The sequence below is a fragment of the Serinus canaria genome, chromosome 12 (assembly GCF_022539315.1).
Source record: "Serinus canaria isolate serCan28SL12 chromosome 12, serCan2020, whole genome shotgun sequence".
NCBI lineage: Eukaryota > Metazoa > Chordata > Aves > Passeriformes > Fringillidae > Serinus > Serinus canaria.
In genome coordinates, this window is record NC_066326.1 from 5,717,039 (window position 1) to 5,840,090 (window position 123,052).

At 44.2% G+C, this 123,052-nt stretch overlaps 1 protein-coding gene across 5 annotated transcripts; it reads right to left on the reverse strand.

Moving 5' to 3' along the window:
* Positions 1 to 334: 334 nt before the first annotated feature.
* Positions 335 to 83,324, reverse strand: SLC25A26 (solute carrier family 25 member 26). Of its 5 annotated transcripts, XM_030227859.2 has the most exons (11): positions 83,174 to 83,324; positions 79,668 to 79,824; positions 78,023 to 78,132; positions 64,631 to 64,735; positions 63,389 to 63,436; positions 25,589 to 25,633; positions 17,278 to 17,367; positions 14,588 to 14,657; positions 6,656 to 6,720; positions 5,232 to 5,305; positions 335 to 779 (listed from the first exon to the last, which is right to left on the reverse strand). In XM_030227859.2, the coding sequence occupies exons 1-11, from the start codon at positions 83,267 to 83,269 to the stop codon at positions 683 to 685; spliced, it is 957 nt and encodes a 318-aa protein (XP_030083719.1). In that variant the 5' UTR covers positions 83,270 to 83,324; the 3' UTR covers positions 335 to 682. The 5 variants fall into 5 exon arrangements, with proteins under 5 accessions (XP_030083719.1, XP_030083721.1, XP_050835130.1 ...); XM_030227861.2 differs by lacking the exon at positions 17,278 to 17,367; XM_050979173.1 differs by lacking the exons at positions 63,389 to 63,436; positions 64,631 to 64,735.
* Positions 83,325 to 123,052: the final 39,728 nt, after the last annotated feature.

Sequence of the window (123,052 nt, forward strand, 5' to 3'; positions counted from 1 at the left end):
AGCAGCTGAGGGATGAAGACCAAAAGAAGGCAGAGCTCCGTGTCTTTGCACAAGCACAGCTGAAAAATAATACAAGCCTGTGCTGTTACTGGAGAAATATGAGTGTGATTAATAAAGCTGCACTGGCTCCCACACAGGAATGCTTGCTGAGCACCTGTAGGTATAAACAGGAATATAAACTTCCACAAATACAGCTCGAATCAGAAACAAATGGATGATTGTCTTTGACAAAGAGCTCTCCCAAGGCAGGATCCTTTTGGGGCTGTTGGAGGGCAGCAGGCTGTAACTCTATCAGCCCCTTCCCCTCCCCTGTTACGAGGCAGGTGCCACTGAATGATGAAAACTTGCTTTATTTCAGCCTCCCCACTCAGCCCCCAAGCCAGAGCTTTCCAAAACACTTTCCCTGCAGGAGTTCTAATAATGCCTTTTGCAGCCACAGTAATTAGCTGTTTACCCCCCAAACGTTACTTTTTTGGCACAACTCTTCCAAATTACCTCACCCACTTTCCATGCAGGAAAATTTCATGTTTGGGAAACCGGATTATTGCAGGATTTACTTTTCTCTAGCAGGGAGAGTGGCTCCCAGCCTGCGGGACAGCTGCTGGGAGGGCTGCGGGAGGAAGGCTCCGCTCCCAGCCCGGCTCCTCCTCCGGCTTCTCCCGGCAGGAGCGGCCGGGCTGGCTCAGAGCAGCAGCTGCCGAGTCTTCTCGTATGTCCCCAGGAAGATGAAGCCTCCCAGGCTGATGGCTGCCATCCGTGGGACAACACCTGCGAACAAGCTGAAGGCAAAGGAAAGGAGCTTTGAGAGATGAGCGGGGAACGGATGCAGGGGCTTCGGGAAGCAAAGCCAAGAAAAACTCTCTCTTGCTGGTTTCTTAAATCCCACCCCACTACTCACTGCAGGGATCTGTCTGGACTTCCCTAACACAGCACTCCCGAGGTTTGTGGTTTTTAAGCCCTCTCCACACTCCTCGGGTGCAGAAGGAAAAGGCAGAGGCCATTGTGGAGCACTGGGATGGGGAGCTCAGGCACACGGCCACAAAGAGCTGCACACAGGAGGGAACACCCTGTCCCCAGTGCCCCCACAGCCTCTTGGGGCTCAGTGAGCACAGCCAGCCCTGCTCACTGCAGGGGCTCATTCCCAGGAACACACAACAGTGAGGGAGCAGAAATATTCCATTTGTGGCACCTTCACCCTTTCTAGGTGCCTGATCTGCATAGAAATTACCAGGAAACCTGTGCAAAGCCAAGTGTTTGACACATCTAAACTCACAGTTGGTTTAACAGCTTCAGGACAGGCCAGTGTACCCTCCCAGAGCATTACAGGTTCCTTTGTGGCAAACAAGGATTAAACTCGAATCCATTTGGCATCCCACCCCCTTTCCAGATCCATGGCACTCAGCCTGGCTGAGCTCCACAGGGATGCTGTCCCTGGCTGTCCCAAGCACTGCATGGTCCCTGCTGAGGGGGTGTCCACAGTGGGACACTCTGGAATTCCTGGTGAGACCTGGCTGCTCAGGAGCTCCCTGCTCCCGCTGCACAGGGAAACCTCTGGCAGTAATGAGCTCTGCTAAGGAGCCTGGAGCACACAGGCAGATGGAAACATTTTATGGCTTTACTAGACAGCAATTGGGCCTATTACCATAATGACAGCTTTAAAACAGAGTAATTTGTACGAGGCATGTATGGACAGAGCATTGATAGGGCAAATCCTAGGGAGCAGCACACAGCATCCCTCTCCTGCCTCATTACGGGAGCAGGGGCAGACATTTGTTTCCAGAACAGCCCACTCGAGACACAGCTATTACACAAACAGGGGCCCATAACTGAGTTACCCAGGAGCTGCATCCCTGGCAACCCCCATTACCAACCATCACTTCCAAGAATCTGCTTCTCCCAGTTTCCTGTTCCCACCTGCCACCCGTGGCCTCTCCAGTGCACACTTCCCCCATGGGCTCCCTCTCTGCGTGAGGGCAGAGCTCAACAGCTGCAGGGAGGTCCCAAATCCAAAGAGCAGAGCTCTGTGGCAGGTCTGATCCAAACTGGTCTCCTCTGGACCATGCCTGCCTCCATCAGCAGATGAGATAAATTGGGTTTATTTCTGCTGGCCCCATCAGAAACCGCTCTGGTGGGCAGAGGTCTGCTGTCTCGCTGGATTTGGTCTGTGTCTGCAGATTTCACCTGGCACTCTGCCACTCCTCACTTCCTAACAGGAGACTAACAGGACCCCTGCAGTTACCCTTTGGATCACTGAATAATTTAGGTTAAAAAAGGACAAGCCCAAAATAAGCCAGCACTACTGAGCCCACCACTACCCCACATGCCCAAGCACCACGGTTACATTTTTGAACATTTCCAGGGATGCTGATTCTACCACTTCCCTGGGAAACAGGGCAAGGCAATGCAGGGCCTGGACACAGCACAGAGGGGCCAGTGCTGAAAAAAGCACTGTGTGCAACTTACAGCCCAGTGCTGGAGGCTTTCTCCCCCCTGCTTGGCTGCCAGGTGAAATTCCCCCTTCTCTACTCCCCAAAGAGAATTCTCCCTGCTCTCCTCCCCTCAAGGGGCTGCCCAGCACCAGAGGCTTTCTCTGTGCATGTGCTGTTACTGCTGAGGCATGTGCCCTTCTGGTATTTTTCCACTGAAATCCAGATTCATAACCCACACTTCAACAAATAAAGCTAAACGATGTCGAGGGATTGCTATTTCAAAATTAAATCAGTACCTCACACGTGCCAATTCTGCTCTGGCCAGGAAGCTCATGGGAGGAACAGGACACCTGGTGCAACACCACCAGCTCCATCCCCAGCTCTGCACAGGCCACCTCACCAATAACCCTCGTGTTTCTCACCAATAAATTGTGAAGCATCACCACTCCAATAACCCTCGTGTTTCTCACCAATAAATTGTGAAGCTTCATCCCTGGCTTTCAAACACCACCATCTCCTTGGGAGAAAAGCCATCAGACAAGATGCAGACACCCTTTCCTGTGAATGATTCCTCTACTCCTCTGGCAAGAGCAAAGAGGTTCACAGATCCACTCACCCCATCCCTACCCTAACCCCTGCCAGTCCTGGCTCTCCCTTGACAGAAAGGGATGTGGAATTTCTTGGCATGGAGCAGAGGGATTTACTAGGTGCAGACCAGGAAGCTGAGCCCTGTGCTCTGGTTTTAATAAGGTGGCAATAAGCAATGCGTCTTTCTGCCCTCAGAATTCCTCCTCTTCAAGTACGAGATTTATTAGAGGAGCCATAAATCATGTCATGTTGGAACTGGCCAAAAAAGCCCGACATTTTTATTGGTTTTGATTAATAGATTTATAATTGGCAGCAGGCATGGCAGCCTCTGCGTTTATTTTTCCCAAGACTTTCTTCCTTTTCCTCGCAGCTGACGCAGCTTGGCCTCCTTTGCATGTTACTTTTCTCCAGATCTCTTATTGTTTTGATTTCAGCTGAATCGTGTTCCCTTTGGTCCTAGTCCACTGGTGCTATCTTTGGGCAGAGTTTAATTCTGGGTTGTTTAGAAAAGGGCACTGCTGAAACTCCCCGAAAAGAACACAAACACGGATTTTTACTTTCTGCTGTTGGCTGGGGGTGGGGGAGGTTTCCTCAGTCAAATCCATGCCTCTTCACACCCTTCAGAGCTCAACCTCCACTAGCAGCAGACATGGCCTCACTTCTCCCAGTCCCTTTCCAAACATGCCTTAAGAGTCCACCAAGCCCTGCAGGACCAACACTCATCCCCTGCCACATCACCTTGTCCCCTCCGAGAGGCAAACCTGAGACAGCCCATCCCTGAGTGCTGCCGGGGGGCACAGCTGGATGCCTTCCTGGAATCAGTGTTCAGGAACTTCCTGCAATTTGTTTTGAATTATTTCCCACATGTGTAGGAAGAGGGTTGAACTTTTATTAGCTGGGCAGGCAGAGATCAGATGTTCAGAGAAAGCTGTCCCCTGCAAAGCTGTGTTGTGCACAGTGCTTTGGGCAACAAAGGTTAGGACAGTGCCCTGAAGGAGGGAGAGGGCTAAAAATCTAGGGAAAACTACAGGGAAAAGCCCCAAGCTCCCAAAAATCCCTCTGTTTCTCTTCCAGGCCAAAGACAGGTGAGACACAAGCCCTAGTGAAGGCAGCACAGGCTGAACTTCATGGACTGGAGAAGTTAGGACACATATTCACTTTCAGAGGCCAACTACTGGTATAAGACATGCACTCAAAGAGGACAAGGTGGTGTAAGTGAAGCAGTGTCAGTAACAAATAATAATAATTTTGACACCTCCAAATGTTCTGGAAACACCAGCAGAAGACTCTGTGTTCCCACACTGCTCCAAGGTCAGGAGAGCAATTCTCTGTCTCAGGACTGGGCAAAGTGGGCACTTGAGAGACTGGATGGACATCACCTCAGACTTCCACAGCTGGTCAGAGGAAAGTCCAGAACATTTCCACACTCTGGCTGCAGCAGGAAAGCCCTGCAGAGCTGCTCTGTGGCTGCTCAGACCTACTCTTGGTACTCAAGCCTGGCTCAGGAAATTTGCACTTTTGCAATGGGTTCCACACTGCAAAAAATCTGGGGGCACACCCTCAAGGCCAGAGCTAAGAGGAGATTCAAAGCTCACAGCTCCTCCCTCTGCTTCAGCTTGTCCCACTGCTGGCACCACACTGGCATTGCCTGCTCACATTGTGCTTCTCAACAAGAATGGGGAATGGAACAGAGGAGACCTTGCTGGTGCTTTCAAATCTGCAAGAAATTGCCAGAAGGAGGAAAAATTGTCCATTTGGGGCTTTTGGGTCCTGTGCTGACCTCCTCTGGCTCCTCAGGAGAGGGGATTCACATCCCTCAAATGAAACTGCTGAAACTGCCACGAGATGTGCCTGAATTTAAATGGATACAAGTCACAAATGTTCACAGGGAAGAGTCCACCATGGGTCATTAACACAAAGCCACCCTCACCTCTGACACCTGGAGCTGGGCTCAGAGGTTGGATACACTCCCAACAATGCCCCTTTTCTGTACTCTTCCCTGGACACTGCCCCAGCCAGGGCTAAGGTGAGGACACTCAGCCTCCCTCAGGGATTTGTTCTTGGCTACCCCACTGTTGCTCCCTGCCCAGGTGTGCAGCAATCAAAAGGCTTTTCTGTATGCCAGTACTTAAACAGAAACAGATCCCACCCCATCCTCTCCCACCCCCTAAACCACACAGACAACACAACCCCTGAGGTGCAGCACGTCCTTACCCTGACAGGCCTTGTGTCCTCCAGATGCCACCAAGGGCAGCCAGAACATTCCCCCTGGCATTGCTGGAACCAGCCTGCACCACAGAGAGAAAGATTGGAAATGTTGGCAGAGGTTTAGTTATTTACTGAGCTCCTGCCCCTGGTTAGTGCTACACAACAGGAATTACAGACATCCTCATAACCTCCTTACCCCAGGCACAGGCAAAAGCTCCTCATCTCCAGGAATGGAAAAAAGGGTGGAAAGTGAAGCAGAGGCACAGAAGAACAAAACAATCAAGGTCCCAGAGCTGGTCAGTTCAGAACTGGGCAGCCAGTCCCTTCTGCACTACACTCAGCTCTACATCCAGCAGCTGACACTGCAGCAGGACCTTAATAAAAACACACTCTCCAAGCACCAAGTGACTTTGCTGCTCCTTTAGATTTAAAAGAACAAAAAAACCCTGAGTAGTGTATTGCATGTGAAAATTGTCTTGACAACCAGCAGGACTAGAGACACTTAAATTCCATGTGTGACCTAGTTAATGGGAAGTGATTGAAAGAAACTGAATGGTCTCAAAGCACCCTCACTTCTTTCCCTGGTTGCTCAGGAGAGAGGCAGAGATAAATGCAGCACAGGTTTATCACCAGTACTATCCAAAGACAAAGAAGCTGCAGCAGACAGAACCCAGCAATGACAGATAACACAGCAGATGGGACTCAGCTGGGGAGGAGCATGTTAGCAACAAGAAACACCCCAAATTGAGAGATATGAGCAACAGGGTAGAAAACACCCACAGAAACTCCAGAATGCCCATCCTTCACCAACACAGCAGCTCTTTTTAGGACTGGCAAAGGCTTTAGGAACATCCACCTGCTGAGGGCTCTTGGTGGCTCTCAGCTCTGCCTTGGGTCAGTGAGATGATAATGGGAACACCAGACTCACCAGCAATTTCTAAACTTATTGAACTTACTGACCTTATAAGCAATCTTCCTTCTGCCCTGGTTGGCTGATATTGGCCATCACAATCTCTATAGTTTAACATTTTACAACAGAAAATCCAGTACCAAGCCCTCCTCAGAAAATAGGTACAGACATATCAAAACAGCAGAATAAATCCCTGAGGAGCATTTTAACTTTGGGTTAACTCTGACTCTGCAAGGCTTTTCTTCTAAAGACACTGCATGAGAGTCTGCAAGCTGAGCACGAGCCCAGGTCTGTTCCAGACAGCTCCCTTGGGAAGGGACCAGAGAACAATTTAAGGAAAGGAACACAACAATTTCATTAGTTCTGCATGCAGTGCCTGTTCACATCTACTCCTGCCTTCTAGGACAGGAGCAGGAATGGTTATTAATAGGTGCTGGATTTCATTCTGTAAGGACCCTACAGAAAGCCTGGAATGCCCAGGCCATTCCCTGGCCTGTCTGGTGGCCTCCTTCCCTCTTACCTTTGCCAACATAATTCTTGTCTTTGCTACGTCGAGCGGTGTGGTGACTGCAGCTGCAAATCCACCTGAGAAAATTAAAACACCAAGCACAAGTGAGACATTGTTGTGTGAATATGAATGCCACACTGCCTATAATTCCCAGGGCTGTGGTCAACACTGCTCTGTTATTAATGCCTACAGCACGTTCCCTCACGTCAGAGCCCAGGTACGTCTGTCCAAGCTCTGTACACAGACCTTTTGTTACTGTGTATTGACTTTAGAAAACAGCTCTCTGCTGCTAAACTGTAAATCCAAACATCCCCAGGGACATGACTGTCTTTTTGTTCTGTACTCTCTACATACATGAACATAGGAAGGTTGTAAGGATAACAGATTCCACTTCCAACATCTACAGCAAGTTTGGAAGGAAAAAAACTGCTTACTCATTTGCAGAGATGGGAAAATAAACCAGTCACACTGTGTTCTGCCTAGAGAATGAAAGTCTGACCATTTGAATGCTGGAAAGACAGAATCATGCTCTGTATCTGACACACATATGCTTGGGCTACTCACTAGAAACACACAGACTGGATCTGGGACTGTTCCAAGGAAAAAAGACAAGTCATTGTTTGGGATGGAGCTCATCTCCAACAGATTAAATCAGCTCCACTTTGGATAACAACAATGTGAAGCTGCCCAAGGGTCTCAGGAAATTGTCAGAAGTCTGCTGTCACAAGTGCCATCTTACCCTCAGGGGCACTTTTATTCTCTACTCTCTCCCAAACTTCACCCTTGGAGATCATTACTGCCACTTGCCCCAGCCAGCTCAGCTGTGGCTTTCCTCCTGAAAGCCAGAAATCTTCAGCTTATCCATCTGCATGTCTCACCCCCAAATGTGTGTGTCTGGCTCTGTATTTTAACCCTGTGACTACAGCCTGGCTTCTTGAGCTATCTAGGGACCAGCCCTGCTGCTTTTCCTCCCAGGATTTTATTCCTTCCCCTTATTTCCCCATCCTAAAATCAATTCTAATCTTTCTCACATCTGTTCAAAATATTTCAAGAGAGTAATTCATGCTGAGGAAGAGCCAAAGTGAAGGAAACTTCTAAAATGCAGGAGCAGCAGCAAGTGAAGAATGAAAGGGGAAGAAAGGGGGGAGAAAAGAGAGCAAGAGACTTGTTCTGAAATCTTTCTTCTTGCTCCTAATTTTTTCTTTTCTCTGAGGCTTGCATAAATCCTGTATCTGCCACAGCCGGGAACAAAGCGACTCCAAAGACTGAAGCCTACACAGTGCCCAGGGAATAAGCTAAAAATAATCTATTTTCTGTTCCAAGTTTTATGGAATGTAGAAAAATTGATCTCTCTTTTCTTGGGATGGGAGAAGGGAAAAAGCATTTCTTCTAAAATCTGTAAAGTAATAAAAAAAAAGATAAACTCCCTGCTGGCTTGTGCTTTTACCTGCATCTTTCTTTCTCAACCACCTTAACTTGAACATATTAAACCCCTGTTTTATGACAGAGCAGGCTGGGCCAGCTGGCACCCTCCTTGACTTCTTACAGTTAATTAAGGAATGTCCCATGACAGTTCAGGAGATGCAGTAAGGCACATGTGCAGTCCCCTGGATCTCAAACAAGAATAGCAGGAAAGTTGAGTTGGTGAGCAGCCCCAAATGCCTTTTGGGAGGTTTTGGGAGCAGCTTCCACTCCCACGTGGTTCACTCTGCCGGAAGCTTTCTAGCAGTGATACCTCACTAAAAAGCAGAAAAATGGGCTGTACTCGAGAAGTCAAAGCAGAAACTATGAGCAAGTTAAACTAAATTCCAGTCCATTCTTGGACCTTCTTTAAGGTCAGAAAATCTTTTTATTATGAGCCAGTTTTTGCGTAAGTGACCAAAAGGCTTTGAGAATGGTCCGGATAGAAACTTTGGTACTCATGTCAGCAATGTATTTTTAGAATGGTAAAAATAATCTCCATGGAAAATAGTGGCTTTACAAGTCTGGATGTAGAAGCCCTTCCTTTGCCCACAGACCAAGCTAAAATTAAACAGTGAACCACATGGCTGTCAGGTCTGTATCAAGCAAAAAAATCTCAAAGCATCTCAAAGCATCTGATGGCAAAACTTTAGTCAGACTTATGTCCCTTATCAGATCCCTGTAACTTTTTTTATGCATTTATTCCTAAGAGTTTCTTACTGGCAGCAGCTTCAGTCTTGGCTGATAGATTGGTTAGAACAAACACAATTTATTCTGACACAATGTTCCCAAATTCTTATCTGAAAACTTTAATCAAGGCTGATTGGTTTTCATTTTTTCTCCAGCTGACATCTGGATCTTCCCTACTCCTTCGTTATTAACATTTCAATGTTTCTTTTTCCATCACTGGGAAGTATTTGGTACAGATTTACCAATCAGTTCAGAATGGCAACAGCAACAATAAAATGCTTCATAAGCACAACAAGCAGCAGGATAGCGGCTAAATTAAAAGCAAGTTTGTATATGCTTGACAAAAACATGAGATTAAAGCTAGCATTTGTTGGGGACTGCTTTTTATTGAAGGCAGAGAGTCTGACAAAATGAATGTTCTCCAGCCTTAACTCTAAATGTCCAAGCTAATTTTAGATTGACCTCTTAAACTTAGTACCCAGGTATCCAGGAAGAGAATTAAGGAACTTAAAACTTGACTGCTTCCAATCACCAGATTGATACAACAGACACAAACTGTTAAAGCCAGTCTATCCATTGAAAATAGGAGGGCTGTGCACTGCACTAATCCACCATAGGGCCCAACAGATCTTTAAATCACTTAATTATTTCATAATCATTCAGTTCCTGCTGTCACTGAACTCACCAAGAGCTGCCATAGGATGCTGGAGTCTGCTCCACTAATCAGCAACCAGGAAAAGCATCAGAGTATCAGGTGGACAAGAAAGGCCCAGACACATGGAGCCTCCCACTCCTAAATCATCCTGGTTTCTCTGCAGAGCTGATGGAGGAAAAGGAACCTTTGCAGGCAGTCTGTGTCCAGGCTCACTCACCAACTCAAGGCTCCTCTCTCCCTTGCCCTAGACAGAGCTGGGGATGACTTGGGCTCAGCAAGTAGGCTTAAAGATGGATTTTCACATGAGAGAAGGCTCTTGGCTCATTAATACTTCTAGCAGAGTAAATTCCTCTATTGGGAAAATAAACCTTCATGCAGTAGTGGAAAATTCATCACCCATCTCCCAAGAAGTTACAATGGTCACTGTATATTCACACTTTACCAAGTCAGGGTGTTAAACAGAAAATCCCCCTGCTACTCACACTTTCCCAGTGACCAGTCCTTGGTGGAAGTGCTGGTGACAGACATCTGCAGAGCATGATTTACCTTTACTTGGCAATAAGAATAAATAGACTTGAAGACTTATAATATTCCCCTAGGTTGCTGCTGGCATCTTCTACCATTTTAGCTGTCATACACAAATAAAAGCAGCAGAACTGAGGGAAATACTTCACCTGGGAACAATACATAACCCTAGGCTCTCACAGCCTGTAGAATTTGCTGCTACAGGAAAATGTTTCTCAGGTACTTAGACACAATCCTCAAATAAAATCTTATGAAGGAAGAAAGACAAATTCTCCTTCAGTTTTGGCATCTTGCTTTTCTGTACCATTTTAACTTTTCCTCACCTTTTCTGCAGGGTTCAGGGAATCCTTCTGGCCATTACAGGGCTTCTCCCTGAGTCTGAGTTCCTGTCACATGGCCAGACCTCTGCTCTCTCTTCTGCAATACCAGTTTTGTAGGCCAACCTCATTTCAAGAGACAGGAATTTGCTCCTTGTTGGAATTAGCCCATCTTAGGAAAAGAAAAACTATTCAGGTCAAACTGTACTATTGGCTTTCTTCATTATTATTTTCTGTACTGACACCTGGAAGTTACCCAGGACCTTGTTTTTTGTTAATAAACAGGGTTTTTTTCATTTTCACTCTGGTATTCATTTCTCTCATTGGCAAAAAGGGATTATTGGAGCTCTTCTCCTTAGAGGAAATGTTCATTCCAGGGCGTTTTCTCCTGAAATTTGTCTCCAAACCAAGACATGGTTGAAAAACTGAGTGGCTCTGGTCCAATGCTAAGCCTCACAGCATCCTTTTACACTGACTGATCTCCAACTTCACAAATGGCATTTTTCAGAACTCTTCAATCAATAAGTTCTTATTTGAACTTTTATTTTATTGGTATCATTTAATTATTTTTTTTAACAGGAAGTTTATTCTGCTCCTTTATCAGTGTGGGAACGACACCTGCCTCTAGCAGAGCAAAGTGATCCAAGAACCTCTTTGGATTTCAGCAGAAATACCAAGACAAAGCACTGCTCCCTCCAGAGATTTAACCAATTCAGGGCTAGAAGCATGTTCCAAGCAGACTCTGCAGGGAAATCTTGAGAACTACTCAAAAATTTATTCAGAGCTATAGAGTTAAAGAGGCTTTTAGACACAGTGTGTAATCTTGTCAGAGCCGATTAGATCAAAACAAAAGTGAAGGGAAATCCTCCCTGTTCATGTGCAAAAAGCTCTCCTTAGTGTATTATGACTCACTGGACTTGCACCTCCATTCTTGGTGACTTTGTCACCACAGAGCATTAATTATTAATGTTAAGCCACACTTTTTCTTATGGCAGTGAGAAAGAAGGCATCTTAAAGGGGGCAATTTGCAGTCACATTAAATGGATATTCAGGGTCTTTGACAAGCTGGGGATCACCTCAATGCTCCAGGGCAGTGCTTTTCTTTTCCAACAGCTAATGCCCAATGGCAGGATTTCCTTGCCACTGTCCCTCTTGCATGGAGAACACAGGAAGCCCAGCAGCTCTCCTGGGACAGCCTGCCTTGGCACACTGCAGAGCTGAGATGGTCCAGTCTAAGCCCAGAGGCGAGGTTTGGTTCAAACACAACCTCAGGCTTAAAATCTCATTTAGATTTAGATCTACCCTTGGGTTCTTCCCCACCACTGCTCAGGTATCACCTTTTCCCACTCCCCAAATACTCCAAACATCTCTGTTAAGACACCAAAGATGATGATAAAGCTGGACAAGGCCTTGAGGGATTAAATTATTAACAGATGAGTCAGGGAGGATTACGAATCTCTAACATTTATGTTCATTCCTATTACACTTCCATAAAAAGCCCATGGATCACATAAATCCATTTTACATATGAAGGCTGAAACTGCTGCCATTTCACAGGCACTGGGGATGGAATTCAACAGATTGTTGCTCTTGGTTCTGTCTTCACCAAATAGTTATAACCAACTCATACAGACACACATACACATGTGTGTGCCATAAAGGGAAGCTAAACAGGACTTTTCTTTCAGATTCTTTCAGACTATTACCCTGCCCCTCAGGACCTTTAACATATTTTTAGAAAGTATTGAATTCAAGCAAAGAACTCAGGAGAAAAGCCTGTCTGTGTGATTTCACCATCCCACTACCATGGTGGCATTTGAGGGCATCTGTGTGCAAAAGTTGCTTTTTGGATAACATTCTCCTTTTAAGGATAATAACACAATGATTTAAAATCACTTCTATGCACACATCCATCTTGTTTTATTCATAGGGTACTGGTGAGATTTTAATTTTTTTTTGTTTTGGGATGGAAAGAAAGGGATAAGAGTTTGCTTGGCCTTTTCTTCCCTCATCTGAAGCGACATATAGGTAGTTAATAATTTTTAACTCTGGAATCCATTGTTCAGAATGCAGGAAATTATTTTTCCACTAGCTCCCCTCAACAAGAAGGCTAAATATTTTCAGTGAAACAGAATGGATGCAGTACCAGAACAGATCAATATCAGAGCCATCTTGTTAACATATCTCAGAGGGAGGCAATGGAGACAGAGGAGAAGGTTCTGATCCAAAAAGAGCTCAACCTCCTGAGCTTTGAAGGAGCTCCTCAAAGGACACATGAGAAAAGAAGGTTACAATGCTGCTGGTGAAAAGGAAATAATAGGTAGACAAAGAACAGAGAAGAAAAAGCTACCTGGAGGAAGGGTAACCCAGAGAATATCCATCCTCACCAATTACAACATGAGCTACAAAATCAGACTCCTGCTCTGCAAAGTTTTGTGCTTGGGGAATAGAACCTAGGAAGGCAAGCAGGCTGAAATGTCTCACCTACCAACACACGGACCTGGAGTCTCCAGGACCTGGTGTCTCCTCCAACACGAAGTGTTGGTGTCCCCAGTGTGTGCCAAAGGACAGTGACACATGTCCATGCTCAGCTGTGCCTCTGGAGGCTCCTCCTGCAAGATTTCTGCTGGACAAGGAGCAGACACTGCTGAACATCTATTAAACAGTAGCAAGTCCAAGCACAACTGGTCAGAATCAGGACATACAAGAAGGAACTGGAGGCACTGGGCTAAATTCCCAACAGAGGCACCAAATCTGACCTCAGGAAATTACTCTGCAAGGCTTTGGGTAAATCAGATAACCTTTCCAGCTCTCTAAACATGCCTGAACACAGTCTTTGTATCAATCTAACTGTAAAGAAATGAGGAGTGTTAAATTAATGAGCCCCATCACACCTGCAGACATACAGATTGCATTTTAAAGCATTTTCAGTCTGTTAGTTTGATTTGTTTCAAAACCAAAATGAATGATCTGCTTCATTCGCTCTTACTGTGTTTGCACTGATGGATGAAGTCAGTGTAAAATCCAACAGCAGGATCTTAAGCAGAATAAAACTCCCTTCCCATCAGCATAAACAGAAAAAGTACAGCTGGACAAGACTACAAGAGGTCACCTAAATATTCCCTCAGCCCCAGAATGGAATCAGTTCTACCTCAACCATTCCCTCCCTGCTCACACACTCGATCTCTTAACTCTGTGCAGCCACAGCCACGCTGCCTCCCCTCAGCTGTGCAGTTTCAGTGCCCTCCAAAATGAAGCCTCAGTCTCTGCTGGAATTCTGCTGCTATTAATAATTCATTTCCCCTAACAGAACTTATTTTAAAAAAATTACATACAATGTAATGGCTCAGAGTTTGTAAGTTATCAAAGAACAAGCTTTGCTTTTGATAATCTCTATTTCAAGAAATGCTATAATTTCTCTTTAAACAGGATTTATTTTTTCCACATATTCTGTTACTAGTTTGGAATCTCAAAATGTATTTTAGCTCCTTGGGGAAAAAGCTCTGGCTATCCATCCCTTTACTATTAATCTGTTTTTTCTATTAAGACAGTTGAATCTCTCCTCCCTCAAACTTGTCAGCTATACTGATGAGTCATTAATTGATTTCTTTTTTCCCCTCTTATTGTTTTTTTTGGAAGCAAGTACAGTAGGCTAAAATCAAGCAAGAAGCCTACTGAAGAATGCAATTAACTTCTGGCTTGTTTGGTAACAAATAGAGCAGTATTGTATTCTGCCACCCTTTATTCTCATTGTAGTGTCTGGAGATTGCCCAGATGTTTCATCCTCTGGGTTTTTTTTGCTGCAGAAGGCTTTTGCCTCCAGGCTGAGCAGTGCTGGCCCTCTGCTCTCCTGCCTCCAGTTAATCTAGGTGGCTGTCAGAGCTGTCACAGGAATGGTGAATCACGGCCTCTGCAATCACTTCAGCCCCTGGGGAAGTGCTCGGAGCGAACAGCTGCACAAACCCCCACCCAAACTAAGTTTCTCCTGGATGTGGATTTTACAAATCAACTTTGAAATAATCACAAAGCCTGACTGACAGGCCCACAGTTTCTAAATAACAGAAATTTGTCAAAAACAAATTGGTTGTCTTTCAAACAGACACCCTGCTTGAGTCTTTTTTTTTTTCTTCTTCTCTTTCCTTTGCTGACTTTCCCATTTCCAAACAACAACTGGATCCGTTTTCTTCTAAACAAACTTGAATTACAAAGGAATGTTGTTCTGCTATACTTAATAGATTTGCACATTTTTCCCTTTCTTCTTTAGTCTTTCCCAGTATAACATATAATCCTTTGCACCTGCAAAAGCTCCACAGACTGCTGACTGCCAAGAATCCACCACGTGACCCTGCTTCCATGACCAGAGATCCTGTGTTTAAAGAGAAAGGAAAATAAAAAGTTATTAAATGTTTGAATCTATCTGATCCCCATGCGAGTTAACTCTGAGGATGGGAACTTAAGTGAAAAGCTATTTTTGTGGCATTTTTGAGTGATGTAATAAGTGATTTTTCCCAAGGAACTTGTGTACTAGAACAAGCAGATGGAGTGAGAAAGACGTCTGGAACTGAGGAGGGCTTGAAGCAAATTGCTTTCAGGGAATTCATATGTATGTATTTAAGCCTGTGGCCATGCAACTTTGCAAATATTTTGTGAATTTATTTTCTTTCTGGCAGATAAAACAGCACAAAGCAAAACACTGAGCATGAGGGCGGCATGCAAGAACCAATATCAGCTCAGCCCAGATGTACAAAAGGCTCCTATTTAAAATGAACAGTTTCCATGAGACACAAGTCCTGTTCTCTCCCCTACATTTCTTAAACCAACCCTTCCCCTCACACTCCCCAAAATCCCCATCATTAAGAAATTACTCTTATCACTCCCATTATACCCCAAAGCAGGTGTGTCTCTGTTTTTCACTTGGCGTCCTTAGGGACCACACACCCTCCTCCCCATGGCTCCCACACACCCTGCTCCCATCCATTTCCTCACAGCAGCATTCAAACACACACATTGAAAGCCCCAACGAGAACAGTGCCTTCCAAAACCACCTCTCAAGTCACATCACACAGTCTGATGAGCCCAGTCAGTATCAGCAGCAAACAGCAGTGTCTGCTGGGAGGGGTTTTCCCTGGCACCTACAGGGTTTTCCCTGTGTTCTCCCCTCCTGCACCCTGCTCCATCACCCCTTTCTCATCTCCTGAAACACTTCCCATTGGAAGAGAGGTTTCTGGTTTATGATGTGAGGATCAGTACTGAGCAAAAAGGGATGGGATCTACGGCCCTTCTGAGGCGCACCATTGAGAAATCAGCAATTTCATTTTATAGCTGTGGCATTCTCCTTCTTGTTAAAGCCATATTACTTCTGTACTATAAAATTTTCTTAGAAGCAACTGGATAGCAGTGCTAGGCTGAGATTATTGCTCTTGGGCTCCTGGTCTGCAGTGCAGCCACTTTCCACTGGAGCAGGAGAGCTCTGCTCTCGTTTGCTGACTCTTCATTTAACATGCTGTCCTCGTGACTCGCTTCTTCCAGCTTGGCTGGCGGTTAGATTTCAGTTGAATGTTTTAAAAATCAAACTGTTCAAGCAACAATGGCCAGCCACAATGTTGTTTGGTATCCTGCCACAGCTAAATAGCTGCAGCTCTGCTGTACGAAAGCACTAGAGGGGTTCCAGCCTCTCTAATGCTAGCCATTCTTTTCCTGGTGTTTTTGGTATGGGCTGCTATTCTGCCATCACCCACAGCAGAAACTGATTTTCATTTCATAAATAAATAAATAGAGATTCATAATTCTTCAAAACCATAATATGCTTTTCTGGAATAACTTACAGTCTTTGGACATACAGTTCTCTTGTGACTCAGTCCTGATGGAAGGACACACTCCCCTAGACAAACTACCTTCCAGAGTATCTGGGTACCATCAAAGCATAAATCCCACCTGCAGCACCCATCTGCAAAACACTTCAGGTGCTTAAGAAACCTTGAATTGAAAGCCAGGTTTAAAAACTGAGCTTCTGGAGCCACAGCTTTCTTTTGATAGAAACAGAATTATTGTATTTTTCTTTTTTAACCCATTCTCCAAACATCTGTACATTTACAGTTAAGCCCAAGAACTCAGAACAGTTTCTGCTGCCATGTAAAAATGCACTGTGCAAGAGCTGCTGGAGGACTAAGAGGAAAACCAGGCCATTAATACAGACATTCATGGCTTTGCCAGAAGCCCAGCCTATTCTCAGTCATGATGGGGTTTTATGTTAATGTCATTGTCCAAAGAAGAAGGAAAAGGTCATTCTGATTTCTTGGCATGTAGCTCTAAAATCTAGTTTCTGATAAAGCCTGGCTGCCCAGGACAGCTCTGCACAAAGAGCCTCTGCCAAGCAAGGCAAACAGTGATGAATTCCCATTATGCCTGCAAATTGACAACAGGTATTTGCAACAGTCATGCAATATGGAAAATGCTTTAAAAGGGTGGAGCCAGGAACAGTTCAATTAAATTAGGGAAAAGGAGAATTGAGGCTGGAGAACAGGAAGCAAATTCCCCAACAGTGAGGTCTACTGAACCACGGAGCCAGCCTCCCCAGGGAGGAGAGGAAAGCCCTCTCCTTTGAGTCATTTAAAAATAGATTGGAGAAGGCACTCAAGACTGAACTGTGGGGAATAATCCTGCCCTGGCAAGGGCAGGATGAGATGACTTCATGTGTTTCTTTCCATCTCCAATTTCGGTGATTCACCCAGAGCTCCAAACCTGAGCATGCAGAAGAGCAAGAGGGAAGCAGGGCACGAGGACATGGTCCTGGAGGAAGCCAAGAGGAACAAGTGTCACAGGGCCAAGAGGACTGGCAGGACTCCTCTCCAAATTCTTTCTAACCACACGTTGCTGTGGGCCAGGATGACGTGCTGGAGGTCACACATGTTTTCTCTCATAGCCCATGGACCAGCTAATTGACAGGGCTGGTAAGTCAGGCCTGTAAGTTCTTCAAAAACACTCACCCTTTGAGCAGGTTTTAATACCATTAAGACGGGGCAAAGCACAGAAGCTGTTAGGGGTTTGTAGATTACGATAAAACCAGGGCCTTGTTCCTGGAAAGAAACAGAGGATCCATATACATATCTCCCTAAAACACTGACTTTGAACAAAATTGCTGGTTATTGCAGAGGTATAATGCTTAGGGCACACTCAGCCACCCTAGATGCTGAACAGAAGCAGAAGAGCCTTCCACTCGGGGGGATAATGGGGAGAGCTCAGGCCAGGCAGAGCTCAGAGCCCAAGGGGCACAGCTCAGAGGCTCCAAAGCAGTGCAGAAGTGCCCACGTGAGTTCTGCAGAAGCCCCAAGGACACTGCTCTGTCTCCACGTGCTCCTGCAAGATGAAACACAAGCCGGGCATGACGAGCAACACGACTGCAGCAGTTGGCCCAGCCTGGGTCCCCCACTGCCATCACCAAAAGGGCTCCTACCTGCTCACACTGTGCTCCTGCAGCAGAAGGCTGCAGGGGACACCCTGACTGTTCCAGGGCAGTACCCATTCCCACTGGCAGTCACAGCCTAGGGAAGCAGAATGACAAGGAGCACATTACATGAAAGCGGCCGCCATGCCAAGCCTGTGTCATGTGTATTCTATTAAGCTGAAGGCTGAATAGAAGACTTTGTTTTCCACTTCAAAGGACCCCATCCCAATCTCCCTCTCTCTTCCCTTATGAATAACAAATTGGAAATAAATCTTCTGGCTGAAGTGCATGGAAACTCATACAGTTGGGGCCCTCTGCAGCTTCCCAGCTCAATCACATGGTAATTTTTTTTGTAAACACTTTTCTGTGATATATATATGTAAATCTCGCTGTGCATTGCTGCACCGTGTAAAGCAATCCAGCGGGTGTGGCCTCAGGGGATGGCACACAGCAGGAAGCCTGACTGCATATTTCCAATTATTCACAGGGATAATGTTCACAGAGAAGGGTCAAGTTTTATATGTGGGCAGAGCCCTACTTTTCTTCCTAGAGATCCCATTTCATCCTGCTCCATAGGCCAGTGTCCCCAAATTCTCACCACAAATGTTATTTAGCTCTTTTGATACTGAGAAAACAAGGACATCCCATTTTGTTGGGAAGAGTGAGCATTGGAAAAGTCACTCTCAAGACATACCAAAGACCCCTCAATCTAAAATAAACAAATAAGGAAAATATTACCTCTGCTTTTAAATATTGGAGGGAAGTATTTGGTGCCCACAAATATGGACTCCTCAGTGCTGAGGACATCTGGCCTCAGATGGCCAATAACCTTTGACCAGTGCACACAATTCTTACCTGTGCATGCCTGTCACCTTTGCCACACATTTATAGGAAAAGTTTGTGGCAAAAATCAGCTGTCAGCTTTGTCTTCTCAATGCAGCCAGGTCATGGTCTATATTCAGGACATCTAAGCTTTGGTAATCCAGGAAAATGCAACACCCTCATCTCTCAAACCTGATGACCAGCCCAACACCACCAATGCTGCAGGAAGCATTGCAGAGAATAAGACATCTCTGCCTTGGCCTTGCTATTCTTCAAGCAGAGCTCATGGCATACACTACACTTGAGGCCTGCAGCTGAATAAATATTACAATTCATTCCAATGATAAGTATCTACAGTATCTCTGTGTACCCCTCTGTTCACAACAGTGTTCAACTTCATGGTAACAGGGGAGAAAAAAATCTGTACAAATGAATCACATGGATCTGTGTGCATGTGAGGTCCTGCAGACTGAGGAAAGAAAAGCAATTTTCATGCTGCCCTTTCCTGCTAGGGATTTCACTCACAACGTGGCATTCTGCATGGCTGATCCTTAGAGATGCATGGCACATTAGCTACAGGAGAAGCAAAAACTTCACAAGTTGATTGCTGTTTCTATACAGAAAGTCAACATGGAGCAGAAAGGCAAATGTCCTCCTCAGTGGATTTTTATGTGCATATGTGCAGCATATGGGCAAGTACATGTGTATATTATCTTGCAGGAAACATGCAAGCCCAAACATGGGAAAAATTCAATGATCTAAGTTCACTGTTGACATAAATGCTGAGACTCCATTTGCACTAATGGAGTTGTGCTCACTTATGCCAGTACTGAATTCAGTCCTAGAATTAAACCCACCCAAATCCTAGATAAATTGAAAGAGAACAAAAGTTGGCCTATATGCAAGAGCATATTTTTCATGTTAAAAGCATTTCATTCCCTTTTTCTGCCCATATAATAATGCATTGATGTCTGTGACCCATTTGGATGTAAATCAAAATGGATGTGCTAAAAGCCTGGTTAAAGGAAATGTTCTTCAAGCAGTGTTCCCATGGCAAGGCAGAACAGCTACACTCAGCTTCCATGGCACAAAGGGACATATAGGGAGGGAAAATGTACTTCTGAAAAATCACTTTAAAGCCAGCAGGGTTTTTCTTGAGCACCTGCACTGCTCTTACCTAATGGATCTGTGCTTCGTAGGTGTGTGTGAATAAATTACATGGAAGAATTGCATAAATCTGCTAAGGTTCTTCAGCAAATAACCAGTGTCCAAATCAAATCTTTGACATTCAAACATCCCCAGATGTCACTGGCAAGCTTAGCAACTTCTAGAGAACTTCTGTGGCCTGGGCATGACCAAGAGAGCATCACAATCTGGCTCTGTATCTATAGACTGTGTGAGCCTGTTTTCCTCTGGTCTGTTGAAATGCTGTATTGATGATCCAAGGCCATCTGACTTTTCCCAAACGTGCCTGCAGTGCTGTGAGCAAGGCTTGCATTTGTTTCTCTGCCTTTGGTGCAGATGGTGTGCAGCATTCCTCGGGCTGTGCCCCAGGATGGTGTGAATGACACTTATTGTGGCAGCAATAAAGCCAGGGCTGTTTGCTCAACAGCTGTTGGGTGCATTGTTCCTTTGTGAGAAAAATGCAGCAGCTCTGCTCATGGCATGGACACGTTACATCCCACCCCCACCACCCCGTGCAAAGCTGTTCTCCTGGTTCAGCAGCTAAGCAAATGGCAGACTGTGCTATTTAACCATGAGGACTTAATCCCAAAATCAGCCCAACTGTTACTCCAAGGCATGGCAGAACACTTACTGCACTGCCTGTGAGGAAATGGCTTTAAAGCTGGGCCTGGCTTTCATTTGCTCTCGACTTACATGCAACTGAGCACAGAGGAAAGAAATACTAGACTGCTTCTCCAGGACAAAGGGAAAATGGTCATCTACCTGTAGAGCAGGGAAAGAGCCATTGAAGGCCCAGTTTGGCTACATGCCTCTATTTTCAACTTGCCCTGTTAAGCAGCAACAGATCTGACTGTAAATTTTAGGAGGGAAATAGCATGTGGTTTATTGATTCAATGGTGGAGTTATAAACACATATTACTGCTGAGAACCCCAGCTGCCTGGGCAGAAGTATTCTGTAAACTTTTCATTCTTATTAACTTTAAAAATCAGGTGCAATGAGCTTCAGTCAAGGTTAGAGTGTTCACTCTCCACAGAAAGCCATCCAGCAGTCTTTGCACAGCAAGCTTCAAGATGTATCTCAAAATCTATCTATCTGCACTGATGACCAAGAGCAAGGCTGAGCTGACCCTAAAATCAGTTCACACCCTCTTCTGCCTACCCCAGCCCCCAGCAGCTGAGCTCTCTGGAGAGGGAACCAAGAGAACCAAGCAAATGAGCACATGTGCCTTTTCCCTCCAGATCTATGGTTCAGTTCACCAGCACACTCCCCTCCACAAAAATGCCTCATGCCTACAGTGACAGCTGCACCTGGAAAGAAAACAAAGGACCTAATCCCAAACTTGCTCTCCATTGTGTGGCCAGAAACCAGCTCAGGACCAGCCCATGGAATTCCTGTTCTGATCCAACCAATTTTCTGATCCTGCTCACCCATGGGGAATGGCTGGACTCTCCCCATTCTCTTTTGTATAACACCTTAGAATTTGTGAGACCTACAGATTGGAGAAAATTATTTTATTGCTAAAACCAGTGACCAAAAAAAAAACCAAACTTGTGGGCTCACTAGAACTGCAGAAAGTCTAAGAGCTCTAAATTTTGCTCAGCACTCAGAGAGGGAAATCCTGGCCCTACTGAGTGCCAGAAGAGTCAGACATCAACTCCAGCCTGGTCATTTGAAGATTTTTATCTTTCTCTGAAGCTCCTGGGCCAGCAGAGCAGCACAGTGTGTGCCTGCCCTCCCAGAGAGGTTGGGTTTGTAGGGACTGGTTTGTAGGACTGGCTGACCCTGATGCTCCACAGCCTTAGCAATGTCCAAGTATCTCATCTTAAGAGTCAGACCTGTCTAATGAGAAAGACAAAAGTTCCCAGGACAGTAGGTTTGTTTTCCTTAAAAAACCCACCAACTAAACAAACAAAAACCCCCTTGTTTTTCAAGTCAACTCATTTGAGACCTGTGTCCTCCTGTCCTGCCTGCTCCTTCCCTCCTCCCTGGCTACCAAAGCCTTTTCTGCAGACATACAATACATTGGCTCTATAAAGAGACCATTCTCCCTGTGCAGCTGCATTTGAGTAACTCTCAGAGGCTCTGAAGCACAGCCAACATGCAGAAACATAAAACCCAAGAGGACTGAGTCTTGTTTCACCTGAGAAGGGTTTATCTTACAGCACTGTTCTCTGAGGGATCTGACCATTGCTACTGAGCCTTAAGAAACAGGCATTTTTGACAAGATGTTTCTGAACTCAAACCTAACCAGAGGCTCTTGATTTTCTGTAGGGTTTTAAAATACTATTTTATTGGAAAAAAACCCAAAACAAAAAACCTGATGCCCTGTATGTCTGTAATAGCCTCCCAGCAAAATTGAAAGTTGTCTTTTTTTCTCAGTTAGTTCTAAAAGAGAAGGATTAAAACATGAAACAAATGATAAATCACTTATGTGCTTCTGGTAGGAACTCTGATATGATGATTATAAGAGCTGAATAAAAGGTCTGAACAGAAAAGAATAAAAGATAAGACAGAAGGGATGGGCTCCACAGGGCCAGAGTTATCTGAGCAGAGCCTGCACAGCCCTGGCAGCAGGGTGAACACAGGAGCTGCACCAGGCTCCTGTAACCCACAACAATTTCATGCCAAATACACAGCCCACAATGTGAAATTCCCACAGCAAGGAACACACATATAGTATTTCCAAAACAGCTTACTGAGGCACCCTGGAAATTCCAGGGCAGCAAGCAAGGGGACTGTATCTTACAACATTAATTCCAAAACCTGAGCTAATATGGAAGGCTCTGTGCTAGGCTGGTATTTGGGAAGCACACCACATTCATGCTCTGTTGACTTTCTTCAGGGCCACCTGGCTTTGAGATGGGATCAGAAGCATTAACCCCACATAAAAGAACCTAAACCTGACCAAACTGTCACAGTGATATTCAACCATGGAGCTCTTCTGAGGATTGGTGTAGCAGAAAGTGAATAAAATTTGCAACATCCTTTCTTTCTGAGAAGAATTCAAGAGTGTTTTACCTGTAAGGCTTGGACTAAACAGACAGAAAAGAGCTACACTAACTCACCCTAGCTGGGGATTACAAGGTCCTGAAATCTGATACACCACAGCAGTTTCCTTCTCTCTTTTGGTTGATAGCAATCAATCATCTGTGCCTCAAACAGAATATGGAAAAATGGAGAATTGGGAAGAGAAAGGACATTAAGTACACCTTTAGCAGTGGATGCTACCTAAATAAAAAATATTTTAAAAAAAGAAAAAGAGAAAAAACTTTTTAAAATCGAAAGCACTAAATTTCTTTATTGTTGTTTCTTGAGTCATTGTGAACTAAGGAAGGAGTCTATTGCCTGTTCCTAAATTGTGTGTTCACCTGAGTCACTATCAGTAATGCCAGTAGTTGAAGCAGTATCTGTTTCTTGCTAATTACTGCAATCCTCCCTTTGCCAGCACCCACAGCCAAGGTAACCTTATAGTTCAGGAATCTATACAATGTTCTCTCTTTTAACATAGTCCAGTGCATGGCATGCAAGTTTGCTCTCACAGGGGACAGCTGTGCACATTCACAGACAGGAGAAAACTGTGCATGTAAACTCTGTGACTAAAGCACAAGGAATAACCAGAGCAGCTTGGAGTAAAGCAGATAGAGAAAATGGGTATAGAAACACACCATTTGACAAGCCTTTATTAGGCTTCTTTAAGCTTAACACCCTGCTGCTGGCTGCAGTCAGCACATATCTGAAGGAAAAGGAACCCCTCGTCTTCTTCCATGTGCCTGTCTAACTGTCCTTTCACAGTGCAATGATTTTCCTTATTTTTATGGTGATTAGCTTGTTCAGGGAATCAGGACTGAGTCTCTTCCATCAGCTTATGTCACTTCACAGTAATGGTTTTAAATATGACACAGCCACAGCTCTTGTTCTACTCTCCTCAGTGAGATGGCCCACACACATCATACACAACTGCTCCCACAGTTACTTTCTCAAGTAATCCTATTAATCCAGTGCAGAACAGTCCCTCAGGCATCATCTCAATAACTCTTTTCTGTTCAGGCTTTGTGCCATTTTTCTCTTGTCCTTTGCATTTCTATTTCTTTGCAATTACTGTCTGTCATGCTCCCTTTGTGCACCCATGAGAAGGTGAAGAGCCCAACACCCTCAGCCATACTCCAGTGATGTTACTGGCCACATCCATCCTCTTGATGGGACCATAATGATTTTTGTCCTTTGTTATACTGTCAGGACAATTTTTAAGAGCTTCCCTCAGATAAACAAAATGTGTTCTGCTTTCACTGCCTGGCTTTGATATGACAAATCCTGAGCTCTCTCCCTGTGCTGAGCCAAAGTGACTGAGTATGCCAGACTAATTTTTGCAGTTTTCTACTCCTGACTTCACATCAAAAGAATATAATGCAACAGGTTTGTGGAACAGACTGACACAAGTTTTGTTTCTCTTCAGATCTGCACTGACCTCCTGAGATTAAACATGATGCCTCATCCTGAGTGACTCACTCCTGTAGTTTAGCTAAATTCAAACTGTCTTCTTTAAAGCCTGTAATGTAAACAATACATTTTACTGTCACAGCTACGTGGACATTAGTTAAAACAACTTTACGTTCTGCAAACAGCTACATGATGTTGCTGGTTTATGTGGTTTTGGCATGAACGCCACACTTTTCCCCTTTAAGCACTGCCACCTCTTGCTCCCACACATGCCTGCTGCACTAACCACCAGCAGGCTGGGCCAGCACCACTGCTGCAGAGCTTACAGAAAGCCATTCCTGGACATTGCCAGGGAAGCAGATTCCTAAAAAGGCAGCCCCAGCTCCCCTGAGCAGTGGGATGATGCCCAGACCCCACAGCAGGCTGAGCTCATGGAGTACCCACAGAATCCTCCACCAGCACAGCTCACGTCTGCCAAAGCTCTTGGTGATTTTCATGCTCCTCCTGCCTGTGGATTCACCTTTAAACTGAACTCCCTGAAGCCTCTACATGCAAATATTCACACTGTGGGCTTGTCCCCCCCAAACAGCCCCAGGTACAGACACACAGCAAGAGGACAAACTGTTGTTCAAACCAACACACAAGGTCCCACTTTGGGTCTCTGTGCTGAGCTCGCTCAGGAGTCCAGCACTCCTACCAAGAAAGTTTCTCTCTCCAGCTCCTCTTTTATAAATATATTTTGCTATAATGTTTTTAATGACTGCAATAATTCTCTGTGCTTCCACCCCATGACCTCCAAGTACTTGAAAAACCCTTCCTTTCATCTTTGGCAGGGAGTTCAAGGAAATACAGAGGAGAAATTACATCTTCAAATCCAACCCTCCACTCAAAAATCTAGACCCTGTCTCTGACCATGGTAACAACTGCACTGTTAAAACATCATCATTGACACCTTCTTTAAATGACCTTAAAATAAAGTACATGCAGCCAATCAAAATATCTTTTCAGTGATGTTTACAAAACCCAGGCTGAAACAGTTTTCTCATTTGCAATTTCCTTTTACCATGAAGACCAAAACACTAAAAAAAATTAAAATTAAAAAAAAAAAAATCACACAACACAAGCTGGTTCCTACTCTTCTTAAGCAGTAAAAGAAGTTAGAGCTGAAGATAAAACTTCTGGCATGCTGGGAGTAAAATCTAGCCTGCATGCCATAGAACAGTGGTTAGATATTCCCTGTTATTTTCCAGATATTCAGGCATATGATGTTCACATGCACAGGTAAGTTGGCACATAATTACTGATTCTTGAACATACCCAAAATCACAATAATGGAGTTAGATAAGTTACCATGGAAAGCCTTTGCAAAATGTATAACTTATATTTCCATCACTAAAAGAGAACTTACCTTTAAGGACTCCCAGAGGGGAAACTGTACCAGAGAGAAAGGAATCTGGAGAGGTGGGAAAAGAAAAAAGAAAAAAAAGAACAACAACATAATGTTACCAAAGTAAATTGGGTTGGCATGTTCCTCATCTGGCTAAATTAGGAACAGTTATTGTTCTCCCAGTGAACTGCAGCTTATTACACTTACAAATCTTTACGGACACTTTATGTATGCTGCCATTAAATGACTGGTTTCACTAAAGCAGTTTTACTTTGTTTATCACATCCCCTGCTGAGAGGTTAATGTATTGTTACCAGGGTGGCCTAGAAGTGCAATAAGCAGTGTGATCTAGTGCAGGGACATTCTTGGTTTGTCAGCCAGCCAAGAAAGCCATAAGGATGGTTCAAAAAACACATTCCCAAGGCCAGGAACACAGCTCAGTGAAAAACATCCTCAGCAGTGCAGACTCTCACGGATGCTGAGCTCTTGTGCTGCAACCAGGGCTCTGCCCTTGGGCATCAGCTGCAAAAACCTTCCTGAACATGTCCCATGATCTCCCATGAACCAGCTCCCTGGAGGATTAAAAGCAGGTTGTGGGGAGCTACCACAGCCCAGCTAAAAGGGAGAAGCTTGGTCGTTCTCCTGCCCAGCAGGATCTCTGTATCTCTGTCGAGGCTCATTCCTGCTGCCTCCTGTCCCAGGAGTGCCTGTGCATTTCCATGTCCTTCACAGATCCTGCCCTGATAAAAGCCTCAGCTCATCACTCAGTTTGCACTGTGAACACACTGGAACACTGTGCAACAAGAGACATCACTTTCCAAGGTTATGCCTTCTATTGTATTTCCTCCTTTGCAAAGCCCTCCACTAAATTCTTCCATGTCCTTCACCACTCAGAGAAGTCCTGTCTAATACCTACCCCTGGTACCAACTCTGCCTTTGCAATCTCCAGGCTGAATACCTGTCCCAAGATATTTCTGAGGAAAGGGTCTCCAGGAAAGCACTGGCCTGGCCTAGGATTGCCCTACAGCTGTATCTGCAGGTTTGCTTTGCCCCCTCCCAAAGCTGCATTATCTCCTCCACTTAGTTAGCCAGTCAGCACCATTCTCAAATCTTCCTCCAATTACCTGTTTTCTTCTACTTTTATCTTTCTTAATTTTCCCCCTTGTTTAGGCTGATTTGGCAGTTCATATATCAAATTATTTAGTCTCAGAAAGCACTTAGGCATCTTTTACCATGAAAAGGAGTAGGTACTCAAAATGGATCACGCTTATTTAATGCAGATATCTTTGCTTGGAGTGATGTCAGGTTAAAAACCTTCACTACAGATATGAATGGCTTATTAAACCCAAATTCAGGCTACACAAAGGAATCTGAAATGGAACATCCATTCAACATCACAGGAGACAAAGAGTACTGTCTGCTTCTCTGTGCTGCAAGTAATGATTAATAAATGAGTCTATTAAGTTAATCTGCCAGGCAAAACTAAACTTGACAGACACCTGCCACAGAATATTTGTTATCTATTCAGGCAGGAAATGGCAGTGAGAAGAAATCAATGTCACTGCTGTACATTGAGCTGACAAACTGAAATCTCAGAGGAAGTTTGTCATCTTGGACAACGAGCAATATCCCTGGTGGCATCTCAGAGCCCCACAATAAAGGTCAGACATGGCTCTTATTTATCAGGGTCTTGAAACTCCAGGGTAGCAATTAAATTTCATTTTTAATACTGGGTGAAAAAGCCCAGCTCTTTGACAGTAATGTGTGGTAATATATTTATGAGAAGATATATACACACCCACATGCTACTGCAGCATTGTTGAACTGAAATTTATATGGAATTATTTCCTTGCAATGTAAAATGAAAAGCAACGTAACCTTCTATGATCTAGACCAAAAAAATAGGGAAAAATAAGTAACAATAACCAATACATTTGCTTCAAATTTGTTAAAAAAGAGAAAAGGAAATGCTCTGTATCCAACTGTACACCAAACAAAACAAGCTTTCAAATACAGCCTCCAAGTTTTGCTTTTTTTATGCTCGTGAATGAGCGGTAAAATTAAGCAGCTGTTAATAAGACAACAAGGGAAGCTTGTGACATAATCCCCTTTATATCACTTAGCTAGAAGCATTTCAATCAAAGGGGAAACTTCTTCACAAGTGCTGTTTGATTTTCAGTGTTAGTGGTGTTTGTTTTCCATGCCCTGCTCAGGGGGAGCCTGGGCTGGATGGGGATTATGGGTTTCCCTTTTCCCCACGTGCCCCATGGGATGCAGATTTCAGATGTGTGTCAGGGTGACCTGCACAGCCACTGGGCTCCCTCCTCTCTAGCAGGGCTGCAGGATAAGGCTCTAAACATTCAAACATTTGTAAGTCATGCTTTACTAGAGTTTAAAGACTTGTAAAACCCAAACAAAATAGGAAGCACCACCACCAAGCAGAGCAGCAGCATCTTTGCTGCACTAAGATCCTAAGGAGATGCCCTACATTTATTGCAGTCACCCTCTTGATCCTGTCTGACATCCTGACTTAAAAACAAAACCCACACAAGCAATTTCATGGGTATTGCAATGAAAGGGAGTCTGTCTTCCTGTGGATTTGGGTTTTGTCATCAGATTCTCTGAAGCCAAATCATTTCCAAGCTGCCTTCGGCAATCTTCCCATGACAGGGACCTCCATCACATTTCTTCTCCAGATCTATTCCACAGCCCTTGTTGAAAATTCAGCTCCCACTGAAAGCCTTCCCTCAAACCCCTCAATCACCTTTATCCTCCCCTCAAGAAAGTTATCAGAACTCCTGTTTATCTTTGCAGCCTCTGCCCTGCCGCCACATTTCCGTGGTCAAGATGTGGAAGGGCCGTGCAGGCTGCTGTGTGTCCATGTGTGCAAACACCCTGCTGGCATAAACCTCATCTCCCTAAGAGACCAGACTAAACAGCCCACACCCAAAAGCAGCATTAATATATGCAAAAAGAAATAGCTCTGTGAGGGTAGCTCATCTGACCGTGAAAAAGCCTTTAGATGGCTTCTTGCCCTTTATTCTTCCTCCACGGCAGACGTGACAAAATCTTGTAGTCTGGGGATACTTCTTAATTTGAACACTTACAGCATTTCATTCCTTTTTGTATTTTGCTTCTTCTTAAAAGAAAAGCTCTTCAGCAATGAACAGAATCACACCCTGTTAGGCAGAGATATTTCTGCCTGAAATAGGCTAAGGCAACAATAAAAATGTGGTCCACACATGTGGGTAACTTGCTGCCAGCAAATATGAAACCCTGGCAAGCTCCAGCAACCTCTCATTTGACATTAATATAAAATAGACAGAGAGTACCAGTTCTCATGTCTGGCCTAATGTTATATAACTATGCTGTTTGTTCATCAGAGTCAACCCTTAAACACACACAAAAGGCAAATTTAAAGCCCCCAGACAGCTGCAAATAATTATTCTAAAATGTTTTATAGGTTAGTGAAATTATCATTTACTCTGGTCCCTGCAGTTCTTAGCACCTGATACCTAACTTAAGGTAATGAACTTTGCAGATGCTTATTTCTACACATCTACTTAATTCCCTCGATACAAAGAATTTTAAATTATTATGTTTAACAAGTTACTTTTAGAAATAGCTGCACTTCCCCACCAGAGCAGCAGACACATCTCGCTTCTAAAGAAAAATACCAACCTGTAAGTACTGAAGACTGATGACAGAGCAAAACTCCTCCCACCAAATACTGTTTAATTAAATAAAAGAAATTTAAGGAGGAACTTAATGCTCTTTGTTACTACAACACAACACTTCAAAGTATTGTGTATATATAGCACTGAAAATTCACCCATTCAATATGTGATGGTAAATTGCGAGCTGACATTGTCCCGAGGAAAACAGCAGCCAGAGAAAAGGCAGCAAGCTGAAGGAGTGGCAAAGAACAGGGGAAAGAACCAAAAGAAAAAAAACCAAAACCTCATCAGCCCCTTCAGAACTGGGATTCCCTTCCAAATATGAGAATTCTTTCACACAAAGAGGAAACAGATGTCCATGGCTGGAATTTTCATGTGGCTTTATTCTCTTCTAGGATACAATAAAACTACTCTTCTTCTCATCCTCCGAGCTAGAAATTAAACAGTGGCATGTCATGCAGAGTCCAGCTGTGCTTCCTACCTCCAACCTTTATTAGCAATATATTTAAAAAGAAGAAAAGAGAGAGACAGAAAGAAAGGGAGAAACTAGAAAAGCACAAGAATTGAAAAACTGTGGTATGTGTTCTCAAAACAATATAAAACCTACAGATGTTCTTACTAATCTGTGGCACATGTTTGTTTATTCAGGTTTTCCCTGTCCCCAGTTCAGCAGGCTTTGCTCTCCAGAAGACTTATCTATTTTTATAAACGTTAGAGTAAATACTGGAGGAGAGATTGGCATAAACAGCCAGAGGAGGAACAGGATCACCTTGTAAGAGCTTTCTCAGTGTCCCTGAAAATGCACCTCCATCCCAGAAACTGCTCTCACCCCCACTGTTCCCTATGTGAACAGCAATGGGAGGAAAGCCAACACTTCTGAAGAGGATTTTGAGAGTATGAATGTCACAAAGGCCAGCAGCAAGAACATCTGCACACTTCAGGGAGAGCCCATTTCATCCTCGAGGGGCAGCTCTCAAACCTGTACCCAACCTGTCACCTGCATTCACCAGGACAAGGAGAGAGGGGCCATAACTGTCCAAGTCTTTATTTATGAGGACTACAGAGCTGCTGTGCCAAACTGTGCCTTCTCCACTGTAATTGCAAAGAAAAGTCTAATAACCCATTTCTGTATGGCAAAAATATATTGTTTTCTAAGGATACATACACAGCAAATTTCAGAACAATCTTCCCTTCACCTGAGTCCCTTTTACAATCCCTTTTTCCCTAGCTTCTCTAAAAAGGATACAAGGCTTTTTAATAGGTTCAAGTTAAAGCAGAATAAAACAACCCTGTCAGCCCACTGTTATGTCTGTTAATAATCCCAGCAAATCTGGTTCAGTGTCTTACCCTCCTGAAATTCTTCACACACTTGCCCAATACACCTGGATTAGGATAAACTGATGCTCCAGCTATAAATATACTTTCCCCAGGATGGGTTTTGAAAAGATAGCATGAAATGAGGCAAGCCTGGCCACATCAGAGGTCATAGCAATAGCCACCATCAAGATTTGGAGGTTTCACAGCTTTTCTACTGACTGAAGGTGAAGGTGTTTCAGACCCATCATTGATGGGATACCCTAGAGCTGACAAAGTAGACTTCTTTTCTTGCAAAGTTTCAATTAATATTGTCCCCCAGGCCCTCCTTGAAAAACTGCAGACTCCACAAGGAACTGAATTATAAAAAGGTAATTTGTAACCTGAACATGAATGAAAGACTGTCAAAGCCATCAGCTGTGCTCCTGCAGCTCTGTGAGATGGAAGGTTGGGAGTGTAATGAAAGAATGAACAAGTTTTTATGTTAAACAAATGATGGAGGGCTTTGTTAATAAACACTGATGCAAAAACAAACAAAGCTTTTCAGACAAGTTTAACAACGCTGGCATAGCAATGACCAGGGAAGAGGTTTTGGCTTCAGTCCTTAAGGAAAACAGTGAAGGACCAAGCTCACACACAGCACCTTCCTGTAAGACTGCACCAAGCCAGAGAGGTGGAACCCCACGGGAAGCTCAGCCATCACAGGGAAAAACTATCAAGTTGCATTTGCAACAAACAACTTTTCACAGCCCTTCAGTGCTGAACACCAGCTCTGCAGCACTGCCAGAGGCAAAGGAATGGCGTTTAGGGTGGTAGAAACATCAATCTCAACAATGCCAAGAGTATAATTAAAACAAAGGTTTCAGATCATGCACCAGCAGCCGCCTGAAGTAATCAGCAATTCTTTCATTTTCAAATAACATTAACTCTGTGTGAGCTGGGAAAAAACTGCAAGCTATAAATGGGAAGAAATACAAAATTCCTGCATTACAGTAATTTTTCTGGTTCAGGCATCTGCTAACTCTCAAATAAATATTTGCACCTTGCTTCCTACGTTTCCCCAGCTCTAACCCCAAAGTATTTCCACTTGTCACCTGGCATATGTGAATGGTTGGAACTAAATTCCTTTCCTAGACAAAACATTATGTGCCCCACAGGGTTGCTTAATTTGGTTACAAGCCATTCTCACAGATGTCCTTTGGACCTGCATGGCAGAACTTCACACCCACATTTCCTCTTAAATAGCATCACACACTCATTATAAAAGCAACTTATATGGCATATTACATAGTAAAGATAAGTAAAAGAAAAAATCAGTTTTTCCTCCATGAGAAAAAGGTTCTGTGATTAAAAAAGCAAAGAATAATAACAGAAAAGCTATTTTTCTGCAGGGGCAATATTGACCAGTGAAGGGGAAAGACACAGTCAGAGATCCAGCACGGCTGCATGTTTCCAAAACATGGGAAAAAGAGAGGCACTGAGGCAGATGCACAAACTCAATGCAGGCTGGATTGATTTAAGAGACCCTGATGATCACAGAGCCCTAACTTTGCACACGCGTGAGACAGACCATCACTGAGCTATTGAAGGCTCTTTCCTCAAAGAAACAACATTAACAGCCTCACATTCCACCCCCAGCCCCTTCTTGAACCAGCCCCTTCTTACTCTGCTGGGAGAACAGAATAACTATTAGAGATTGCATACTGTCAGCCACAAAAGTCGATTTTATTGGATTTCAAACAGGAGCTAGACTGACCAGCCCCTAATTACACAAATAATATCCATGTACTCCCATTTCCCAACAAATAAGCATTAAAGGAGATGCTTGTTTTGCTATTAATTTTCAACAACATATTAAGAAAACCTCTCAGCAAGTAAATGAATATGCTGCCACCGATTGGTACATGCTGTTTTCAGGGCACAGATAAAAATCTTGTAGGATAAAAGATGAGTTTAGCAGCTCCAGAAGAATGAAGGTATTGTTTAACAGGAAGCAGATGTATGTCAGATGGCAAACTCATTAAAGTGTCCCATCGTTAAAGGAAACGGGATAACAACGAGCCATCTGAAAAAACCTGCAGTGATCAGGAAATGCACAAGCCGCAGCTAATCTCCTATTTATTGGTAGGTAATGCCTCTAAGTCATGCACATGCATTGAGTTTAGGAGCATGAAGGACTAATCTTTGTTCTCATGAAAGAAACAGGAGCAGAACCCAAGAGCATGGAGAGCAGCATTTCTGGAAGAAGTCTTCTGAGGGAAAACTCCCAACATTTGGAGGAGCTATTACATCAGCCCGTGGGTGCACTCACAGACAGTCTGGGCAGCATGAGTTCCCTGACCCTGAGAGCATTTTAATGGACATTTTACATACACGGGGCATTTTAAATGTAAATATCATTACAAAAATGCCTTATGAAAGGTACCTATCAAGGAATAGCCTCTAAATACAAACTTGGAAACTCTAATCAAAGAAGAAAACCATTCACTAGTGCACACTGGATTTGGAGTATCAGAGTTGAACAATTCCTCAAGTGAGAATTTTGCAGTTATATAAGGACCTAAGCACAAGGAATTAAACAAGCAGCACAGATTCACAAAATCATGGAATCATTTAGGTTGGAAAAGACCTCTATGATCATTGAGTCCAACTGTTAACCCAGCACTCCCAAGCACATCACTAAACCACATCCCCAAGTGCCATCTACACGCTTTTAAATCCCTCCAGGGATGGGAACTCAATCACTTCCCTGGGTAGCCTCTTCCAAAGCTTGACAACTCTTCCAGTGAATAAATTTTTCCTGCTGCCCAACCTGAACCTCCCCTGGTGCAGCTTGAGGCCTTTTATTCTCCCCCTGGCACTTGTCACCTGGGAGAAGAGACCTTTCCCCACCTGGCTGCTCCTTTCAGGGAGCTGTAGAGAGTGAGGAGGTCCCACCTGAGCCTCCTTTTCTCCAGGCTGAGCACCCCCAGCTCCCTGAGCCACTCCTGGTGCTCCAGACCCTTCCCCAGCTCCTTTCCCTTCCCTGGACAAGCTCCAGCCCCTCAATGTCTTTCTTATAGTGAGGGGCCCAAAACTGAACCCAGGATTCGACTCAAAGACAGCATGTTTGATTCACCAGGCAGGTGGATCTGTGGAGAGGAGTGAGGGTATTGCTTCATCCAGCAAATATTCAGTCTAAGAAACTGGAAAACAGTGCAGCTGTAATTGCACTGACATCAGCAAAGGAACTCTTGTCCTCAGAGTAACAGCCACAATAAAAAAAAACAAAAAGAAGGAACGTGTGTTTCTCCCATCTTGGATATATCTCCACCTATACCAGTTTTGTTACAAATGTCTTGTTCCTACATTATGATTACAAATATCACACAGCAGCTCTCACCATAAAAATTAAATACATCCCTTGCCAGGAGTTTTCTGAGCATCACTAAAAAAAATTTCCAAGAGGAAATCCATCTCTGCCTTTGGATTTTGGCCTGATCCAAAGGCATTGAAATCACTGGGAATTTTGCACATGTGGCTTTGACAGCTTCTGCATCAGGACTGATGTTAAAGATGGAGAAAAGAGGAGAGGGTAGATGCAAAGGTTCTACAGCACAACACAAAGATCAACTAATCTGGATTCTACCATGTCCTTCCCAGGGTGCACAGACCCCACTCATAGTGGGAGCAGGCTCTAGGATCTCCTTTTGTTAAACTTGTTTAGCAGGAACTGCTGCAAATTCCTTGCTTTTACAGAAATACACAAGAGCCTTAATTATATCTGAGCCCAAAGTACAATTTTAAGTCCCAATACAGTTAATGTAAGCTAACCAAGTTTTTTTGAATGTTTTACCAAATACAGACTTTGGCATTTTGCTACATTCACCCTTGGTGATTTGGTAAGGGTATTCCTGCTTCTTTGCCCTTGGGGAGGAAAAAAAAAAGAAAAATCCTAACTGTACCAAAAAGAAAAATAAGCAAACATTGTTTTAAACAAAACACTTCATGGATATTATTGAGAAAACTACTCCATCAGTGGTAGTGCAAAACCAACATTAATGGAACAACTACTATAAACCAAGCTGAAACTTCTATCCCTGAAGTGTAAGGCCTGTGCAGTGCTGTTTGTGTATCTTACACCATCATCTCCATCATGTGGCAGAGAGAAAGAATGCAGACTAATGTCAAATTCAGGAAGTACTGTTCATGTAAAGGTATTTTACTTCAGATTCAGAATTTTGTATCTCACAAAATGGGGCTTTGCTAAGTTTCCTTCTGTGGGTGCCATGTTTGGCTGTTTTAATTAACAGTTGCATTGCTTTGGCCCAACCACAGGACATGATCTGGCAGAAGTGAAACGACCTACTATCTTTTACATATTAAAACTTTCCTGCACTGCAGCTACAATTCCACAAACTTTAATCTGATTCTACATCACAAAAGACCTAATCTAAAACTCATTACAGTGAACTGAAAAATCCCAGCAAGCGTTTGGCTGATCCCAAAGGAGCAGTTAGACAAAGCACATACAGATACAGGAAGGATGGTTTCTTTATTATTATTAGTATTATTTTTACCCTCTATAATTCTTTTCTGACAGTTTAACCAATTCTGCAGACTCTGTAACTATTTAAACAGGAAGCCCCCTGGACCCAGCAGACCTCCCTGCTGATGCAGCTGGAGAGCTACTCTGCTCCTGGTGGAGCATTTCTCCCAGCCCCAGCCCAAGGTAGCAGCTGTAGGATGTGGGGTTGGACACTGCTGGGCCACCTGGGACTCGCTGCCCTCCCAGGTGTGCACGTGCAGCCTCGTCCATGGCAATCCAGCCCCTGGGAAAGGCTGCACCCCCAACTTCCTGCCTGTCAGCAAGCTGGGAAAAAACTTCAGTGAGGCTGGCTGCATAAATCCAGCGTGCACAGAGCAGGGAGGGTTTGCTCTCAGGAGCCTTTTGCAGGCTGCCTCAAAGGAGCCTAAACCCTCCTTGTACAATGGCATCACTGGTGTAAGAGCTGTGGAAATAAAAGCCACGACTCTCGATGATTTGTTTTAATCCAGTTATGGAGAAGATGCTTTCATCATGAGCCTTTGAGCTCCTTTGCATGACTTTATAGAGGCACCTCATTTCTCTCTGCCTTGAAAATCTCTCATAGCCTCAATGTTTAACCATAAAGCTAAACCAGAACAAATTCTCACACTTGGTTACCCAGCTCAGATGGGAGGAAAGTGTGTGAGGCTACAAAAGCCTGGGAATAAGATCAAGGGGAACCAGGGTGCTTTGGTGGGCAAGACAGCTAAACAACTGGAACATCCCAGCACACACAAACCCTTATTCTGTTCATTTGCAGTCCTGTTCACACAGCCCAGGAGTAGCTTTGGGCTATCAGCAGGGCCTGAGGGAACTGAACTGCAGAGCAGGACAGCAGCTCAGGCTTCTTCCATGAAATCCTGCTTGGAGCTGTGATCACCAAAGTAGATGCTACCACGTTTCCACTTTACCATATAAATCATCCCCTCCACGTTTGGCAAAGCACTTAAGCACATGCTTAGCTGTGCTAGAGCTAATTTTCTTCCCAGCAGCCAGTATGGGGCTGTGTTTTGGATTTGTGCTGGAAGCCGTGTTGATAACTCAGGGATGTTTTAGTTCTTGCTGGGCAGGGCTCACACAGGGACAAGGACCTTCCTGCTCCTAACCCCACCAGAGAGGGGGCTGGGGGTGCACAGGGAGTTAGGGGACACATAGCAACCACCCCAAGGGACATCCCAGACCATGTGGGGTCATGCTGGGGAAGAAGCAGGAAAGGGAGATGTTCAGAGGATGGCATTTGACTTCCAAGTCCCCATTAGGTGTGATGTCCCTGCTGTCCTGGGGATGGCTGATCACCTGCCTGTCCTCACAGTGAATGAATTCTTTCTGTAGCTTTGCTTGGCTTTTGCTTTTCCTGTTCAGCTGTCTATATCCATTCACAAGTTTTTCCAATTTCTCACTTCCAATGCTTCCCCCACCCCATTGGTGGCCATGTGGGGATGAGCTGCCAGCTGGGGTTAAACCATGACAACAGCCTTCACTATTGCTGAATGGGAACAAGATTAACCTTTAAGATGTTAAATACCAAACACAAGTTCTCAAACCTCCATGCTCTTCTTCACACTCCCAACTTCCCTTCAATCCAAAAGCTCTTCCAGAGCTGGAGCTGGGCCAAAGTGTTTTGTAGAGCTGAAGCCTGAACAAAGTGTTCTGCTAATTTGGGGCTGCAACCAACATGGTGACTGATGAGAAAAGCCAGCTAACAGCCTAAACTTTTCTGTGTGCTCCTTGAGATACACAGTGAGGAGCTCAAAGTGATCTCAAGCACCCAAGAGAGGACAAGCCAAGGGAACAAGACGACTGGAGCTCCACCAAGAAGCTGCAGCATCACAGCCAAGCAGTGCCTTGCCAGGGCCCCACGATGGGATCAGATCCCACCACTGCCTCTCTCTCTCACGCAGCAGGTCTGAGCACAGCATCTGCTGCACTGATGGTGCCTTTAAGGAGCCTCCTTCTGTGGAAAACATTGACAGCAGAAGGAGAAAGCCAAGCTGCACGCCCACTGCAGCACGGCCTCCAGAGGGAAGGGGATGGGAAATGCCACGGGATGGGAAATGCTGCTCTCACAGCTTCAATCCATTTAAAGGCCATTCTGCACCCAAAAGGTTTGACTGAGATGATTTCTTTTCCTCACTGGTTTTGCAGCCATGTCCAATGCCCATCACAGCAGATTTGGCAGTTCCCTGCTGTCACAGGGACTAAACTCACAGTGCAATGGCTCAGGCTGTGTGGGTAGGTGCAGGATTTTGACTGCAATACACAGACAAAAGCAATGGGATTTACATATATATGATTTGGACCCACAGTCTTCCCAATTGTTTTCCAGCTAGGGAGCAGTCAGCAATTAAATAATTTTCATGCTAACAGGCATTATTTGAAAGGACAGAAAATTGAATGCAAAATGAATTAATTGAATGCAAAATGTCTATTTCTCCATGCAAAAATGTTGCTTGGAGAAATAGACATTTTGTAGCCATGAGGAATCTCCTGAAATTTTACCTTTTCATTGGACAGTAGGGTAGAAACTTGTTGGGAAACCTACCCTTAGGTTTCTGGATTTGTTCCTATTCCTGCAGCCTCATGAATGGATTGGATGCCTCATTCTGGGTGCTACTCAATGCACTGATAATGCTCCTTCCACCCTGAGCCTGGCTGGGATATATCTGCCTAAATTAGTTCCACAAAACTGTGAAGCAGCATCTGAAATAAAAAATATTCATCCTGATCCAAGACATGGTGTCCCAGAAGCTGCAGTGCAGCTTGGACTCGGGGAACTGGGCACCAGGCAGTGCAGAAAAGAAAAATTACCAAGCAAATTTAAAAGCAAAGAGAAAAGGAAGGAAAGAAATGCTACTGCCTAATACACTTGCTTTGCTGATGTCAAAGCAAGTGCCTTTTACAGTATAATTTTGTAACTTTTTGGGCTGAGAAGGAGCAGGCTGGTGTTAGCAGCATAAAATAGAACCAGGTGATTTAAACCAGGACTTTTTCTAATGAGATTAGCAAACTATACATTACAATTCCCGTAATGTTTCAGCCTCAAGGCATTTTAATTACACTTTTCATTTATCTTCTCTGGGATTTTCTGACTCATGCCAAAATCCTTTCTTCACTTAAAAAGCAATTTTTATCTCAGGGCAAGTGCTAATAGACCACTTCAGAAAAAACAACCAAAATCTGCAGAACTCATCCAAGAGCAAAAATCAACTGTGGCTTTCAATCAAAGGATATAATTCCATTAACACCTTTCTTTAAATAGTATCACCATGTGCTGGTAGTGGGCTTTGGGATCATGAAAAGAATTAAGAAACCTGCAGAACTGTGCAGATTCTGTGTTCTCACATGCAATTTAAAAAACTCAGCTGACCTGATGCCAATGAATGACCTGAGTTTGTCTGGAAGTCATAGACCCACAGAACAGTTTGGGTTGGAAGTGAACTTAAAAATCATCTCATTTCAATTCCCCTGCCATGGGCATGGAATTTCCATTATTGTCACAGACCCAGGACTAATCTGGGGTGGAAAGGAGGTTCCCAAATTCATTCTGAAATGCTGATGGACAGGGTGGAAACAGCCTGTTACGTTGGAAATTTCCTAGAGACACACAAAAGTCCCTGACATGATGCCCACAGACCAGCTGAAGAGTGCCCAGCTGAACACAGGGGAGATCCTACCCTGGACAAGATGTGATTAAAAAAACAACAAAAAAAGTAAAAAACTCGTGCTTTTGCTTTGCAACACAGAGCAACTCAGTAAGATAAATTCCAAAAGCCTTCACTGTGGTAGAATAGTTAAATAGGATCACAATAAAATTCCACCTGTCAGCTCCAAAAGCACCCCACATGTAGAATTTACACAAGCTGAACCAGAGCTGGTTCAGGGCATGTCATAACAGCCATTTCTGCACTGAGCACTGTTAAAATTGGCCTCAAGATGAATTGAGTGCCTGGAAAGGGCAACCATATTTCAAGCAAACCAGGACATGCTCAGGGTGCTTGGACTGCCCCTTCAGCTGCATTCCTGAACGTTTAATTTTTGCCACTTGGTTTGCATGAAAAATATATCCAGCACACTTCCAAAAACCTCTGCAATACAGCACAAATACCTTGTGGTAAAACTTAGAAGAAGAAACCTGTTAGTTTATACTGAAAGGATTTTGCAGAGCATTGTTCCAACTCACACCCCTAAGTGAAGAGTCAGCATCACAAGTGTTTTTTGCTTACATGAGTTGTTTGCAATCTGTCATTTCTCACAGCTACAATATGGCATTGCCAATCCAATCACATCACAGGGAATGTTTGTGGAATGGCACCCTGCTTTGTTTGTGTTTGTGATGCTTTGCAGCAGAAGTCACTTGTGCAGGAAATGGCACAGCTAAAATGCAAATCAACAGGGCACTGTAACTGATTGCACCCTTGCTCCATTTTTTTCTCAAGGGGTTTTAACTCAAGAAATCTCACTGTGTGCAGAACTTTTGAACCAAGCCAGTGATGCTGAGCACCTTCACCCCTTTTTCAAGTCAACTCCAAGCAAACAAGTGTGGGGGAAATAATGAGGCAGGGCCCTTCCCTGGAGCTGTGCATTAGAGAAGCCAGTCTGACACGAATGAATTGAAATCCTCTTGGGCTTTTCCAGAAATAAATGCACCAATAATGCAAGATTAATATGTAATAATGACACAATTTTCTTCCATGCCCCACAGACTACAGGCACTGTATGCCCTTTGAAGCCAGCCAATTACACTGTCAGCAACAAATACATTTCAGCTGGAGCAACTAGAACCCTTGTTAGTAGAATTTTGCAGGGAAGGCTGCAGTGAAGCCCATGTCCTCTTTGCACATGCAGCTAAAATAAATCTTCAGATGCTCTGGTGCACAGTCAAACACTTTGGTAACACATTTTTGAAAGGGTATTTTTGAAGGTAAATATTTTGCTTTTAAAATGTTACTGTTCTCACATTTAACTGGATTTTTTTAAAAATTGCTCTCTCTCAACCTACATCTTTAAAGCTGTATCATAAAAAAAAAGTGCAGAGAGAGAATCAGATATCTTGGATTTCCTCTTATTCCAGGTAACTTATTCCATATGCAGTCCAGCCAACGAGTTAAAACTTCCTCCCTTTTCTATTTCCTGCTGCTACCAACATCCAACTCACAAAATCCACCATTTGGAGAGATAATGAGAAATCCAAATGGCCAGCTGGGCTGCACAAGTTCTGGTGAGCCAGAGGCTCTTCAGTGCATAAGGCATCCAGCAGGGATTGATGGGGCAGCAAGAAGTGATCACACATTAAAGAAAGAGAATGTTGAAAGGCAGCTAGAATATTGGCACAGGGCACTTTTGTACCAAACACAAACAACTGAAGATTTGCCCCAAGACCTGCAAATACAGGAAGGAAGGCAAATGTCATTGCTTAATTCACCTTAAAGAAATGCAGCACAGCCACTGCAAGGTAAGTGCCACTTAGGTGACAGTTTATTATTGATAAATAAATCATTTATACACCTGACACAGCTCGTTTCTCTCTTTCGTGATAATTATAGTCTTAGAAGCCTCATTTAAGGGGTGCAAATTAATTTCCAAATTCCACCTACTGTCAAAGAATGTGTTTTATTAGGTGATTAATTACCTGCAGGAGCACTTCAGGAGACACCTTGGGGGCAAACAAGGATTGCTGTGACAGCTCCTTTAAGATATGGCTCTGCTCCTAAGGCCCGATGAGCCCAGAGATAAAATAACTGCATACAGGTGTTATCATCTGCAGCACCTTGGGATGTTTGTGCCTCAGAGAAGTGCATTTCCCTTCTGGAACATGCAAGCATTGGCCTGGATGCTACAGCCCTTGCTTTGTGAGAAGTCCCAGAAACTGCCTGGGGTGGGATCTTCTTCCACAGTGAGGCAGAAAGCAGGAGCAGCTGTGGGCACTGCTCTTCCTCAGCCTCAGTGTGCTCCTGAAACCTTCTGTACCCCCAAAACACACACCATGGGGCCTTCCCCAGCTTAGATGCCTGGATGTTTCAAAATTCTGGGGCAAGAATTCTTTTTGTGAGCTTTACTGAAGTGAGCTACATAAAGGTTGAAGGATTTACAGCAAATTTTACCCCAGTTTTTGTGCTGTCATTTCTAACCTCTACACTGAGCAGAGCTTCCAGCAGAGCTACACTCACATAGCTCCTCTTTGCAAGCAGGTTTGGTGCTCCAAGATGACTGGGAAGAAACCAAGGCAGCACAGCTTATAGACACACCTATGCACCAAGCTCAGGGACCTCTACACTCACAGGGGCTTTGACACTGAAGACAGTGGGAAAAACTCCCAGAGAAAAGCAATTCTTCCAATAACTCAACTGGAGAAACATGGAATTTAACAAATTCTAAAGGCTTTACCTAAGTCTGTTATTCTACACAACCCCTCAAGTACAGCTGCCAGAGGAGGAATTGCTCTGCTCCTGGCATTTCTTTTTCTCTTACAACTGCACCTGCCTTTCACAGGAATTACACTGATAGAGAAAATAAGGTCTGAAGGCCACTGACCAAGGGCAGGGCGTGTTCCCAGCCAGCCTGCCTAACCTGCATTAGCAGCCTCTCCTGATGGATGGGCTGCACAGATGATCAGCTCAGGTGCTGCTTTGTTGGATAGTTCCCCAGAGCAATTTAAGTCATTATTCCTCACCCTTCTCATCATGGGCATAGGAACAGATTTTTCTTCTCCTGCTTGTAGAAAATTTTCAAGAACTTGTCTTTATTTATCATTTTACCTTCCTGTGGCTTTTCCATTGCTCTTCCCCCCCTTTCCTGCACAAGGACATCAAAGACTGCCAAAGGCAACTCTCACTGTGCTTTTCATCAGCAAGCTTAAGTCAGATTGTTAGAAAAAGCTGTTTAAGTCTAAACCAACATTAACCCTTCAAGTCTGGGAGCAAAAGAAAACAGAAATTCAGAGTAGTCTGAGAGATTCTCTCGTCTAGTGGCAACAAATTTCTCCTGATCTCAGGGCAGTGGGATGTAAATCTCCCTTCAGTAAAGCCTGGAAGAGAGAACATCACAGATGAACATGTCTGAGGTGGGAAAAGAGAACAGAAAAAGCAGAGTTCAAAAATCTGAGAACTTATTTCACTCTAACAAAATAATAATGAGTGACACAAAGTCTTTTCAGAAGCATTTTGCAAATGAGGAGACACGGCAAAGGGAGGATTGCTCTGGACTCTGAAAAGACCACCTGTAGCCATGATGGGTCTACAACAGTTGTAATTTTCAAGACATGGGAGCATAAGCCCTTGACATAACTCTCAGCTAAACACAATCAGAAAGCCACTTGCTGCACTTTCTTTCTTTCTTTCTCTCTCAAAAAGCCAAAACTCCCAACAACCATCAACAACAGCAGCCAAACAAAAAAGCCGAAAAACCAACAACATGACACAAACTTCCCAGAAAAACAATCAGATCCCAGTAAAGATCAAGCTGGAGATTATTGCTCCAAAGCTGCCCTTAATTAAGCATAGTCTTCCACCACTCAACAGTTGTTACAGGGTTAGAGAGAAACCTATCATCTAAAATACCATCTCACCCAAAGTAATTAACCAACTCTGACAACACTGTTCTACAAACCCACTTCAGCTTTAACCCATTGTGTGTGCTGGAAACTTCCACAGTCAAACATTCTGTGTTTTCTCATTTGCCCACATACGCTTGTTATTAAAACCACATGCGGGCACTGAATCATTTCATGGTTCGTTTAGAGACAAACACGCAGAAAATTGTGGGAAACAAGGACAGTCCTAAGAGTCTGTGCAAGCCTCTGTGGTCTGAGGCACTCTGGGTGTGCAGCAGGAGCCTGAGCTACAGGGCTTTGTTATTCTGGGGCTCAAAAGAGAGCAGGAGAGAAGTCCCCACACACGTACACTGAATTTCAGAGATCATCAGCAGAGTCAGCCAGAGTGACAGCTTCACCCTCAGCGCCCTGCAAAATGCCACGTGTGTGCTCAACTGTTAGTCCACAACAAAACCCCTTAAGTGTGGCAGCAGGATGGTCTTTCATTCCTGAAACTGCTCTGGCAATGGGGAGAATTCCCCAGCTGCAAAGGAAGTTCACAGCATAACCTCAAGCAAAGCACTCGATCTCTCTGGATCTGACATCTGGGAAAAATGGTAGCCCTTCATCTTGCCCATTGGACTGGAAGGTCACCAGCTCAAAGATGACCTTTTGCTGAGAGGACAGTCAGTTAACAGTAAGGCTTCGCTTTTGATCAGGTTTCTGTGGATTATTCATATTCCAGCAGTGGCTGAAGGACCCCAACACAATGTGCCAGCTCAGATGTGCAAGGAGAACACACATGAAATCCACCCAAGAACACAACTCCCTTCTGTTCACAACTACTGCTGCACTCAGAGGCACTGATTCCCTGAAGGAAAAAAACCTTCTGGATAAGCATTTTCTTTAGGAATACATCTCACCTGTGGATCTTATTTGCCAGCAACACAGGGAACATTCATATTATGACTGCGAATTTCCAGTTTGGTTTTGAAGCCTAAACCAGCAAGTACGTGACCCAGGTTTCTTGCTGAGCCCTCTGTCAGGATGGTAAAAGGTCAGATTGTAGCACAAACATCTTTAGTAGGTGCAAGATCTCAGCTTTGCTCTTACAGGGGTGTATGTACACACATAGCAGAGATTTTCCATGGAACCCAAATGCTCCAGGATAAAATTAAAGCCATTAAATGATGATGTCTTCCAGGAAGTTGTAGGGGAGACCTCACAAAACCAACTCTGATCAAACAGCTCTCTGGGAACTGGAGAGCCTCACAAAGAGGTCATTTGTGAAGAAAGACAAGGAAGCTGATAACTGATGAATCTAAAGTTCTGTAAACCTCCTGACCAGATATGGGGCACACAGCTCTCCCAAGAACCCTGCAGCTTTACAAAGACAGGAGCAACACTCAAAAGCACCAATGAAACCTCAGCCCAACGTTGTCATTTGTGTTTCCACCTTGCTCCTGTTGATGTAATGCTGCAAAGCTGGATTTCTAGCTGATATTAAGGAGGCAGTAATACATCCCCTTTCAGAAAAGGGTGCTGTCATTTCACACAGCTGCATATGTAAACTCTATCTCCTTCTAAATAGCTGATTCCTGGAGAGGGAAAACAAAGAAAGCCCAGCCAGGTTCCCATAACTGGGACTTCTGATACTTCTGATGGATGGTTGGAAAGGTGGAGGAGAGCAGGGAGGGAAGGTCACAAGTTTAACAAGCATGTCACAAACACAGAGCAACAGAGAGAGATGGCTTTAGTACCAAAGATCTAAAGCATAGACTAAATTTGGGGGTTTTGACCAATTTTTTGGCTGCTCTTTACAGCTCTAGGAATAACTCTTTATTCCCACCCCACTTGCAATGCCAGAGAGCTGCAGACATAAGACAGTCCTTTTCTCCTTGTGTTTCTGAGCAGAAACAAAGCTTTTTCCATGAGGAAAATCCATATCTTTGAAGGCAAGAACTTTATAGTGCAATCGAAATATTCATCAAAGCTCTGCTTGTAACAGCAGGAACTTTGCACATGGAAGCAGGTGGGGTGAATAAGAATTTATGGGATGTCTGTAGCCATATTAAATATCTGAAGTTCTTCAAAGCACAGGTAACACTGAATGGAGTTTACAGACACAGTTGATTTAAAATATGCACAGTCTCAATCCATACTCATATTAAAACACAGTCAGGAGATACCATCTGCTCTTTATAGGCACTGGTAATCAAAGGTTTTCTGTTAGTCTGAGCACAGGCATTAAAGGATATATTGGGGCAAAGCTCAGGCTAAAAAGGAAGCAATGCTCAGTGCTGCATTCTTTCATCCAAAAATACACCTGCATCCTTGATCAAAAAGTTTATTCAAGCTGTGGCATCTGGGCATTTGCACTATGTCCATATTCATGATACTTTAGTTCCTAAAACCTGAAAAATACTTTTAGTCAACAGGATTTTCTAATGCTATAATTTCTTTTAAATACTCAAAGGACTATTTAATAATCTCCTTGCCTAGCAACGAACTTCTTTTCTCTCCTGATTATTCTCATGGAAAAATACAAGAAGGAGAGATACAAGGTATTGGTAACTTCCTGATAATTCAGCATGCTGCATCAAGTGAGGAAACCAGGGTACCTTCCATCTCCAGGCCTGGAAGCAGCCTGACCCTGCAAACATCTCAGTCAAGCAGTTCACACTGAAGTTAACAGGAGCTTGTAGAGCAGAACAGCTCTTGATGCACAGAAATGCCAACGGTTCTGTTTCAATGTGATCTTTTTCTCTCCATGTATTAAAACACTTCCAGACCTGCTTGTACAAAAATCTTTTTCAACCCAGTGACATGAAATGTCAAGGTGTGATTGAACAGAAAAACTTTAGGGTCTCAAAACACTATCCAATTTTACTGTCTGTGATCCAAGCTCTAACCTGGGTATCCATTTTCAAACAGAACTAAAACACATGGGTGCTTTATGTTCTCTGAACTGTTATTAAGCTTCACTATAAATTTAATTACAGAAACACCTTTGACAGAATTAAATAGTAGTGCTTGCAGTCAGAAATAAAATCACCAGTGGTGAAAATGACATTGACAGATTTACATAAAACCCCACTGACTGTGCTAAAGCTTGAAAGCAGCAAAGTACCAGATATCTCTTTAAAAAAAAGATTTCTAATCCCATTCAAGTACCTGTGACTGTTATCTGGAATGGATACAATTAATTGCAAATAAACCAACAATGGAAAAACTCCACCTCTGCAAGCACACAGCATTTGCAAGTCTGATTCGCACTGGTTAAAGGCAACAACCCCATGCTCACACAACACCATGCAATTCTAATACAATTCTAATATCTTGGTTTTAGACTTCCTGATCCTCCTTTATAGGCTTTTTTTTTTTTTTTTTTTTTGCTATTTCAGGCATTTCACTATAATAAACTATGGAATTCTGCTCATTCAGATGAAATTCCAAAACTAAATCTTCAATTAAAGTCTCATTTAATAGGAATTAAATGGAGGAAAAGGAAAGATGTGCACCATGGTTTGCTCACTGACTATCTATAACAACTCCTTTAAGGAGATCTGCACGATGAAGTCTGAGGACATTTTGCACCAAGTATTCCTCATTTTTCATACCTCAGTGGTTCCAGGACTGCCCTGAACTAAACTTCAACTTGTTAATCTCCACAGGTATTTGGACTGCAGCCATGTATTTTCGATGGATACCTGACACACAATAAATGGCAATATTTGGTTCATACAGTAAAACCCAATGCCTTTGCCAATTAGTAATACTCTTATTACAATGTCCTGATGCAAATTTCACTGGCCCTGTTGGGTTTTGCTTTCTATCAGCTGCAACTACACAAGGTCTGCATGGTAAACTTTTAGTTAATCACTGGGATAATAGTATTTAGTCAGTACTAAGGTTTCCATCTCTACTATATGCTTATAATCTCACTATAAAATTAATTCTTTCACTGCTGTACCAGTAAGCAATGGAACATGAGCCATTCAATGGGATATTTACTGACATACTGTTTCTGAGTGGATAGAGCTCCATTTTTAGACTGCTTTGCTATTGAAGTGGTGCAAGAATTCCCCTCTTTTCCCCTCCTCCTCAGCTTTTGAGCTCATCTGATTTTAAACAAACAGGACAGCAGCAAACACAGAGCTCCTAAAACTCATGTGAACTTCAAAGAAACACCTCAAACCCATCTGTAGGCATCTTGGTTGAGCCAAGAGACTCAATTTGGGAACCTCATTTTGCACGAAAGATTGCAGAAGGAGTCAACAGCTGTGGGTGTTGTTGGCCAGGCAACCAATGGGCTGGCAAGCAGCACCTGGGAAGTGCCCACATCTGGCACCATCTGCTCCACCAACAGCTCAGGGCTGGAGGAGGGAGCTTTGGGGCCACAAAAGCAGAACCTGAGTCAGCACAAAGGGAAGCAGAGGTGCTGTGGGTACAAGGGAGCATGGCTTTGGGAGCAGGATGCTGGTCCTGATCTGTGCCATGTGCAGAGGTGATGAGCTGGAGGCACAGGGAGGCTGCATGCAGGCAGCTGAACAAAACTCCAGAATTTCCTACAAATTTCCTAAACAAAATTCCAGAATGCAGAAACATCCAAAACACAGCAGAGGGGAAAACCACAGATGAAACAGCAAAGAAAACAAAAAGCTGCTGCAGACCTGTGTAGATAAATGGTGAAGCTGCTTAAACCTTGAGGATTTCTGGTTTGTGATGCTGGATTAAAGAGCAAAGCAAGAGCAGAAGAGATTCTGCCTGCATTCTGCTCTCAGAGGAAACATAATGCACAAGAGCAAGATTGGCAGCAGAAGGAAGATCCAGTGTTTGGGGATCAGTGCACAACTGTTGAGGCTGAAGTGCTCTTAGCAGGGTTCTCTAACACACAGACTCATTTACAGAGTGCTTTCCTGAGCTCAGGGCACCACTGAGTCGTTCTTGGCCACAAAATGTTATCTCTGGCTGTTTAGGATGTACAGAGTCCTCAGTCCTCCCAAGGAGATGGGGAAATCTGTGAGGCCAAGAGGCCATGAGACATCTGAGGAACAGCTGCTGAGAACTTCAGAGGTTCCAGGGACCTTAAAGTTGATTAAAAATAGAAATAATTTAATCAAGGTCACATTTCTCCTCAAAAAGAAGGAATTCTCTCTAAATACACAGTATTTTGTTACAGTAAAAGTACTCCCTATGTTGGCAATTCATGGGCCTTTGGAAAATAAATAACATTAAGTCAGTCTAGGCCATCTTCTTTCAATCAAGACCATCACTTCCAAGGGCACTGAAAGGTCAAACATGAACCTCAGCAAGAAGTCCCATGGTTCAGTGTCTGCCCCATAACCCATGAAGGATCTTCCAGGAGGCTTCTTAGGACAAAATTCCTACTGGATCCTTGATTGGCTTCTTCCTACCACTGCTACTCAGCTCTGCTCCTCTTTTCAATTCAAAATAGGGGGGAAATCCACAGAAAGGAAATTCTTTTGTTAGGAAAAGAAATACAACTAGTCCCTTACACACACAAGATCCATTTCCAACTCACATACTTCAGCTTTATTTTTCTGGAAGTTCTAAGCTCCTTCCTCACTGTTGGTGGGAGCTCTGTGTGTCTGATGGGGTTTGGGAAAGCATGAAGGTAAAATAAAATCACAGATGAGAGGACACATTCTTTTCAGGTCACTTAATAATGCACAAGATTCCTGTGGCCTGAATTAGTTAATTCCTAAACAGCTGGGACTGTCAAGAAAACATGATTTTACATTCCCTTCCTTATGCTCCCTTCTGCTGAGGCACATTAACAAAAGAGTTTAATTTGTCAAACTACTGATATTCATATGCTGAGCTGAGATTCATCACACTTGGTGGTCTGGAAATCTTTTACAGGACACAGAACTGAACATGAGCTGGACAGAACAAGGAGAGGTGCCTGAGTCACTCTGAGCACAAATGGACAGATTGAATTTTCCTGGCATTAGCCACAATAAATACATCCCAGGGCACGAGGGGTGAGGGAACAGTGGAACAAGGAGGTATTCTTGGCTGATTTTGAAGGTTTTGTTTGTGCCCAATGGCTTAGGAAATTTGTTCATCCTTCCTTGAAGGCTACATTTGTAATGCTGTACCACTGCAGGGGTGAGGCAGAGGTTAACTTAATGCCCAGATAAATTCCAACTGCACAATTTCTGTTCACCTGACCCGTGGATCTGTGCCACACATTCACTCAAATATTAGAGTAAAACAAAGAACTAAAGATCTTTTGCATCTTGCCTTTCACCCCTCTGAGCAAGGCACAGCCCAGTGGGAACTTGGGTAGAATTCTCTCCCTATAGTTTGCCAACCTGAAGAATTTAGATTTAACTGTCTTCAAAATTCTTCTCTAATTGTTATTTTTCCTAATTTATTTTCTCTGGACTATTAAGGCAAGGTGAGTTTGCCCTCAGTCACAGAGGCCATGGTGGTTCATCAGCCTCTTAAGTCACACAACTACACTGCCTGCTTCAAACACCCTCCAAAATTCTGAATCAAGCATCAACAATCCTGAAACAGGCTCTGAAAAGTACAGGAATGAAAACAAACACATCAGGGCTCTTTTGTTGGCTGGTGTTTGAAACTTCACCACAGCATCCAGTTCATGCCTCTGACATTTTTTCCATGGTTGTCAGATGTATAAACACTTCTGTTTTTCAAAGCAGCTCATATTTCACATATTCACATCAGTCTGAGAGACCTGGATCATAAAAGGTGAGAAGAAACAGTAACATCCAAGTGTACCCAGAGAACATTTACCCACCAGGCACATTGATATTGTCTCTCAACAGAGTGTATGACCTGTATCATAACATCAGGGAAGGGGATGCTTCAGTGATCTGCAGAGGCCCTCTGAGCTTTATTCTTCTTCCAGTCAATGACAGCTGACCTGCCACAGAAATTCCTGAGCTTAGTTTCTAATTGCATTCCTTCAGACGCTACATGCCCTCAAAATAACAGTTAGTACCATAAAATATTCAGGATAAGCATCTCTCAACCATCTAAAATTCAAAATTAACAAATTAAACACACATCTAGACTCATGAGCAAAGTGAAAAAACAATAAGAGAGCATTGGTGACATGGCTGTGAATCCAAAATGAAATTCCTACTCATTACTTCAGGATGGAGTGGAAGCGCTCAGAAAATGTGCATATTTTTCAGAGCACTAAAAAAGGTAAATACTCTGGGGGATATCACACTGTACCTACATAACTCAGGGGGTTTGGGATGTGTACAGCTTTTTTACCTGCCCTGACACAGAAGTGAAGACCTGTGCCATGAGCAGGACAGCTGTGGGATGAAGCTCTGCCAAAGCTGCCAGGAATTTTCATGGTGAGGATTTCTTTCTGAAACATCTTCTCTGCCCACAGCTTTGTTAGAGGTTCTTCTGGTTATTTTTTCTGGACACTGAGCTGCAATTTTCAAAAGATTTTAGAAAAAAGGTAAGAGACCATCGTGCAGCCATCCTGCAGAAGCCTCTGCCATGCAGGGCTTGCATTTTGACCCAGCTTGTCAGCCCACAAGGGAAATCAGCAGGAGAACAGTGATGGGAGCCTGATTTGGCTCCCAGAGATTCAAAGTTCATCTGTGTAAGATGATGTTTTGCAAGGCAGAATGAAGAAATAAATGTGTTTTGGAGCAGAGTGTTGAAGGGAAAGAGATGGGGAATAACTAGGAAGGATAATTTGTGTTCCCATACAATAAATATAAGCTGCCTCCCCCTCAAAGTATCAATCATTGGTGTAAGGAGACTCTAGGCCAGCTGCATCCATTTCAAAGGGTTAATGTGGAAGTTTAGGATTTGTAGTTCCTATTTCTACAGTCATTTTTGTCAGGGGTGCTGGTTAGAACAAGGACTGAAGGGAGGCTGAATGCTTGACTTGTAACAGCTGCCAGCTGTGAGCCTGAAACACAGCAGGGCACCTTTCCCACCTCCTGCCTCCCCTGAGGATTCCACAGCTGCTCCCAAGGAGGGACAAGATACTGCACAGAGCACAGGCTAATCCCATCAGGCAAAGTCTAACCTGCCTGCTTGGGCTTTGTCTCTTGCCACCCACAGAAATAAAAGCTCCACGTGTGAGATGTCAAGGGATTATAACCAGAAAAGGGAGAGGGGTGCTTAGACAAGAAGCTTGTCTTTCAGATGAGTTTCAGACTTGTGATTTTTGGGGGGAGGCTAGAGGGCTGCACTGAATTTTCACTGAGCTGTGTATTAAGGGTTGTATTGGAGGAGAACTTTCCACCTCAGTAGACCCCAAATCCCACACTACTCTGTGTGTGTGGAACTCGAGCAATTACAGAACTCTGGAGCAGGAAAACCCCACTGCACCACCCCTGAATGCTGAACTTCTCTAAGCCAAACACTGGGAGGGAAATCAGAGGAATGGAGTTCCTCAGCTGGAAAGCTGATGGTAAAACACCAAGAAGCCACAACTCTTCTACTATGAAGAAATGACACAGCTCTTTTGTAACCAGCTGAAATGCCCAGGGTAGTGCAGATACCCAAATACTACAAGGCAGGGACTGAGTGAACCAGGCAGCACCTGTGTGTATCTTTAAGGAGAGGCAAATAGAGCCTGCCTGGTCATCTCCAGCCACTTGTCTGCTGCCTGCCACAGCACAGCTCAAACCCCAAAAATGGTCAGAACTAGCAAAAACACTGGTCTGTACAAGATACAGCAGGGAAATGAGATTACCAGATGGCACAGAGAAAATAAACCCTTGGTTCACTTGTTTTAGCTGAAAGAGGAGAGGAAGCCACATTGCCAGCAGGCTGGAGAGGATCTGCACCACAGGAAATGGTCACCCTGACTTCACAAAGCATCTGTTGATGTAGTCTGGGGTGCACATCACACCAGAGAAGTCTTTGCTGCTTTCTTAAAGTATAAAGAATGAGAAGAGCTCTCTTTGGTAGCTTTCTCTAGGAAATCTCCAAACATGAAGAGTTTTATTAGTCTGATCCAAAACTGGAACTAGAAGTCAGATCTACATGTAAAAGCAAAAGTCATGAATGCTTTTGATGTATTTTAAGCAAGACACTGAACCGCAGTTGTTATTTACAGATCAAAGAAGCTCCAGCAGTGTCCTGAAACAATCTAAGTGAGAAATGCCAAAATCTGATTTCATCCATGTCCATGTGCCGCTTTGAACTCGTAATTCACAGAATTGGTCACTATATTGAACTAATTATCAAGCTTAATGCGTGCCAATTTTGATGGCTGTGCTCCCTTATAAAAAAGTCAGGTCTGAAGGGAAGTGGAATGATATACTGGGAAATGTGAAGCCTTTATTGAAATCTGGGGAGGAAAAACAACCAATATACCAAAAACATCTCTTCTTGCCAAAGCCCAAACATAATTTACTTTTCTAATTAGTTACTGCAACACAGACTAGCAAAATAAATAGTTTGCATTAACCAATACACTTAAAAAAATAAAGTGGTTAATTCCTCCTCCCTCACAGGAAAAGTTTCTTGTAATGATTAAGTGAAAAAATACCTACACAATCTAAAAATCGAATGAAGCCACATATTGTACATGGAAGTAAAACAATAATTTCACAGCACAGCCTAATACATTTGAATTGAAATACTAGCAGCAGTGAAAAGAAACACTGATAAAGTATTTCTGCAGGCAGGAATATAGAAACAAAGTCTGTTCAGATATCAGTGAAGACTTAAAAACTACTTTTTTTGGCAATTACTTATTGTGGTTGGAAATTATCACAAGCACTGGATTGCCAAAGAAGTGATTTCAGGAATCACACAGCTTAGGCTATAATTAAAAAGCAATCTTTGGGAAATAGGTTATTACCAGTATTTAGTAGCTAATTTGTTCGTTAATGCCTTAACAAAGCTCTCCTCTGATTGCAATGGAGGGGGAACAACTTCAAGAGGATTATTTGCTATTAAGACTTGTACTCAATTATTGAGAGTGCTGCTGTGCTGCAATTACAATGGCAGAGCAGTCATCAGGAAAGCTGGATGGATCCAGCCTGGGCTGCAGCCAGCAATTCCCACCTGCAGGGGCTCTGAATTTTAAGGATAACTTGCAGAATACTCTCACCAGTTTGAGTGCTTGCTGATTAACAGAGAGGTGCAAGCTCAGTGCTCCTTAATACCAATCACACATTTTATTTTATGGGGATTTTCCCCCTCCATATTAATTTCGTTTGTGAAGGAGCAGTTGTGTAACTGCTGGAGTCTTTAGGTAACATTTTTCACCAAGGTAATATGATACTAATTTGGTTTTCCTTCTGACAACATTTCAGAAAGCATCTTCTGTCAAATTCTATGAGTACCATGTTTAAGTCACATTATGGGAGATAAACATGACAGTAACTTAGAAACATGTGCCAAGTATTGACAGGTTATAATTGACTCAAAGCTGCCACCACTTGTCACTGTCTCCTGCAATAGTTCCTGTCCTGCTGATCAGCACAAGGAATTCAACACCTCCCTAACCCCAGATTTAAATTCTGTCTTGGGAACCATAACAAACAAACCTCTAGGTAACAGGACTGAGTTAAGAAATCCAAACTCACCCATACTTATGAACTGCTTTTCCTGCCAATAACACATCTTCAGTCTCTTATTATTGTTTTTCAATAGCAAAGACAAAATCAGGGAAATCAGGGAATACTTTTAACAACATAACTGAACCTGAGACACAGAGAGACAATTGAACCTTTCTGTGTAAAGGTTGGTTTGGGGAGCTGCTGCCCAGCTGACACAGGAGCTCAGGAAGCTTTCAGCTGCAGAGCAAAGCAGAGAGGCCCATTAATCATATTTATCAAGATTGTCTAGCCTGGATTTCATGCAGTTAGGGGAAATGTGCTATTCTACTTCAGCAACAAGGAGTGAGGCTAAAACAAACTGACCTAACTGCATGGGTCATTTCCAGAAATAGAAAGGATATCAGCAGCACAGCTGCACAGGCCAGGAGGCAAAATGCTGGGGTAAGAAACATCCACCCAAAACTTCTGAGGTATGTAGCCAGTGGCAAAACTAATAATGGGCTAAATTTTGCTTTAACTGGCATTCAGTACATTAAAGTCAGCAAGACAAGATTCAGTTAAGTGCCTTATGCTCTTGGATTTCATGAGCTTCCTAAAATGTTTTATTGCACTTCAGGATTTCATATCAGCAAAAGCAAGAAGGGAGCAGATAACCTCCCACTGAGGTAAGAGCATATCATTTATTCTGATGCTCGTGGAACCTTCTTCATTTGCCCCTCTCTTTTACATTAAGAGACTGCACAGTGCCAAATGCAACCACAGAATACAATGTACTGGCTGTTCTCCCATGGGAGAGCAGGGGGAGTACCCTGGTTTATGATTCCCTCTCTTTCTGAGGCTTTGCTCTGTCTGAAGGAGCATTGAGATGCCTCAGTCTCCTCAGGACAGAAATCCATCGATGTCACATATTGTGCATCACCAGCAGCCTTTAACTGGGAAAGGTTCAAGCCTTGGATAGTCAGATCTGGCAGAGGGATCCCAGCACTGCAGTCATGCCAAAACACTCAGGGCAAACTCTAGACCTGCTGGCTTTGAAAAGCAAGAACACAGTTTGCACATATTCAACCACTATAACAAGAAAATGTGCAGAGCTTATGCTTTATTGGTGTCCATAAAATTAACACAAAAATAAAAGTGAGATAAGAGCCTGGTTTATTAGCATTATTTCCATCTGCAGTACACACACCAGGCCTGCTTTACCTAAGTTTCTATAAAAAATTATGAAAATCATGTTACCACCCTGCTCCACCTCCCACAATATGCAATGCAATACAGTTGCATTTCCAACTATATTATCACTAAGAAGTGATGTGAGATTTTCAAATTAAGGCACACACCACATTCTCCCAAAGATTATAAATTTAGTTGTATTTTTCTTAGAAACAGATAAACTACAAAAATGCAGAATACTAACAGATGTTGAAGTAAAATTTGAAATAGATCACACAGCCCATGAAGACTCAGCAGAGATGCTGCCAGATGATGGGATCAGGCATTCTCCTTTCTCTTTTTCATGGCACATGGGCATTGTTCCATGGGGCAAGAATACATGGAGAACGCTACAGACCTCATATAACCTATTTATATCAAATGAAAACCTCGCCAAAGCTAAAACACAGGAGCCCATAAAACGATTCCCAAGCTAAACCTCACAGAAGTGAAACTCAGTGGGGCTAGTTCCCAGCAGCGAAACGACAATTTCACATTTCAGAGGCTGAGTTTGCTTTGCTGGCAGGGTGAGGGGTGGGATGAAGGAATCACTGCCCCGATCCCCGGGATGGAGGGGTCACTGCCGGGATCCCCGGGATGGAGGGATCACTGCCCGGATCCCCGGGATGAAGGGGTCACTGCCCGGATCCCCGGGATGGAGGGGTCACTGCCCGGATCCCCGGGATGGAGGGGTCACTGCCGGGATCCCCGGGATGGAGGGGTCACTGCCCGGATCCCCGGGATGGAGGGGTCACTGCCGGGATCCCCGGGACGGAGGGGTCACTGCCCGGATCCGCGGATTTCACCCCAAACTCCGCCCGGGACTGCCGCAGGCGCTGCTGCCCTCTGCTGGCCGAGCGCGGGCAGTGCCACGGCCGGGGAGCCCCGGGAATTCTCTGTTTTCCCTTTTCCTCCCCAAATGTTTGCTGCAAGGGTGAATTCCTACCGCACTCCCGAGGTTCCCCTTTGACCAAGATAAGAAAGCTGTTTCATTTATTCCATCCGCAAAAACCAGCCAATCTGGCCCTTAAAACATCCTAAAGTGAGGTATGGCTTTCAGTATTTTCTCTTTTGAGGGGCACTTCTCCAGCACTCAAAACAGTGGGACCAATTCCTATTTCCTGCTAGATGATAAACAGGTAGTCTTTCAAAATAATTGAAGTATGATATGTCTTAAATACTTGGAAGAATTGTTCTTGTGGCACTCACTCACAAGTGCTTCTCTAGCCATTCTTCCAATCCTTAGCATAATTGATAAATTAGATAAACTCTCTGCCATAGATCTGGTTTCTTTTTCACACCTTCACCATAATCTTTGGGTACAGATTCAAGTATTGGATTGCTGATTCTTTTAACTGTGCTTCTGTTTTTAGCAGGTGCAGAGAAACCAGAAAATAGTACCCTAACTATGAAAAAAACCCCAGATAAATGCTATTAATATTGACAGCAGTGTGATCTGCAAGTGGAAGCCTTCCACTGTAAAATCATGTTTTGGTCTATTTCAGGCAAGAATTTCATCCTTGAAAACCAGTCCTGTACTTCCAGGAAATTGCTCAATTGCTTGCTGTTCCAGACCAATCACACACATTTACAGACTAGTTGCTTCAGAGAGTCCAAGACCCTTGACAATAAATTATTAAAAGCTATACCATATTTTACATATAGAAGTATCCACGTGTATATTTGTAGATATTTTATATAAACATATGCCCTACATATTTCTTTTTGGGGTTAGAGAATTACCCACTTCAGCACACACATGCAGAATTTGCTTCACCCACCAATGAAATGTGGCCTCCACCAAAACCAGCCCAGCAACCCTCCAGCCATCAGCAGGATGGATCTACAACTTAGCAAAACAGGAACTGAGACCTACAGAAAGTATTTACACGGACAAAATACAGTTGCACAATTGGAATGCAGCTGAGGAATTAAAACTAAAAGCCACCACTCAGCCAAAAATTCAAACCATTCTAAAACATGTAGAAATCAAAGCAATCAGTGTAGCCAATACTGAGTTCCTAGGTTATTTAAAAGACAAAAACAAAACAACAAAAGAAGCAAAAATATCACAGCACAAAGAAAACCAGAACTTTTTCTTCATAGTATTATTTTCTTCTCAACTTATTGCCCACAGTGCTGCTACCCACCCACAAAACACATTCCTACACCATGAATGCTGCATTTGCAGAAACACTTTAGCAAGCTGCTTTGAGAATGTATGGAAATGGTATCTTTGTTGGAAGCCTGGAGCAGGACAAGCTTCCTGCAAGACTCTGCTTGCACCCACACTGAGCTGGAAAGAATCTGCATTATCAAATCACAGCCTGTGCTTTGAGTGCACATGGCTTTCCAAGTGGTTTTCTCTTCAAAGACCCCAGCTGCAAGGCTGTAGCTTTCAAAATACAGGAATACTCTGCATATATGGAATTCTTTTCATCTGAATAGACCCACTGATGTCAGAGAGGTGCAGTGACTGTGTGCTCCACTGGTAAACAGCACATCCATGGCACCAAGGATGGCTGAATTCTCTGAATTCTGCTTCTGGCCAGGCTGGATGGACACTGCACCTGGCACCAAGAGAGTGTTCAACCAGAACATTTTGCTTGTAAACATGCTTGACCAAAAAAAGACATAAAACCCTCATGCCTTCCTCCCAAACATCAAGGAATTTGCTTTAGGATTCTATCCACCATTCAGGCATGTCATAAAACCTATTTCCCACAACTGGTAAATTAGGAAAACCAGGGTTATTTTGTAGTCTGTAAAAGTCATTCACAACTGCTTTGTGAGATCTCCATTTTCATCTCCAAGTACTATTCCAGCATTTGCAGGGAGAAGGTAATGAGCACAACCTACAGCAGCAGAGTTATTCATTTTACCCATTTGCTGCTGTTCCAGGTCACAAACCAGGGTGTGCCTGAGGCCTCATCCCAGACTTGTGTCTGCTCCTACCCTCAAGAATCCCCTTTAACCCTCACAGCCCCCTCAAAATGAAAACCCCTTGAATATTGATACCTGGGATGATAGAAGTGATACAGGAGCTGATACAACTCCAGTGATTGGCTTTCCAAGACAAAGAGATGTTAGAGTGGGAAGCAGGGACTTATTTTTCAACTTCCTCCCATTAATCCTGAAGTCACATAAGCTCTGCACAATTTTCCACAAAGCTCTTTAATCCATTTTACAGCCCCTATCCCTTTCATGAGACTGCTGATGCTCTGTATGGAAACACCCAAGCCAAAGAAATGCTGGCAGCTCAGTAAAAGTCCAAACCCAGTGTTACAGCTCCTGCCTGGCAAATTCCTGGTTAAACCTAACCTATCTAGAATCACAAAACAACATAAAGCCAGCCCAGTTTTCCAGAAGGTAACAAAAGACAGATACTGCACATATTTCACGAAGGAGGATGTTTATTTTTCCAAATATTGTACTAAGATAGTGTCCTGTTTGCCTCTTTCTATCGACATCTGCTCTGTAATTCACAGAGAATGACAAAAGATCAAAGTTTTAATTGTGCAAGTGAAAGAATGTATTAATAACATTCTTTCTGTCCTACAGCAACAGAGATAAACTTAAAAAAAAACCCTCTCTAACAGCTCAGAGAACAGGATATTTATATAAAGACATCCTAACAAAAGAAAAGCATGCACAACTACCTTAAATGGATAAACAAACTCCCTGTTTGCAGTGGGTCCTGTTGAGCTCAGCCCTCAGAAATCCCCTCCAACCCTCAGTCAACAGGGTCAACATATCTCAGCTGGGTCCTACATTTTTATACAAACCCCTCTCAGCATCCTTTGTTCACCAACCCTTTAAAATTAAGAAAACTCAAGCAGGTTTGCCTTTAGGGCCCATTTTGCTGCTAGTTGCTTTAGTTTTCCTCTTCTAGGCAGTAAGTAGTTTCTAAGAGAGTTTTTTTGTTATGGTTTTTTGTTTGTTTGGGGGGGTTTTTTGTTTGTTTTTTGGTTTTGTTTTTTTTTTTTTTACTTCTAGGTCCTTCCTCATCTGCAAAGGCTGCACTGCAGGTCATCCTCAGCCCTTCTGAGACACACCTAAAAGGACAGCAGTTCTGTGGAACACATACAACAAGCAGTACCTCCTCTTCAGGAGATGCCATTTCTCCTTGGCTCTCTGGAATTTGCTGCTGTTAGTCCCACTGCTGCCATAGCACACTTTGCACTGGCTGTCCCTCTCCTCCTGAAGTTATTCTACCATTCCCTCCCTCCCCAGACAGCAGCAGTGCCTTTATCCACTCAGGGCTCTGCCTTGCATGTATTGAAGGGAAAAACACAAACCCCCAAACCCCAAACCAACCCACAGCTGCTCTACCTTAAAGAACTGGGACTGCCCAAGGTGGCAGCTGAGCTGCCTCACCTCAACCAAAGCCAGGAGCATGTGGCCTCCAAGTGGGGTCAGGTTTGTCAGGGGTTTCCTTTCAAACTCAGAGCTCTGAGATCTGAAACTGCATCAGCAACAGAGAATCACTGCCACCTCCACCTGAATGGAGACCAACACAAGCAGAGTTTGAACTGTCTCAGGAAAGTCTAAGAGGACAAGTGTGTTATTCACATTCTCTGAACAGAGAGAGACATAATTCTCTCTCCCAGGATTTTTCCTGGGGAAGGTAGTGCAAGCTCAGAGAAGAAAACAATTCTTACCTCTACTTGCTGCTTCTGTTATTTTGCACATGTGGAATGTTTACCCAAAGGGATTTGTTAACTGGACACTGGTGAAGGTTGTTTTGATTCCTTGGCCAGTTGGGTCAAAGCTGTGTCCTGGCTGTCTGCAGACAGTCACGGGTTTTTCTTTAGTATCTTTGTAGTACAGTATTCCTTAGTATAGTATCTCTTTAGTATAGTATTAGTGTAATATGGTATAGCTTAATGAAGCAATTGCTCAGCCTTCTGAATCAAAGTCAGAAGCACATTATTCCCTGGCTGGGGGATTGCCTGTTTCTACAACAGACAAGCTCAGCCAGGGCCACCTCACAGCAAAGACTGACATTTGAAAGTGACTCTCAGTCTCTTTCCAAGACATCTGTGAGTTACAGAGAGCCAGTCATTCTCCAACCCTTTTGTCTTAAAGAAAGTTTAATAATAATTTAGCTCCTTTTGAATCCACTTCCAAGCTAGACACCAGTCCATTGGCAGTATTTTTACAAGTGACAAACTGGATTAAAAGCACACGGAACACCCACTCTGGACTCACTCCCTTCTTCCCAGCCATGGTAATTCAGGATAGGAGGGACACCAGATTTACTGAGAAGCTGCAACCTGCACACAGACATGCCAGTGAAGTAACTCACTGTACACAGGGAAAGGGACAAAGCACTTCCTTTTCTTTTGTACTGTCCCCTCATTTACAGGACATCTGCTGGAGTCCTGTAACAGGAAAGGAAATGGAAGAGCTCCAGTGGGAACTCAGGGGTTTCTTTCTTTTTCCCATGAACTGAACATTATGGAATTTTAACAGATGTTCTACTTGGTCATAGTTAATAAAATGAATTATGCAGGAATTAAAAATCTGGCTCCATTTGCCTATATAAGATCTCAGCAGCAGAACTCCATTCCCATTTAGGAATTCTAAAGGATTTGCAGTGGATTTATAATCTGCTCCTGCCTTATTATGAGATGGTTGGAAATTTTAGCAGTTAACTTTTCTCTGTTGTGGAAAATGGGAATAAATTTACCTGTTCATTGATTGATCTTAGTAGCATGATCCAGTTTCCACAGAGCTGCACACTGGTACACTACAGCCATAGGAAGGGGCAATTCTCACTTGGATTTGCTTTGGCAATGACATCATGGGAATTCCACATCGTTTCACAGCCTCTGATTTCTGCCATTTATTCAAAGTCTCATTGAGCAACCTAATAACCACACTCCCACTTTGTGCTTTATTACAAAAGCCTTCCTCTTGGAGCACAGATGTCTCTGTCAGGCTTCTGCTGCCAACAGAATGATGCACTGTACTTCACCTCCCTTTCCATTTTAGGATTAGTTCAGTGTAACTCCATCAAAGGAAGATGTAAAGACCAAAATGTAATGGAGATGTGAGAGAAGAGGCACCAAAAAGGTGAAAAGAGTCGCAGCCAAAACTTTCCAGCCCGGAGGTTCACTCAAAGTTATTTCCAAAAGCATTATGTATTTAGCCATCTTCTTTCTCTTCTAATATCCATCTGCTCAGAAAGCATTCTGAGAAGATAAAGGGGATAAGTCAGAGTGAGAATCAAAACTGAAGGATGAAACCTTGCACCAGCACAGCAGCTAAAGCCAATTACATGGAGCAGAGTAAGACCTGAAAAGATCTTCTATACTAAAGCAAGAAGATGAGGCTTCCACACCACACTCCAGTTATAAAAAAACTTATTTTCAGTGAAATTCAATCAACTGGCAAGCAGATCCCTGTCCAAAAAATCTTCTTGATATAATACAACAGCTAAAATTGACCTTTCTTAAACTCCAGCTCAAGAACTTTGCCAACATAAGAATATAATCACCTGAAAAGCATCAATATTCCCAGCCTCTTCCAATTTTTTTTAAATGAAAAATCATGTATTGAAGACTCTCTGTGAAAAAATTCCCACTCCATTATAACTAAACAATGGGTTTGTGTAGGCAGAGAACCAAAGCATGTAAACAAACCTTGGAAGTATAAAAGTCAGCTAGAATTAAGTACCACCTGGTGTATGCTATGTAGCTACCAGGATGTGTCTAATAATGAATTAATATAGAATTTATTTGAAAATAAAGACCCTAAAGGAAGAAGTACACTTAAAGAGAAGGAAAAATACCAAGATTAAATGTCAGGCTTACAGCAGCTCCAGCTGAAGGTGCAAAAGGCTCTTACTCAAGTGGACGTTGCTTTACAAAATTTAGTGTCAGAAAAATGCAACAACAGTGTTAAATTCAAAGTTTTTTTTTTTTAAACATCACCTATGATTTGCTTCATTTTTAAGAGAAAGCACGTTTCATTTAGTAATCATTTACTTCTCATTCTATTGGACAGATTCTTCCAAAAAGCAATACTTCAACTGAAATCAGTTCTGAAGGATCTTTTATGAATATACATAATGAAGAGGACTCCCATAAAATTTCCAACAAAGTGTTGCCATTTTGAGTAAACAAAGTTATCTCAGCAGGGTCACACACTGTGCCATGAATATGGTCTGCAAATTAATTACCACCCTGACATATGTCAAAACAAATTTTAAGGAGAAGAGCACACAGTAGCAACCATGTGCTTTATCTACCTGTTAGTATGCAAAATCTGCACTCAATAGGATCTAAATTTATTCATTTATTCAGAACCCCTCTGAGAAATCAAAATGATTCGTATTCATTCGCCTTTTTTGCCCGTCAGCAAATGAAATCTGAGTGAAGAACACGTTTAGTGAGCCAGAAAATAAGTACAGGACAAAGCTGTGGTAGGGGTTACATTTCAGAAAAGCAGGTGTCATCTTTGCACAGATTACTAATTTTTTTAACTCTCAAAACTGCTACAATAAGCTGCAGTGCATTGGCATTTGTCAGCACTTTAAGGAACACTAAGTTTGATGTTTCTTATTTTAGGCAATACCCATCTTTATTCTGTACTTGTAACAAGAGCTGGCCAACATAACTGTCCTGAAAACAGTTTTCAGCATGAAGAAAGGCTCTAAAAAGCAGAGCCATTGAATGAGATTAAAAAGCCTGTGCAAGTGGGTTTATTATCAATGGCAACACAGACAAGAGATCTGAGCCTGTGTTTAAAACAGAAGAGGGAAGATCCAAACCTGCCTTTAGGTATCCAAACCTAACCTCATCCACCTGAGTTGCATGAGGAGCAGACAAACCCACACAGCACATCCAGACTGTCCCATGGAGAGCCCTTTCTGGACACCAGGCTGTGTCCAGCCACATGCCAGGAAGGAATTGCTCCCTGTGAGGGTGGGGAGCCCCTGGCACAGGGTGCCCAGAGGAGCTGTGGCTGCTCCATCCTCAGCTCAAAGCCAGGCTGGATGGGACTTTGGGCAACCTGGGGTAGTGGAAGGTTTGAGGGTAGAACAAGACGGGTTTTTTGTGCCTTCCAACCCAAACCTTTCTGTGATTTTATGTTTTCCTAGGAACCAAGTGATCTCTCTATTTTAGGTGCACATATATCATGCAATTTCTGTTTTGTCAGAAGATGATAGCCTGGGATCTGATATTGAAACAATTTTAGACAGGGAGTTTATCAGTAGGTTTTTCTACTAATTTTATAAACTGCCTTCAGTTCACACAGCATATCAAGCACTTCCATGACACTAATCCTGGAATTCAAGGTAAATTTAGAAAATATTTTAGTTTAGGAACTATTTTCTTCTGAGTGGACCAAAATATTTTTAGCTCTATTTTTTTTTTCTAACAGTGAAATACTTCTGATTTAGAGTTAAGTAATGCCATATCAAATCTACAGACTGGGTGACTAAATGCATTTCTTTCACACATTAAAAAAAAAAAGAAAAAAAATTAGAGAGAGCACAATCCTCTCTATATACAGATGATAAATAATCCCTTGGCATCTGCTGACGAATATATTTAAAGAAAGCCTAAATCTGTCTGTGCTAAACTTGGCCTGATGCCACCAGTTCACCATTGTTGGCATATATAGTTCACATGATGCAATCACAAGACTTGAGAAAGTTTCCAATACTTTAGTTTATGGTTTTCTCATGTTAACATATATCTTTCCATCCTTTTTCAATTCAGCAGCAACAGAACTGGGAGACAGGACGGCAAATGAATTTTTGCACGTATCAAAGGTTTTCTTAGTGCTCATTATTGGTGTTCTATAAAATTACAGGCTGGTAACGTAACTAGAATGAAATATGCTGGGATTTAGAGCTTAAGGTGAGAGCAACTGATCTCAATTGTACTATTATCTCTTGTTAGAAAACTGAGGCAAAGAAAGCAATTGAGAAAAAAAAAATAAAAGGGAAAAAGACAAGCGTTTTACCTCTCTCAATACGGTGCTTTTATAACCCCGATAAAGGCCTTGAATACCCTGTAAAGCAACAAAAGAAAGCATCATCCAGTGGGAATGAGTTTGTCAAAGACCACAATTTATTGGTGATTATGAGGCAAGCATTACAGCCCTAAAGTGTCACACCTCAGCTTCAAATTGACTGTATTGATTATAACACTGTATACTGTATTCCATTATTTACAGGGCCAGAGGGTTTTATTTTCACCTCCTTAGCCTTGATTCAGAGCCTTTATCAAGACAAATGTTTTATATTTTTAACCAGCTGTAAATACTCAAAACAATTAAAACTTATTTTATAAGTGCATATAAAATTATGTTGTTTATTATTATTATAGGGCACTTAATTCAAGTGTTTGGCAAGGCTTAGGGTTCTCTAGCCAGCTATATGGAAAGAGAAAAACATATGGTTTTGACAGAATCAGCTTTTAAAGCAGAATCAAGTGACAGAAAGAAGGGTGCAGGGTTATCACAACAGTTTCCATTTGAAAGCAAATAAAAATCAAGTGGATCATTTGAAGGTCATATTTATGTCTTCCTTTCCCTGGGTTTTACACTTACAAAATGTATTATACTGTTTTTCCCCACACTGTTTTTAGAAGCCACTTTCTCTTATGGAGCACAGCTTGAAAATCCCCCCCTGTGAAACTCTGCTGAAACAGACATGAACAGGTTTTCACAGGAGGGATCAGCATAACTCCTGAAAAGAAGACAAAGGCCCTTATTTTTCAAAAGTAACTAATACTGGATAAGAACTCATTTCCAGAACTCCTCCTGGCTCCTCCAGAGCCTCTCTGAAATGGTGCCTTTTGGTCACCTCCTCCAAATCCAGCTTCAAAAACTGGGAACCATTCAGCAAACTGCACACAGAGACTCAATGTCCTGCTGCCCCAGACAAGGACTGTTTGCATAAATACAAGCAGAGCTTTGGAATCTGGAAGCTAAATTCCTTTTATTCTTTCCCCCCCATCATCTTCAAATGTAGGTATCCCATATAAAAAAAAGGAGAAAAAAGAGTTGCTTGAAACAAACCCCAGGGGGAGGTGGGGGCTTGGTTTCCTCAATCATAACATGCCAATCATTTTAAGAGCAGAAGAATAGATGGAAAAGTGCTGGGAAAGCACAGAACTGGATAAAGTTGTAGGAATACTTCTGGATGTGTATGGCACTGAGTGGGAAGGATGAAAATGTTGAGGAATTTTGCTCTGAACTCACCTCATGGTACAAGGTGTGGGAGAGGATCTGGAGAGTGCTGGAGGAAGGAGAAACCTGAGCCCTCTGCTTGACAACCTCGGATGGAACCCGGATGAGACAGGCAACCTGCAAAAGAACCTGGGGTCAGGCAGCAATGCTGGCTTCTCTTCATACAGCAAGCACTCCTTCCAAGAACAGAAACCTGACAAATGAGGTTTGTCATTATCAGGTTTGTCATTATAGGGCTTAAAAGGTGTTCATGAGCAGCTTACGTATTTGTTCTGAGAGCCATGCACTTTCTGATCACAAAGTTATCCTAACAGGAGCATGGAAGCACCCTTGGAATTTTTAACTTCAAAAGCAGCAGTAGATTTGAGTTGAGAAAATCACTGACAAAACCAAAATTTGAATCCATCCTGTCTTTTGGCAGTCACAGGAATTGACTGTTCCAATTCCACAGGGCTGTTCCCTCACTTTCACAGATTTAAAGTGGAGATTCAGGACTATAAGACCAACAAACTTCTTTCTTTGGTAATTCCTTTGTGCCCTCTAGTGACTGATAGCAGAAGCCATTCTGGTCAGCTTTAAATACAACATATTCCAAGTTTCACCTTAAAATACACACCATGCTTCATTCAAGGTAAAGCATTGGACTGATCCTTTCCTGCAGAATGAATTTCCTGGACCCTGCAGCTGGATGTAATAATGTGGCTGCTGCCACAAAGCTCCAGCTCTGCTGAAAAGCCAGGCTGGGATTTTAAATATTCACCTGCCAGTTTGGCTTCAGGGGGGGGTTAAATTAAGCTTGTGTGTACATCATTTCACAGAATGAGAATCCTGAAGTGTGGGAGTTACAAGCCTCATCTTTCATCTCTCTAGATAATGCCAATTCATCAGCACTTAAAATTTGAAGCAGTTTGTCTTCAGTTGGCTCCAGGGATACTTAAAGCAGTGATGGGACTGGTGGCAAAACTGCAGACCCCACAGGGCTTTGCCAGATTTTTAGCCTGCCTTGAGAGCATCCTGAGCTGGGCTCAGGAACAAACTGTACCTCCTAGACACAAAGGTGATCACAGAGTGCTTCAAGTGCAGAGCAGCCCAGGTGAAAGCTGTCAGTCTGAAGTGGCAAACCAAGCAGCTAACTGGGAAATCCACATGTGCCAAAGAAAGTACAGGAATTCACTGGAGATTGCACAGACACAGTAACTTGAGTGGTCATTTGTGGGTAACAGAGTACAAGGTTTAGGTTTCATTTTCACAAAGACACCAAGAAAAAATCTGTTATCCTGTTACACTCCTACAAGTTTACTGGACAACAATATCCAAAAGTCATTACAAACAGATCTAACTCCATGTGCTCTTCAATTCTCAGGGTCAAAAATAACAAGTGACCCCAATCTGTCAAGAAAATAGGAACTGTCAAGTTTTTTCGATAGTTCAGCATAAATATTTATAGAACTTCATGCTTCATAACACTCCATGTCCTTATATTAGCTTTTTATTCCTTAAAAATATGGAGGCACGAGGAAAGCTTTAAAAAGGCTGGGATGAAAACAATCTAGTCAATCAAGACCAGACAAAGAGCTCAGCGTGGCTTCCTGACATCTGGGGTGCTGCAGTTCTGGCAGGAGGAGCGTGGCTACAAAGTAATGTCTCCATTTCCCCCTGACTACTTGGGGTGCATTTAATTTCAAATTAACTTTGATGTTTCTTCCATTTGAATCTGTGCTTACAAGGGAGTCTGTGGCTGCACAAGAACAAAAACAATGATTACACTGTGGTGTTCTGAAAGGAAATAAAGGCTCATGTCACCTGGGCAGTGCTGTCAGATTGCTTCCATAGGGCACTTCTGCTATTCAAAAAGGCACGAGTTGCAGCTGCCAACATCAGACTGCAGGGTGACATTTTCACTGTGCTCCTGAACTTACAGCCTTGTTTGTTCCTACACATGCACCTTCCTGTCAACCACAACCCCAGCAGGCTTTTGATGTGGAGAACAGGGCTCTGAAGGGAAGTATGCAAGATGAAGTTCACATGTATCTTATTAAAAAAGTAACAGCCTGGGCTGGTGGGTGCAGAAGAATCTCAATTCTATCACGCTCTGATCCCAATCACTGCAGCACCTCCCAGGTAATCCTGCCAAAGGTAAGAGAGCACAGTGCACCTCTCCAGGCTCTGCTTTCTTGGACAAGGGTGTTGAAGCAGCACCAGCATGGTTAACACTGCACCAAGAGAGCCCACATTTCAATTTTCAGATGTGAAAGCCATGAGCAAATGGCCCAGGAAGGGTGAGGGATGCAGTGTGCAGCTGTCCCACACTTTTACCTTCACCCACCACGGGATTAACACAGACAGAACACAGACATGGCCTCACACAGGGGGCCCAATCACCCAGCAAGAAATTGCTTTTTAATCTCTTGGCTGTTGCTTGACACAGAGGAGCACAATAGAGCCCACCAAGCTCAGGCCATTCCTGGTTTATCCTGCTGGATTTGGGGATGACCTGGTGACAAATCAGCTCTGTGCTGAACATCTGCAGAGCCATGGAGAGGGTCCAGCAGTGGGGACCCAGCCACCCCAGCTGACATTAGGGCATCAGACAACAGCACCCCATTGATTGGGGCCATGCTCATTTTCCCAAGCAAGCTCTGGAGCCAGGGGCTATTCCCATCTTTTGATGGGAGCAGAAATCAAGATCCTGGGAAAGTTCAGGTGCTGCCCTGTAATCTTCTTCCTTATTTACCACGTCAGGAACACAATGCCAATGCACATGCATACATACCATAAGGGCAGGAAGACAATAATACTGAAACAAGAGGTTCAAGAATTTTCAAATTTAAGCTATAGGAAGACCTGATTTTTACAGCTACAAGCAAAGCTATTAATAGTTTACAGAGCAGGTGTGCAGAAATGACAATATTAGCACCTACACCTTTCCAGCTTTTTAATGCTAAGACCACTTCTGAGCAAGAGTGTACTGACTTTCAAAACCCTTGTCTCAAATCTTTACTAGGTCAGAGGGTGACTCCAGTATTTAGATAAAAACCTACATGCATTTTTAATTTAATTTTAATTTACGGACTTGCATTAGCCAGTCAGGAACAAAAGCTAAAACCAGGTGTATTTCATTAACATTTATCTATGTATTGCTAAGACCGAGTATGTTCTAATTAAATTAAGGTAATTCCTTTCCTCTGTCAGTTGAGGGAAAAGCGTTTTAACTTTCGGGTACTCCTTGCACGAACCAAGGCTGCCATCTCCTGGTGGATTTATGTTGGAACCAGACTGCCCTGGCTGCTGTGAAGAATGACCAGTGCAAATAAAGTCTCCAAAGTGCCATGAAACTTCATATATACACCAACTTAAACAGTTTGTTTCAGTATGAATGTGGTTGTAGCAAACAGAAAATCAGATATGCTGTAAATAGCACCAGGTCACCTAAGTTTACTGGGAACACCTGATCTTAAAACTGGAACTTCTGCAATGGGGCCAATCCCACCTAAAGCTGGAGCAGCTGTTCAGGATCAGGCAGATTCATCTAACTCAGCACAAGGGTACCCACCACTTTTCTTTGTATAATAAAAAAGAACAAAGGGGGCATAGTCCTGCTTACACAGAGGCTCAGTGCAAAGGGACAATGCCAACATCTTCAGAAAAGGACACAACTCCCAGTCTTCTGTGCTATATTATGATCCAAATATTAACATATCTTATTTGGATTAACAGCCTTTTCCTTCCACTCTTTGTACTCCAGGAAAAGTGTTTCCCCCTGGCTGGATTTGTAGGGTTTGGTAGAGAATCAAAGATAACACAGAGATTTGTTTTTAGGCACCTCCACTACAGTTTGACCACCAACCTTGTGAGCTGGGCACGAGGTGTATCCAGGAACATCTGGAACAGGACAGAGCAGGTGCCATAATGGTTATTAAGGGCTTAGGCTGGGCATTTAAGCTGGGTTTAAATGCACAGGTTTAAGCACAGGTTTCCTCAGAAGCAGAGACAGCTGCTACAACACTTTCAGCTTTGCAGCTCTAGAGAGAGCAGCTTGAGGAAGCATTTATCTCCTCCTGCAGCACCCTGCACAGCTGATGATCTGACTCACACACTGCCAAAAGCTCCCACAGCCATGAGTCTGAGCACTTGTTATCTTTAATAAGAGACAGACATTAGCCCTCCTGTAAGCCCACTGAAACAAGAGCCCCATTTCTGGCACCTAATGAGCCCCTGGCTAATGAGCTGGATTATTCTCTGCACTGGGTTTAGGTGAGCATCAAGACCAAATATTTTTCCACTTATTAATTGGCCAGCCATTCTGCTCCATGGCAGGAGAAGGGCAGTCTGAGGACAAAACCTGCTATGGAATTTGTGAGTGGCTGGTGATTAGGAACCTGCACTCAGTGACTCTGAGATCTCTGGCTTGCTCAGCTCAGCCTACTCGAAAATTTAGCACAGAAACATGGAGTAAGCTCCAGAAATCTTTTCTTTTGTTACTGCTTTAAACTCTTTAGAACCCTTTCTAAAGGATTTTAATATTTAAAGTTCTCAACAGGATGTTAGTTTTAAGGACTTTATCTGTCTGAGTAGCTGGAAAGCTTTAACTGATGTTCACCATATTAATTCAATACTTAACACAAAACTAAAGGAATATGCCTGGGGACAGTTTCTCTTAAATGTCATTTGCATAAGTTTATCCTTAATCAAATAAGAATATAATTTATGACACAATAAAATTTTGTATCCAGAGAGCAGTAACTTTAGGCTAAACCTCACAATACCTGGGCAAAATAATCACTAACCCATTAGTGAGGAAAAGCTGCTGCACAAAAATGACAACAACAAAGATGCTATGATTTATCAAAGGACATATGTTTAGGCTGCAGTCAATCTGCTAACAAAATCCTAATATTTCACCCCATTTCTGAAGGTCAGAAGGATTGCCTGCTGAACAGAATGTAAAATAAGCAAGAAAAATAGAACAACTCTAAGACCCTGCTCAAAGAGAAGCAGCAATAAATTGGGATTTTTGGGGTTTTTAAGTGTAACCTGCACTAGCCCTGACAATAAAACTCTGCAGACAAAAGCTACCTTGGAGCTCAAGTTTGCTTTGTTGTTGGTTTTCTGTGTGTTCTGTTTCTGGGGGTTTTTAATATTAAAAAAAAAAAAAAATGCTGCTTTCCAAAATAGGTTAATGTGTCATAATCTGAATGTCTCAGTTTCTGTATCAGATGCTCCCTTCTAAGTAGGAAGTTACTATTTTTAATCTGAAACATGAAAAATGTCCTTTTCCCTTTCTCAGATAACTGAATTATTAAAATAATAGGCAAGTTTAAAATTGAAAGATCTTAAATTCCACTGATTTCCTTTGGATCTGGAGAATAAAGGGGAAATTTCCCTCTTGGTTCATGTCAAAGGTTCTCAACAAAAGTTGAATTCAGCACTGCAGCTTTCCATGCCTCTCCAAATCCTGTAAATTTATGCTTGGTTCTTCAGTTCTCCCTGGGATGCCCCTCTTCAACAGAAGGGGAAAATGCTGCAATATTATGAGATTAGCAAAGTATTTCATCCTCCAAATAAGTGCTTCTAACTGTGGTCACAGCTCTTGGGTTGGAAACATTAGCTAGCAGGGATATGAGCTGTGAGCTGCAGATGGAAGATGAACTGCCTCACCCTTCCCACCACCAGGAAAATGAGCAGAAAAGAGGAGGAACATGAAATATCCTGATATTCCTCTATATGATTTCATGTATTCCTTGGGCAAAGCACCTGAACTGCTGCAATCACAGACCCAAAGCATTTCTACCACCAAAAAACCTTCATCTAAATTACTGCTGCCCTTTTGACCAAGACAGAACAAAAATACAAGTTTCTCTGGTCAGTAATTCACTGTGGGTCACAACTGCAGCTGTGAACAAGTCCTTGCACACGTGCCTGTCAGCAGGCTGTGCCAGCTGCTGGAGCACAGAGAATACAGAATGGAAGAGTTAACTCCTGTTTTAATGAGGGAATTGTCTCCAGGGGTGACAGAAAGTGCCCCCTGCATGTACTGTCCAGTGTCTTTAAATGCCAGCCCCAGGGAAAGTGTTCACCTTCAGCACAAAGCCTCAGAATATGCTAAATCTTATTTCCCCCTCACAGCACAGAGTGCCCTTCCTGCACAGTGCAATTCAGTCCTGTGCAGAGCTGCTGGGGTCATCAACAGGTGACTCCACTCCTAATTTAAACCCCATGGAAAGAACAAGTTTTGACTAATGGGCTCTGCATGGGAAAGTTTAGACAATGCCAAGCTCTTTGTCCAACCTTTTCCTCTGACTGACACAACAAGGTCTTCATTAATTTAACTGCAGTTCCCCTGTATGCTGGTAGGAAACATTTCTTCAAAGAACAATCTCACCCAGCAAGATCCCTCAGATCTCAGCACCCCCCAGAGCTTAACAACATATTATTGCAGAGATGAGACCATTCACAGGGACCAAATGTCACAAGCATTTGGAAAACTGGAGTTTCTGCACAAACACTTTCAACTTCCTCCATGTTCCCACCTTAGATGACTTTACCTGGAATCTGCAGAGCTGTTTTGCAGATTTATTTCATCCTGTCATTTTCAAATCTATGACAGCTCTCTTTTATTCGTTCCCAGAGCTGCCTCCTTCCTGCTTCAGAGCATCATCTGCAGCAGCACACACTTGTTCCTTCACAATGGCCATCTTGGCTGAGCCTTTTCACCTCAGCTGCCTGAAATCCCCAGCTGGCTCCTCATCCATCATTTCAGGAGCCCTCTCAGGGCTACTGGGCTCCTGCCCCTCTCAGATTTCCTTCCCCACACATGGCTCTTCAATTGCCCAGATCCATTCCCAGCAAATCCTGCTGTGGGTTCCCTGCCTACCTTTCCTTTAGCCACGTCAGATACATCTCAGAAAACTTCTGTCCTCCAGCACTGGGAATTTGTGCCAAGTTCTGTTCACAGCAAAAAGAAACTCTTTCTCCAGTTACATCAGCTGACAGGCAGAGAACAGGGAAAGTTTGTGAAGCTGACAAGGCTGACATTAAAAACTGCTTTGCAGAAGTACTTCTCACTGCAGATGTTTTGAAAGTTTCTGTGCTTTGCATAAATCTTTGCATAAATCAATTGGTCTTTTAACATTTAAGCAATGTAGAGTTTTGTTTCCTTTTTAAAACTAGACCTTAAGCTCACCAAAAGAAGCCTGATGTTACACACCCCTTGTACTCCAGCACATTCTGTGTCCCAGAGATTTTGAAGTTTCTCAGTACAATTACAAGCAGTTGGTTTAAACTCAAGCAGCAAAATCAGGCAGCTGAGTAACTTGAAAAAAAATCTTCCTTAACCTGGTGGATGCATGAGTCATAAATTACTACCACATTTAAAGACAGAAATCCTTAAAACCTAAGAAAAATAGACCCTTAAGTCAATGTACAGAACCATCTGCATGATCCAATCTATTCCAACAACACTTTCACCATGAAAGTCTGTTAAATTTATTTTAAAAGGCTTAAGAAACTCATTAAATCCAGCAGCCAAACCATTCTTTCAGCAGAAGTGGTGTGGTGCATCCCATCCAGCATGAAACTTTCCAAGCAGCCAAGTGGGGTCAGGCTGAGTTACAGGAGGACAGACAGTAATGAGATTCCAGGCAAGAGAACACAGGCAGTATTTTCTGAAAACACATTAAGTCTCCTGTTGAAAGAAGACTAGTATTTTGCAATTTGCTCACTCTCTTGGGGTTACATTGGCCCAGAATATGGAAATTTCAACTACATTGTATTTTATTAAGTATTTTTCCTTCAATTGATACCTTACTCTTTCCTTCAGCCTTTTCACTTAAAGAATTATGGGCTTGTCCACATATGGAGCTATTCAGAGTTATTCCTGACAAACTCTGTATAGAACATTGGTTAAGGTAAGTTCATCCCAAAGTGTCTCAAACATTTCCAAAGCTGACTGGTACAGCAAGTCAGGAAATCCATTAGGAAATACTTTACACTTATAACTTTTTAATCCAAATTTGCTTCCCTCTGAAGACACTCTGAGCTACAAATACTTCTAAAACAACTGATTATCAGCCCTGTGATTAAAGACATGAAACCATCAAGGTGTACTGCAAACCAGCATGTTCTCTAAGCCCTGAAGTGAGCAGGTTACACAAAGCAGTGTGGGGAGAGCAGCTGATGAAGAAGATGCACTACGTGCAGTTAGCATGGAGCACACAAGAGAAGATCAGCATGAGTGGCTGGCTGGGTATCTGACAGTTCTTAATTTGCTGTTTCAGCCTCTAATTGTATGATGAATTTGTTGGCAGCATTTGTGGATTCATGCCCCCATTCATCTTTATTTACAACCAATTCCCAAACGCTGCTCTGAGTTTCCATCCGTCCTCTGTTCTTTCTCCACTACCTCTCAAAGGCAGCAGCCTCACCTTCCCAACCATCTCCTAACCACTGCTTCTGCATAAGGATTTGGCAAAAATCCTACAGCATCTGTATTGCAGACCTGCCCTCCCATAGATTCATGTAGGAATATTTCAAACCCCACCACAATTAATTCAGAAGACCACCTACGTTGCTGCACTCCCCACCACTGCTCATCTTGCCAGGGTTGGAGTATCCCTTTCTCAAAGCCTGCGTGCAGCCAGATTTGCACAGCACAAAAGGCACAGGCACTGATCAATGAAAATAGAAAAAAAAAAAAGTTTCAGTATTGTGGGAAATGTCCCATCACACTTGGACTGCTGTCATTTGCACACTACTTATGAATACTGTGATCTGCCAGCACACACCACACTGCTTGAGAGGAGACAGAATGCAAAGCACAAAATGCAGAACAGCTTTGTCCATTTATTAGTTCAGCTTTTAGAAAAGGGATAGCTAAAATATTCAAAGCCATTAGCCCAAAGTCTAGACACAAATACTTTATCTCTTCTTTGCTGAACTAAAATCAGCTCTCCCTAGAGTGTCCAACTTTCCTGTTGAACTGAAAAGTCACATCTTCCGACACTGCAAGCTTTAGAGTTTGAAATACCTAAAATCTTAACTTCATGTCTGATGTGAGTGGCTGTCTTGTCTCTGTTAGATTGGGCTCCTGCAAGCTGATCTTCCAGAGCTTACCATGCTGTAAAGCCCTGGCCAATTATCCTGCTGGAGATTTTCATTCCATTACTCTGCGGATTTGTCTGACTCATGCTTCTGCCTTCTCCTCAGAACAGGCATTAATAACAACTTTCTTCTCTGACCTAGCCAGTTACTCTCCTGGAATCCACACCAATAACTTTTTGGAGATTCCCACTCCTCTCTTAAACTGAAACTAGTTAAATGTTTCAAACAATGCAGCCAGGACAGAGGGATTAAGTGGCTGATTCATGGACAGTGTTGTCCACCATGTCTAGAATGCCTCTTTTTATGCACTAAAAAAACCCCACAAGCATAAAATAAAGTAAAACATACACTTGGCTCTTTAATTTGAATTAAAAGCACACTTAAAATGTTATTCTTACAGAATCATGATTTGTAAATCTGTAAACTTGCTTGCATTTGAGCTTGCTTCTTCTAAGAAACAAGTTCATACTAGAAGAGAAGGGTAAATGAATTCCCCAGAAAGATAACTCCTGCATTAAGAAGTTTTCCTATTTGATACATCCTAACAGCAGATAAAAAAATGCCAAAGTTATTAATATGAAGGGTCAGATGCTAATCACAGATGAACCACACACTTTGCTCTTATCACAGAAGTACCTCAAGTGGTAAGGCACTGGAATTCCAAGTGAGTTTGGAATTTCACCTTGAAATACCTGTCCTCACCTTGCCCTGTGGAGTCACATGATCCCCTCTCCTTACTGAAGTGACAAATTTTTGAGCTTTTCAAATCTCCAGACTTTTAATCCCAAAGTACTCTAGAAACTTGCACAAGGACAAAAGCAGCTCAATGACCTCAGCTGGTGAAGATCCAGAGCATGGATCATTGCCACCAGCTGCCAAAAGAACAGGACATCTCCCTCCCATGCTGGTCCTCAGTCCTCCCCCTCACTGCCTCTCTGAAAGTCAAGCTGGTTTGCTGTCTTGCAAAGTAGGGGAAAAAAAGAAAGACAGTGTCACCAAAAATAGCCAATCCAGAACAAAAGGTCAGAAAGATAAGAGTGAACCCACAATTTACAGGCAACAACCCAAAACTTTCACCAATATCTTGCAAAGCTCATATTGTAACCATAACAATATCTAAATATTAGATGAGAAAGGGCTGTTGTCAGCTCCCTTCTCTGGAATGTGAGCCAAACAATTTTATTCTCACCTCCATGGTAAAGCCAGTGGGATGTAAAATTATCTGTGCTGAATCCAAATCAGCTGTGCTGAATTCAGCACTCCTGAGGGAAACCTCACTGGTCAAACAGGGACAACCTTAAACTTGTCCCATAAAACCACATTTGCAGGAGCTTGGTGGGAGAGGCTCAAGGGGGAACTTCTCTTCAGCAAAGTTTCTTGCCATTAAAACACACACTCATATTAAATGACATTAAAAAATCTGAACAGTTAACTCTGGGCCTGCAAGACACACCTGGTTGCTACTGAAAATGGGCACTAGGAGCTTAAAAATGCTGCTCCTTCTCAGAGTTACCTATACCACCTTAGAATATGAAAAGTAACATTTCAGAACATCTGGTTTTCCTTTCCACCCCCTATGATATCACGTTTTCCAAGCACATTTGGCAGCTCACTGTAAAGATACAGGCAGACTAAACATAGAGGGCAAAGCAGAGTCAAGATGAAAAATTCCAAATTCCTGTATGCAGTAAGTGAGTTTTCTATCTCCAGATTTCAGTTACACAAGTGGTATAACAAGGGCTTTTCCCCCATTGGCAACTCATGTATCCTTCAACCTTCTTCCTTGATGAGATAATACACCACGTTTCTGCCCTCTAGAGTTTTGGATGTGACTTTGTAAGCAGTTTTTAATATATTATGGGATATTCAGAGTCCCTGTACAGTGAGATTCAGTTGTAGGGAAAAATAATTATGTTCAACATGGTGAGATTTTGTATGTACTTTTCTTTATCTCACTCTGGGAGATGAGATTAGCTTTCTATATTCCTCCTGCCTAAAAGGAAAAATAAAAAAACAAAACACTGCTACAACCCCTGCCTTTTTATTGCTTGGCTTTGTCTCTCCCAGCCTGGAACTGGAAAAATGGACCAAACCACTTCCAGGGGATTGTTTCTCCTGTAAATTTCCACAGCCTGTAAACAATAGAGGAGAGTGGCTGTTACTAAAAGTTCTCATTTGAAAGATTTCTCACATATATTTTATCATATCTTGAAGCAACCTTTGTATCTCTTGCTCTATTTTGTTATTTTTAACAGGTCACATTCAAATTTTAGATTCAGATTAGTCACCACACGTTTAAGATTTGCACACACTCACATTTTATTGGTGCACAAGAAGGTATCTGACTCATTTATACCCACCAGTGAAGGAACAGCAAACCTAGAAATCCATCAACAATTTCTTGCTCTAAATTCTAATTTCTCTGTTTTATAAAAAACTAGTGTGGAAATGCAAAGACATGCCTTAAGAATCCTAACATGACAGTCTTTGGCTTAATGCTTCACATTGAGAAGAAATTTAAATCATGAAGTATAAAATGGAAGAAAAGTACATATTATCAAAAAAACTACTGACAAAATAATAGTCTCACTGGTAATGCCCCGAATGAAACTTAATGACTAATCAATAAAACTGCAATTATAACTTTCACCCTGATGCAATTTGGACTAGTTTATATATTTCTATTGCTCAACTAAGACTTTACATAAAACGTACATGAGAAGGTCTTGCTTTCTGCTATTTTATTACAGATTTGTACTAGCAAATCTCTAAGTATTTATCTCAGTTATTTTAGAGCTTAATTGTCTCCTCACACTCATCACTCCAAAAGAAGAAAAGCCAGCAAAACCAGGACAATTAGGTAGAAAATGGCTGTTACAACATGATAATTCCCACATGATAAAGTCACTCTACCATTTCAGTGGCTACCATTACACATTTCTGTGTTATGGTATATAGAGCAGTCAGAGCCAAGCATGTGGGACAGCCTTGAGCAGCTCATTTACCTCTGCTGCACCATCTCTGTCAGCCCCAAAATGAAAGCAGCAAGTGCCTGAGCTGTAAAGGTCACAAACCAGCACAGGGAACAAATGGCAACAGCTTCTGTTGGAAGGAGTCATCTGTAGCCAACTGGGCTTTGGCTACTCCTGCTTCAATTACTGGCTTGTAGTTTTTTCTTTGTAGGATCCTCACAGGCGCAGGGAGTGTACCATGAATAACCTACTCCACAAAGAAGAGACTTTTTCTTCTGGTGGATTTTATTGCATAGCACTGGCACCTCTTCATGGGCCCCACTGTCATTTTGCTTGATTGTCTAATAGCACTTGAGAAGCTCCAAACACCTCCTGGCTCTGCTGTTCCATGGCACATCAGGCAAACAAGGAGTTTTAGGGCTGTGCATCGGTGGTAAATAACCTCCTGCTGATTTCTAACAGCCTTTAGAGAATCTTCATGGAAATAAGTTCTGTGCATTGCCTTAAGTTAGAAGTTACAACCTGACAGCACAGGCTCTAACCAAGCTCAGAAAGAATCCACCTGAGGCAGCAGCACAAACAAATCTCACCCAACCCTACCTCTATCACCTTCCATCTACCCCTACCAGAGTGGTTATAGGTGCTGCACTCATCTATCTTCATGCACTTGGTATGTTAAATTAAGTTTCCTGGCAAAATCTCATTCAATCTAATCAGTAACATTTCCACAGAAGAATAAAAATTACTTGGGTGTCAAAACTGATCCCACAAAGAGCAGGGAGAGCTGAGCTGCTTCCCACAGGACACAGCCAGTCTGTGCTGCTGTAGTAGTGAGGCACCTGGTGTTCAGCTGAAACAAATGGCATCTCCACACTCCTGGTAGCTTGGGGACCAACATTCACCTAAGCTAAGCCCCCATGGGAAAGAAAAGAAAAAAGTCAGTTAATAAAAGCAGTAAATAAAAGAGCATGGAACCACAGACACAACAGATTCTTCTGCACCACGCCATCAGCTAAGTTTGAGTTGCAAAAGAGCCAGAAAAGCCTGTTTGTTTCCATACAGCCCATTTCCTTACCTCAAACCTGCAGAGAGCATCTGCTCCCCATTTTATTAGGACACACTGTGACAAAAACAGGAGAGCAGAGGTGGCCAGGGCTGGCAGGAACAGCCTGGGGTGTTCAGAGCTCAGCACCCAGCCCCAGACACTGTGCCAACAGTGAGACACCAGGCTGCTGTAAGAACTGTCACAAGATATGACACCAAACCTGAGTTCCCATACCTGAATGGTTTCCTCCCCTCCCCTGGACACACAACAGATGAATTTCCTTCTTACCACTTCCCCAAGGGAGGCAGCCACCATGTGTGTTGCAGGGGACAAGTACGATGAAGATCCATGGGGCAGCACGGATTTCACATTCTCATAGGTGATAAAGAAAGCAGCAGCTGAAATTCAAGAATACATGCAATCATTGTTCCTCCATCACAGTAGTTAAAATTAGGGTATTTTTACACCAAAACAGTATCAACAGAATCTGTGAGAGAATTCCTTCAGAAGTTGATGCTTCTGGTGACCCCTGGCAAACCTCCCATTAATATTGGAGGTGTCAGGACTCCAGGCCACATTTAGTAGTGAGCTACAGAAGGATGTGTTAGATAGCCATGGATGTCCAGCACATTTTGAAAAACTGGTATCTTCCATATCCATTGACAGAGTAGAGGGATCATCTCTTGGTTGAACTGAATGAATGGTCCTTTTTTTGAGGGGGGGATGAAGGGAAGAACAAACAAATCAGTTGATTATTGAAAAGAAAAACAACCTCAAGAAACATAAATTGATACAATTCTGTTATCCTGTAATGTGCAAAACTGTTTCAGTAGTAGTTTATTAATAACTTCTTCCTAGCTATTGTCAGTTAAATATTTTGAATTTAGCTCCATAAAATTTTTTCAAAGCTTCTGAAGGATTTGCAAAAGTTCTGTGCAGTGAACAAGAAATGCACAAAACTAAACTGAGCACAGCAACTTGAGCTGTTTATTCACTGCAAGAGTCAACTACAAAGGCACTTACACCTTAAGGGTTATTCCTTCTCCTAGAGATAATTTCAGTTCTCAGTCATACGTTGGAAAGATAAAACTACAGTGAAGATTTTGGAGATGTAAATACTGAAAAAAATGACATGTCTTGCGGGGGAACAGATTTTAATTGTAGAGAAGGGCCATGTGAATTGCCTTCTACTAATCAAAAGATGCTTATCACCTCAAAAGGAGATAACAGAGCAGCCAAGATAAAGAACTGAATTTTTTTATATCACCTTATGAAGGACATCAAACATCTGAATGTGTCAGTGGATTTGTCAGCAAAGTTCTCCTAACATTTACGCCCGACAGCACAGATTGCTGTTTTTTCATCCCTCCCTAAAAAGACAAAATGGACAAAGGCATCAGGAATTTCAGATGCCTTTTCTCTGCAGGGACTAAAAGCATCTACTTTTGTAAAGCCTTAGTTTCAAAAGTCTTCCAGATGTCTTTACAATTTAAGTGTTGCTGTTTCAGGGAGATGGGCAGAGCATCCCCAGGGCAATTAACTCAAGCACCCGCAGTGCTCAAGCACTTTGCAATTCCCTTCATTTCCAGTGCCAAAAAAGAGTGGGTCATGACAAAAACGTCCAGGACAAGCAGGACTCAAGCTCTCTTCTGCACCCAGAAATGCTCTATGTGCTCCTGTAAGTAAGGACAGGCTTATATCCAGAAATGCTTCCAAGGAATTAGGGTTGCTTTCCAGAGTAAACCTGCAGCAGCCTTCGCTCCAGTCTTGCTCAAGTTTGCTCAGTCCTGGAATTCTAGAAACTGCTCTTCACGTCTGGACATGGACCCACAGAATCCAGGCACTCACAGAAGAGGAAGCCACAGACATGAATTTCCTATGTGACATAAATTACTACTTAAAGTAGACAAAGCATAATCCAAAGAGAATTTACCATTTGGAAAGGATCCTATTGCAGTGGAAGGAACACCAGCGTAGATGCCACGAAAACCACCAGCTTTCCTAAATCCTTGAGGACTCTGAAGTCTTGTTTTTACAGTATCCAGGGGAAAAAGGATCAAGTCAACACACACACCAGCAACTCCACCAGCCTACAAGACATAACCATGGAGAAAAGTGCATTAATATTCTCACATAAGTGCTGCTTATGTGAGTAACTGATGCATGTGTAACCCAAAGCACTGCTGACTGTATCTTTCCTGAGGTCAGTTTATAAACTGACAGTCTTACACACAACTCAACAGCTTCCACAGAGATAACAAAGAGGGTTCAACAAAAGAAAGTAACAGATGTTACAACTTTTAAACCATTTTTAAGGTATTTTTAAAACAATCTCAGTGCTTTGAATAGTGCAAGCAAAGCAAGGCAACATTTCCCCATCCACAGAAAAGCCAAAGTGGATGTCACTTATGAAGAGACAGCACAGAATGACCAACTCCTCCAGCAGTTGTGTGATAAAATGGGAAAGACTGAAGCAAGTCTGCTCTCCCCCCTTAGGCATCTCTAGCACATTCACATTTTTCCAGTAAATGTTTTAATTAAATGTTCACACTCCCTCACTGCCTTGTCAAGCAAAGCCTAAAGTAAGCTTTCTTTTTTCACTTCTTTTTTGATAAAAGACTACAGAAAGAAAAAATGGTCAAATCATTGAAAGGTTTAGATTGGAAGGGACCTTAAAGATCTAGTTCCAGTCCCCTGCCATGGGCAGGGACACCTTCCACTATTCCAGGTTGTCCCAAGCCCCATCCAACCTAGCCTTGAACACTTCCAGGGATGGGGCAGCCCCAGCTCTTCTGGGCAACCAGTGCCAGGGCATCACTACTCTCAGAGTCAGCAACTTTTCTCTAAGATCTAATCTAAACCTACCCCCTGTCAGTTTGAAGACATTCCCTTTTTCCTCTCACCACGTGCTCTCTCCACCTTTCTTGTAGACTCCCTTAAGGTACTGGCAATCATATTAAATAAAGGGGTTTTCAAAGTCCTTTATTTAAAGCCTTTATAAAGAAAAGGGGGAGAGTTTTATCCAAAGAATTCATAAAATAAAAGCCTAAAAATTTGATTCAACTAGGGCTCCATCTTTTTCCTTTGTCTGTGTTCCTAGATGACTGGGTTTTTGGTTTTTTTAAATTACCCCATGACATGGCTGATTGTAGAAAATAATTATTTCACAAAAACCATGAGGAAAAGGCTGAAATAAACAAAAAACATGATTCAAAATAAAACACCATCAATAGTTAACATCAATCCACTATGAGACATTATTTAGCTGCAGTGCTATTCAGAAAACACAGTTTGAAGGCTACCTCATATAGATCCCAAGAAACAGCTGCAGAGATTTTTAATTCTGCTTGAAAAAAAATCACATGTGTGTTACTCCAATAAATTTTTTCAGGGTAACAGAGGATTCAGAGAGGTGTTCACTGTCTACCACTAAAGGTTTAATCAATAAGTTGATTACTCTTTTAATCTAGTTGGCTATTTTGAATGCATTGATTCTTCTTCACTCTTTTTCATCAAAATCCTTATCTGCTCAAAATAGTATTGATCAGATTTAATCAGATTTAATCTGGCCATCTGTTAAAACATGAATCAAAAGTCACTAATTGCTTCTTTAAGTTCTCCAAGTTCTGTATCTTAAATGTCATTTAAATTCATGAGGTAGCTACCAGAGCACCTGCCAGGGGGTGACAATAGCTGTGTGTTTGCAGCAGCTGCAGAGAAGAGAAATGGCTTTTGGTTCCTAAGGCACCTGGAGCACATCTCCTCCCCCAGCTGTGAGTAACAGCAGGGTTATCAAAAGAACCTTCTCAGGAGATGGAGCAGGATCAGAGCTCACAGGGCTCTGCAGCTCCCACCCAAGGGAAGTGGAGGGACAGCTCCAAGCTCTGCTCTGATCAGGGACAGGACCCAGGGAGCAGCTGGAGCTGTGCAGGTTGGGGTTGGGATCAGGGAAAGGCTCTACCCCAGAGGGTGCTGGGCACTGCCCAGGCTCCCCAGGGAATGGGCACATCCCCAAGGCTGCCAGAGCTCCAGGAGAGTTTGGACAATGCTCCTGGGCACAGGGTGGGATTGTTGGGGTGTCCTGGCAGGGCCAGGAGCTGGGATGGATGGTCCTTGTGGGTCCCTTCCAACTCAGGAGATTCAATCACCCTACAAACACCATCACAATGATCAAGCAAAACCAGAACCTAATTCCAGCTCATGGAGCCAGGACCTCACTGCTCTCGTCCCTCTGCCTCAGAGCACTGGGGGCAGGCAGCTGAACTCTCCTCTCCTGCAGCTTTCCCCAAGGCCCCACATCCCTGATTTTCCACACAGAACCCACTGGGTGTTTCCAGTGGAGTCCCCAGCTCTGGTGACTGGGCTTCACCCCCTTGCTGAGCCCACAAGTGGAACAGCAGCTTTTAGGCTGGGCAGGGGGCTCAGACAGCACAGGGGCTCCCTGGGGCTCTGCAGTGGCTGATGAACCACAAACCGTGGCCACCCCTCAGCTCAGCACCTCAGCAATTCTCAGGCAGGACATCTGAAAAACGTGGAATATGTAACATTTTTCCTAAGCAAGGATGTTCCTTGATGTTAGAGCCTTGTAACTTTCCAGCCTGATCAACAACAAAGGAGATTTAACTGTAGAAACTGAGGAACCAACAGGCTCTGTGCGATGTCCTGTGTTAGAAACCCAAAACACTTGTCAGGAGAATTGCTAATTTCAGGGCTGCACATGGTTCAATAATGTCAGACCTAGATGAAGGTTAACAAATCCTGGGAAGAAGGATGTACCACTGATGGCAGACACAGAGGATGCAGAGTTTATGGGCCACAAGGACATTTGGCAGAACCCCAAAGAAAAGGAAGAAACTAATAAAGAGAGCTCCCCAACTGAGCAGAATCAGCTCCCATTGGGTAAAAGGGAATTCCAGCAGGGGCACATCACAGGAAACCCACTGACCCAAAGGCAGAGAAGGACTGAGCCTGTGGATTAATCACCAGGGCAAGCCAGAGAATCATTCACCAACAGAAGACACAATACTAATTAATAAGAGAATCTGTGTAGCTTGCAGCCAATGAACACTAATGCTTTTGTTTGGTAAAGGGCAGAAAAACTAAAAGTTTTGGTGGTGGCAGTGCTGGATTTCTGTGGATTTGCCAGGCAGCAACCCTTTCTGTGCAAAGAAAAGATATATATACACATATATAAGCTACATATGTGATTATATATGTGTGTATATATATATATATATATATGCATGTATATGTTAAAAATTAATATATACATGTATATATTATATATAAAAATATATTATAGTAAATATATTTTATAAGTATAAAAATATATAATATATACCCATATAAATTCTATTCCCTAAAAATACCTCTACTCTGTTTGTGGACGGGGCTCTTGCACACCGGGTAAAACAACATATTTCGGGCCCGCTCACTCACCGCCAAGGCTGCCCAGGACTCCCGCAGCTCCATGCAGGGCTGTTGGCCCGGGCCGGGATCAGCGGTGCCCGTCCCAGCGCTCCGGGCCTGCCCCATGCGCGCACATGGGCGCAGCCATATTGCCGCCCCGGCCCGCGGTCACGTGGGCGCGGCTCTCCCTTTGCGCCTGCGCGCATGTCCGGCGCATGCGCATGGCCGGCAGTTCCCTGCAATTAGCACTGAATGTTAATTAATTAGTTGGTGCTTAGGGCGGTTTGATGTGCAATACCGGCACGGCCGCTTTCGGCTCTCCCTGGAGCCCCAGAGGTTTATGGGACCTGTTTGGAAAGCAAACAGCTTTTCCATGTGGCCTGGAAAAAAATGAAATCCTGAAGGAAAAAGAGTCCTGAAATGCTGAAATTGAGTTTTTCATCCATTGATGTTGATGTCTTCAAGCTGAATTTTCTGTCTCCAGGATGAATTTTCTGCCCTTTTGTGAACATAACTGGTGACATCAGATAACTTCTGCAATAAAACTTTGTGTTTCCAGCATTGCATAAGATCTTATTACCCAAATAAATATGCATGGACAGGTGGAGAATATATATTAGATAGGCGGGTTCGGGGAAATTTTATTATATAATAGATGTAACATTTTATCCCTTGGGGTGCTGATTTGTTGGAACTTCCACCGTGCACTCTGTGTGGAATAAACAATGTTTCCTTTCGAAATTAAATTGTTTCTGTGTTTAGAGAGCTCCTAAAATCGGCAGCAGGGTCTGCAGCCCAGAGCCCATGGGGTGTCCCCCCAGGGGTGTCCCAGCCAGGAATGTTCAGGAATTCCCACCAGGAATGAGTGCCAGAGCAGGGCACAGCAAAAGCAATAAACCCTCCTGGCCAGGGACATTGCTCCTGCCTCTTCCCAAAGCTCTGCCTGCTCTCCCAGAATGGAAAATGCCATTTCTCACCCCTATCCCCAAGGCTTTTTGTTCTGTGTTCCTGTCCTGCTGGCTCTCCCTCTTTCTACAAAAGGCATTCAATTAATCAGTGGTTCCAAAAGCTGCAGAGAGGATTTTGGCACGGAGTCCTCACACAATCCTCACCCAGCAGGAAGCCACACTTGGAATTACTGGAAATGTGATTCTAGAGGAGGAAGAAAGGGTGAATGTTGGACAGCACTACAGTGTGTGCAGAACCAGAAAATTCAGGCAGGCTCCAATTTCAAGATTTCCTTGGCTGCAGGCACGTCTCTTGGGATGAATTTTGGATGAGGAGGTTTGGAGTTTTGGATGCTGGGAGTCTGATGGTGATTCACATCCAGCTCAGCTGCTCTCCATCAGGCTGCTCAGGTGGGAAGCACTGTGCAGACCTGGGCTGTAACATCTGCCCACAGCAAGCACCATGACTGCCATCAAAGTGTCATTGCCAGCTCCAGCAAATTCATTACAGCTCTCCTACAACACTGATTTCTTTTCTGAGCTGCCTCAGTCCCTGGAGACAGGTGATGTTAGAGCAGTCTTCATTTCATTTAGTTTTCATTTTCATTTTGAGTGAAAAACTCAAAGCTCTACAGGCAAAAATATAAAGAACCCAAGCGTGTTGCATTTCTCAACCTCCTCAGATTTTTAAGGCAGCTCCTCGGTTTTTGTCTCTAACTTACAATTTTAATGGTAGTCTGGTGGGTTATCAGCACATTGCTTTATTTTAGGCTGTATTGTGCTTATTAAGAAACACTTGTTTGTTTCATATCAGGAATGATCCAACAAGAGGGCTCCTCTGGCATTCCTACCACAGCTGTCCCCAGTATGGATGTCTGAGCACCTGAAGTCTAAGGCAGGCTGGTTTGCTGTCCTAGGAATTAATTCCTGAAGATTCCCATGGCACAGGGGTCAGAACTAGATATTTAAGGTCTCTTCCAATCCAAACCATTCTGTGATTCTACAAAAGCTTTGATCCTGGTTTCTGGAAGAAGCAGGAGCCGCAGTTCCGTGTTCCAGCTGTAATATAGGGATGACTGCACTGTGAGCAGTTATTGCAGTAACACCCATCACAGCATCTGGCTCTCTGAAAGAGCCCTGCTATTGACACAGAAATAAAAAGAATCTGAAATCTACCATTTCCAGATGGTTTTCTGTTGAGTGGCTAAATAAACTCTAAAGCTGAAAGTTCCTCACTTTCCAGGTCCGTGTCTGTCATTAAATAAAGCACATTGGAGCCATACTGAGGGAAAAAAATCAGACATCTGCAGTAAATGAAGCAGGCTTTTGGACTCACTGCTATCCCCCAGAACACAGCCATGGCAGCACTTAAAACAAGACCTTTTTACCCCCACGTGCCCAGGAGGTTTCTTGATGTAAAAGTTCTTGGGGTCATAGCAGGCATTCTTCACATTGCTCAGAGCAAAGCTTTCAGATACACTCCGTGGCACTGATTCCTTTATTTATCACCTTCTGTCAGGAGAACTGCTGCTGCATCAGAGAGGTCACAACCTTCTATTCTTCCAAGCCACTGTCCTGTCTTAAATGAACAAGTTCTGCTTAATGCCATAGGCCAGACATCAGTCTTTGTGCCAAGTCCTTCAGTGCAGGTCCCCTGGGCTTGAAAGGTAAATTGAGTGAAGAAGGAGATCTGGTTTCCCACATCCTTTCTTCTCTGCAAGAAAATGCTGTGGGTGCTCTCCAGCATTGCTCCAGTGTGAGGGAAGGAGATGGGCCCAGCAGAGCCTTGCACAGGTAGATGGGCCCAGTTCAGCCTTGCACCTGAACTACAAATGTTCATGGTCAACCCTATTTTCAGCTTCTCCCAAGCCTGAGTCCTCCTGTGGCTGGAGCTCAGGGCTGGAGGGCAAGCAGGGGAGGCTGAGGAGCAGCCACATGGGGCTTGTCCCAGGCACTGCAGGGGCAGTACCCTGAAGCAGAGGAGAGAACAAACACTTGTGTTCATCCTGCTGCAGGTATAAACTCTGACAGCATCACAGCCAAAATTTTTGTGCTCAGCCCCTCCTTTCATCTTCTTTTTTTTGTTCCCTGCTCTTCTTTCTCTGCCCAACCTGGCTGCAGGTTGGTAAGAATGCTTTTAAAAATGGCCATTACGCCCACACCACCTCACCTCTTCCCTCAGCCTTTGCAGCACACGAAAACCTTGGTAAGAGATAAAAAAAGCCTTTTAATTGTGATAGGATAAGGAACATACTGCATCTCTGGATGCAGTGAGTGGGATATAAGCTGCCAGCAACACAGCAACCCTCTAGCTTATGTTGTGCAGAAAAAAAGATTGCAGGCAGTGGGTATCAGCCACTCATGGCTCCTCTTTGTCAGGGCTACTAAAGCACTTATTTTGCATTGTTTTCACATTAATCCTTCCACTGGTACAACAATGCACCTGTGTAGAAATGCCTGTATGTATGGATCAGTGAATATGTAAACATGTTATATTCTTTGTGTGTGTTTCCTCCCCACTCCCTGGCTGCTGTTGGATATCTGACACCAGCAGCAGAAGATTTATTGATCTGGTCATAACATATTAAGCCTGCTGAAGAGCAGATGTTAAAAACAGACTTCTTGGCATATATCAGCCCCTGGTGGTATTGGTCTCACACATGTTCCAGTATATTTATTGAAGCAATTGCTCTTCTCATTCTCTTCATTATCTTCCTTCTGGGCAATTCAGGCACACCAGAGTCAACCCCTTCCAGTCAGTCAATCCTTCTTGGATCATCGTTTTTGCTTTAGCTTGGGCAACACCCAACAACTTTTCCTTCCTGAGAAGGAAAAGCCCATCCCACTTTTCATAAAAGCAGATGGAAATTTATCAGCTGCAAAAATTTATCCTGGCATAAATACAATGAAAATAAAGACCCAGGGATCCTCCTAATTTGATAATAAGCAGGTGCATAATGGGGCCAGGGAAGCCATCTGAAAGAAGACTTCAGTGATACGACCACATACAGCACCCAAGAGGCTGTGATGCACCACAGAACATCATGGCAGGTGAGGAGCAAAACACAGCCCTTTGACCATATAAATGTTGTTTGTCCCATTTTATTACAAACAGCCACAGACCTGTGAAATTCATGCAGAGCAAAGGGTTCTTCCTGTGCAGGAGGGCAGCATGGCTCTGTGCACCAGAAAGTGTGACCCTGGTCCTTCTCCAGGAGACAGCCTTGTCACCAGCTTCTTAAACCCCTGGTGTGCACACTCCAAGGTGAGGGCTCCCTCCAGACTCTTGTAGCAGCACAGATTTATATTCTGCAGCTTATTTCTGCCAGGGATAGCTCAGCAATGCTCCTGGACATACCTTTGGTGCAGTAAAATCCAGAGGCCCCCTGACACCAGGGCTCTGGCATGAGGAAGCTGTGTCCTGTTCCCAGAAATTCCTCCCAGGACTGGTTCTGTCCTCCAGCTGCCACCCCAGTGCCCCATGGCCCCTCTATGTGCTCAACAGCCTTGCTGCAAACCTCTGCCCACATGCTTCTGGAGCTGCCTGCTTCAGAAAAATGAAAATTAACTAAATATTTTCCTAATATGTAGCCAGCAGTGGACAGCTGGACCTGGATGGGCAGGAATTTTTCCAGCTCTCCTAATTTTGTCAGTCTTCCTTTTCTTTCCTTAACCCTCATGCAAACTACAGGCAAGGCTGGTTTAATTTGGATTTTAGGTGGTTTTTTGCCACTCATGTGCCATTAGCTCCCCCTCACGCTTACAGTAGCATTCCCTGTTCTTAAGTCTGGCAAGGTTTAGAAATTCTGCTGAAATAATAATTGCAGTAAATTTTTATGGAAACAGATGGGGGAACCAGACAGCCATAAATTTAATAACTCCTTTGAGTACTTAGCAGCAGAAACACGAGTCCCCAAATTCATTAAGAAAAGAAGTGATTAATGATGATATAGATTTTGCATAATGATAGAAAGCCTTAAAATGTACAACTTTTGTATGCTCCTCATTTATTCTGCCTTATTGGCTGCCTGGACAATTGAAGATGAAAGGCCTGGGAAAGACAGAAAACACACATTTAAACTACTGGGTAAAGTGAGTAAAATAATGATCCAGTGGCAATGCAGTGACCTTTACACATGAACAAGTCTTTCAGACCCACTGCTGTTAGTCTTACAGCACAGCTGAGTTAATCTAATATTTCCATTTTAGCTCATAAGAGAAATGAAGGAAAATCTTAATTATGCCTGTAGTTGTGGTTATAATCCAACCCCCTGACACAGGAATTACTCACATCTGTTCTAAACTCATTTTGTGGGCCAATGCAATGACTTAGTTGACTCAGGAAGCAGAGCTAAGAAAAAGTTTACAACAGAATGGCCCTAAGCTGCCCAAATAATTGTGCATTTCCAAATTGTCCCAGAGAAGCCTCCCTGATATTCCCATAGAGTGGCTGGAACCTGGAAACATGGTTTCTTCAGCCACTGCTTTGCTTCAGTCATTCTGGTGATTCAGGTCCTTCTTTTTAAACAAGAGTATTAACAGACTTGGTCTGTTCCAGAGGTTGTTGCTGCAGTTGGTGAAACGTGAGGTGGGTTATCCCTCCTAGGAGAAGTGTGGATATAGCATTAGTGCTGGACTTGCTTTCCCTCCCCTCCCAGCCAGTCTGGACCAGCACAAGGTCAAGGCCATCCTGGTGCAAGCTCAGCATGAGACCTTGGGCTACTTGGATGGACCTTTGTAAGAAAAGGCTCAACTAGAAGAGGATTTTCTTGACTTCCATGGGTTTGGAGAGCTGGACTCCTCCCTGGTCCATGGGTTTGGATGAGTCCTCCACGCCAATGGTGGGGCCCAGCTGTGCTTTGCAGAGCTGGTGGCCCTGACTGCTGGGAGAGGTTTGTGGCTCCAGCTCCAGGGTGACCCTCACCTCGCCTGCTCAGCTCCTGGCACAAACACACTGCAATTGCTTCTGGACAGACAAGGAGCAGTACTTTTAAATATTAGTTCATTGACAGCTGTTTACTCAGCTCAGAGATTTTATCAGCTAAACCCATCTCCAGCTCCTAGATGGAAAGTGCTTGGAGTGACATATAGAACAGCCAGCATGGCTGAAACAATCCCTCTATTGGGAGATGTCACCTGAAGAAAGGAGGTAAGGGGTTTGTTTGAACAGCTGAATGTTGGCCTGCAAACTATAGCTATCTTTTTGACATAAACTGTAAAAATAATTCAGTTTGCTTTAAGAAAAATGAGCTGTGTGATTGGCACTCTGTACTTGATATAATTCATTTTTTGTATCATCTAATTCAAAGAAAAGAGCTTCTCAATCTGCTTAGGCTACTCAGAGTAGGACAAAGAAACCAAAGGACATGGATGACAGGGTAGGGACAGGGAGCAGAGGGCTGGAGGGAGCACAGACTCTCACAGCTATTGGGGCACATGTTGACTGTCCCAGAACTCCTGCACATCCCTTTTTGCCATCACCCCACACTGCTGTCCTGTAAGACCACCTGAAATCCTGCTCCATATTGCCTCTAAAGAGCTGGGGACAGGGGTGGGCTGGATGGGGATGACAGAGGAGGTCAGAAGTAGGGAGGAAGGTTGTCTACCTTCATTCTTCCTTTTCCATTTCCTGTTGACTGCAAGTCAAACCCAAAGCAAAGCCCCTGGAGAGATGTGAAAGAGCAGCTGCAGAAGATCAGGGAGTGGGTCTTTGTCCACACCCAGCTGTCAGGCTGTTCATGCACCAACCATCAAACCCAAATTAAACAGCTTTATTGGTACAGATGAGTGGCTTTTACAGCTCCTCTAACTCTCCAAAAGACTCACTCTCCAGTGTCTCCAGCAGGCTGAGATCTCAGAGAGAGAACCCTGACCCCCTTGCCTGTTTTTTTTGACACTGTGGAGCACAGCCCTTTGGTGAGAGGCAGCTGAGAGGTCCTTCCCAGGACCAGCGGAAGGAGCCTGGTGACAAGAAGTTTTTATTTACCTTCCTGTGACTTTCCAGGGCCCTTTTCCTTTTCCTTCTGTTTTGTAGAGAGAAACTTGCCTGTTCTTCTCCTCTCAGCAGGATTATCAGAGTTGGCTTCCGATGTGAAGTTTCCCATTGCTGGAAGTTTCTGAGGTGCCACTGTGAGAGGTGTGTCCATTCCCAGCTGATAACCTCTCAGCCATTGTTATCTAAGGGAAACAAAAATCTCTGGAAACAGGGGCTCTGTACATAGGCAAGGAGCAGCACATGACATGTGAATTTGCCAGATGTTACCACTCTGAATCTTACTAAAATATGCCCTGACCACAGCTGCTTTATCTGCGTGGAAGGAGTTGGGAGATAAGAGGTGATTTTACTGACAGTGCTGGAATGGCCTGACCAGGCAGCCTGGGAGCAGCTCCCTGACACAGCATCACAATTCCTTGCAAATGTGCCAAGTGTTGGGTTTTGTGTGGTCCTGACCACTGTTTCATTTGACAGCATCCTTCCTTCATGCTTATTCAAACTGAGATTGTTTTCCAGAAAATTACATCATCTTCCAATGTGCACATTTGGTTTATAAAGGGCCTTGATTTCTTCTGCAGCTCAGTTGATGCCTCCAGGCCTGTTTTAATGCTCTTCTGACAGTGCCTTGTGTTTGTCTGATTGTAAATATTCCAGGTAATTAAAAAATTACACACCAACTGCTGCTTTAAAATCTATTGTGTGTATATTGATTTTGCATGATTTGGCTTTGGAGGAGGCTGTTTCAATTCTCCATCCCCCTTTTCTGAATCTCCCATGTCAAGATGGAGCCCAAGCTCTTCTGAAGCCTGCAAAGCCAGGGAGTGTCCTTAAGTGAAGCCTGTTTATTCCTTATTGCCTTTTGTTCTTTACAGGAAACAATATGGGGAGGCTGTGCCAGAAATACAGATACTGTAATTATTATTTTTATTATTCCAGAGTATGCACAGGAACTTATTATTTTTAAACCTGGTCATCCCTGTACCCTGCAGTGCCTTAATTTGGAAGGCCACACTTGAAAGGAGAGAGAATTGCATCCATGCTCATTGTCTGTCCTTGTCACAGGCGTGGGGCTGCACTGATGAGCTCTAATCACACACGTGAGTCCAGCACGGGGAGAGGAGGCATTTCTCTGTGCACAGAATAATCAGCTCTGAGTTAAATGCAGTGCTTGAAAGTGATTTGTATCCATCCTCACCCCCACCTCCTCAGTCTAATTAACTCCTCTAATAGAATTAATCAGCACACTAAATACGAGACTCACTAACGACTGAAAAAACCACACCACTATCTATTCCAAAATACAATTACACTGACAAACTCAATTACATGCCTCAGTCACTTCTGAAATTACTCACCAGTATTGGACTGTGCACAGTTTAAGTTTCATTGTTGAAAGAAATCATAAACACTTTCTAAATTGTACAATGTTTACAGAAATACACAGAAGCACAGCTTTTATTACCCATGTGGCAAAATTAATTTGACACATTGAAAGCAAATGAATAGAGCTGGAGGACTTTATTCAGGCAGTATTCTTCCCACTGATAGAATTTACACTGGGGGAACATCTAACACATTAACCTTATTAAACTCTGATGTAGGTAAACACCATTTCAAAGGGAATGAGAAAGGATCCAAATCAAAATCCTTATTGCATTTGAATGAGAAACATCCAATTCTGCATCTCTAACTGTTCTTTTCGTTTACAACCCTCTTTCACCAAAGTAGGCTTTTGCTCTGGAAGCTTTTGCAGCAGAAGCAGTCCACAATATGCAGTTTTGATTCTGGGTTTAGTCTTTTAAATCTGTGGTGAAGTCTACAGCTGAAAATAAACTCCCATCAGATTTGGTTATGTGAGTTTAGGTTAATTTGCAAGTCAAAAGAAGAAGATAAATGTTGCTTGTGTTTTTAATAACCCGAGTTTATCTAAGTTCATCTTGATCTGAAGATACAGAAAGTCTTCCTGAACTTTTTATTTGTCTGGTCATATGCAGCACCTGCCTCTCAATTTAGTTTATTTTCAAACTGTGATACCAGTCAAACAGGAAGGAATAGAGCTGCTCTTGCTTACAACTGGGCACAAGCAGATAAAAATTTGAGCTCCAGGCTGACAAAGTCTGTGTTGATCTTGAAATGTCCTCCTCTGACTGAAAGAAACATCTTCCTGTCCTTAGCAGGAGCCCATGTCCATGCAGAACCAGTACAACAAACTGGTTTTGAGCCTAAAAATTACAGTGGTACTTGCCTAGTAGGAAATTCTCAGGCCAGTAGAGTAGATTCAAAACTCCTTTGAAAAAAGAGAGTCCAGCACTTTGAGGAGTTCTTCAAGAAGGCAAGGAACATCCTGCTGGGTCTCACTTCCTGCTGAACCTGAGAGAGACACAGGTCCTGCCAAGGGAAGAGGGATCCGGACTCCCAGTGTCAGTCAAAACCCTGGAAGAGCTGAGCAGATGCATTCAGAGCCCAGCTCCACAGGGATGGAGTGGCACTGGGATGGCCCTGGGAAGTTGTGCTTTTATGGATGGATCACACCTGGTGTGTTCTGCCAGTGTCCATCCCTGTGGGCTCCCCCATCCACCCATTCCATCCCCTGCTCTAAACCAGGGGGGAAACCAAAACATAAGAAAGGAAGATTGTTCAGTGCAAAATTCTGCTTAACCTGTGTTAGTGAGAAACCCTTTCTCCTTCCACTTTCCTTAAAAATTATGAATTCTTATCATATGCTGGGGCAGTAACATTTGAGGAGCAGGACAACAGAACAAAAAGGTTCCCCAGAAAAACTAATCCCATATCTCCTGGATGTATATAACAAATTTTCTGGGGCATATTTGCTATATCTTGGCTTTTTGCCATGCCCATTTATTTCACAGCACGCCAGCCATCCCTGTCCATAGTCCCTCCTGGTGTTCCTTTTATGTGCAGCCAGGCAATTCACACCCACTACTCCCTTCCTCTCCTTCAGGTGTTTAAAGGTTGTTTAAAGCAAAGAATTAAACCAGATTTTATTCTAATCCATATGTTTGCAGCTGCATAGCCCTTCCTGTTAGAAGTGACACAAGCCCACAGTCTCACAGCTGAAGATGTATGTTGGGATAAAGGTAAATTCATGGTATGAAACTGGGGCCTCAAACAAAGGGTTTCTTTTGCTGGAACTCAAGAATAAGACTCACTTTGTGAATTAAGAGATTTCATACTTTCATCAGTGGAATATCATCCATCAAACTAAAACCTTTCAGAAAGGCTGGAGCTATTCCACATCCAGGCACCTTCTTTATTAATTCTGCACATTTCTGCAGTCACCAGTGCTGCACTGGATGACACTTTCAAAGGATTACAGACCTGATATGATATTAGATAAAAATTACAAGTGAGAAGCTATTTTACTGCTATTCATTTTCATCAGCAGAGCATCCCTCTCCCAAATGCCATTCTAGTTTGGTTGATATTGACTTTTCAGGCTGCTGAGAAGTTTTGTAATTCTTTTTTGTTCATAGTTTATGTATAGAAATCAATACTAGTTTGCAATTTGTTGAAACTGAAATGGTCACAGTCGGAGTAACATGTACCTGATTTACCCTTGCATTCTATTCCCAGTCAGAGTTGGATTCATTTTGCAGTCAATGTATGATATCTAATAATTTAAAAATGGTGATTTCCACATCTGACATGCACTTTTTATTAACCTCACACTAAAACATAACTGAAAAAAAGCGAGCAGGAACACGGCTGTGAATTTTCCTTAACATCACTGATGTCAGTGATTGAGATATCAAGGGTCTGGGTTTCTTTTTTGATCAGAATTTGTGCTCATACCACCAGAAATAGAGATTTCACTGGTTTTTAGGTAGAGCAGTAATGGTTGACTACAAAATTATCAGACTCAAGATCTCCTTTTCTGAAAATCTGGAAAATGTTTACAGCTTTCAAATCCAACTGCAAAAAGTTCGTGTCAGAATAACGTTACCACATCACCTCCAATTATTCACCTCAAATTTCGCATTGCAGGGAGCAAACCCCAGTGAAACAGCCACGATTTGGTGTCAGGGCATTGTCAGACATCCCTGGAACGTTCCTGGACTGACAGTACCATCTAGTGTCCTCATCACAGACTGCAGCTTCTCAGAGGGGAAAACGCACAACGCACTTGTTTGTTCACTTCCATAATTACATTATCATAAATAATTCATCTCCCGAGACACATGCACAAATAGAAGAGAGGCTGAAGGCCACACAATGCCAGCCTCCTTTTCCTCCTGAATTGTAATAGAAAAGCCAGCTAGGCACACAATCCTGGGGAAAAGAATCGTGAGCTGATTTGGTAATAGCTCTCACAAGAAGACTGACTGATGTGCTTGGTTTCCATGCTTTTCTCCCAAAGGTCCAGTGAAATTGAAAACCACATTAATGCTCTTGTAGCACACCTGGGATACTCAGCAAAACTGGCACAGATGAAATGTGGAGCCTCAGTGCCACATGGCATCTCTTACTGCCTCAGGAGCAATTTAACTTTCCTGGGAGAGGCTCATGAGAGCTCTGCTGGACCAGGCACACTTGAGGACACTTCACATTTCCTGGTGAGGGACAGTGAGCATATTTAGAGCCTCTCCATGTTGCCAGAAGAGGTAGCTTTCCTCTAAAATAGGTTTCCTGCATCCAAATCTTCCTTGGAGCCCCAGCCCCCCAGTTTTCTGCCCTGTCTCCTTCAGCAATATCAGCCTAATTAAGCCACAGTCTTTGCCTGCTGTATCCACCCTGAAAAAGCGAGTCCAAAGAGCCATCAAGTGAATTGCAAACCTGACAAAACTGCCTGAAGGGAAAGAGGACTCTATTCTGGCCAGGTTGCTGCAGGGAGACTGGAAAACACACTGGAAGCCATGAAACCCTGAATGCCTTTTTGTGTTTTTTTTTTTTTTTAAGAAATCCTTTTCCAGCTTTTGACTTTTATTACACTTTCCAAAACAATTTCAAGAAGTTCCCCCTTTGACCTATGAAAACTCCTGTGCCTAAATATGCTTTACAATCCTCTCATTCCCCCAGTTACAGTTTCAGTAACAGTATTTTCCACCAGAAAAACACTGCACTGGGGACTGCTGAGGCAGCTCTGCTTTACTGCAGACACTGAATGAGCTGTGACAGACTGCACCACCCCAGGCTCATTATCCACATCTTCCACTGAAACACTGCAGTTCAGAGCAGCCTTTAACCTGCTGATTGCAAAGAAGAGCCATTACATTGCTTTTGATACTGCAGCCATAATGGCACCTTATTTCTTCAAATTATTGACACAATTTCACAATGTTGTCTTGACATCCTCAGGCTGAAGGTATCAATGCTCTTGAACCCTTTTTAGAGCACTAGCCTTTCATTTTCAGCACTCTTAAAACATGCTTTCCAGTGGCCTGGGAAGGAATCTCTGACTTCTCCTGCAGCTCAGACATCCCAGTTGTAATCCCCAGCACATCTAATGGTCCTTCTCTGATAAAATCACTTGAAAATTAAAACTACTCAGTTATTTGGGCCAAAGTGCATTTTGTTAGTTCAGGTTGAAAGCTAAACACTTCCTGCTATGGAGATGCAGGGGTAGAGCAAAGGTTGTTGGATTACAGAGCCCTCTGCAGTGAGGGACAGGATGGAGACTGTTCCCAGTAGAAATCCTCAGTGCTGGAGCCAGGGACAGACATCTGGGCAGGAAATCTCTGTGTCTCCCCATAGCCTGAGGGTGCCAACTGCCAGCCCAAGACTGCAGCAGTGTCAGAGAGCAGCAAAACTCTCACATCAGCCAGCACTGAAGAGACTTTCCCCAGCAAAGAGGGACACAACCAATGGCACACCTCACCCTGGTCTTGCCAGGAATGTGATCAGGACTGACATGGAGGCAAGTCCTTCCCCCAACATTAAAATCACATTGTTGACCTCTAAACCTGATGGTTCTTTTCTCTCTCAATGTGACCTGTGTGGCAGCAGCCAAGGAATCCCTTTCAAAGGAAAGTAGTTTTATTGATTTAAGAGAAAACCTTGTTTGAGAGATTTGCCACCAACATTCTCCCTTGCCACAGATAGCCACCGACCAGAAGCTGAGGGACCATTCACAGACTCTTTCCATCAGCATGGCAGTGATATCAGTAGACTTCATCATGTCCTTTCTCTCTCCTGGCACCTGTTAGTGCCCTTATTAATTACACAGACACAAACAAACCCCCCCTTCTGTGGTTCCCAAAGTCCCCAGAAGCCACACAGCTACTGAGGTTGGGCATGCCAGGCTATTATTTCAGAGCTTAAAACCAACAGAAGATCTCAGGCTGATTGATTAAGAAAACTGATACAAAGAGGAGATAGAGCACTAATGAACCTGTGACAGCAGAACCCCTCTGTGAAACAAAGGGAGCAAGAATATATTCACTATAGTAAGGGGAAACTACTTCCCTGGGCAGAGGAAAATGTGCTAAATGGATTGTTTTAGAGTCTTGAACACCTTGCAGAAAGTCTGGGATATCCAATGTTCAGGGTGACTCCAAAGCCAGTAGGATTAGCATTTGTGTTTGTGTTTAGGTATCTTTGAAAATTAGGAAACGAAGTTTTCTTATATGAACAACAAAACAGAAGTCAGAACTTAAATTATGGGCTTGGCTGGTAGCAGCAGATTAGAACACTAGAACCCTTTCAACTAAGGAAAATACTCAGGAAGGGCTTAAGATCAACTTACTGTGCAAGAAGAAAAATCAGTGCACCAGCCCCTTCATCCTGAAGGCTAATCACTGCAAGATTAGCAGTGATTTTACAGAGCTTTACTGTACCTTGCTCTTTGAGAACAAAAATAAAGTGAAAAGTCAGCTATTTCTTTCCAGCCCATCCCATTGCTGTGCTCCAAGAGCACCAACTCTCCTCAACTGAGAAACCTTTTGGTTTGGAGCAGAGCTTGCTGTAGCCCAGCCTGGTAAACCCTCTTTGGGTACCTGTGCTCAGCTTTACCTTTGATGGATCAGTGATCCCTCCCTTCCTCTGCTGATGCCTGAATCATCTGGGCATCAGCCACTCACTGACATGGCTGGAAGTGGCAATCCCTTAAAAAGGCAGATGGGAGAGTGTTACAGGGGAAGGGTTGTGTCTTTTTCAGAGGGATAGGAGAGAAGAAAACATCTCTAAAGTCAGCTGGTTATTAGGCAGTGAGTTAGAACAGTCTGACCCAGGTGGAAGGGAAGGGAAAGCTGGGAGGGCCCTGTGAGAAAATAGGCTGAATAGCTAGAGCAGGATGGTGGGAGGTTTTTGGCTTCATGGTCAAATTTGTCTTATTTGAGAAATGCTATGGTGCACTAACCAATCTCTGCTTGGTTAGCAGCCTGCTCATATGGGAGTATTATATTTAAGATCATAGATATTGTTCTTGTACTCTGTCAAGTGCTGTGCTACATCCCTCCAGGCTGTGCCCCCCAAAATTGACCCTGCTGTCAGTCAAGAGCAATTTACTGAAAGTTTTGCAGCAGGTGGTGTCCAGGTCTTGGTCTTTGAACTCACTGAGTACTCTAAGCCAGCCCTTCAGTGATATTATTCAAGTTTCAAATTACTTGCCATGCTTTAAATACTTAAATAGATGCTGGATCCAGTCTTCAATTTGTTTAAAATTGGGTCTGAGCTGGAGAGATTGCTTTAACTTTCATAGCTAAGACTTTGGACAGATAAAAAGAGCAATAATATGTTCCAAGAGTCAGAACTAGGTGTTTAACAGTGTTTCTCCTGTCATTTTATTTAATAATCCATTGCCCCTTGGTTAATAGCTTTCTGCTTGATTAGCCTGTATAAATCAAAACTTCACAGCTTTATCCCTGATATGTTATACATTCTGAGCTGAGGGTAATGAATCATGCCATGGCTTGTGCTCATACTCTGCCTTCCATTCAGAGGAAGTTTTGTGTCAAGGAAGCACCTTGGCTTTCAAATTGAGTTATCAGTACTCTGTCAAAATCCAGGAGGAAATGCAGAGGATCCTAACACTGCATCAGGGATTGCATAGCCCTGAGCAGAATGTGGAGCTGCAGGGATTGGCTTAGCTTATGCAGGCAGCTCTTGGGTGGCTTCACTATCCCATGGAACTGCCTGCTCTGCATTTCCTGCCTTTCTGCTCCAGTCTCCTGCCCACACTGCTCTGTTTGGAGTGGTGCAGCAGCACCAGCCTGCTTTCACTGCACCTGATCCCACAGGGGTCCCCTCCAGGCTCTGGGGGCTGCTGCAAACCTGGGTCAGGAGGCACCTGTGGCACCTCCAGAAGGGGTGTAGCTCAAAATGCTGAGCTGTGATTCGGTGTGAGCTGCTGCTTTTCCTCAGGGAGGAGGGTTGCTGCTGGGTGCCACTGGGAGCAGCAAGGACAGAAGCATTAGCTCCACTCCTGGAGCTGGCTGTTACTTTTCCTACCAGGCTGATTTTCCACCTGAACCCCTGGGCTGAGCAGCAGGTGAAATGGAAGGAATAAGCATCCAGACCAAAAGCACATCTTCAACAGGAAGCACAATTAAGCAGAGGGTTAATTGGAACATTGGATGTAATTCTGGAGAACCTGCTCAGAGGCAGTGCTAGGGCAGGTGAGGGGGTCTCTCACTGTGGCCCTGTGTTCCCACAACTGCCCAGGGCAAAGCAGGTTTTTCACAGCATCACTCAGCCTTTCCCCAGCACCCCTGCAAAGCCAAGCACTGCTCTCCTCGGCCACTAGATGCAGCTCACGCTGCACTGCAGTTTGCTTCACATCATTCCAGTTTTCTGATGTTCAAAATTATTTCCCTTGTGTTTCTGGGCGTGTGTGGTTTGAGGAGGTTGAAGCTTTATCCTAAAATCTTCCTGCTTTACTTCTAAGTCTCTTTCCCCCAAACTTCTTGCTTGCTGCATCAGCTGTACCCATTTTGAAAGTCCAGTCCTGTCTCCTCACATCTCCACACAGAGCCCTACTCAGCTGCACTGCTTTGATGGGCCTGTCAGGGTAATGGGGAGGGAAGAAATCAGGTGAGTTAATTGAGAACACACTGATTTTCAGCCTCAAGCTGAGCACAGAATTTTACACTGAACTTCCCACCTCCTCCCATTTCATTTCCCCAAATAGTTTTTAGGCTGCAGATGGTGCACATCAGTGCTGCCTCTCATCAGACATGCAGGGTAAGGAGTCTCCAGCTCCCAGCTCCAATGTGAGGAAGGCTCAGCACAGAGCCCAGGAGCACACCAGGGGATGGACCAGGATCTCTGCTCTGCTCTTAGTGCCCATCCTGCCTGACACAGCAGGATGAGAGTGAGTCCCTTGGAGAGACAGGGAGTCTGCAGCTGCAGCAGTTAGAGATCTGATCAAGAGCTATTTGAAGTTGTCTTGAGAAGAGCAGAAATTGGGATTCCATTGTAAAAATCAGAATTGCTGAAAGCTGGGGCTGGACAACAGAAAGACAAAAGGGCTGGGGAAGCAAAGGAGTGACCCCGTGGCTGTCCCTGCCCTTCCAATAGTCCTGAGCTCAGGAGTCACAGTGGTGCAGGGGCAGGGATGCTGGGGAAAGGCTGAGTGATGCTGTGAAAAACCTGCTTTGCCCTGGGAGGTTGTGGGAACGCAGGGCCACAGTGAGAGACCCCCTCACCTGCCCTAGCACTGCCTCTGAGCAGGTTCTCCAGAATTACCTCAAATGTTCCAATTAACCCTCTGCTTAATTGTGCTTCCTGTTGAGGATGTGCTTTTGGTCTGGATGCTTATTCCTTCCACTTCACCTGCTGCTCAGCCCAAGAGGTTCAGGTGGATAAACACCTGAGGAACCTGAGCTCTCTCCCCTTGCATGTTTGATCCCTTCTGGCTGTGCTTGCTGGGCTTTCAGCAGAAAGGTACCTGCACAAAAAGAACCCATCAGCTCCAGGTGGGTGCCAGCCCTGGCTGCCACTGAGGCTGGATTCTCTGATTCTCAGCTCTGATTCTCCTGGAACACAGAACCTGCAACTCTTCACTGTGGAATCAGCTCCAGCTTAGTACAGACTGTTTTCTTACACAAAGAGGCTGCTTGTGGAGATGATATTCTTGTACTGTGGCATATAAGAAGCCAGGGTGCTGGAAATTACTGGCAGCAGCTGTGGGTACTTGTAGGTAACAGCTGGGGAGAAGACCTAAAGGGTCTGCTTATTCTATTTTTCTTTCACACAGTGAGATATTCCTATTAAGCAATTACCTCCTGGGAGAAGCAGCAAGGTAGCTGCACCATCATTCCTGGTTTGTTTTTTGGGGTTTTTTTTTTAGAAAATCTAAAATAATTTTTTTCATAATGCAGCAGATGAGATGGCTCAGACCTGCTGTGAAGGAAGCAGAAAGTAATGCTCACAGTTTGTAATATTTCCTTGAGCTTCTGCTTTTGCACTGAAAAATGAGCTTTCTCCCATTAAAATGCTTTAAAATTACAAATCCACAGCTGTTCTCTCCAGCTTGCTTGAACACAGTAAACTCAAAGTGATCTATGTGATGGCTGTGGCCTGGCCAGCATGTTCCTCCCTTGCTAGGGGCACGAGGGTGGTGTGGGCAGCTCCTTGGGCTCTCCAAGGCTACACTGCCATCCATCAAGCTCTCCTTTCCATCATAGATGGAGCTGAACCAAAGGAAAAGATCCCCAAGACTGAGCTTTGGGAAGCAGCAGGCAAATGTGTCCTCCAGCATCAGCCATGCAGCAAGAATTCTCCATGCAGCCCTTCAGGAGAGGCTGGGGAGCTGAGCTCCATGGCTGGGAACAGCAAGGAGCTGGAGAGCAACTGCAGCCTGAGCCTGCTGGATCAAATCCCACACATCACAGCAGGGAGGCAGAGCCTGGCTTCAGGAAACCCAGCACTGCTGGGGTGTGCAGGTGCCACCAAGCCCTGCCAGTAGAGGCAGTCCCAGCCCATAACCCTGGCTGGCAGCACAGGACCATCCTGCCTCCCCTCCACAACAAGAATTTGATTGGTTTCATTTTGCATCGAGGGAAAACACAGCAGAAAAGGAGAAGCAGATGTTTTTAGAAAATGTCTACAATTCCTGGAGCTTCAAAGAGCTTTTTGATTGCACAGGCTTTAAAAAACATACAAACCAGAGATTTTCACTGTATTTTCACTAGGGTAAAACCCTCACTGAAATTTGTACAAGAAGTTTTTGGACTGAGCCTATATGGCAAAGTCTTATTGCTCACAAACCATATTTAAAATCCTTTTCACTGCTGGCTGTTTTTTTTTTTTTCTCTTTTGTGCTGCCTTGGAGGCATGTCCAACTCCTGCCTGTGCTGGTCATTATGGACAAAGCAAGGCAGGCTTGCAGAGGGTTTGTTCCCCTCCAAGGATCACTGCCTGGTGCCACCAGGAGCTGCATCACTCCCCCTTGGGAGAATGAAGCAGAGAAATTGCAGCTCTACCAAGGACAGCATTGCTGCTTCCACCTGCACTTCTTCACCCATCTCTTCCAGCTCACAGGCAATAGCAGTGACCAGGGGAAGGCCAAGTTCTTCCAGATGGGAGTGCACTTTTCATCCTAAATACAATTTCTGGAGCAGCAGCATTTTGGGAGGCTGGTTGTGTCTCTCTAAGAGTTTGAGGACTGTTGTTACTGCAGGGAAGACATGGATATAGTCACTTCTTCATGCTGAAGGAGTCTAGGAGATCTCTCAGGGTTTTAATTGGAAAATCCCCTTCTCTGGCCATTTTGAGAACTTTTCTCCTACCCATATGAGGACCTGAAACAGCTCTGAATGTCACAAAGCAGGCACAGGGCTGCCAAGTAAAAGCAGAGCTGCATGACTGTCAGAAAATCCTGTCATCAACTTCAGGTCCTTTCTGCACAAATCCCACCTGCAGCTCCACACATCCTACATGTTGCAGGGTCCTTCCCAGAAGTTGCTTTAAATGCCTGGATTTCTGTTCCCTTGCCTGATAAAGGAGGAAGAATTTCTACTTTGATTGCCTTAAGCTTCTATTTCTCACAACAAATCCTCCAGGAAATGATAACTTTTTTTGCAAAGTTACCTTCTGAGTGAATTTTATTCTTTAATAACCAAAATTCAATTTAAACTGAACATCCTTATTTCTTCTCTAGAGGCTTTGAACCATGTTCTCTGCCTTCTCAGAAGGCTTCTGAGAAAGATGCTGCTGGAAAAGGTAACACACAGGGGCTGTGAAGTGGTGGTAGGTGCCAACACTGGGCATCCTTTTGCCATCTTTAAACAGGGAATGATGTTCACCTGCATGTTTCCTTACTCAGGTTTGGAGCCCTTAATGTTCCCTCTGCCATCAGACATTTCAGTAGAGGGAAACAAGTGACACTGCTGTCTCCTGGTCCCCCTTCTTTGTCACTAGACTTCATCTCGGAGCCCCTGGTGTGAGGAGAGCAGGTCACATCCCTGGGCAGCCCCCAGGGGACAGGTCTGTGTTTGGGACACTTCACTGCCATGGCCCTCTCTGCTCTGCAGAGGCTTATGAGCACCATGATGCAGGGCTTTTGTTCAAGCTCTTTACCAACGAGTTAATGAGTAAATGAGCTAATGAATAAAGCCCTGCTGAGAGCCCTGTGTCCTTAGTAAGCTGGCCAGGGTATCAGGGTTAAAAAGTTCAGGTCAGGTCCAGGATGGCCTTTCTCTCCATGGCTGCCCCAGGAACATCCAACACCAGCAACTCAGGTCCCAAAAGCTCCTTTTCCACCCACTCTTGTTCTCTCAGGGGCTTCTCCTGCTTGGGGTAAGGCTGCATTTCATCCAGGGGCCTCCCAGATGGGGCTGGCACATGGCAGGGGTGTGCTCAGCCATGCACTCTTCTCTCAGCATGATTGTTTTTGTTCATCCCATGTAGAGGAAATGGGAGCTGGCTGCTCAGGCAAGCTGGATTTGACACTGGGATAAGGTTTTGAGATTGCCTCATCCCATTGGGAACTTGTCCCTTAGATCCAGGGGAGCTTCACACACGTGTTGGCTTCAGTGAGCTGTTCTTGTCTCCCTGAGCTCACAGCCAAGAAAATGGACAAATATCTGCCCTGCAGCAAGGCTGAGGCTCCCAAAGCCCCCCAGTTTATAAAAATCACAGGTTTCTGCAGCCAGCTAAAGGCAGACAATGTATAAATGCTCCCATATGTCTCACAGGGCTTTCCATAACTCTTTGCAGAGCCACCTGACACTGCTCTCCCACAGCTCCAGGGGTCCTGTGAGACCACAAGCCTTCAACAGCAGATTGCAGCAAAAGTGATAGTTTGGAGCTTTTTCACTCTCAGCATAATTTCTCACAAGCACAGTTTTTAATTTGATTTCTTCTTGGCTTGTTTCCTCCTGTGGTGTACACACATCTTGCAAGCAATGAGGAATTTGGATGTCACTTCTCATTTCCCCTCAGCCTTCCGGATCCAAGTCCTGGTTATCCTTTTTCCCCTCAATGTGGAGAAACAGAGCAGCATGTTGGGAACCAGCTGTGAAGCTCTCAGCCAAAAGCTGAGTAGGAAATATCTTAGGATGAGCACTGGGTACTACGTGTCATCTCTTCCCCCACCACCAATAAATGCACCACAACAGGACTTTGGGTGCCTGGGGAAAAGAAGTTGGCTCTGTTGGCTGCCCTTTCCCTTTTTTGCACTCCTGGAAAGAGCCAGAAAAGTTGTCTGCTCCTTCTTGCAAGGGACAGCAGCTTGCATGACTCCCTGAAGAGGAAGAGCTGCTGATCCCCATGTTGAGAATATGTCTCTGTCTTCACTCTCTAGCTGTGTTTCCTTTGCCCTGCCTGCACACTCACTGTTTTACAGCTGGGAGAAGCTGGTAGGAAGCCACTTGTACCTCTGCCCTGGCTGCAGGGAATGTTTTGTCAGGGGCAGAGGAACAGCTGATGCAAACCATTGCTCAAGACTGCAGATAAGCTCCATGCTGCCAGGCCTGAATGGGCTTACACTGCTGAGCATGAGGATTATTCCTGTTCCTGCATGAAACATTGCAAAGAGAGAGGAATCTGTGTCAGACATGAAGTCAAAACTCCCAGGAAAATATTTGAGCTCCTAGGAATGACCACTGTCTCCTGGTATTCCTCTTGCAGACCTGCCCTGCTGGGATCTGCTCCCTGGGCCATTCTCATCCTGTGGCTCCCTCTGGGATGCCTGAGGAAGGTGTGCTGGTATTTCTCAGTCTGAAATCTGTTTCTCAGATTTCATATTTTGGGGTTATAGCAAGTTACACAGCCTTGGCTCCCAGGAATGTCAGGCCCTGGCACAGGGTGTCCAGAGAAGCTGTGGCTGCCCCATCCCTGGAAGTGCCCAAGGCCAGGTTGGACAGGGCTGGGAACACCCTGGATAGTGGAAGGTGTCCCTGCCCATGGCAGGAGGTGCAATGGGATAGGCTTTAAGGTCTTTTCCAGCCCAAACCTTTCTTTGATTGTCCTTCCAGTGCCTGTTTGGTCCTGTCTGTGTTTGGGCAGGTCCAGGGGTACTCAGCAGGTGGGATGAGAAGCACTGAGAGCTGAGATGAGCACTGTGCCTGTGCCATGCACATGCCTGGCTTTCCCTGCTGCCAAGAGCAAGTTGTGCACGCAGACATTCACCAGGAGAACTCTCCACCACAAACTTAAAGAGGAGGGATGTACAAGGAGTTATATTTCCAGTAACTAAGTGCTGGTACAGGATGTGCATAAGGTGATTAAAAAATTCTCCTCTTTGCCTTGCTTAATAATCTGGAAAAACCCTGGCATACTCTCCGGGACTGCAGAGTTTAATATCTGGCTGATGATGCTAATTTAATTACATGCCAGCAGGTGGTGCCCAAGTAGAAAAAGGAGACAATTTAATACAGAATTCCCACAATTTAATATCATATTCTCACTCCAAGTGAGGTTGCGAGTGGAGTTTCATTTTGGAGCCGTGATCCAGCCGTTCAGACAACATTTAGCAATTCAATATTGGTGTTTTCATCTTTTCTGCTTCATCCCAGCTCCCCAGACAGCTCCCAGATCTTCAAGGCTTGTGAGAGGGCTGGGAAGTACCAGCTGATAGCAAGGAAAGCAGTTCCAAATGCACACCCAGTCTGAAGGGGTTGCTCGGTCCCACTGCAGCTGAGGCTGTGGGAGGGGACAGGTCAATCCAAATGTGTCTCAGGGCTGGTAAACTGCAGTTTTTCCCAGGTGCACTCATTGCTTCTAGAGATTTATACAAAAAATGTGCCAAACAATGAGTTGGGCACTGTTGAATGTTTTATGCAGGAGAGAGAAGTGGCTTCTCTTGGCCTCCTTTTAAAAACACAAGGAGAGGGATTTTGTGTCATCTGCTTTCTCCTGCAAAAACGACATGAACCTACTCAGCTGGTTCCCACTAACAGCCCATACTAAACAGATGCAAAAATACCAGGTTTATGTATTCTGTAGCTCTGGCAAGTTGCTGATCTGAGTGGTTTTTGCAGGTGCTAAAACACAGAACACAGGCACTGCCTCTGCAGGGCTTGCAAGCTCTTTAAAGGAAAGTACAAACCCCTGCAATTCCATAACTTCGGTGAACAATGAGAGAGGTTTCTCACTGGATTAGGACAGGAAACCTGCACAGAGCACTTTCATGATCCTCCCTCCCTGCACTGAGAATAGGGGAGCTCTGCCACTTTGCTGTGGTTACACTGGCTGGTGTCACATGAAGATGGTAACAGCCCAGCCTGGGCAATGGGAGAAGCAGAACAACATCCAAGCATCTCCCAGCTGAAAATCAGCCTTGCTAAAACGTAAGCTGGAGGGAGCTGGGGTCTTGTTACAGCTGAAAGCAAAGGCCAAGTAAGTGGGTAATGCCTGGGAGTGACTTTTCCCTCTGATCAATGAAAGGAAAGGGCCTGAGCCTCCTGGGAGCAATCTCTGCTGCAGGAGCCTTTCTGCTGGTTGCGAGGCAGAAATCTCCTCTCCTTGTTGTTGAAATTCCCGACACGAGCAGACAAGCCTGATTAGAGTCAGTATATACTGGTCCTTTAGGAGCTGAGCAGACAGGGAAGAATGTCAGGGAAGAGATTGCTTCCAGTGGTAATTTATGCAGTTATTCTCCTTTTTTCCCCCTATGGAGGACATAAAACACTTCTGCTGGGGAGGAGATGAGCCACTTCAGCCATCTGCAGACATCACCAAACACGAATTGCTTGGAAGCCTGAGAGTGGCTGGGCCCTTTGCAGTGGCACTACCTGTGAATTAGCCACAGGTATCTCATTGCAGTGGGGATCTCTGACAGTTCATCCTCTAGACAGCTGAATAAAATAAAAGCTAGAACCTTACAGTGTCCAGATATCCATATCCTGGGAAGGAGTGGAAAGATGAGGGTACTAAATGATGAGCTCTTTTGTTTTACTCCTTGGTGAGCTGGTTTTCTGATCCTTGCTGAAAACATGCAGAGCTCTCATGGATCAAGCCTGGCTTCTATCAGTGCTGCAGATGGTTGTGCAGCTTCTTCTGTTGTATTAATGCTGACAGCCATGCATCACTGAGAGTCTTGCAGAAAAGGTCCCACATGTTTTGTGTTTGTGTTTGCCCTGGGAAACCAGTGCAGGAACAGCAGAGAAAGCACATGGAGGGATCACAGGCAATGATTTGTGCTGCTTTACTGGCACATATATACCAAGAGTAGTTTCAAACCTTGGTGAGCCTCATCTTCCCTCGGGATGTGCTCTGGACTGCACCAAAACCCCAGGTGCTCCCACTGCTTGGATACTGGGTGAGCCCAAATACAGTGGCAAAATGCTGCAAAAAGGCAGAGTGGTTGGCTGGCCCAGAGAGCACCAAATTCCCCCAAGTCACAAGAATATCAGATATGGAGGGGTCCTTTGTTTGGTGCCCATTGCAGCATGACCCTCCCCAGCTGGTGTTTGCTTTCCCAGCCCAGAGCAGCTCTCTGTTAAACCAGGTCTGCTGCTGTCCCTTGCTCAGCTGCCAGTCCAGGACACTGCACATTTGCTCCCCAGCAGGGAAGGGGACACCTGGACACCTCTCAGGTGCTCCTCTTCAAATCCCCTCTCAGACCCCAGTGCTTGTGGTGGTGGAACAGGGGCAGTGCCTCCAAGGAGGCAATTTAATCAGGTACCCTCTCTGCTATTTCCCACAGAGGCAGAGGCCAAGTGCTACTGCACAAGCCCAGACAACCAAGCAGTGTGTTCAGCTTATCTGGGAGATAATGTTTTATCAACATGCCAGGAGCTACAACTAATGAGGCACAGAAGAGAGGAAGCAGTGCAGTAACTGGTGTGCACCCTCTCTCCAAACACTGATAGCAGTGCCTTGCAGGGCAGAGCACACAAAGAGCTAATGAGTAAACACCCAGGATCCAGGCACAGCCAGCAGCATCCCCAGACATTTGGTCTGTTCTTAACAGAGCCTAAAAATTGCTGCTGTGCAGCCAGCAAGAGCTTACAGGGTATCTCACTCACCTGTTTTCATTTGTACATAAAATGTAAGGTTTTCTGAACAAAGGCTGGACCCTGAGGGTCCCCAGTCACAAAGAAAGCTGTTGGCAGGGCCATGAGTAAGTTTCTGCAGTCAGTCTGTATGTTTTCTTGATACCCTTTCCTTGGCCCTGCCAGGGGGTGCCAGGGGGTCCCTTTGTTTGTGGAAATTCTCATGGCAGTGCAAACAGCCAAAGCATTTACAGGGAGCCAAGTCAGTCCCTGATCCAGGGGGATTAACACATCCCAGGACAGCCCTGGTACTTGAGAGGAGACAGACAGCCAAAGTTCCAGGAAAATTCTGTTCTCTGCAGCCTCTTCTCCCAGGGCTGCTCAGGGATGCAGGGATTTCCTGGAGGAGAGAAGGGAGCTCCAGAGGGGAGCATGGCTTGCCCATTGGGCTGGAAGCACCAGCAAGCAGAAAGCCTCAGCCCAAGAGCAGCGTGTCCTTGACAGGCAAGAGGGAAACATCTGTGTCTGTGGGAGACTCTGCCCGTGCCAAGAGCAGGAGGCTCAAGCAAGAGGGAAGAAAGTGTGATGTGGGCAGAGAGCTAAAATCTCTTCTGTAATGCATGCCTGAGAAAGAAAAGGCTTGAGGTTTAAACACGAGATGGCAAAGTCAAGTCTAGAAAAACCTGCTCTGGTGCACCAATAAACTCCTGGGTGGACACTGACTTCTTAAAGCTCCTGTTTTCTTGTTGGTGATGTTATCTGAGACAAAATAAAATAGCCTGATTGCTCAGCTATGGCTCTTTTTTCCCCACTGGTTTTCTGGTTAAGAAAGAAATTATTTATCACCATTGACTAAATGCTCCACTTCATTACTGGCTGCTGTTTCTCACAAAGAAATAAAGCTGAACATTAGCCATAATTTAGCAAAGTGCTGCAGATTGCAGTGCTGAGGGCAATTAAACAATGCAAAGCAGTCAATCCCTGTGCCATCCCCTCCTGCAGCAGGGCTGGGCCTGGTGTTAGAGCCCAAATCTCTGCCAACCTTCCAGGGCCAGGACCCAGTGCAATCCACACTGCCTGTACCTGCTCTGAGGAGAGGTTTAGCTCCAACTTTAAAGCAACTGAAAGGAGAGCTGTCTGTATTTTGGAGCACATTTTACCTTGCCAGTGACTAAAGCTTTAAGATTGGCAGCTTCCCAAGCCCTTTCCCCTTTCCAATTGAAATAAAAGCAGAAAAACGGTGATGCTGGAACAAGAGGCTGCTGCTGTCAGTCTCACTGGATCACACTCTTCTGCCAGGGGTCAGGTAACCATCAAATCACAGCCCTCCTCCAGCCCTAGGCCTCAGGTCACATTTTTGGAAAAATCCAAGCAAGGCTTTGCACAATCAATCACACCTGGACTCAGACTTTTTTGTAAGTAATACATTTTGTATTAATATAACACATTTTTAAGGATTTCTTGCCCCCTGGAATTCTGACAGAGGCCAGGAATGTATTAAAGAGTTTAAAAAAAGAGATATTTATACCCATAGGAAGGATATCCAGGAGAATAGTTAGCATACACAAGGCTGCAGACTTTTAGAAAGGATATAAACTCAGCCAAACATTATTAAACAATAAGCTGTTTTCAGTCTTTGCTGTTTCTTTCCCACCATACCTACTGATAAGAGGTAAAAGCTTTCATTCAGGGAGTTGGGACAGATGGTTATTGCTCCTGAAAGGAAAGAGTGAACACCAGTTTCTGGTAGAAATTCAGAAAATGTCAGAAGCATTTGCAGACCTAATTTACCCTGCTGAAAGCAATGGAAGTCATTTGCCTTAGAGATAGCAAAAATCACAGAATCAGTGAGTGGTTGAGGCTGGAGCAGCTCTGGAAGTTGCCTGGTCCCTGCTCAAAGCAGGGTCACCTACAGCAGGCTGCCCAGGAATGTGTCCCAATGGGCTTTGAACCCCTGCAAGGAAGGAGAAGCCACAGCCCCTCTGGACAGCCAGTTTGAGAGCTCAGCCTTGCTCACAGTAAGAAAGTTGTTTGTTATGTTTAAGAAGAATTTCCTGTATTTCAGTGAATTTCATTGTTCTTCCACTGAGCACCACAAAGAAGAGTCTGGTTGTGTCTTTTTCACTTCCTCCATCAGGTATTTGCATACACTGGCAGGATTCCAAGGCTCCTTTTCTCCAGACTGAGGAGTCCCAGCCCTCTCAGCCTCTCCCCATCAATGAGATGCTCCAGCCCCTTCATTGTCTCCATGACCCTTCACAGGACTCACTCCAGCACATCCACACCTCACCTGCACTGGGGAACCCAGTGCTGGACCCAGATGTGTCCAGATGTGTCTCACCAAAGGGATCTGGGAGGCAGGAGCACCCCCTTTGACCTGCTGACAGTCCAGGAGACTCTGGACCTGTCTTCTATGCCTTGGTGCCTGTGCTGCCTCAGGAACAGCTCGGTGTCCATCGGGATGCCCAGGATCTCCCCTGCAGAGCTGCTTTCCAGCCCAGCACCACCAGCCTGTCCTGGTTCAGGGCTTATTCCTCCCCAGGCACAGGACTTTGCATTTGTTAGCTCACTTCTCCAGCCTGCCAAGGTCTCTCTGAAGGACAGCAGAGCCATCTGGCACACCACCAGTCCTCCCAGTTTTGTGTGGACCATGAAATGTCCGTCCCCTCTCATCCCTTAAGCTCCCAGCTTCCTGAACACCCCCATTTTTCATCAAGGGGGGACATTTTAATGTGGCTGCAATTGAAAGAAGCTTTTGACGAAGCATTTCTCAGGTGCTGCAGCCCTTGATCCTCCTACAGACTCATCAGTGTTGCCACGTTTCATCACCCCAGGTCCTCTGAGCTCTGAGGTACCGGTCTGACAGAAAAAGAACAGGGAAAACAGAAAGGCTGAGGGCTGCATAAGCAGAGAGGGAATCTGGAGAGTACCTCTAATTAAGTTATTAGTGAACAAAGCCAAACACCTTTACAAAATGAAAAGATCATCTGTGAAGCTGGCACTGAATCCAGCTTCTAAAATTAGTCCAGAGAGGAAAGACTGATAGATAAAACACCAGCCAAGGAAAAGCCATTAATTGCCAGGACAGGCTGCTGCTCTCTCTGCACTGCAGGCATTAACTGTGGTTAGAGGCAGGAAGAGTTGGATTAAGGGTACCAGAGATGATGGGAGCCACCCTCCTTGAACTGAGATCCCAGAAAAACCAAAAGACCTGGGGGTGAATGAAGAGTCACAAAAGGTCTTTCAGCCTGCTTGGCCACCCAGTGCTTTGATGAGGCTGAGGGAAACCAAGGACACTGACAATTAAGGGAAGAGACACAGCTCATCAAGAGATGAGCTCTTTACACAGCATTTGGCCAAGCACCTCTTGGACCACGATTCCCAGCCCAGGGCCATGAGATAAATTCCCCTTTCCCTTCTGGGATTTGGCAGTGCAGCTGCTTCCAGCACTAGCAGCAGCAGTAAGGAGCAGCAGATGAAGTGGCTTTATGTCAAACCTAACCCTCCCAGAGCCACTGGCTGGCCAACACCTTTGTTGTGCTGCAGGAGGGCTCAGCAGGAGCTGTGGAAGAAGAAGCACAGGAGCTGTGCTTCAGGAGGAGAGAGATTGCAAACCAGTTCACTGAATTCTCCCATTTACAGTAGCCAAAGGATGAAACCTATTTAAGAACCTTCCTACAGGTCATTAACTGAAGATAAATGCCATGCAATTATGAATATATCTGATATTTATTATAATGGTACCAATCATTATGAATGAGGACAGTGTTTAGGTGAGTTATTTCTATAGGTAATTAAAAGTAACTTAAATTTTCCTTTACCAGATCTGTTTTAAAGCTTATAACTTTCTCTTTAATGCATGATCAATCACTTAATGACAGCTTTTGGCTGTGCATTAGTGAACTCCAGCTGATGCAATATTTCTTCCAGATAATTTTTCTAGTAAAGAAAGTACAGCATTTTTATGCATTTTCAGGCATGTCTTGAAAGAGGGGTTGAGAGTGAAAGCATAGGTGCATATTTCTCAACAGTGGAAGTGAAGATTATTATTTTGAGAACCTTTAGAGGAATTCTACATATCGAACCTCTGTTGCATGTGGTCAAGGATCAGTGGGCTAAGGACCATGGCTGCAAAACTGGACTGAAGGTAATTCTCCATCAGTGTCAGGGATAGTCATGCTCATGGGTTCTTTTCTGAAATTTAACCAGCACAGAGTGAAACCATGAGGAAGATCTTATTTCTAACAGAGTTTAGGAGAGGATGAGAGAAGGATTGTGTGACCTTCAGAAAACTGAATTAATTCAAGATGAGGAACCTTATTCACAGCTAAATTTCAGTGTAATTAAACTGTGATCAAAAGGGATATCAGGAAGTGATATAATACCTCAAGTATATAGTTGAAAAAAATGACCTTTCCTGGTGGCTGCTGAACTTTGGCAAGACAGGCCACAAGCACCAGCCATGAGCTAGATATGGTCTGGAATTGAAAATTAAACCATAAAACTGAGAGCCTTCAAATAATAATGAAGAGGGCATTTGGGCTACAGAAGCACACAATAGGTGCAGAGCAAGGTCTTCAAAAGTGCTTGGAGGCCTTTTCTTGGACCTCATAGAAAAGGCACTTTTTCTGTATTCTGCACACCAATATTTAAGAATACTGATTTGGTTGAACATTTTCTAATGTACTTCAATTTCTTTCTTATCAAGAGAGAAATGTAGTTTAAAAGGACTGCTGAGCTGCAAATGTCTTCTTACAAAGAGATTTAAAATTTCATCTTTTCAGAGGAAGGAAAAAATTAAGCTTTTTAGCCTCTGAAGCTACTTTCTAAATCAGTGTGCTGGACCTCCAAAGGAAGTTTGTGGAGCAGAGATTTGTACTTGCTGCTGAGCAGCAAATGCCAGCAAGGTAATGCCTTTTGCTAGGCCCTGATGACAAGAACAATCTCTTAGGAAAGCTGGGAAGGTCAGATGTGACACAATGAGACCTCCCAGCATGTCAGCTTTCAGCAGGCACAGTGCTGCTCCCTGCCTGTGCCAGGGATCACACCGTGGTGTGCCCAGGGGGATGGAGGCAGGGGATGGGACTCTGTTCACAGATGGTGTTGGCCAATCTCCACTCCCCAGGGAGCTGCAAGCTCCCACCCGTTATGTCTAATGAATAATATTGTGAAAAGCTGTTTCCAGGTTTGATCACAGCCATGCTCTGCACTCAGGGGGGCAGCCCAGGGGCAGGTTCAGCTGTTTCACCTGCTGGGCTGACAGCCAGCATGCTGTCCCCTGGTGCTCCCTGCCTCAGACAGGTGGAATGCTGCTCTGAATTTTGTGCCTCTAAGCTGCTTCTTGTCCCCTGCACTTGGGCATTTCTAAATATCTTGGACTTTTTTCTAAAGGAAATTACAGATTCTTGCCATGAGCTTGTGTAGGTTCATCTAAAGCTCCTGGAACCATAAAGCTCTTTTGGAATGATGGAATCATAGAATGTTTGGGTTGCAATGGGTGTTAAAGACCCCCTAATTCCAACCCCTCTGCCTTGGGCAGGGAAACCTTCCACTTGAGCAGCTTGCTCAGAGCCCTGTCTAGCCTGTCCTTGAACACTTCCAGGGATGGGGCATCCACAGCTTCTCTGGGCAACCTGTGCCAGGGCCCCACCACCCTCACAGGGAAGATCACACAGAAAGGTCTTACACAGAAAGCTTATTTCACTAAAAACACCAAGTAAGCAAAGACACAAAGACCTTCTACATGGCTTGGTTCTGCTTTGGCTCTTCAGCAGAACCACAGCCTCAGTGCAGCCCTGATTAGGGCTCAGCTGCACAGGAGCACATCAGGATGTAGCCACACTCCCAGCATGAGGTGAGACCCAGATTATTACTGAACTCCATTGGCTGGGCTGTTCATTGGAGATCTGTACTCAAACCAGATTTATTTCAGCACAAAGAGCCCCAGTCATGGTGGGTCTGTGGGTCTGTGGTCCTTCTCAGCAAAGTGGTTCACAGGTGACATTGGCACAGAAATCTCCCTGCCTCCTTCCCTGCAGCCTTCTCTCTCAAATGAGCAAAGAGGTTTCTACACTGTGGCTCACCATCCTGGCCAGGCTCTTTCTAGGAGTCCTGATTGGCTTTGGGTGTAAAAAAAATAGGATGTCTGGACATTAAAACAAATGAACAGCTTTTAACAGTGTAAAACATTTTGTGCTTGCTGCCAGCCAGAGCTCAGCATGTTTAATTAAGGTGTGTGAGCTTGAAAGAGGCTAATCTTTGCTGCTGAAGCTAATTTTTGCTGGTTTATTAGATAATACAGTAAAAGACAGATTGAAGCTCCTTTTTTTTCCCATTTTCTTTTCCTTGTCACCACCGGTGAGCGAGGGGGAGATAAAATCCCTCCACATGAAATCATTTTAGTGAAGGACCAGAACCAGGACAATTAAGCAGAGGCACAGCTGCACACCTCACTGTGCACGCCAGGCCCCATTCCCCATTTCCCCCGTGAGGATATTTCCAGAATGACTGCTTGGGCTAAAGTTCATAATTAAAGCTGTAAATCTTGGCTCACTGCTAAATTTGCCTGCACAGAGAGTGAGAGAGTGGGAGGGAAAAGGAGGAGAGTCTATCTCCCTCCTGGGAAGCCTTGTTTACTAGTATTTTGTAGGTTTTCTTATGCTGGTGGTGCTTATCAGGTATGATAAGAGGTGGCTCCTGAGAGCACCCCAATATGGAGATTTTGGGGCCCTGGCAACCATCAGCAGTGCTGGCTGGTTTCCCTTTTGCAGCAGTGACAGATCAGTGGAGCCAGGTGTCCTCACACAGGGTTCTCATGCTGGCAGCAAAATTTGGGGGTGATCAGGGACATCCTCATGCCATGAAGAACAGCTGAAAGCCTCAAAGTAAAGATTTGGGGGTGATCAGGGACATCCTCATGCCATGAAGAACAGCTGAAAGCCTCAAAGTAAAGATTTGGGGGTGATCAGGGACATCCTCATGCCATGAAGAACAGCTGAAAGCCTCAAAGTAAAGATTTGGGGGTTGATCAGGGATGTCCTGGTGCCTCATAGCACAGCTGGAAGCCTCCAAGTGAAACACTTCACGGTGCACTGAATCCTCCCCACTGCTGGGGATCCATACAGCAGCGCCCTGGGAAGAGCAGGGCAGAGTTGGGGCCCCAACAAAGACCTCAGGAGGTTGTTGGATACCCATGAATGATTGTAGCTTAATTCCAATGAGTAGTCTGCTGCCTGTAATTAATAGCTGCAGTTGCATGTGTTTGCAGCAGCAAGCTGGTGAGCACCTCCCTGCTTCCTGGTGAGCACAGCTCCTGCCAGGGACAGACAGATGGCCCAGCTGTGACCCACCCCATCCCCAGCATGGGCAGAGCTCCCTCAGCTCTGCAAATCCTCCTCTGGAACTATCTTGACATGTCTCAGTTATGGAGGAGTATCACAACAGAGTATTTACCACATTTGGCCATATTTAACATATTTACCATATTTAACACGCTTTCTGATAGACCACCTGAATTTCAGATTTTTTTTCCCCCCAGGAAATGGCATATCTAATTTACCAGAACCATGATCCTCTCTCATACACTTCTGATGGGGATGCTTATGCAAATCCCTCCTTATCATTTGTCCATAATCTGTCTAAATGTGGCAGAATAAGGTTTTATTAATAATATATTTGCATGCCCATGGCACAGGGCTGAGTCACTGCTTGCAGTACATAAAGCAAGACAAAGCAGTGGAGCATGTCTATTAATAAACATGATAAGTTCATACCTTTGTGAGTAAAAGTTGCACGTCTCTGCTGAAGAGACAACCCTTTGTTGAAATAATGATTTATTGCTATTAAAATTGTGTGATTAGCCAAGCTTGGAAAGCAGACCTAAAAATCTCACAGCTGCCTACTCACATGATGAGTTTCACCAAGCATGGAAATGCAGGAACATTTTATCAAGTCAGAACTTCAGAGGAAAACATTGAATTCCAAGGTCAGTTCCTGATGATATGGTTGTAGCTTTTCAGTCACAAAATTACGACATGATTTATAATGAAGTTTATATTTGGAATGCTAAAAGATTCACACACAGACCCCAAAAAAAAAGTCAGGAGAAAGGCTGTGATAAAGCTAAATTACATGGCGTCAATCAGCCATCTGTTGTGCACTGTGGTTTCTAATGATCAAGGTGAAAACTTCAGTAGGCTGCAAAAATAGAGAATTACAACATCCACCCTCCCTGCAGTTAGTGCTTCCAGCATAGTCAACAACATAAAATGTGCTCTGGAATTTCCACCAGCTTCAGTCCTGTCATGCACAAACTTGAGCTCCTGATGGCCCAGGTGGGACATCCAGCCAGGACACACTGTCAGCTGGGGATAAACAAAGGAGAGCTCTGTTGTCAAGGTCTGGTGAGCTCTGGAAAGGAAGGGAGAATCCCTGAGGTCAGTGTGGAAATCATCCCTCTCCAAGAGACCCCCAGACCCCTGGACTGTGCCATGTGCTCTCTGCTAATCTTTATGTAATCAGTAAATGAACTTTCATTTGTAGACTGTCCTTTATGTGCCCCTCTTTGATGGCTCATTTTATTTATCTCAAATATCTCAATAACAGAATAATATGAACCCATCAAAATCCTCATCTAATTAAAATTCAATGAAACCCTTTTGGTAGCTACCTTCATGAACTCATTTTAGAAGTCTCCAAAGGCAATGTTTTCCTTACTTTTCCTCCTGTAGGGTATCTTCCTTGTCACCTTTGTGCCAAATTGGAAGAAAATGTCTCTTTTTTTACAAAAATGGTTGCTCTTACTGTCTTCTCACTGGGGTTGAGCTCATCATGGTGGTTTCTCCTTTTGATGTGATCATGGAATCAATTTGTCCATGGAGGAGTGAGGCTCCTCAGACTTCAGAGAAAGGAGCCAGGGTTTGTTGGTTCATAATGAACAACTCAGATGTGGGAGCAGGGAGACACAAACTCTGCAGTAATTACACAAAGACATGCTCAGGAGATCTTTTGTGGGAAGATGTAGCTATTTTTCATTTGCCTCATACACGGATGATCTTTTCTCTTTATTTTACACTTTCTTTGTGCATATCTGATACCTGCAAGTGGGAATTTGTTTGCTGATTCCATGAAGACCATCAAGATGCAATGCAGGGATGGATTGCCAGCTCTTAGACAAAGATAGTGATGGCTCTGTGAGCCTGAGTTCATTTGACTTGTTGCAAGTCTTGGGGCCAAGGTCAGCAGGTGCAGGCTGGGTCAGATTTCATGAACATAACTGATTAAATGCTGCCAGGCAGCTGCCAGCCAGAGCCCTGCAAGAGCATGCTGCTCATGCCAACTTCTCAGCTTGAAAGCACGTTGCAAAGCATAAATCTGAATCTGAGATGTTGGCAGCCCATTTTGTGGGGTTTGGCTGCAGCTGCTGGAAGAGGCTGCAGTCGTGGGGTGCTGGACTTGGGGTGCTGGGCTCAGCATCTGCTCCATCACCTGAGGAATAAGAGACTGCTGCTAGAGGAGCCTGTGGTATTGCAAAGGCTCCACAGCATCCATAGCTCAATGTGGGAGTCCCACCTGCAGCTGGTGAAGGCAGAAATCAAGACAGAGGGATTGCTTACTGTCTGTGCCTCCCCAGGCCCTGCTGGACCCTCTGGACAGCATCAGCCAAGCTGAGGACACCCCAGTGGTGACACAGAAAGTAGGTCTCAGGCTGAGCAGAGTGGCCCAGATTAGTCCAACAGGAGCCACCACAGCAGGAGGGCAGCAATTATCTGCTTCATTGGGCTTGGGCACAAGTGAACCAGTGTGGGCTGCTGGCCAGGAAGGGAGGCACAGCTGCTGTGCCAGCTCCAGCCTGGCCCAGTGGAGGTCAGAAGATGAAGAAGATGAGGGAGCTGAAGGTTTCCAGGCTGCTGGGCAGAGGCTGTAGTGGTCCCATTGCTCATGGGCTGATGAACTCTGGGGTGAGGCTTGTGCCAGCATGCCCAGTGTACAACAGGGTGATCCCAAAACTCTGCACGGAGGAGCAGCTGAGGAAGGATGCAGGGCTGGAACAAAGAGAGAGGCAGTTGCTGTTTGATCAGTGTGATGCCCCAGGCTCTCATCCCTGCAGAGTGCTTTGATCTCACCCTTGTTTCTCCCAATACCCTCCCACACAGGCAAAACTGGATTGAGGCCATCAAGCAGGGCAGCATCACTGTTTGGCTCTCTGCTCTGATCACTTCTGCTGTGCTCCTCAGCCTGCCCTGTGTCCTTCACAGCATTCCAGACAAAGGGCACCAAGAAGGTGAGTCTGACCCCAAAATAGGATGAGATATGGACAGGGAGAGTTTCTGTTGGTGTGGCAGAGCATCCTCTGAGTGCAGCATCCTGGCAGCTCAGCACCACAGAGCCAGGCACTGGAAAGCCTGCAAGATGTTAGATTAAAGGAAGATGCTCCAGGAACAAAGAGAGAGGAGAACAATTATATTTCTACTTCAAAAGGAGCTGATTCTGCAACTAATTAAATATTTTTCAGGTGAAAGCTGATTTTTAATTTTTTTTTCATGTAGTCTTGAAAGTGTTGCATTCAAAAGGCCCTGAAATATATGGAAGCTGGCAGAAGGAAAGGCTGGTGAATGATGCATCACAACCACTGCACAGAAATGCAGCAGGGCACTGCACTGTCCTGTGCTGGATCACAGGAAGGGCTTTGAGCTTGGAGCAGTGCTCAGACCCCTCCGTGTGCCCTGACCTTTTCCTGGCTGTGATGGGGTCACACTTAGTGGCAACTCACCACCTGTCTGGCCAGCAAGCACCTTCTGACCAGAGGCCATGGTAGGTGCCTGCAGGAAAGCAGAGCTGATTATGCTGTTTTCTAGTGAATTGTTGATTTGGAGAGAGAAGATCCTCCCTGAAATCCAGCCATTCTTGCTGGAATCTATCCAGTTTGCTGCTGAGCAGTGGAGCCCAGAGCAGCTCCATGCAGCCTTGCAGAGCAGCCCTCCCTGCAGAATAACACCACAAAGAGTGTCCCAACCAACAGCCTTAATGATGGAGCTGTTTTCTTAATGGTCCCCTGCACAGCCTTTAGTTCTTAAAGAAGATTTACATTACAGCCAGCTGCTATGAAGATATTTTATTGGTATAGTAAATACAGAGAGAGAAATTGTGGCTTTTAGTCTCTGATTGCTTCTGCTTTCCTGCCCTGTAATTCACAACTCTTTGTGTCAGAGGCTAAAATCTATCTGGGTGTATGCTCTGAGGTGTCCCCCTTGACCCCCTAACCTGACCACTCTAAAACCATCCTTGGATGCCTCCCACCCCCCTGATCCCAGAGTCTCCTGCTTCAGGATGGGTGGCACAAGGACACCTGGCTGTGTGGGGATGGACCCAGGCACAAATTCCCCCAGCAAGTGTGCCAGGAGTGCTGCCTGCCTGTGTGAAATGGCCATGAGGGCACTGGCAGCACTGCAGCAGCAGGTGGGCTCCTCCCCTGCCCAGCCTCTGTGGCCACCGTTTGGCACCTCGGGCAGGAATCTTGGCCCAGGGTGTTCATCAGCCTGGGGTGGGGAGGGAGGCAGGGTTTGAAGGTGTTCCATTCCCCCAGGGTGGGTACACAAAGCCCTGGGATAACTGCAGAGGGTCAGTGCCACCTCTGCAACTCAGAGCAGCACCAGAAGATTTCACAAATGACCCCCAGACACTCCACAGATGAGGGAAGGCTGAGAGCAGAAGCAGAGATGCAGAAAAATGTCTTCTGTGTCTGCCCACTGAGGTGTGAGCCATTAGAATCACACAGGATGTTGTTTTCCCTCTTGCAAGTCATGCCTGAAATCTGGTCTCATAAATGAGCTTGTTTTTATTAGAGGGAACTCGCCTTCACTGGGTTATAAATCTGAATGTAAATGCTAATTTTATAACCCTGCACCTAGAGAATAGCAGAAACACAAACATTACAATCCAGATAGCATGGCCAAAAGCACTGACACCACATCCAAGTGTGTTCCTGAGGAATTTCAAGTAGGACATGAGCTCTGCTTCCTCCCTCCCTCTCTGGCTGGCTGCTCCAGATCTGCTGGAGGAGAGCAGGACCTGCCTGGCAGAGCCCAAGGCACACATCAAGCAGTTATGAAGAATCAGCAGAATTAGGTGCTGTTATCCCATAGTTCAGGTGTTTTTTGGAAATCCCTGTGGTGCTTGCTGAGGGTGCAGGTTCTGGCAGTAGGAGAGGCTGTCTCTCATTCCTCCCTGCTGTTGCAGAACCAGCTGCAGAGCTGAGTTTGGGCATGGGGTGCTGTGGCTGGACCTGCACTGAGCACTGTCCTCTGTGGGGAGTGTGCCTGGTGTGGCTGATGCCATTTCCTGCCTCTCAGCTCCCCAACAAGTTTTCTCCTCATGCACAAACAAAGTGGCTCCTCTCCTAAATTATTCACTTGGTGTGGGATTCACATTCTCTGAACCTGAGAGAAGAAGTGAGAGAAGCAGAGAAAGGAAGGATCAAAGCAATTCTTATCTCATTCACTGCTCCTGTGTTGTGCCAAAGTAGAATGCAATATGGAGATTATTTACCCAGTGATGGTGCTTTGTTTCCTTGGCCTGTCAGGGCCAAATGTGTGTCCAAACTGTGGGTCAGCACACAGTCACAACATTCTGGGCAGTTGAGTTGAGTTGGGTGCTTGTGCAGATTCAGTTTAGATGTAGTGTAATATGGTGTAATATAATATAGAATAATATAGTATAACAAAGTAATTAATTAACCTTCTGCTATCCATGGAGTCCTCATCATTCCTCCCAGATATCAGGCAAAAATATCTCCAATAGCTTGGAACATTTTCTTTGATGCAGAGATGCTCTGGCTACATAAACCAAGAAGAAAATTACAAGATATTAGGGCACTGCAAATAGCAGAGTCTAGCATAGAATAAAACCTTTGGGAGGTACCTTGCCTACCTTGCTAAGAGAAGGGATTTCAAATGCAGTGGATCACCCTGTCCCCAGTGCTCAAATTACAGCTGAGTCCATGCTAGAAGCTTCTCCTGGGAAAGCAATGAGAGTTAAGGATTTAAATTTTTTGGCCAACACTTCTTTGCTGGCAAAAGAAGTTTTATGCTGGCATAGCTGCCTTCACATGACTTGTGCTGGCTTGATGTCATGAAAAAATGGTATCCCTAAGGATCATTGCTGTGCTGGTGGAACTTTTATCTATAACTCAATCCGGGAGATAATTTGTGTCTGTAACTAGAGTCAGTGTATTTCTTGCTGTAGTTTATGTCATTTCTTTGAATAAACTGAGCCATCATTTCAGTGTTACCTTGGCAAAGCCTTCCAGTGCAGACAGAACCTATGTGTTGATTGAGAGCAGATCCAGGGGCACACAGCACTCACTAGAAAGGTATTTGTGTGATGAATGCTGGGGACGCTGACTAACTCCTCTGGCAAGTGTTAAAGCTGTGAAGTGCACTGGCCCTGAGGCAGGCAGGGACCTCAGCAGATGCTGCAGATCAAAGGGAGGAGCAGAGCTGTTCAGTGGTTTCATTACTGACCGTGGCAGGCAGCAAAGTGCTGCCTTGTTCCATATGGAAAGTGGCTCAGCCATTAAGCAGAGTACAGATTTGGAGTTGTGCTGTCTCTTGGTAATTATTTCCAAGGCTGATGTAAAGTAATAAACAGCTTCTTGAAGTGGCATTGGTTCTTTTGAGATTAACTTGGGGAAAGTAAAATTTGATGCAATCACTGCAGCCACAAGCTCAAAGTCAAAAATGACTTTAACCAAGGGCCAAAACTGTGACTGACCCAAGGGGTGCTGACCAGCCCAGCTGCAAGACCTCAGCTGGTCTTGTAGGGAACTTTGTTTTTCCCTCTGAAGACCTGTGTGAAGATGCTGAACTCAGCTGGGAGAGAAGGATCTGAATGTCCTGGAGACCTGTGTACCACTGTGATTATGTAACTCACCTCAGGAACCCAGGATAAATGATTTACACTTCCATTTAGAGCCTATTTGTAGCTTCTCATCCAGAGGCCGCCTGAGCCGCCTCCTTCCCCATCTGCACTTCAAATGTCTCAGAATGGAAAAGTGTGTGGAGCAGGATCTTCCTCCCAAGACAGTCCTGAAAGCCATCTTAAATTATGGTTCTTGTGTGAAAAATGACTCATTAGGAACCACAACATAATCTGCCTTCTTTGAGGAGTTTCAAGCCAAATTTTCATAGTATTCTCTTTTTATTTTATCTGCATGCTTGACATGCACTTATTAAAAACATTTCCTTTTAAAACACTGTTTGTGCTCATCACCAGATTTTAAATATGTTTAAGGGGAGAGGGCTGGAACAGATAACTATGATCTGAACACCTCACAGTGCCAAGTACTTGGTATCTTGATGGCATTTGCTTCCAAACCCTGCAGTCAAACCAGGGTTCCACTGTGCAAGGCAAACATCACACTGGTCCTGGGGAGCCACAGGGCTGAATGACCACCACCATCCCCCTGTGCCTTCCCCTTGCTGGGGAGGGGGAGCAGCCATTCCAGCAGCTCCAGACTTGGCTCTTGAACTCATCTGTGGCATCTCTTCTTACCCTGCTCACCCTTCCCAAGGAGATACCAGGTCTGTGTAGATTGGGAAGGATCTGCCTTTGCCTCTGCAGGTGCCCAGTTCAGCCCAGTGCTGCCAACTTCAGCCTGAGGGGAAGATCTACAGAGATCTAAAGATTTGGAGTCCACCAAAGTTAGGGCAGGGCACAGATCAATTAATTCCTCCAGCCTCATTGGAAGGGAGAGTTTTGGTCCAGAAACATCTCCTGCTGGCCTGCTCCATGTGCAGCCACTGGGCCACACAACCCATGCATCCAACACATTTCCTTGGGGGAGGATGCTTCTCCAGGTTCAGTTTCCAGTCTGTTCTCAGCCTCTGTTGGCATAGAAACACCCTTTCCAATTAACCTTCTGCAAAATTCACATGTACAGAAACATTCTGCAAACAAATGATCTTCTCTTTCCTTTCTGTCTCTCTCTTTCCCTTTCTTTTTTCCTTTTGCTCTGTGAGAATGTGGAGTCAGGAGGTGTGAATCTGGGTCTTTTTAATTTTAGAGCATTTCAGACTCTCAGCAGGCTGCTGCCAGGCTGTGTAGCTGCTCCCTACTGATAGTAACAGGCAGACAAAATACTAAGGAATCAATTTTTCCCTCTCATTCATCCCTGTCCTCCTCATCTTCTAGAGAAGAGAATGAGAGCTGGGCCTAATAACTATGCACATTGTTCAAAGCAGGAAACAAGTGAGGATTGGTAAACCCAGGGCTTTGGAGCAGCACAGATCCAATACAAAGGGAGCTGAATTGCTGCCAAATGCCCCATCCTCCTGGACAGAGTGTGTCCTGCATACCTGTCAGGGCTCATCAGCACCAGACTCTTGATGGGTCATGCTGCCTTTGCCAAGTGGGAGGAGATGGTGTCCAGGGCCTGCCTCATCTCTTGTGAGATTGTTGGATTCACAGGAGAGAAATCCTCTGGATCACCCATCTTCTCTGCTCCTGCTGCCTCCATCCAATTCCTCTTCAAGGCCCATGTCCAAGAAGCAACCTTGATATTCCCCTGGAAAGAAAGAGAATATGGTTTGCCTCCACACAGTGGTGGAAAGGAAAAGTTCTCATCTCCAGAGGA

Coding starts and splice junctions, on each gene's coding strand:
- SLC25A26 (XM_030227859.2), bottom strand. CDS start 83,269: ATGGGGCAGGCCCGGAGCGCTGGGACGGGCACCGCTGATCCCGGCCCG. Junction 78,133..79,667: donor AATAGGATCCTTTCCAAATG/GTAAATTCTCTT, acceptor CTTGAATTTCAG/CTGCTGCTTTCTTTATCACC. Junction 5,306..6,655: donor CAAGAATTATGTTGGCAAAG/GTAAGAGGGAAG, acceptor TCTGTGGTGCAG/GCTGGTTCCAGCAATGCCAG.